Source organism: Juglans microcarpa x Juglans regia, chromosome 5D (assembly GCF_004785595.1).
Source record: "Juglans microcarpa x Juglans regia isolate MS1-56 chromosome 5D, Jm3101_v1.0, whole genome shotgun sequence".
NCBI classification, from domain to species: Eukaryota; Viridiplantae; Streptophyta; class Magnoliopsida; order Fagales; family Juglandaceae; genus Juglans; species Juglans microcarpa x Juglans regia.
In genome coordinates, this window is record NC_054602.1 from 4,053,220 (window position 1) to 4,183,756 (window position 130,537).

Consider the following 130,537-nt stretch of genomic DNA (forward strand, 5'->3'; position numbering starts at 1 on the left):
AAATGATTAAAAAAATGTCAAATTGGACTATGTGATAGGAGCCGAAAGAAAGTACTTCAAATGTCCCCAAATTATTAGTCCCCTAATCATTCGGTTTAAAACAATGACACATCACTCATAAATCATAATGGTTATGGCACCATTCTCCTTTCCAACTCGATGCCAACTTTTCATAACAAATGGAGCTTTTTATTGCTTAAAACACAGATGGTGAGGTTTTGGTGTTGCTACTATGTAAAGAATTAATTTATATGATGAGAAGAACCTTATAATGAATATGTGGAAAACTGAACCTAAAGTTGCATGTCCTTTTGGTCAAGTACTCCATGGAAGTGTGGCACTGTCATTATCAGTTTGGTGCTTGTAGTACTAGACCTTCTCATGCAACTTTTAAAATAAAGTTGGCCACAAATAATATTGGTTTTGAAGCGCTGTGGGAATAATGCATTAAACAAATATTGCTTTTGAGTTTCTCTCCATTTAGCTGTTAGGAGAAAAAAAAATCCGATCCGAATATACACGAATTTTTCTATGCAGGTATCGATTTGGATTATTTCGGATAGGAACCGGTAACTGGAACCCAGATCCAGGTTCCTACTGGACTGGAAAAAAACTCGATCCAGATATAGACGCGGCCTATTGGCAGGAATGACCGGGGGTATAAAAACAGTGGCCAAGGTTGAATAAAACTTAGAGAGTAAGAGAGATGACAGAACTGTTCATTAAACAAGCATAGCAGTGCGCTTGCAGAGGGTCGATCGGCCTACCTACCCTCGAAATTGTTTGATTCGATGGCTAATTTAAGATGACTAATGATAATTTGTATAAATTTTAAATAGATAAATTTTACACAATTTTTTTCAGTAAAAATCTAGACCTCATGTTAAAAAGTATAAAAAAACCGTTCTTTTTTTTTTTTAATTGAAACTCATTTTTTTACAAAAAAAAAAATTTGCATGAGACTTATTTATTGAAAACTTGTATCTAGCTAGCATTAATCTTATGAAATATGCCGAAAATATCTTGCATTGCACGCAGGGAAGTGTGGGCACCGGAAGTGTTCAGGATGCAATAAGCTGGTATGTACGTAGTCACCGCCTCCTCTCGTAATCACTGCCTCATATGCGTTGCTGGATGTTCTTCTGATGATCAACAATATGTGTGCGCGCGCGTCGTCCAGACTCCGAACTTTCATCCTTTTGATTACCACTCTCATTAGGAAATAAAGTTGAACGTTTGCTATTCTAAGCAATGAAATTAAGAAAAATCTCGATCTGGTGGGTAACTTAATTTGTCGATTCAAATATATAGAACAACTGTGGTAAATACAAATTAAGGGATCATGCAGGGAGGGACAGAGAGAATTAATAAACCATAAAACAGCCAGCTATTTTATTAAGCAGACACACGTTGGTTGACACTTATATATTACACATAATTAATCATTAATATTATTAATATTATTTATCTCACACACATTACATTTACACCAGCCACCAGGTAATTGGCCTATATATGCGTACGTACGTACGTACGTAGAACTCGATCGGTCTTTATGCTGGTTCGTTTATTGTTGGAAAGAAATACGTCGACTTACCTGAGGCAAAGAATATTTAAGCCCATAATTAGCTTATAAGTAGATCGACGCATGCAGGTAGAGGCTAGGAAAGTTAATTAATAAACTAACAGCGAGAAAATGAATTCTCAGTACCGTAATTTCCTCTCGATCGATCGTGCGTTTCATATAAATTTCTTGCGGACTTGATCTTCGCCGTGTCCAGATGGAGAGAAAATTGGGTACAAAGTCTGAGTGGCAGTTAGAAAAAGCGCGGAGAATGAGCCAAAAAAAGTAAGGATCTTCCAGGGTCTGTTGAAGAGATCGTGAAACAATTGAGCCATCCATATCCTGTATTTGTTGCCGTAGTACTTCTCAATCTTGCGCTTGACATTCACATGAAATTCATTTGGGACAGGAATATTCAGGGTGCTGGATATATCTTTGAAGAGCTGAAACACTTCATCATCCTTGTCAAGGAAGTTGTATAGGACGCGTGCTTTGATTAGTTCCTTGACGTCACCGGTTCCATCGAGGATCGAACCGAGGAATGATACGTAAGATCTGACGCCGTCGTAATTGGACATACCTGGACGAGTCATTTCGTAGGCTATCAAGTTGACGAGCTTGAACCCCGTCGCGTAGTCAATTACTACTGGGGGTATCGAGAGGTATCCGGGATAGAAATTCAGTAGATTATAGATGAAATCTATGTCTGTCAAGGTACGGCCTTTACCAGGCTTCACATTGATTCCTGCGGTTTTAAGTTCCTGCACGTTGTGATGCCACGGGACGGATTGGCCGTGGCGCTCTGCATGTCGATACCATTTCATGATCTTGAAGTGATTTAAATATTGCTCTTCGTCCACGAGAATCTGCCAGAGGTAATCCAGAATATGGGCTGGCCCCTCGGGCTCTTTCTGATTATAACTATGCAGCGCCACGCTATGCTTATTGATGAAGGCTTTGATGGATGTCCTCAATGCATCTTTCTTCGCGCTGGAATCCATCAAATCCAGTAAGAGTTGATACGGAAGTTGGTTCTCCAACAAGAACAAATCCTGTTCCCATAAAGCCATTTTATCGTGTTCAATTTTCAATTCTTCGAATGTTACCTCAACTACACAGAAAATGGACTGTAAAACTGCACACCCGTCCACAAACAGCATCCAGGCGAGGTCCTGCTTATTGTAATCTCCGGCCACTTCCTCGTCGAAGTACTGCATCAGTCTCTCGCAGTTGTCCTCAACTTTCTGGTACAAAAGATTAGCAAATTTACCACTGTCTTTGACGAAGTAGTTTGCCAATCTAAGCTTGTACTTTTCTGCTGACTGGTATTTTTTATTACCATGATGGACAGGACCGAATGATACAAAGCTCGGCTCAAAATACTTCGAGAGATTTGGGTGATTTTTCATGAAGAGTGGAACCTTTCCAGCTTTATTTGGCATGATATCGTAGTTTCCTGCACTCTCCAATTGAAGAAACCTTTCATCCAAGCCACACTGTAGCTCTATGGTAACATGATGCTCCTGATCTCGGCCGGCCATGGCGTAGATGATTAGTGCACCCACCCAATTAAACAGGCCGTTCGCTGTTGTTGTTTTTTTTTTTTCCTTTGAACTCTTGTTACGTGAACGGTAGTCATGCGAAGTGATCATCTACTTTATACTAGCTAGGCTGAGAAGTGATCGACTCTGTACAGGCAGAAAGTATTTAATTTACCTCTACATTGAACCGCTAAATACAATCAGAGAGAATCTCAATTGACTCTCAATAAGTGAGTAGTTATTACGTCAAATGACATTTTAATATTATTCGTACAATCTTTTGCAGAGGTTATAAATTGTGGAAGTTGTATAAAATACTATTGGTTAATCATTCATCTTTATCGATCAAGGACGTTGGTGTTACTTATATATAGCCATACATTTAGATACAATAAGAACTATATATATTAATATATATATGTATATGTATGTGACAGACATTTAAAAAAAAAAAAAATCTTTGTTAACACAGCAAGTTTGGTATTATACTTTTTTTGCGATACAAATATTATTACTGTCGTTCATGTGGGAGTTTATTGCGGGATCAAGCCAGCACATATACCATTGCAAAAGTGCGCGCTTCGAATAATTTAAGTACTAAAAGTCGAAGCTCTCTCTTTCCTGAAAAAGTTAACAATATATTATGCCATTCTTGCTTCACGCAAGGGTTGCAGTATGACACGACTCAGGAGATAACAAGGCTACGTCTGGGTAATGAGAATATTTAAAAAATATTGAGAATGTTTATGAATAGTAATAAAAAAATAATAAAAAAGTAATAATAGAATAATAAATAGTAGGTAAAAAGTAATGAATAGTAAGAAAATAAATAAAAAATAATAATAAAGTAAAGAATAGTAGTGAGAGTACTTGAGGTACTCTTGGTACCCAAACGTAGCCTAACACGGCACGAAATAAACAGATTCGAGTTTGATATAAATAAATTTAGATTAAAATGGATTGGCATGTTAAGATCACATGATTAATAAACGAATTAATAACAGATCAATCTACTTAACCTAAAATCAACTTGCAAACACTCATTTGTATTTTATTTCAAAATTATAATTTTATTATTATTATGTTGTAATATTGATATTTTTCAATATGTTTATATTTTTGTTGGATTGTAATTCTGCACCTATACTCATATTTGTTGTTGTATGATTTTGTAATATTAATTTTACTATATGTTAAAATTTAAAAAATATTGATATCTTTTATTATTCATGTAGTCTTATTGGTTTTTTTAGATATTATGATTACTAATAAATATAAATTTTAATTTTTATGTAAAATTATGTTAATTATGTCAAATAAGTTATGCACGTTAGTTCAACAAATTTACATAAAACGGATTGAAATTTATCGTATCGTGTTGATTTATTTCTAATTAATTATTAAACGGATCAAAACGAGTAACACGACATGCATGACCCGCTTTGGTTGAGATTTGAAAGTTTGACACGTTTAACTTAATGGGTCGGGTTCGGATTGATCTATATATTCAAATGTCCATGACTTGACACAACCCAACCTCAAGCACAAATTGCCACCCAGTTTCATGCATGCAATAATCGTGTTAAACATTGATAGACGATAAATCGATCGATTTGAGCCCATATTCATTATAGGAACGTTGATTCTTTTGGACAACTATATATTCATAAGAGATTTTTTATTTTTGGGGATAGTGAATAGAAAAACATCGGTTTTAACTTATAATATTCATTGAAGGAATATGGATTCCTTGCCAACTATATATGCATAAGAGATTTTGTATTCTCGGCAAATAGTTAATAGAAAAATTAATCGGAAAATTTGTATGAAAGAAACATCCTTCACATTGAGCACTCTCATTGGAATAACCAAAATCAAACTCAAGTTTTAGTTAGTATGATATGAATTTGCATTTGTCTATTCTATTCACATTCAATCTCTATATTAAATTATCTATTTATTTATTATATAATAATATAACTTTAATTTAAATTTTTTATATATTTTTATCATATTTTACCATTCTACCAATTATATATTAATTAGTAATCATATTCTAATTAAATACATTGTTAATAATATTCCGTCAAGAAAAGAAATGCAATGCAAAGCGTAGAACAAAAGTAATCTTATTTTAAGATTTGGTTCATCTACAGTAAAGAGCAAAGATGACTTTTATTTTACATTTATTGTAGCATAAATTAACTGTTACACTTTGCATAATCCAATGCACACGGTATATATTCATACACCTAGCTCCCAATAAGCATTTTAATTTTTTTATCTTTGACTAATCTATTGAAATTGCTTTAAATATATTAGATTAAAAAATATTATTAATTCAAAATTTTAAATCAAGTACAGCTATAGCATAAAAAGATTATATAAAAGTAATCTCACAAACTAACGTGTATGGCTTCATGTAGTCTGTTAGATCTACTTTATAATAAACTAACTTTGTAATCTAACGAACCGCATTATGTCACAATAATTTGTTTGATTATTTTTGTATAATCTATTTATGACTTGAGTATTTTCTTTTTAAATTTATCCCACATGTCAGATTTTGAAGTGTCAATAACATAAAGGGTGAATATTTCATAGCATATTACAAGCAAATGAACTCTATTCAATATTTATACTTCGTTTCTGATTTTGGATAATACATGCAGCAGATATATTATTGGTGTCTGAATAATCTCTTTCTTTATTTAAATGGCGATGTGCATGAAATAACAAAGAACGGTGCTAGGCTACCGCTCAGCATTGACCACTGGGTTTGCCTAGCATAAATTCATCTTATTATTATTTTTTAATTTATATTTTTTTTATTTTTAAATATTTTTAAAAAATATAAAAATATACCAATATATTAATAGTTACTTCTTTAACTATTGAGTAAAAAAAATTAAAAAAATTAAAAAATATGATGTGTCAAAATAAGGTGTCAAAATGAGGCGTCAAAGTAATATTTTTCATAACTCAACTTCAATGAACAAGTCTAGCCCCTTTTTTTTTAATTTTAAATGAGAAATTAAATTTACACGTAAGTCGTGCGCATTCATTTTAAAAAGAAATTGATAAATTTAAGATACATAAAAAATTATTTTTTAATGGCGAACTTTACATTTTTCAAATAAATGTGCGAAGTTTGCAAATCCTATATAAAGGGATTTTCCTCCCTCTGTCTTAGCGGGCCTGAGAATGGCAACTAAGGGAATAAGAATCAAAGGCCCAGACTAAAACAAGTAGAGTCTTCAACTTGTCTCATGAGTAGGCTCCTCTGAACGCAACCTGCATGAGGGAACATGCTATAGGGGATGAGACTCGTCGACCTGGAGAACTCTCGAATAGTGTCCAGCTTTTGAGTGCTTGTTCGTGTAGTGGGCGTAATGTACGAGGACCTTCAATTCTCTGATAGGAGGGGCATCAACGGATCACCAAGGACACAAGTGGGACGAGGGAAATCAGAGAACCACTCCACATTAATGGCACCACTACCCGAGCTATACGTCACATTAATGACGTTGTCGCAGAGACGCCACATTAAATAACTCTAACAATAGGAACAGTACGAAGGACATGGACTCCACGAGGGCAGACATGATATGTCCCCCTAGACTTATGGTATAAATAACAAGTCCCAGGTATAAGAAAACTTTCTCTGATCACTATACTCTCATTTATTTATAAACTTCCAAGATAATTTACTGACTTTGACATCAGAGACTTCTTGACCTCAAGGCCTTCCTCTCTCAGTTGTCTTCTTTCCTATATTTTGCAAGCTCAAATTCTAAAGATCTGAGTTGGCAGAACCAAATTTAAAAGCGTACGAAACACAACGTTAATATCTTATATATATATATATATAAATGATTGCATTTTACATTACTCATTTTAAAATATACCAACATAATTATAGTGTCATGGAATATATTCTTTTTTATCAAAAGGCTATTTCAATTTTTTCCATTTGCTAGCTTCCTGTTTTTAATTGAGACCATTATTAGATAAATCCTTGTGTTCATTTTTTCTTAGATTTTATTTTATTTTATTATATTATTATTATTTTTTAAACCTTTTCACGAAGCTGCCGTCAGCCTGTCACCTGCATGTAAGTCCACGTTAATTCTTGAAAAATTTTTACTCATATATGTAATGCCACATGTGTTTAACACGTCGACGCACCTTGTGAATTAACTCTCACGTGTCATCATCTCGTAGTTAAAAACTTAAAACTGATAATACTATTCTTCTCCCTCAATTCTACCGCTTTGTACTACTATTTTAATTTTTTAATTTTTTTTACTTAATGATTAAGAAAATATTTTTTAATAATATTATAATTTTTTTATTTTTTTTAAATATTTAAAAATATTAAAAAATACATATGTTAAAAAATAAAATAATAAAATAAAATCTTATAACTAACGGTAGCTTCCAAAGGTGACTGGGAGCGGTGACTGTATCATGGTCCAAACTTAAAATCCGACACCAAAATCTCCATTCTCAATAATTTGCATTTTTTTTTCTCTAAGCAAGCTTCATTCAATATAAAACCAACATAAAGTTTCAGAAGTATTGTTAATTTTTTTTCTCTATAATTTCCGTTGTTGTCAAAGAAAGGGGATACAAAATATATAAATCATAAAAAATTCCATTCCTCATTTCTACACCACTCACCATATATATTTTTTTATATTTTTTTCTTCTCAAATGTGCAATTTATAGATGATGAATAGAAGAAATATTTTAATTTAACAAGAATAAAACAAAAAATAAAAAATAAAAAGTCAAATGTGGTATATGATGTATAGATTATGAGTACAATGGCTCATAAACCATATCCATTAGAATAAAACCCCCACATTTTCCCAAATCGTTCCCCCACCCAATTGCTTGGTTAAAATTTTAACTGAAAGGACATTAGAAGTAGTTATGTCTCTAGATTCAATAAAATGTTAAAGAGCTGATTGATGGCTTCCAAATTATCACTCCCAAGTGCAGAAGTGGATCGGTTGTAATAAAAGGTAGCACCCAAGGTCATCTCCTCATAGACAAAAGGGACTTGAGCAATTTAATTCAGTAAAAATTTAGGAATCAAGATTTGAAAAGAAGTTGGATGAACAATCAAGAGAAAAATATCTATTGTATGATATCAGATGGTGAACCAAGAGATTGCTTATTTACAATGAAGGTTTTGTTGCCATTGAAATGTATGGTTAAGCTTAGAGGATCTCGGGTTTGGAATTTTTGGAAAGACGGATTAAACCATGAAAACTTAAAACTCAAGAAATTAAAGTATTCAGAGCATGATAAACCGTAATTTCAACTTCACCAAGTTACAATCAAAAATTCAATTTGATGTTTGAAAACTACAGAATTAACAAAAACAATTTAATAAACACCTGGGTTGCGGGTTAGGACTTTCTCTAACTCCACACTTTACAAAGATTTCTGGGTACTACTCATCCTTTATTAACCCAATCAAGGCATTAACAAAATGAAATTTGAAGAATATAAGCTCAGAGTTCATGTACCAATACTTTGAAAAATTCCTCAATAAAACATCAACCAAATTTACTTTAACACTCGGCTGAAAGAAACCTTGGTTGATTCAAGGTTCTGCTGTGGCTTACGTCGACAACAGAACAAGAACAAGAGAATCCATCAAACTCCCATTTCCAGAATTTGGTTTCCGGTAAAGTAAAGCATATAGATCAACAACTACAGAAATCCAGCAAGTATAGAAAACAAATGAAAGCTTTTACCGCAACCCAAGCTTCAAAATTAGCCTAACTTCACCATCATCAAAATAGTAATTCGCCAAAATGAAAAACCCTAAAAACTCCCAAAAGTTTCTTTTTTCTCTAATGTATAAAAACAGAAATCGACTTTTTATCCGAACTGCCCCCTTCTCTCTGGCATCAACTTGCCCTTTTATACGCGAGTCCCCGCCTTCACTCTCTCTGCTTGCCACTAATTTTTTCCCTTCCATGCCCTTTCTCTCCTTGCCACTCTCTCTCTCCTCTTCTTCTCTCTTTGCTTCTCGAGAATTCTGTCCCGAGGCCTTCCTTACTCTCTTCTTGGGTTAGCTTACGTGGGCCTTTATCCTGCAATATACACCCATAGTTAACTTAGATTTATTTAAATCCAATAACCTGAGCCCAAGTCCATTCTCTTAAGGGGCAAACAATCATTTCACATGCCAAAGGCCCAGCTAACATACATTGTTTGAATAATACCCTTTTTAACAAATAAACCTTACTTAGCCCAGTATACTAAGAGTACTAATAACAATATAATTGCCCATTTATCACTGATGAGATAGAGAGAAGATCAACATCATGGAGTTTACGTCCTCAAGTGGAGGTAAGGCTTCGATTCACGTGACTTTATCCTATAATTTATGGCAGAGCTACATGAAAATGGCGGATGCGTACGTACGACAAGTGTTGGGATTCTTACGAACTCCCTGTGATGCTCCGCCATTGTCATGTAGGTCTGCTGTAACGCCACGAGTGTTGACTCGTGAAATTTCGGAAAAAAGGAGAGTGGCATTGTCGAATGGGAATTCCCTTTGTGATGCTTCCCCGCCCCAGTTAGCCCCGGTCAGATATGACAAGTGTTGGTCGTCAAATTTATATTTCTCATACGTGTCTTTTTAATTTGGGAGGAGACCGGGGGGAGCTCCTCCCAAATTTTTCTAAATAAACAGTGTTCAGGGTTGAATAGATGAAGCATAAAAACTTGGTGGTGAGGAAGAGAGATGGCAGAATTGTTCATTAAGCAGGCAAAGGAGTACGCAGAGGGTCGACCTACCTACCCTTCTGCATTGTTTGGATTCGATCATTGCTTCCAAGACACCCTGTAAACACCTTGCGTGGGACGTCGGCACCGGAAGCGGCCAGGCTGCTCATTCTGTGAGTAAAATTATTTAAAATGTTACCAGCTTTGAGCACTTCTGAGAAAGTTTTCTTCTCTGTATAATTTATTTTCTTTTTCAGCTGGCTGGGATCTATACCAATGTCATTGTGACAGACACAAGCACAAAACAGTTGAATTTCGCACCAAAGCTACCCAATGTAAGATACCAGCATACCTCTCCCACCATGTCTGCAGTCGAGCTTGAACGAAATGTTGCACCTCAATCAAGTATCGATGTCGTGACAATTACTCAGGCCCTCCACTGGTTTGACCTCCCCAACTTCTACCAACACGTGAAATGGGTACTCAAAAAACCACACGGCATTATAGCTGCATGGTGCAACAGAGTGGCAGAAGTTAATGACTCAGTCGATGCAGTGTTCCAACCTTTTTATGACATTGCTTCCGCCCCCTATTGGGACCCTGCGCGTGAATTGGTGGATGATAAGTATAGGGGCATCTATTTTCCATTTGAGCCGGTTGAAGGAGCAGATCACACGGGGCCGTTTCAGTTTACAAGCAAAAGGCTGATGAATTTAGATAATTATTTTACATACATTAGATCATGGTCAGCATATCAAACGGCAAGAGAGAAGGGTGTGGAGCTTTTGAGCGATGCTGTGATTGAGGAATTTAAACGTGCTTGGATTGAAGATGGACAAGACCAGAAGGTTGTAAAGTTTCCTGTTTATTTGAGGATTGGAAGAGTGGGGAATATGTAAATAAAATCATTAACTTGGACCAATTTTGGCACAAGTTTTTCAATCATTTATCGCCAAGTGATTTTGGTATATACAAAATAGTCTGCATCGGTTTTGGTGTTCCATTACTTTCTATAGAAATGAAAATTTCACTATTAGAGGTCAAAGACAAGCGGATAAATTGAATAAAACATTCGCAGCAAGAAATAATTCAGTGATCAGCAATACATACCCACCTATTGTCCAGAAATAAGACAACGATCGCACAAAAATTTAGGCTATCCCTTGGTGCATGAGTCACTCCGAAGTGGCAAGAGCTGAATGCAAGACATCTTCAAGATACTTCTCCGCGGCAGCATACTGCCTTTTCTTGTCCTCGATTGCCAAAGCAGCCAAAGCTTTATCCTGCATGGAAAAGAATAAAAAATAATAATATCAAATTAAAATCTTAATCTTTTCAAGAATAAAAGAAATGAACTCGGTTTAATTTATTCATTGTTACTAAATTAGAGACTTACTGGCGGCAAATCTTGGTAAGTATCAAGTATCGGCTTTGTTTTCTTCTCTAATTCCTTCTTGTGCTCGGCCATTTCAACCAAGACCCCATGGCCAATCTCTGGGCTGTAGAGTAGTGCCTGTCCCCAAAAGGTTTTTAACGAGTCAAACTCAGATAACTTTGGAAAGAAAAATGTTGATTAGACCAGATAATAGGATCCCCCCAGTGGACAGGGATCAACCTCTAAACATTGAAGTTCTTTATCTACACCATGCTTCATGAACTCTGTGCATTTGTTACTGTGCTTTGAACCTCTATAAATATTAACAGGATCTTATAGTACGCAGGACCATTCCTAAAGACACAAAATAGAGACGCACATAATGATCAACCAACAATTTTTATGCAACAGATTTGGTAACACAATATCAACCAAAGAGTACTTCAATTATGTATGGATGATATGAACGGCCTAAACAAGAATTCTTCAATTGAGAACAACCAGAGCTATTACTCACTGCATCAAAAGATTTCTATTAATGAAAGATGAAAATCCATTGGAAAATAAAAAATATGCATGTCGGATGAAATGGTTGTTGCTATCTGTTACAAAAACGAATCATTGGTTTAAATAAAATAAATAGACCTTTCTCTTCACCTCTTAGAGCATTCTCATCTCATGCCCTATTTCACTGTTATCTCTAAATTATAGGAAATAATTTAGGAAAAAGTTAAAAAATCTCCTCCCATCCCATTCCCTATTTTAGAATTTTGATTTAGGGGTGAACAGCGGTTCCCTAAATATAGGGAATCACTATTCATCCCCTAAATCATCTTTTATCAATATTTTATTCCAATAAATAAAATAAATTCTTCTTCCAATCATCTACATTTTATCTCATACTCATATTTATTATAGTTTTAAATAATAATTTTAAAAATAATTTAAATAATTACTAAACTATAAAAAAATTAATTTTAAAAATATTATCATACTAGTAAAAAAAATCATTTAATTTTTTTTAAAATATTCACTAGAGTAATAGTTCAAAACATAAGAAAAAATATTGAGTAATTAAGTTTGTAAATAAAAGTGAGAGAAAAAAATAATAGAGAAAGAATAAAAGAATATTATTTTAATATAATAGAAAAAGGATATGGAATGAGATGTAGAAGATTTTTTGAAGATGAATAAAATTTAGGATAAAATTATAAGAAGTGTCCTTTTTAACTAAAATTTAGAAAAAAAAATTTAAGGAATGGGATGAGAATACTCTCAGGTCAACGAATCACCTATATAATACTTTAAAAAAAGGAAAAGCTTACTCTGCCGCCTCCATGGTACCGCTCAAGTGTACCACTCGGAAAAATAAAATTATTTTCTTTTACTTAGTAATTAAATAAATAATTTTAAATGTATTAATATATTTTTTTTAAAAAATATTTAAATATATTAAAAAAATATGAAAAAAAAAACTCAAAAGTGTAGTGCGGTCAAACCGAGGGCGACTCTTGAAAAAAAGGGCCCGACACAAATCTCTAAGCCAGTTTAACTACTCACTTACCATTCAACTATACTCAGCTTCATCCCAAAAAAAAAAAACAGTGAATTTAATGTCACCTAGTTAGATAGTGACAATATAAACAATAATTTAACTACAAACAATAATTGTAAGGTTGCTTCTTAGACATCAAACTATAATTTAACTGATGAGAGAGAGAGAGAGAGAGAGAGAGAGAGACTGTAAGCCGTTCACGGATCCAAGCTCTAGTCCAGCGAGTGAGTCCTCACCGCAGGCACAGACGAGACTGTCGGGTCCCGGCGACCTCGCCGTGGGTCATCAAATGTCCGCCAACCCTCCGGTGACCAGTTTTTTTGCAGTTTCTGTTTTTCGGGGCTTTTCCGTTTCGGGGATTTTTTTGGCATTCACTCGGGCGTCGAACCATCGCCACAGAAAATACCGGCGACTCCAGTTTGGGCCTCCCGCCGTCGTTTCCACTCGGGCGACACTGTTTACTTTGTATTTTTCTCAATTTATCCTCGTTTTGTTTTTCTGGCGGCATTTTCTCAGTGTCCTCTCACTGTTATGAACATTTCTTATGGAGATTTCGTGCTTTAGAATGGGTCATTCAAAGGTGGTTGTCATAGAAGCGAAATCTTTCACTCTTGTGAAGGAGGGGCAATCTGGTTATTACAGAGAGGAGTCAGAGGGTAGTCTCGAAGTTGTCTCTGGGATCCTCATCGGTTCAGTGCCTGGTTACGGCCTTGGATGAGTGCACTAAGAATGAAAAAAAGGACTTTTTCTCCACAGTCCGGGAAGAAAGCTGGCATTTTATAACGCGTCAATGCTCGAATGGTCGAGGTCGATTTATGGCGGTGGAGGAATATAGTGGTGGTGGGAGGAGAAATTTTATCTTGATACCAGAGGAGGCAGACAGAGGCTGGACTAGAATGGGGGAGGCATTGCGTGAGTTTTTCTTTAATCGGAGTATCGGCGGTGATGGTTACTTGAAGGGAAAGGAGGTGCTGACTCAGCCTCAACACCACTCATACAGGGAGGCTCTGTTGTTGAACAAGCCTCGTTATGGAAAGGTTGATAGGGAAGGGAATGAGATACGTTCTGCACAGTGGCAAGGGGTCGTAAACAGGAAGGTAGGGTCGTGGTGGAGGGGGAGACACTGCGTGTGTTATTTGAAACAAAATCCCAACTGTCTCAGCTGCAGACCAAAATAGATTGGTTAATAGGAAAAAAGATGGGCCCAAGCCAAGATGTGACTCTGGATGTGGGTACGGTTGAGAAGTCTGTAGGCCTCAGAGGTGTAAGGCCTCATTCAGAAGGGCGTGAGCCCGTGTTTTGTCTGGGGCAGGGGTAGTTTAAAGGCTCTACTTCAACTCAGCCCGTGGTATCAAGGTCTCAGTGGCGACAAAAGGAGAGTGGCCCAGTGGTGACTGGGGTGGATCAGATACTGGAGAACCCATTGGAAACACCGTGTCCAGTGGTGAGTCACAAAACGCTGTAGATGGTGGAGTAGGGGAGAATGCAGTTTGTTTGTCTTCCAAAGCCTTTTAAAGAATGATTTAAAACTTTGGAAGTCTCAAACTTTTGGAGATATAGGGAGCAAAAGAAATTCTTGATGGAGGAATTATAGGCACTTGAGAGGATTATTGAGGATAGAGTCACTGTTTTAAATTTTGTACTGTACCGGTTGATACGGCTGAAATTTTTCATTTCGGCCGTCCTGCCGGTACAGGTACTATACCTATTCAGTACCGGCCAAAATACCGGCCGTACCGGCGGGTACCGGTCGTACCGGCCTCAATTTCGGCCTGTACCGGCCTATATTTCGGCCTGTACCGGCAGATATTTTGGCCTGTATTTTTTTTTTTTTAAACTACAAGCTTATTTTTTAACCTCCAATTCAGACTAGACTATTTATAATTTATATATATATGTATTTATATATAATTTATTTATATATAGACTATTATTTTAGAATATAATTTATATATATTTATATATATAATTTATTTATATATCGACTATCCCGAAACGTTATTCCGAAATGAAGAATTGTAGTAAATTAATTATAAAATCTACATCAGCTACTATTTCAAAAGAACTGCAGAAACCAAGATTGTAAATCATCATCAATTCTAAGAATGCAACAAGTAGCTTCGTGTAACAGTAGGACCTTGAGAGAGGTATTCCGGGGCTTTTTGCCAAAAATCCTTAGCGACAATGTCTGTAGCTTTTTCCTTGGCTTCAGAAACGGATAGGGAGACTGTGCAAATAGGCGATGATTCTCAGGGTGTATTCGATATCGGGGACTTCTTTACCGACATCACCGAATAGAGCGGTGAGCCATTTTTGAACATCTGAAATTCGGCATGCATCACCAAAGTTATAAAGAATGAAGAAAATGAAGGATCCAGTATACAATTATGAGGACACGTTCAGATCAATTTTATAAAAAAAATCCAAAATTGAAAGAAGAAAAAACTCGCGTAGAGAAAATTAACAGTAAGAAAGAAGACGAGTACATTCTTAGGGATATAATGGAGGTGGTTTCGACTCTGTGAGTTGTCAGCAGTGGCGGAACCATGAACTTTTATAAGGGGCTAACTTTTTTATTGTGTTACACATTTATATAAAACAAAATAAAAACTAAAAAATTATAAAAATATAACTATATATAAAATTATATCTCAATAATTTGTTATATAGACATAGAAATAAAATTCTAAAAAACACAACTTAATAGATGTTTCAAATTTCTGACGATAATGTTTGATGGAATAATATTAATCCATTATTATTTTTATAATGAAATATTTAGAATTTATTTTCTTCATAAAACTATTAAATGATATTTTAAAATATCATCTTTCATTCTAGTATGTAAGCTAGTTTATCAAGTTTCAAGCAAAATCTAAATATTTTCGTGTCATATTAAGCATACAATGCTATAATTGAGACCTTAAATATATATATATATATATATATATATATATATATATATATATATACACTCAATGAAATCTAGATCAGGATAAAACCTCTCAACGATTTTTCATGTAAATCATCAATCTTAAATGATTTTTCTTATATTTTAACTTTAGATTCCATATTAAGAAGTCTAATATTGTATAAGAAAAAAAACTTGAAGATCCATATTAAAATGTTTATTATTTTTCCTAAACTTAATTTTAATTTAATTTTGGTGAGGCCACATCCTTGAAAATAAATAAAATATAAAAATCATACAAAATTTTGGAACTATGGAAAGAAAATTGAAGAAAGACATTTTTAGGTTTATTGAAATTTTCAAAAATTTTAAAGAACAAATGGGGATTGTAAATTTTTTAAGGGGGCCATTTGCTATATTTATAGAATTATAAATAAAATATAAGGTATATTTTGAATTTTTTAAACCCCCTTAGACATAAGGTAGGTCCGCCACTTAAGGTAGGTCCGCCACTGGTAGTCAATTACAACTTTCAGAGAAGGACGATAATCTAGATTTATCTTAAAAGTTACAATTGTGATAGATGTTTTTTTAAAAAAAAAATTACTCATTATTTTCACATCACATATTATATATAATTATTTTATTTTTTATTTTTTTACTAAATATGTGGTTTATGGATGATGAATACATCACATATAATTTTTTTTATTTTTTTTATTTTTTTCTCTTACCGAATATGTGGTGTATGGATGATAAGTAGAATAATTCAATTAGTTTAAGGAAAATAAACAAAGAAAAAATTTAAAAAAAAAAGATAACAAAGCTATTTTCAATGTTATATTTTTTTAAATTTCATCATTTTTAAAATAGTATTAAAATACTTGTAAAACCAACCAATCGGCCATCTCTTTGTAGTTTGGACTCTGAACTCTATAAACGGAAATAACTTTAGATTTTAAATTTCAATTTTATCCCATTGTATTTTCATCCCAAAGGAGAAAACCAGAATAGTTCACTGTCATTTTGGATGTAGACATGGATCAACTGGTGCAACAAGTCCCATTTTTGGAGCAGAATGATTTTCTGTATAGACTTCAAGCATAAACATGCAAAAAAAATTATTTTCATTTTTCATCAATTTATTATGCCTAGCCTTTTAACTAGAACAATTTTATATACTGCACAACTATCCTACTCTGTAAATGTGACACTTTTCATCACCTTGAATTATCTCTTATTTTTTCTGATAAGAATTATCTCTTATTATAGTGAGATATTAGAATTTTCCTTCTATGACTGTAGTAGATTGGACTCTTGGATGCAACATTTTCTCCCCTTGAAAGGCTGAAGCAACGATCATAGTCAACCAAAGTATTCATAAAGGACACATCACTACAAAAGTCCGAGGATCATATATGGTAACCCCAAAGTGTCAACAAAAGCACTCATCAAATTATACATAAAAAACGTTCTTTAACTTACATAGGGAGTCTAAAAAGTAGGCATCACCAAACACAATGGTAAGTAACATGCGACTCAGTGATTTCACCACCACCATATGTCACTTTCACCACCTGCCCCTTCTCAAGTCCGTAGTATCTCGTAATTGCGTCTTTTCGAAACATTCAAGGAAGCTAATGAAAGAAAAGAGAACCAAAACTAAGGTTAAAGATGACAGATTTAGATGAACAAAACATTATCAACAAAGCATCACTTTAATCACTAGGTAGCCTTGGCTACAAAGACTGAGGGCATGTTTGGCAACACTATTGTTCTCAGATATTATGAGACTATTTCGCTACTATGTACAGATATTGTGAGATATGCTTAGTATCCAAATGAGCCCTAAGTCGTCATTTAGCAAAGCATTTACACCAGAGGGAAATTAGCACCCATATTAATTGAATTGGCTCACCAACAACATTCAACACCTGAAGGCATAAGGTGAACCCCTTATCTTACTCTTCATTATTACCATTGGCAGAAGCACGGGCAGTATTAAGGAGAATGTAGCATCTGTATTTTGTCAGACTTGGAAGAAAGCTAAATGTTATCGCTTTTATCTCAAAACTGAGAAAGACCTTTTGGTAGAGTTAACAACAACTAATTTATTACAGGCAAATTTTACATGAAAAGGAAGAGATAAATAATATTAAAAGTATCTTTTCCCTGTGTGGCACCAGGCCAATAGCATTTTATACATACTTCATCTCATTGTTGTGACTTGCCATATAGCAACACTATCTGTCCTATCACCTATGCTTACCAAAAAGTGAAAACATCTGCGTACCATTACTATGTACTTCTGCACCATGAACCATATAATACCACATTACATGTGAAATATGCACTGCAGTTCAGTTTCATTGACATGCTCCCTTTCTGCAGACTTGCTGTAAATAAGAATATCGTAAAAAAAAGGTATAAATTTTCTTATAAAAGGTCGAAATATTCATGAGATTTTGGAAGGTGGGGGGAGCGTTGGTAAGCCTAAAGGGTTTCACTAGGAACTCATAGTATCCCTCATAAGTCCTAAAAGTAGTTTGTGGCACATCGTCGAGTTTAACCCGGATTTGGTGATGGTCGAATCTCAAATCTAGCTTTGAAAAGATGATTGAGTCTTACAACTCATCCATTAGTTCTTCTACCATCGGAATAGGGAATTTATCTTTAATGGTGACATTGTTCAAGCCCCTATAATTAACACACAATCGCCATGTCCCGTCTGCCTTTCTCACAAATAACATCAGGGAGGAGTAAGGACTTTGACTTGGTTTAATTACTCCTATTTTCAACAATTTTTGGACAATCTTCTCAATCTCATCCTTTTGGTAATAAGGATAACGGTAGGGTCGTATAGAGATGGGTTTGGACTCAAGTTATAGGTTGATAGCGTGGTCGTGGTAAAGGGAGGTGGAAGGCCTTTAGGTTCAGAAAATACATCATCAAACTGTTGTAACATATTTTGTATTGTGGTCAGAATCTCATTTCCAGCTTGTCGCCTAGTGGGAAGCTCTTCTTGCAATAGTTGCAAGATTATCCCCTTGCTTTCTAGTTTATTCTGCTTGTTTAGGGTTCCCTCTTCAATCATCCGAGCTGCTGTCAAACCATGTAATTTAGTCTCTTGTCCCCATAAGAAAACTGCATAGTAAGCTTTTGAAAATCCCACAACACCTGCCCTAACTCCCGAAGCCTTCAATCCCAAACACCATATCACAACCAGCTAACACCAACACTTGTAATTCTAAGGAAAAAAGAGTTCCTTAGATTACCACCTTCACTCCACTGCAACTTCTTTCACTTGGGATAATTTTTCCATTAGCAACTCTCACTTTTACAATGTTCTTGTCTTTCAATGGGAGGTTGGTTCTTTTGAGTATGGCGGGATCCAAGAAGCTATGGGTGGAGCCCGTGTCAATGAGTATAGTCACTCATTGAGTGCCAATTCTCCTTTTCACTTTCATTTGGGTTTGATTTATTTTGTGAATGGTAAAGTTTAGTTTGTGTTTGAAATTCTCAGTTGGTTGGTGTGGATCTTTTAAAATTCCTGAGTCTGGTGATCAAGTTAGGTTGGATCTTGGGTGTTTTTTAGAGATGTTTAATTTTTCTTCTTGGATCTTTGCTAAACTGAAAGCAGAGGTAAGATTGGTGGGATTAAACATTCTCATTGTTAACCGAATCTCGTCCTTAACCCACTCAAAAAATAGTTGAGTTTATAAGCATCAGACAACCCAGGTAATCTGTTTGACAGTGTCTCAAACTTGGCTTGGTAATCTTCCATAGTACCCCGACTGTCTCAACCTAGTGAATAGGGTCATCATAAGCATTTGGACCGAACCTAATACGCAAAGTCTTCGTAAAGGCATCCCAATTTGGGATTTGGCCACTGTCTTCCATATGTTGGAACCAAATTAATGCCCTACCTTCCATATGAAAGGAGGCCAACCATACACTTTGTTGTGGAATAGTGTTATAAAAAATAAAAAAGTGATTAGCCTTGTAAATCCAACTTGAAAGGTCATCTCCACTGAAAAGTGGAAGTCAAGGCTCACTGTTCTTGGTTGAATCTCACCCATATGCGTGTTGTGCAGGTGCTGTTGTTGTTGATGTGGATGGGTTTGCTACTGTTGCTGAAATGGTGGCTGAGAATAGGTATGCTACTGCTGTTGCAAGTGCTGTTGCAATTGTAGGGATCCCGATTCATCCCTTGGTGGGGCCCCGTCAGAAGACTCGGTATTAGGGTTGCTGTTAGTATTTCTTCTCTGCATTTCTACAGTGAGGATGGTCAGCTGTTGTACTATGGCCTCATGTTGTCTCTTGAGAGTTGCCATGGCGCTGTCCAAATGAGAAAAACCTAGCATCAGTAGACTTTTTTAATTCTTGGTATTGGGAATCCATTGCTTTTTTTAGGACATTGAGCTCATCTTGTAGCTGATTCAATTTAGTTCCTTCTGCCATTGTTTCTTCATAGGACAAATCTCTGGATACCACTCGTTACACACCTATTTGGATTCACATTGAAAATAACTCACTTCGAGGGGAGCACCTCTAGATAAAAGGAAGATGAGAAGAGAATAGAGAGAAAAGGGAAAATTAGGTTTTGATTACCTTTCAGATGCCTTACAATATTTCCCATTTCATTACATGTACTCAGAACTGAAAAAGTCATGGGCCTACTACTAGACCCGAATAAAAGACTATACTAATGGACTATTGACAAGAATTAAACAACAACTGCTAAATGATGGATGATGGCCCACACGACCCACGACTTAACTAAGGACTCTTAACTAAGCCCTTACAAATAACCCAACCCGTGACTAACTCAATAACCCAACCCATTTACTTACTAAGTACCACTCCAGTTCAACACTTTCGTTCACACACAATCCTCACTTCACTTCAAACACTTTACTTCACACACGTGCACTGGGGTTCCTTCATCCCCAACGTCCAGCCCCTTCCGTTGACAGAGCCTCTCCTCTAGGGTTCCGCCAGCCTTGTTACAATATGGATCAATGCATTTTGGAGTCGCCGGAAAATCGACAAGAAATATTGGAAAAAACGTTTGGAGCATGAATACACGGTAACAAATTTTACTGTTCATGCATTGTTGTATGATCAGTACGAAAAAAATATTGCTATGTTCGATGCACCAATATTCCAGGTTTGATTCGTGCTTATAGCAAGACTCTATGTTATATCGAAAATGATGCACAATTCTTTTCGTAACCATTTACGTACACAATGTATTTTAAATGTGAGATATTTTTATAAAATAATTTATAAAAATGATATAATTTTATAAAATTAATTTCATTTAAAACACATATCATATATATATATATATACACACTGCAGAGTTTATATCTAATAAGTACGTCGGAGGAATTACTTTTTGTTTTTGTAAGAAGGGCCCAATTATTCTTTGCAATGGCGGCTTGATCTTTGGGGCCGAAGGTGTCGGAGTTGTCTCTATTTATTTAATTATTTCTTATAATACTAAACCTCTAATACTTCTAAATTCTGATTCGAGCGAGGGAATGATGAATTGATCACCAGAAACTGATATATTTATATATAAATATATATTATATTATATTATCATCAGCCTGGATAGGGTAGAAATCAGTCTGGTCCAATAATGAATCGAAACTTTCGGTTAATTATTTTTTTTATCGGATCAGACTGAACAACCATACGACCAAACCGGATCGGTAGCTATCGGTCAGGTTGGTTCCGTCCAATTATTTTATTATTTTGTTTCATTTTTTTCAAATAAATTAATAAAAAAATTATTTAAATTACTAAAATTAAATTTAAGTAAATTATTATTGTGGATTATGTAACTAACTCATTAAAAAATATTTAAATATAATTATATTTATGATATTGATAGTTACTACTTACTAAATTAGACTTTACTTTTTAATATGCATAATTATTAATAATGTCATACATTTTAGATATGGTTAATTAATATCAAATAATTTCATTATACATAGATTATTCTTGCTTGCTTGCAACTTAGGTATTTAAAAAAAATTACCTAATTACTTTAATTAAGTGTAAATAGTACAGTATGCATGAATGTATGATATATTAATTATTTACATATAATGACATAAATTATCACATGATTTATGATTTATTATTAATTGATAACATATATTATTTTATATTTTATATGTTCAATGATAATAAATTAAATGAAAATCACATCATTAACTTATATAATTACTATATAAAAATAATATATTAAATTATTTTAAATATTTTAAATATATGTAGTTTGGTCCAGTCTGATCCAAAATTTATAGACCCCAAGACCAGACCGAACTTCTTTGATCCACAATTTGTGGAATCGAAACCGACCAGTATAGCTTTCGATCCAGTCCGGACTGAAATTTTTGGTCCAGTCGATTTTTCTGGTTCAGACTAAAAACTATACACCCCTACCATTTAGTGAAAATCTTACATATATAAGAAGAACTTCTCATTATCAATTTTTATTTATTTTTTAAATGCACATACATGACTTGATTATTCTTCATTTTCAATGGGTAGACTAGCGGGATATATATATTGAAAATGATATTATGCTCCATGAGTTTGCTTTCTTAATTTGACTGCTCATGTATTTTATTTAATTTTTAATATTTTTTTACTTAATGTTTAAGGAAACGACTATTAGTGTATTGGTGTTTTGTTATTTTTTAAAAATGTTTAAACATGTTTAAAAAATGTTTGAAATAAAAAACACAAAAAAATTTTAATTTCCACTAGGGGGCACACCAAGTGGGCAAACTTGGGTGGCATAATAGCACTATCCAATATGTAAAGTAAGAAAAATGCATGATTTGTTCAAGCCAAATACAAGCCATTGTGAAAAGGAAAACACTATTCCCACATACTGAAAATATTTTAATTTTTTATTTTAATTTTTTTTTACTTAATGATTAAGTAAGTGCTTTTAAATGAATATGTGATTTTTTAAAAAATATCTAAATAGTTTTAAAAATGGTGAAAGAAAAAGTAAAAAAAAAAAAAAGTGTTTGAGTGCTAGGTAAAGAATTTTGGTAGGGACGTAGCAACGTACTTGTAAAAAAGTAGATCTCACTTAAAAAAAAGTGTAAAAAAAATTATTTTTTATTAATAAGACCCACTTTTTTACAGAGAAAGTAACTTGTTTGGGATCATGGATAACTTATAGGTCTCGTTTGTTTTCACGATTCCTCTCAATTTATTTCATCTCATTTTATCATTATAATTTTTTTAAATTTTCACACAAAATAAAATAAATAGTTCAATTTTTTCAAATTTCAAAATAAAAATAATATTAAAAAAATATATTTTAACAATATTTTATTCAACTTTTAACATTAATATCAATAATTTTATTTTATCTCATCTAATCAGCAAAAACAAACAGGCCTTAGTTAAACATACTATTTAATAGACAAGGAAGAGTACTCTTGTTATATTATCTTTAATAAATATAATGTTTACATACATAATATAACAAGCCCATGCCTGTGTGAGTTTCAAAAAAAAAAACATGCTAGTGTGCACGGGACTTAATTATTATAGCGAATTATTTTAGATTTCAAAACAGTACTGCAAACGACATGCACAGGTCGTCGCAGGATGTAATTCAAAACGGCTACGTGAACTCGGACTTCGTAATTTTTTTTAAAAATATATTTATAATTTAAAGAGAAACAAATATAATACGTAGATCTTGCATGTAGATTTAAATTATAAGATCTATCAATTTTATTTATGCCTCTCCAAATTATCATAAAAATTATATTCATCCATGCTGCATGGAACTGAACTCGCGTCTAGCGCCGAACTCGGGGTCGGGAATTACCTCTGTCTTCTTTGATTGCGAACCAAGTCTGTATGAAAGTTAGGCCGAGTACTATTATGGCGGCCGAAAAAGCCAGAAACGTCCAGGGGCTTCTGAAATGTTCGTTAAGGGCTTCAGCAATCCAGGTCTTCCACTTAGTATCGTAGTGTCTCTGAATGGCATCTTTGACTTTGGCATATGCTTCGGGGTCAGGAACCAAGTCGGTGCCAATCTCATTGAAGAGTTGAGCCACTTCTTTGTCGCTGCCGAGTTGGTTCTGGAGTACGCCCGAATTCCTCAACTCCATTACGTCGTTGGTGTTATCAATGAGTGAATCCAGGAATGATATGTAAGAGGTGATCTCGAACTCATTGTAGAAATCCGGACACATCTCGTAGGCTATCAAATTCAAGAACTTGGGTCCCGTTGAGTCATCGACTATAATTGGAGAAAGCCGGAGGTAGAACTTGAGTCCTTCATCAAAAGTTATTGATGTCAAGGAACCATTTCTTTTCCTGGGCGGCCTCACATGGATTCCTGCTGCTCTAAGCTCCTCCACGTTGCGATAGTACGACCGCAATTTACCGCTCCTTGAGCTCTTTTTTGGTAGTCCCTTTTGCTCAGGAGTCCGATCCCTTTCTTGTCGTGCAGCAGCGCCGTCTTGATCTTCTTTAATTGTGTCGTCCCTTCCTTTCTCGTCGCCAGGAGTACTTCTTTTGGGTTTGGCGCCTATGATTATCGTCCGGAGGAGATCGAGAAGATGGTTCGGATCCCTTTCCGTAGTCCCTTCCTCCTCGCACAGCACCCCCTTACTCTTGTTTTTGTCGTCCCTTTTGTTTTCTTCGCCAGCGTCGGGACCATGACTTTTGCGTTTGCCTAGGAATGCCCACCGGAGAGGCATCCTCGTTTCCGCAGTCCCTTGACTCCCTTCCTCCTCTGGCTGCGAGGTCTGCATAAGCATGAAGTTTTTGATGGAATTCTCCAATTCATCTTTCTTTGCGCTGGAATTCATCAAATCCACAAGGAGTTGATAAGGAAGTTGATTCTCCAACAAGAACAAATCCTGTGTCCCAAAGGCCATCAGATCGTTTTTCATTTTCCAATCTGTGCATGCATTGCTAACAGTACAATGAATGGACTGTAATATTGCACACCCGTCCACAAACAGCATCCAGGCGAGGGCCTGATCATCATACTTCTTGGTCACCTCCTCGTCGAAGCACTTCCTCAGTTGCTCGATGTTCTTCTCAACAATGTCGTACAAAATCTCATCCTTTGTATCACTGTCTTGGACGAAGCACTTTGCCATTCTAAGCTTGTACGCCTCTGCTGGCTTGTATTTTGGCGTATCATGATGGATAGGACCGAGTGCTACAATCCTTGGCTTAAAATACTTGTCGAAATGTTTGTGATCTTGCAGCAACAGTGGAACCTTTTGTATTCTTGGTGTAGCCTTTTGACCTCCATTGGGATGATGATCTCCTGCTTCCCTCAGTTTCTCAAACCTCTTTTTTTTCAGCTCGCAGGCTTCCTCTCTTTGTTCAATAACTTCAATGACCCGCCTCTGTTGGCAGGAAATGTCACGGCCCCTGCTTGTTTCACCAGCTTCGGTTCTGACAACATCAGCCTTTCTCGACAGTAACTCCTCCACGGATATCACATGCTCCCTGGTTCCGGCCATGGCGTACTTGTGAGCGTAGGTGCTGCACCCAAGCAAGTGAGATATTTGCTAGATATTTGGTACCATTAAAGTTCAGGTAATGAAGTACTTTATACTAGGCTGAGGACAAAAAATAAAATTACGCTTAACCCCTTACAGTGTGTTTTCAAAACCATCAATTAGTGTTTGCATGGGATCTAATTATAAAAGTTCGAGATATCGATTGCAATCCAGACTGCCTTTACAGCTTAAATTCCCATTGATTTATTTATGAGAAATGATAGACTTACTTCTAGATATAACAATGTGTCTACAATGTAATAAAATAATATTCCTTTAACTTTTATTTTTATTTTTACTTTTGATTTGATGGGTTTAAATTTAATAAAAAAATTATTATTATATTTAAAACTGTTTATAAATTATGAATAGATTGTAAGCCTATCACTACTATTTATTTATTTATTTATTACTAGATAGCTAATTAGAACACTAGTACTGAACTCAACAAACTAAATTTTGACTAATATTTAGTTAGGTTACACAATAATCTACTATAATGAACTCAACAAATAAACAGTAATTATAGTCCAAGATCATCTCCCTGGCCAAATCTAGCAACCCCTTGGGTTAGCTAAATATTATTTTCAGACTAAATAATTTATCTTCCCGCTGCCTGCTGCACTCCCGCATAAGAAGAGAAAGTAAAGAAAAGTTGTGCAAATGTTGGCTGCTGCAATCCTATTGCTTGCAGCTTTCCTCTCTTTCAGTTGAACAAAACCCAAGCGCCACCGAAAGATAGCCGTTGAACTCCAGCAGCTACAACAGTCGAACGCCGTTGACTCCCGTAGTCGCTGTCGTAAGCCACACCGAACTCCATTTTTCTTTTTTCAATTTTTTTTCCTGGGATTGCCCACCGTAAGTCCGTCGACTCCATTTTGGCATTTGAAATATGGCCTTCACGGAGTCTCATTTGGGTTTATGGCCATGCGTCTCAAATGTAAAGAACATATACTAATATGATTGGAGATGATTTTTAATAAATGATTTGAAAATTTTAGAAAGTTTAGGACTTTTTTTTTTTAAATGGAGAAAGAATGTAGCCGTTGGTAAAAATCAATATTTAAAAAATAATGATAATAGATTTAAAGAGTTTGTTATTTAATATTATTAAAAAATGATTAGTTAAAGTTATAAAAATAAATTTACTGTCATGGCTCCGCCCGTCATCGTACGTGCATCCTTTCCTTGTGAAATTAAGAAGAAAAACATTTTACAGTACGATAAGACACTTATGGAATTTCTTTTTCTTTTATATAATATTGTCATGACAGAATATGATCCAGAAGTTTCATTTGCCCAACTAGCTGCAAGCTGCATGAAATCAAGTGATCTTTATTACCACAGCAAGTTTAGCATTAATGAATCCTAGCTTTATTATTGCATCAAGCAGAATCAAGCATACATCTCGTACTTAAAACTGGCCGGGTGCTATAGTTACATATTCGTACGTACTAATTAATTAATATTCTAATTAGTCCGGGTTTCTTTACGCTAGCTAGTCCGATCGTTGTTGAGAGACATTAGACCGATTTGTTTCAAAGTATCTATAATAGTGGGAAACGTGTCCTAGACGTACTTGAGGAATAAAACCCGAATAATCGGACACACCCTCCTTGACATAATTAGTAGGCCGACTCACTCGTATCGTTGCTCTCAATTAATTAAGGTTACGTCTAGGTTGTGAGGTGATCTCATATAATTTATAAATAAAAAAAATTATAAAGAAAAAATAATAATAATAAAATATTAAATAATAATAAAATATCGTGAAAAGTACTAAAATTGTTGATGCGTAAAAAATGCACAAAAGACCTGAAGGGGAGAAAGAATCATTTCCGACCCGCTATAACGATTCAGGTCTCGATCAATGTGGTCTGGTGCCCCTGGAAGTGGTCCGGTGCAGCCGTACAATGTCGGTGCATACATCTATGGCGGTGTACAGAAAACAAATGCAGGAAAAGTAAGAAATTGAGACACGGAAATTTACGTAGTTCGGCATAATGTCTACGTCCACAGACGTTTGGGAGGAGAAATTCACCATAATATACTTGTTTACAGTCTCTCATAGCTCTCATTTCTCACTGTACAATAGAGATCTTAAATATTTTTACTGGAGAAGACCCCATCGCTGGAGCTCCCCTTTGAGAGGTTGAATAAGAAGTTGAAGTCGTCTGGCAGCTTGCTATTCATATGACCCTCTTCTCGTGTGCGCCTAGGTAGTGGTAAGGGATGTTCGCTTTGCATGTTTGACAACTTCTCTTTTTCCCACTTTCTCCTAACACTGCCCCTTGCCTCCTGACACTGTCCCCTTGCCTCTGGACACATTCTTCTCCCTTACCTTCCTGCTTTTCCTCTTTTGTCTCCTAGTGGTGGCCTGGTGGGCTGCACCTCGTCTTGGGCCTGGATATTTTGTCCCTTACAATTGCTGGCAATTCTTAAGGTCGATTCGCTCTAAAAGAACGCCTTGAGAATCTTCAAGATAAAATATGAGATGGAGATGAGATGCTAAAATTCGTAAAGAAATAAATTTCAGGAGTTGGTTCCTAGTTTCTGTTTCACTCACATTAAATGTTAAAGATTTCTGAACTCAAGAATAGGTGGGAGGTGTACTCGACTCATAAGATGACATGGCGAAGGGCATATTCAACCGCAGAGCTCAGACGTGCGAGAAATGTGCTCGACTGCGTAAAATGCAAGCGCGGAGCTCGAACGTGCGAGAGATGTGCTCAACCACATAATATGCGAGCACAGAACTCGAATGTGGTAGGAGATGTGCTCGACTGTGTAAAATGTGAGCGTGGAGCTCATCTTGGCGAGATAAGCGGAAGTCTGGCTCAACTGCATAAGGTGCGAGAGCGGAGCTAGTCTGGGCGGGATATGCGGGAGGCCGACTCGACTGCATAAAATGCGAGGGTCAAGAAGTCAAGCGACTCGCCCGTCCGTTGGTCGCCTAGGAGGTTGGGTGGTCCTCCACCTTTCCCTTTTATTGACTCATTTTCGAAGATAACTTGGGAGAGGCAGTTGTGGAATAAGTGTAAACACGACATTTGCTGAAGGATATGTCATCTCAGGAGTAATGTCGGGCAACCAAAAGACTAGATTCGTACTTTGTCGTGAGGCAGGTCAGGCCGCCCTAAGGCTAGACCCACCTATTGACCCTCGACGGGAAGGTAAGTAGGAGTTGTTTGACAGTGTTGAATTGTCTTGCTGAAGTGTGGCGAAGGTCTGAGGCGGTTGTTGTGGCATGGGTCTGAGGCGGTTGTTGTGGCATGAGTGTAACACTCGGCGTTTGCTAAGGAAAAGGGTTGTGCTGGCGTTGCTACCTAGGGGAGAGTCAAAGGATTTGTCTTGTTGCACGAAGGTCAGCAAGTCAATAGATTTGTGTTCGAGGGGCCGTCTGGGCAAGTCCTGGGATTGGTGCCCCAGCTGACTTCGTGGCGAGTCAAGGGACTTAACTTGTAGCACGAAGGTGGCAAGTCAAGGGACTAGTGTCCGAGGGGCCGTCTGGGCAAGTCCTCGGACTGGTGCTTGGCCTGACTTCGTGGCAAATCAAGGTACTCGACTTGTAGCACAAATGTCAGCAAGTTAAGGGACTTGTGTCCTAGTGGCCATCTGGGCAAGTCCTGGGACTAATGTCTAGCCTAAACTTCGCGGTGAATCTAGGGACTCGGCTTGGTGGCACAAACGTCGGCAAGTCAAGGGACTTGTGTTCGACTAATAGTGGGTAAGCCCTAGGGCTCTAGCCCAACCAATACATCGTGGTGAGGTGGCACGGAGGTCAGCAAGTCAAGGGACTTGTGTCTGACAAGTCGTGTGGGCGAGCCTTAGGGCTCTAGCCTGACCCATACATCGTGGCGAGTTAAGGAACCCGGCTTGGCTGGTGCGAGGATCAACAAGTCAAGGGACTTGTGTGCGAGTGTCGTGGCGAGTTATAGAACTCGGCTTTGCTGGCGTGAGGGTCGACAAGTTGAGGGACTTGTGTATGACTATTGAATCGCGGCAAGTCAAGGGACTTGGCTTATAGTGCGAATGTCGGTAAGTCAAGAGACTTGTGTCCAAGTGGCCATCTGGGCAAGCCCTAGGACTAGTGCCCGGCCTAAAATTCACGGAGAGTCTAGGGGCTTGATTTGGCTACATAAAGGTCAGCAAGTTAAGGGACTTGTGTGTGACTGGTCGTGTGGGCGAGCCCTAGGGCTCTAGCTCAAACAATGTATCGTGGCTAGGTGGCACTAAGGTTAGCAAGTCAATGGACTTGGGTTCGACCAATTGTGTGGGCGAGCCCTGAGACTCTAGCCTAAGCAATGCATTATGGCGAGTCAAAAGACTTGGCTTTGCTGTCACGGCGAGTCAGGGGACTTGACTTGGCCGACGAAGATGATTGGCCGTGCTAAAAAAAATCAACTCGGTTAGCATAAATGACTCAAATCACAAAGTGAGGTGGAAAATCTGAATTGCTCTACTGGAATGTGGCGAAGGTTGGAGATGTGCCAGTGAGGCCTGTGGGTTGTCATGTTTCAGCGATGAAGAAGATTTGGGTGTTTGTGGTGCCAAACAATTTATTTGAAGAGTATTGGTTGCTGTAGTCGATCATTACTTGATTGAAATCGGCCAAGCAGACTTGGGCGAGCAAGTTGGTGGAGCATGCTGAGCGAGCAAGTTGGTAGAGCACGTTGCATGGGCCGCTGAAGTTAGGGTTGTTCCTTATTCTCCATTACGTGTATCGTGGGCGAGTGAAACACTGGGTTGTTCCTTGTTTTCCATCACGTGTAAGGTGCATGGCTCATGCATGGTGCACATTCCACATGCGTAGTACATGCTTAAACATTGGTTGTTAGCTATCGGAAAGTTGCCCGTCAAGTGAGGTGACCATCCCCGCATGCGCATTAGTGCTAAACAATTTGTCCTGACGGAATTATTTTGGGATGTCTAGGAGATGCCCGAGGGGGGCTACGTAGCTGGTGTTCTGCACCACAGGAAGCAGTTTTGTTAGTATGAATAAAATTCATACAAATTTTAAGAGAGACAAACTAGAGAGTTTTAGTTGCCATAATTGATTTTTGCTTGACAAAAAATTGCCCGCAGTTGGTCGCAATTTCTTTGCCTTCCTCTCTCTTTGTTTTCTTTCCTTTTTTTTTTTTTTTTATTAGGAACCCGTGTAGCACCATATAACTCTCTCGGGCAACAAGCCTTGACCACGTGGGTGATTGTGCAATGTGTGGCCCAATGAGTCTTGTGCAACCGAGGAACTATACCTAAGCAAGTGGGTCACTTGCAACCGAATAATTGTCCCTAGCAAGTGAGTCTCGTGCATCCTAGGTACTGTCCTGAGTAAGCAAGTCCCGTGCAGCAAAGGGACCATCTCAAGCAGGTGAGTCTTGTGCATCCGAGGGGTTGTCCCAAGCAAGTGAGTCATGCACAGCCAGGGACTGAGGAGGGTCATGACAATGCTAGCCGCGGAGCAAGTGGGAGGGGGCCTGCCGGGTGCATGACATCGTGCACCTGTTGCCTCTTGCAGCACAAGGCATGCACGTCCTCCACTGATGGGGGACGTTTGGACGGGGAAAGAAACTGCCGGCAGGCCACGTGGTGGTTGTCGGCTGGTTCAGTTCATGGGGCTCACGCTGTGAGCCTCTCAGGTGCACGTTGTCGTGCACCTGTTAGGCGCACCGTGCTTGGTCCCCTGCAGCGAGTATGAACCAGTCGGATACAAAACCCTCTGGTGGCCCAAGTGGTGGCTGCGATCGGGAAAATCGTACAATTTCAATTTGATGAAACCATGTGTTATGGCTCGAATCCAAAGTCAATCCCATTTCCGATAGGAACAGTTGAAAATTGAATCCAATGTTTTCCATTATTTTTGTACCCGTAATAGTGCGAAAAGAAAGAAGGCCAATAAGGACTCTGAGCCTACAGCAGCCTCTCGTTAGTACTTAGTACTGTGCATTGCATTGTGCATTCCATGCACAGTCTGGACATGCATGGCAACGGGCACTAGTGCACAGTGCTCGCCCGTTTGTGCATGTGCTTAGGTATTGTGCATGTAGGTGCAAAGTGTTTTGTGTGGTGCTGTGCAATTAAGTGCACAGTATTTGCCCGCCAATGCATGTGTTATGTGCATGTATCTCGTGCATAAAATACACACCCCACTAGTCAGGGATATGAGTTACGTGGTCACTTGAGCCACGATGCCATGTTCAGGCACTTAAGTGCACATTATCAGTAATTACATGGGCGAGAAATAGTTTACTCATCCGATTTTTACGATGATATCATTAATAAAAATAAAAGTAGAGGAACTGGGAATATTTATCTCGAGGAAGCTTCATTTGTTCATTTAGAGATTATTTTGTGCATCAAAAAATCATCATTCTCTCACCTCTAGCTTAGAAAGTGAATCAAATCACACAGACGGCACCAACTATTGATGTATAAAAAATTGCACGTCAGACCAGAAAGGGAGAAATAATCATTTCCGGCCTGCTAGGACAATTCGGGCCTCGATCGGTGTGGTTTGATGTCCCCGACAGTGGTCCGGTGCGGCCATTCGGTGTCGGTGCATACATTTATGACGGTGTATAGGAAAGTAAGAGATTGAGACACAGAGATTTACGAAGTTCGGCATAATGCTTACGTCCACGGGCGTTTGGGGACGAGAAATATACTATAATATGTTTATTTATAGTTTCTCATAGCTTCTCATTTCTCACTATACAATAGAGATCTTGAATATATTTGCTGGAGAAGACCCTTCGCTGGAGCTCCCTTTCGAGAGGTTGAAGAAGAAGTCGAAGTCGTCTGGCCGCTTGCTTTTTATCTGACAATCTTCTCGCGTGCTTCTCGGTAGTGGTGAGGGTTGTCTGCTTTGCGTGTTTGACCACCTTTCCATTTCTCACTTTCGCCTAACACTGTCTCTTGCTTCCTGACACTGTTCCCCTTGCCTCCAGACAACTCTTCTCCCTTACCTTCCTGTTTTTTCTTTTTTATGTTCTAGTGATGGCCTAGTGGGCCAGGCTTAGATATTTTGTCCCTTGCAAAAACATTAATGAATGGGGACGATTTTCATTTTGTTGCAGCGTTTCTGGATTCTGAAAGTTTTTGTCGTGCGTTGATGGTTCTCATCTAAATTTAAAATTATTTGCAGCACATTCATTCCCCATAATTTGAACAAAAGAACATTTCAAAAAATGATTTTTTTTTAAGATCATGAAAAGAAAAGAAAAGAGAACGTCGGTTATATGTACGATATCTTCAAGATAATTAGTTTCATTGATAGGATCATCACTACTTGCTTGTATTAATAGGAGAATATCGAGGTTATAAGTTGGTAACAAACAAACACCATGCACCTCGACCTACGAGACCTGCATGCACATGCAAGAGTTCAGAAACTTAAGGATTACACCTCATTAATTCACCACATGGACTACTTTGCCTGTGCTTATTATTGTGTATAAGAACCTCGATCGTATGATCACTACTAGTACTTTGGAGAACTTGATTTAAAGAGAAATGATATTTACTGAATGTACAAGGGTTGTGTATTTTTCTTTTAAAAGTGAATAAGTATGTGATTACATAAAAAAAAAAAAAAATAATAATAATAATAATAATTTTTTAATAATAGACTTTATTATTTTTTAAAATAAGTACACAATACTTATACAATCTATGACTATATCTTGCAATATTATTCTGAGTGAAATGATAGAATTGTTGATACCCTTTCTTCTGCGTACAATAAACTAATACTAATTCCGATTTCCGAGTGCTTGGCCAGTCAAATAAATTGCTATAATATATCTCTATATATATATATATATATATTTATAAGTATGTCAAAATGTTCAGGGAAATTAACCATGCACTTGCATCAATCCCAATAATATACGTACCTAAGCATACCATCAATATTGGAGATATTTAATTTCTTTAACTCGTCAGTAAAACTAATGAGATACAGTACTCATAAAAGATATGCAAGAGAAATTTGTAGATGACTTAATACCATAAATTAGTGTTTTAAATTTCGTACCGTATTGACTGGTACGGTCGAAATTTTTTGTACCAACCGTCTAGCCGGTACAGGTACTATACGCGTTTCATACCAGCCAAAATACTGGCCGGTATATACCGGCCTAGATTTCGGCCTGTGTTTTTTTTTTTCATTTTTTCAAACTTCAAGCATATTTTTTAACTTCAAATTCAGACTAGACTATTTATAATTTATATATATTTATATATAATTTATTTATATATAGACTATTATTTTGAAATATAATTTTTATATATATTTATATATATAATTTATTTATATATCGACTATCCCGAAACGTTATCCCGGAACGCTATTTCAAAACGGTATCGGTATCGAAATATTTCATTCCAGTGCCTTGACCGGTACGGCGTCCGGTACGGTATTCAAAACATTGTCATAAACTACTTATATGTCCCATCTGGTCCAACCACAAGTACATGATCAAGTTTGAGTTTGATATTTATAGATTTGAGTCAAAATAAGTTGACCCGTAAGACACGATTTATAAACAAGTCATTGATGGGTCAACCCATTTAGCACGAAACTAACCCGTTATGATCCAATTAGATTTTTACGCATAATCACAATTTTATTATTATTGGATTATAATATTGATGTTTTTTAATATACTTATATTTTTATTGTTAAGTTTGTAATTCTAAACTTATATTCATATTTGTTAATATCGAAATTGTAAACTATCATGTGCCAGCCCCACACTCTCCAATATCTCCCTAATCCTTGCAGCTACAACAACCACATCAAAACGACATAGTTTGATGAGACTATAATCCAAAAAAGGAAACTACTTAAAGTATTACAAATTTCCTACATTTCGGCTACAAATTGACATAACTATTAGAGAAATTATATTTGAAGTTCTCAAGCGTCGCATAATTTTTTTGAAAAAAAAAATACGGAATTCATATTAAAAATACTAATTTTTTAATATAATAGTAAATCTCATTCTTTTTTAAAACGACTGTGCACCCTATAATTATATATAACATTACTCTAATTTTAAATTTTATTGTTTATACTTGATACCACGATTGTTAACCAGATTTGAAGTATGGACCAACATCAGTTAATAACATTTGTATAGCAAGCATAGTAAAATTAGTAGAATTGTAGTAAATTAATTATAAAATTTGGTTCAGCTAATATTTCAATAGAACTACAGAAACCAAGATTGTAAATCATCATCAATTCTATGAATGCAACAAGCAACTTCGTCAAACAGTAGGACCTGAGAGCTGTATTCCGCGACTTTTTGCCTAAAATCCTTAGCGACAATGTCTGCAGCTTTTTCCTTCGCTTCGGAAACGGATAGGAGATTGCAAATAGGCGATGATTCTCGGGATGTATTCGATATCGAGGACTTCTTCACTAGCATCTCTGAATAGAGCGGCGAGCCATTTCCGAACATCCAAAATCCAGGACGCATCGGAACCACTCTTCGCTTCAATCACCGGAGGATCATTCATCCTCTTTCGCTTTTTGTCTTTCTCCGCAATTCTCTTTGGTAAATTACCAAAGTTATAAAGGAAGAGAATGAAGGATCCGATATACACTTATGAGGACACATTCAGATCAATTTTACAAAAAAAAAAAAAAAAAATCCAAAATTGAAAGGGAAAAAAAAATTTTCGTAGAGAAAATTAACGGTAAGAAAGAAGACGAGAGTACATTCTCACTTTCTCAAGGAGATAACGGAGGTGATTTTGACTCGGTGAGTGGTCAGTTACAACTTCCAGAGGAAGATAATAAGGGTGTGTGTGGATGTTGAAATGAGTTGAGTTGAGTTGAGTTGTGATGATAAAATATTATTTTTTAATATTATTATTATTTTAAAATTTAAAAAAGTTGAATTGTTTATTATATTTTGTATTGAGATTTGAAAAAGTTGTAATGATGAGTTGATATGAGTTGAGGTAAGTTTGGTAACCAAACGCACCCTAAAAGTTATAATTGTGTTAGTTCAAAGAAAAATTATACTCATTATTTTCACATCACACACTAAATATAATTTTTTTTTCTTTTATTTTTTTTTTCTCTTACTAAACCTGTGATGAATACACCACATATAATTTTTTATTTTTTCTATTTTTTCTCTTATAGAATATGTGGTATATAAATGATAAATAGAATAATTTAATTAATTCAAGAAAAATAAGATAAAAATAAAATAAAAATAAGTGCAATATATAGAAATGATAAATAGTAAAACTTTATTTAAATTTCATCATTTTCAAGATAGTGTTAAAATACTTGTAAAACCTACCAACCGTCCATCCCTTTGTAGTCTGGACTCGAGATTTTAAATTTCAATTTTATCCCATTGTATTTTCATCCCAAAGGAGAAAACCAGAATAGTTCACTGTCCTTTTGGATGTAGACATGGATCGACCGGTGCAACAAGTCCCATTTTTGGAGTGTGAAGACTTCAGGCATAAACATACCAAAAAAAAAAAGAAAATTATTTTCATTTTTCTTCAATTTATTATGCCTAACCTTGTAACTAGAACAATGTTATATACTACACAATTATCTTACTCTATAAATGTGACATTTTTCGTCACTTTAGATGCATAAACCATCTCATCTTATCTCATCTCATCATTACAATTTTTTTAAACTCATACACAAAATATAATAAATAATTTAACTTTTTCAAATTTTAAAATAATATTAATATTAAAAAATAATATTTTATTTAACTCATCTAAAATCATTCTCTCATCTCATCTCACTATAAAACGAGCCCAGAATATCTCTTATTTTATTCTGAAAAAGAATCACGGATTGACCGGCAATAACACCACATAACAGTGAGACATTAGAATTTTCCTTCTATGGCCGTAGATAGGACTCTTGGATGCAACATTTTTTCCCCTTGAAAGGCTGCAACGATCATAGTCAACCAAACTATTCATAAAGGACACATCGGTACAAAAGTCCAAGGATCATATATGGTAACCCCAAAGTGTCAACAAAAGCACTCATCAAATGATACATAAAAAACGTTCTTCAACTTCCACAGGGAGACTAAAAAGTAGGCATCACCAAATGCAACGGTAAGTAACATGCGACTCAGTGATTTCACCACCACCATATGTCACTTTCACCACCTGCCCCTTCTCAAGTCCGTAGTATCTCGTAATTGCATCTTTTCGTAACATTCGAGGAAGCTGATGAAAGAAAACCAAAACTGAAGTGAAAGACAGATTTAGATGAACAAAACATTATCAACAAAGCATCACTTTAATCACTAGGCAGCCTTGGCTACAAAGACCTGTTTGGTAACACTATTGTTCTCAAATATTCTCAAATTAATTTATTACTATTTATAAATTATTTCACTACTATTCATAGATATTCTGATATATGCTTAGCATCCAAACAAACCCTGAGTCGTTATTTAGCAAAGCATTTACAGCAACGATTCAGAAGAAAATTAGCACTCATATTAATTGAATTGGCTCACCAACAACATTCAAAACCTGAAAACCCTAAGGAGACCGCTACCATCCACCATTGCCAACAAGTGACCCCTCACCGCCGTCACAGACAAAGCCGACGGGCCTCGGAGACTTCGCTGAGGGCCATCCGGCGTCGGTCCTGAGGAGAGAGAAATCCTTATGAAGTGAGAAAACTCTAGATCTACCACCACTCACCCTTGCCGGCTAGAGATACCGCACCATTTAGTCACAGATAAAGCCGACAGACCCCAACGACTTCGCTGAGGGCTGTCCGGCGTCTGTCCACCCTTTAGTGACCTAGATTTCTCTATGTCGTCTCTCAGAGTCCTCCAGCGACCCCCACGACGACTCTGTTGGTCTTGCCGTCGACACAGAACAAGTCGACGCTTTCCGGCGAGTCTTCTAGGTGTACTCCCTGTGTCGTAGATTTAGATTCTTTAAGATGACGAATGGTTGTTGAAGGAGGGGAGTTGGTCAGCATGGGTTCTTCTATGGAGTTGGTCATAGAATCTAAATCCTTTACATTGATGAAGGAGGGGAGCATGTTGGTCATCACTGAAATGACTCGAAGGGTGATATCTAAAGCTGGTTCTAGGTTTAACAACAGTACAGTGGCTAGCCAAGGCCATGGAAGCATGCACAAAAGATGAGAAACAAGATTTTTTCTCTACTCCGGAAAGGTAGATGCAATTTCACGACACATCGTTGCTCAAATGCTTGAGGACGTTATATGGCGGTGGAGGAGTATGGAGGTGGAGGGAGGAGGAATTTTATTTTCATTCCTGAGGAGGGCAGCAGTGGCTGGAGAAGGAGGGGGGAGGTGTTGCGTGATTTTTCCTTCGGCAAGAGAGGGAGTGACGGTTTGGAAGGACAAGGTGCTGTAGGACATGGCTCTGTCAAGGAGTCGCATAGCAGACATGTGGCGAGGCGATCCTATGCAATAGCTCTAAAGACGGGTCAGGCTTCGGGGATTCAGAGTGAGGAGGGTCTGCAAATTATGTCTCAAAGACCAGCTTGTCGAGATGCACAATTCTTTAAAAGAGATGGAAACCCAACTTGGCAAGTTGAAGGCAGGGACAACTATATTGTCTACAAAAATAGGCCCGAATCCTTTAAACTCAAAAAAAGAAAAACGGAAGATCAGATTCGACCTCGTCCCTATAACCAGATCAAGGAGAGTATGGCGGGTCAAAAGGAAATCTAGATTATTTGAAGTGGAGTCTACATTGGGTATCGGCGTAGAGACATCAGTGGAATGTCATTCACCTCATGTAACACAGGATAGACCGATAGTCGGTATTACACTATTGGTCCCCGAAGAAACTATGGCTCCCTCATCAGAGTTGAGTGTACTGCCAAGGTCTGAAGGAGATGTAGGATCCGCTATCACCCCAGAGCTGAAGGTACTTGCTATCACCCCAGAATCTCCAATTGAGAGAACCAATGGAGTTATTGGAGAACCTATGAGTTTGGCATTGGTGCCTTGTGTAGAGTCGAGAGTGCAGTTGGATACTGTGTCTGGAGATAACGTTGCTCCCCTGATCTCTCTTCCTCCAATAGCAAACTGGATTCTACCTAAAGTTAACGAGATTCAACAGTTCGTGAGAATCTCACATGGAGGATGTGAAGATCAATTTAAAGAATTAATCACTGCGATTGAGGCAAGCTACGTGTTTGAAACCAAATCAAATTTCAAGAAAAGCAAGGAGTTACAGCGTCTTTTCTGGGCAATCAACTACGACGCTAAGGGTGGTAGCTCATCTAGAGGGAAGTCTAAAAAGAAGGCATTGTGAAGACGGAAATCAAGGGGTTGGGGTTGGGTGTTCAAGTAGAGTTTTAGTTTTATAGAAAATAAGGGGTTGGGATCGGGTCTGGTGTATTTTGAATTATTTTTCCACGGACTTTTTGGATCATTTTGGACAATATATTTTTTTGTATACATTTAGTATATCTGATTTCTCCTTTTAATATATATAATTTTTTACTGATAAAAAAAAAAAAAAAAAAAAAAAAAAAAAAAAAAAAAAAAAACCGAAAACATAAGGTAAACCCCTTATCTTTTTTTTATAAGAGGTGAACCCTCATCTTACACGTCATTATTGCCATTGGAAGAAGCACAACAGCATTAAGGAGACTGTAGCATCTGTATTTTGTCAGACTTGGAAGAACGCTCAATGTTTTCGCTTTTATTATAAAATTGAGAAAGACCTTTTTTGGTAGAGTTAACAGCAACTAATTAATAATTTTACATGAAAAAGAAGAGATAACTAATATTAAAAGTAGCATTTTATATCTTTTCCCTGTGGGGTGACAGGCCAGTAGCATTTTATACCTACTCCATCTCATTGTTGTGACTTGCCCTATAGCAACACTATCTGTCCTATCACCTATGCTTACCAAAAAGTGAAAACATCTACGTACCATTACCATGTACTTCTGCACCATGAGCCATAATACCACATTGCATGTGAACTATGCACAGCATTTCAGTTTCATTATATGCTAAATTGTTGTTCTTGCTTGATCAAATTTAATTATAATAAACCATCTCATAATATTCAATTTGAAAAGAATAATGCCGTCATTGTCTTGAGCTCCAAAAAAATTAATACAATCATGATGACCACACTTCTCAATGTACACTTCTTGCTCTTATTTTCTCCTCGCTTACCCACTCAAGAACCAGAAAATTTATAGGCACACTGAACCCTATTATCCATTTATGGGAAGAGACGCTGAGTTATTTTTTTTATAGGTAGGAAGAGACATGAGTTATATTAGTTCAACATCATGAATCAGGACTTTAGTTGAGTTGTATCATCTAGAAGAAGCATTAAATGACATATTAGCACTTTCATTATTAAGAAGATATTTTTTACATTATAAAAACAAGAAAAAATCATAATCTGACACTAATTTGAACCATTACCAAATCAGACAAGATATGTGTCCTGACATATCTACTTCATAGCTTTTCTATATTTTTATCAATATATATATATGTGTATATGAAAACAAATAACTGACCTGCTTCTCTTCTATATTGTACTTTTTCAAGAGCCTCCGTTCCTCTTGGTTGGTCAGTCTCCGATGCTTTGGCTTTAACACATGCTTTGTGATGTTCACAAGCAAGTCAGTAATCTGACAACAAGACACAAATGGTGAGATTATTGGGGCATGACATGGGAACAAATGACACATTCACTGATTCCCATCTCCGTACAGTTTCTGGAAAATGATAATTCTTCATGTTCAAAGACCAGTAAAGAGGTTTCATACAAGTTTTAACATTCAAAGTGTGCACCCACATGCACCCATCAGCTCTTCCAACTTTAAAGGAACTTTCATTGTGGAAGAAGGATGGAAATGAATACAGACCATTAACGTTATTATCCAGTATGCATGCAAAGCCTAATAATGCAGGTGCTTTACAGGTTCTTATGCATAAAAGACGCATATCCATAAGAGTACATAAGAGTACAATATGATTTTCTGACTTGAGGTGCCCCAAAGTAAGTTAAGAAATCTAAGTTGCTTTGAAGAATAGAAAAACCCATTCACGACAAATTATCCATCTCCGTAGTTAAAAGCACCAAGGTCATATGAGTCCTTTAGAGCAAACTAGTCTACATGGATAAAAGCCTTCTTCCAAATGGTTGGTTTGGATTCAGAGATGAGATGAGATAGTTTTAGATTAAATATGAAAGTTGAAAAAAATATTGTTAGAATATTATTTTTTAATATTATTATTATTTTAAGATTTGAAAAAGTTGAATTGTTTATTATATTTTGTATGAAAATTTGAAAAAATTGTAATGATGAAATGAGATGAGATGAAAAAATTTCTAAATCCGAGGAATGTTTATAACCTATAGTTTCTGCAACAAACAATGGTAAAAGCACAAGTGGAATGAGACACTGGTAGAATACAACGGGGAAAATATTAAACTTAACTTTTAGTAACCAGGAATATTTCGGCTTTAAATGGGAAAAGATCCACTGCTTTCATGGCTTGGGATGTTATATGGTTTTGCACTATTAATATCAATCCACTTAAAGTGTCTTTGTTGACAATTTGGGATGCAATGCTGCGGATCACATTAACTTTTACCACACCAGGTCCACAAAAAATTACTAAAATCTGCAAGTAAAAAGAAATATAAAAAAAAAAGAACAACAAATATTTGTGTTCTGCATAACATCAAATATCAAAATCAGGTTAATATAAAAATTAAGGAATGCTTGCTTACTGTAAGGAAATAAATAACACAACCCTGTTAGAATATTTTAAATATGAGCTTCATTTGATTGCACATTTTATAAAACGGGTTAGACATATATATAGCTCACAATAGGGGTGATACCCGCCCCCTACGGGGCTGGGCCACCCCTCCCCCGCCCCCCGCCCCCGCATATGCGGAGGTGGAGAATTTCTCCCCGGACCTCGCCCCGCACCCCCCGCCCCCATACTGGGCCTTTGGCCCAGTACATCTTTCTGGGCCCTAAATGGCCCAGAATCGGTTTTTGGGCCACTTTGGGCCCAGAATTCGTTTTTGGGTCATTTGAGCTCATTATTTAGATTAAAAAGTATATAGATTTAAAAACAGGAAAAATATATATATATATATATATATATATATATATATATAGAATCATAGATTGAATTATTACGTTATTAACTAATTAAGTAGTAATCATCACTAAGGCAGTAAGGCACTATGCTAAAATATTTTGTTCACAATTATACAAATTAAGAGAACTAATAAACTATTACACTATTACAAACTCCTCTAAAAGAAATAAATATTACAAATTGTACAATTAACTATTGTAGCAACATTACAATTAATTATAAATTAACAAAATCATAATTTTTCAATTTGATCAATTTGATTTTGGGGTGGAGCCGTAGCGGTGAGTTCACTGAGTGGTGAGTTATGTCGATTGCTGTGAAACTGAAAATCAAGATCATAAAAGTCAATAAGTTATAAAACCTGAAATATTAATAAGTTAAAAATAAAACAAATTAGAATTAAAAAGTTATAAAGATGAAACAAAATTTTAAATGCAAAAAACAATTATGGAAGAAATTGTGCAAACCATGACAATAGTGGGTCCAATACAAAGTCATACTGCATCGGAGGTAGCCGTAGACGTCGTCTCATGTATCACTATAAGTATTAAATTTGAAATCAAATTAATGAATACCAATTAAATGAAAATAAATAAATTAAAATAAGAAATTATAAAATGAAATTAAAATAAATACCAGATCCAAACTGATCATCACTATCCTCCTCGACGTCGGCCTTCTCATACTTAAGAACATCCGGAACATGAATTGGAGTTCCCTTGATCCAATTCTGCGTGCAAATCAAAGCCTCCACAGTGGCAGGAGCTAATGAACTCCGAAATGAATCTAATACACGTCCTCCCGTGCTAAAGGCCGACTCTGAGGCTACTGTGCCAACAGGGATGGCCAAAAGTGTGCGGGATATCTCTCCAAGGATGGGATACTTCACGGCATTCACCTTCCACCAACTTAATATATCAAAATCTCGTGAAAATGGTAGAATCTCTGCTGCTAAGTATCTGTCTATCTCTGGCTGAGCCTCTACAGAACTCTGAAGGAAGGAGGTCTGCTCATACCTCTCACCCCACTCCAATCTACGTCTTTTTCCAACCTCGACTTCAGGAAACGGTGAGCTTGAGGCTGAGGGGGTAGGTGTAGGTGCCGCAATATTACCACCCCCAGGGTGGAAAACTCATCAAATAATCTAGTAAGGGTTTCCCGAACCCTTGCTGCAATAAGCTCTACCCATACTTGCCCATACGCAAGGCCCAATCCAAATATCATGCCATCCAACTTATACCTCGGGTCAAAGACGACAGCTACATATAACAAAATATTAGCCTTCGTTAAATCTCCCCAATACTTGTCGTACTTTGTCCTCATAATCAATGACATCTCCCGCATCCTAATGTGACCACCCGCGACCATGTCATCTAATTCTTCTTTTACCCTACATATTTGCTGACATACAATATTAGATGTAGGGTACAAAGTTCCAGATAGCCTCATGGTGACATCGTAAAAAAGCCTCAAAAACTCTACAAAATTAGTTACAATTTCTCAATCATCCTCTACGGGTTTCCCCAATCCCCCGTGATCATCAAAATATTTAACATATTGGATGTCTTCGTCACCCAATAATGTAAATGCCAGCTTATATTCTTGGGCCGCCTCTAACATCAGAAATGTTGAGTTCCATCGTGTAGGCATATCAGTACAAAGGCCCCTCTTAGATGTTAGGCCTGCAGATCTCGCAGCAACCTTGAATTTGTCCAACCTCGAAGGAGAGAATCTCACCCATCTCACAGCAGTCCTAACCCGAGCAATCGAGTCATGAAGATCTCTCAAACCATCAGTGACAATCAGATTCAGAATATGTGCCGCACATCTCACATGCAGACTCACCACCCATGAGTGTCTTATTTGCCTCTCTAAGATAGGTCTTTAGATGTCCCAATGCAACATCGTTAGACGAGACATTATCGACTGTGACTGTAACCACTCGGGTCAACCCCCACTCCTTTATTGCGGCCTCCAAGGCCTTTCCAATTGTCTCACCCTTATGATCGATGATTTTACAAAATTTTATAATTTTCTTTTGCAATGTCCAATGACAATCAATAAAATGCACAGTCAAAGACATATAAATAAAATTTTGGATCGATATCCAAGTGTCAGTGGTGAGACAAACAAATTGATCCGCCAATTGACCCCTCAACTTCTCCTTTTCAATGTAATAATATTTTTTTACATCCTTTGCCACCGTGTGGCGAGAATGAATATTAAACCTTGGTTCCAAGTAGCGAGAATACGCTTGGAACCCTTTCCCATCAACAATTTGAAAAGGTAGCTCGTCCACTATGACCATACGAGCTAGGTGTCTTCTACACTCATCGGGATCATACTTAGTATACTCTTTCAAAGTTGCACCCCCACTAGTCCCATCCGCCATTTTTTTAAGTCCAATTTCTAGCCTAGATTGACTTTTGTCTTGTAATAATCTTAATATTGGACTTTTTTTGCATTGCTCTTCTAAGTGCACCTTTAATTGTGAGGTGCCATGTTTCCTATAGTGACATCCATAAATTTTTCCACAATAGTTACACTTGGCTTGGGGGTTACTTGAGTCACCACCCTCTAGTTTGATGAAATGACTCCAAACTATTGAAGCAGGTTTCTTGCTGGGCTTGGGGGCGGGGTAAGGTGCCGTAGGGCTAGGGGTAGGGGTTTGAGTAGGAGGGGTAGTTGTAGGTGTAGGTGTAGGTGTAGGGGTAGGGGTAGGGGTGCCCTCGGCCTGGAAAGGAGAGCTCGCACTAGAATCTGTTGGCATATCCATGAACTCAAGCAAACGACAAATCTGAAATTATAGAAAACATAGCAAATATATAATGAACATAAAAAAAAATTAGAATAAAAAATTAGACCATATAATTCATCAAACAATTGTAAAAAATTTAAAGTCATAAATTTTAGGCATTAAAAAGACACATTAATTATTCAAGTTATAAAAAGACTTATAGTGGTTTTAGTTATTTTTATTGTACTATTTTAATTATTTCTCCGAACTCAAAACAGACAAATTTGAACCAACATATTAAGAAAAATGATCACATCCGAGCATATTAAATTAAATAAAAAAATTAAATACAATACAATAAAAATGAAACGTCTAGAAATCAACTCAAAATAAGGGATAAGATGTTGATATGAATGGATAATAATGATTATGGTCGCTTTACAAAAGGATAGATGTCCATATCGATAATGGGAATACACCATAATTATTGTGTTAGTATGAATGTTCCAAATTTGTTAAGGGCTTTGTCTTGTCACCCTAAATGCTTTCTTTTTACTAAAACAACATGTTTATGCAAATTCTCTTTTGTGTACAAATGAATTTGACATTCATAATATATATATATTTATAACTTGAAAGACTATAAGGCATAAGCATAGCAACTATATAAATTATAATGAACATAAAAAAAAAAAAAAGTAGAATAAAAAAAAGTACCACTTGACATTCATAATTTCATATATATATATATATATATTTCATCTTAAATCATTATATTGAATTTCGAAATACCCTAGTGCATTCCTTTTTTTTTTTTTTTTTTTTTTGTTCAATTTGGTAGGGAACATCAAATTCTGTTTTTAAACCCCTAAATTAATTTTTTAAACCCCTAGTGCATAGCAATTTTAAATATTAAACTCATAAATTAATTTAGGGTTTTCAATCTTTGAAACCCCTAAATTAATTTAGGGTATTTCGAAACCCTAAATTAATTTAGGGGTTTCAAAGATTAAAACCCCTAAATTAATTTAGGGCTCCAATCCGAATTAATTAGACACAATAATATTGAAATTCAGTGATTTACACACATTATATAATGCAAAAAAAAAAAAACAATTCACAGCACACAATTCACAGGTCACGGGAGCCATTCAAAATTTCAAAGATCAAACCACATGCACAATCTAAACTCCACAGCACATAATTCACAAAATCTCATCCTCCATCTCCGATAAACCTCATCTTTCCTCCAATCTCCATTAAATATGTAAATCACAAAAAAAATTGAAGTGTCGAATTTGGGTTTCTTACCTTCGGAGTTCGGAGATGAAGAGAGAGGAACCGAGTGCGAGTCCGAGTCGTGCGACGGGGATGGCGATGCAGATAGATGAACCGGGCGGCGGCTCACGGCTGCGAGAAGTAACTCAGAGAGAGAGAGAGGCGAGAGCCAGAGTGAGAAGAACAGAAATCGGGGCTGGGCAGAGGCAAGAAGGGGGCTGGGTAACTAGGGTTTCAGTTTTAATTTTAAACCCAGGCATGAAACGACGTCGTTTCATGCCTGGGTTCTTTTTTTTTTTAGTATATATGTAAATAACGTATATAATATAATTATATATAATTATAATTATATATATATAATAATATATCCGGGCGGGGCGGGGCGGGGCGGGGCGGGGCGGGGGTCACCCCAGCCCGCCCCTGCCCCCGGATGTTGCCCCAGATGCGGGCGGGTGGCCCCGCCGCCCGCATCTGACGGGCGAGGTGATCCGCCCAGCCTAACGGAGGCGGTATTTTGGACTTAATACATACCGACATTAGTGGACCTTTATCTTCTACCATATGTGGGAATAAGTACTTCATAACTTTTATTGATGATTTCTCACGCTATGGATATGTTTACCTGATTAATGATAAATCTCTAGCTCTTGAGAAATTTAAGATATTCAAAATGGAAGTAGAAAATCAATGTGAGAAAAGTATTAAAGTTGTAAGATCTGACCGAGGCGGCGAGTATTATGGGAAATATGATGAGTCTGGTCAAAACATGGGCGATTTTGCAAAATTTTTACAAGGGTGTGGAATAGTGCCTCAATACACCATGCCAGGAACACCTGAGCAGAATGGTGTCTCTGAAAGACGAAATCGAACTCTAAAGGACATGGTTAGGAGTATGATGAGCAGAACAAATTTGCCAGAATATCTATGGGGTGAAGCTTTGAAAACTGCTATGTATATTTTAAACAGGGTTCCTAGTAAAGCTGTTTCAAAAACTCCTTTTGAATTGTGGACAGGCCGTAAGCCAAGTTTGGCTCATTTCAGAGTTTGGGGGTGTCCAGCTGAGATTAGGATTTATAATCCGCTTGAAAAGAAACTAGACCCAAAATCTACTCCTGGTTATTTTATTGGGTACCCAGATAGATCAAAAAGATATAAGTTCTATTGTCCTAATCGTGGCACCAGAATTGTTGAGTCCATTACTGCAAAATTTTTGGAAAATGATGTTGGTGTCAGTGGGAGTTTTGTATTGAAAGAGTTATTTGCTTATCCTAATCCAGTTGTTGTTCCAGTTCCCGTTGTACAGGAAAGAGCTGTTTCTCTGCCAATTGAGATTGTTAGTGAAGAACCTGAACAACAAGAAGAAATTCCAACAATAGTAGAGTCATTTTCTGAGCCACAAGTCAGAAGATCTCAAAGAGAAAGAAGGTCTGCATTGCCTAATGATTACATTGTCTATTTGTTAGAAAGTGTATATATCGCAAGACCAGTGGGAGAAACTTTATTTTTCTTATTCTGTACGTAGATGACATTTTGCTTGCCAGCAGTGACTTGGGATTACTTCATGAAACAAAGAAAATGTTATCTGCTAATTTTGAGATGAAAGATCTGGGAGAAGCTTCTTTTGTGCTTGGCATTGAAATATGTCGTGATAGAGCTCGTGGTTTGTTGGGACTTTCTCAGAAAGCTTATATACGACGTGTACTGCAAAGATTTGAAATGCATAACTGTGCACCTGGTGATGTACCCATCATAAAAGGAGATAAGTTTAACAAAACTCAATGTCCCAGAAATGAACTTGAAAGGGAATCTGTAAAGAACATACCATATGCTAGTGCTGTGGGGAGTTTGATGTATGCTCAAGTTTGCACTAGACCAGATATTGCCTATGCAGTTAGTGTTCTTAGCAGGTTTCAGTCGAATCCAGGGCAAGAGCATTGGAAAGCAGCTAAGAAAGTTATGAGATACTTGAAGAAAACTGAAGGTTACATGCTCACATTCCAGCGTTCAAATCACCTTGAGGTGGTAAGCTACTCAGATTCTGATTTTGCTGGATGTCAAGATGATTTGAAATCGACCTCAGGTTATGTTTTTATGCTAGCTGGGGGTGCTATTTCTTGGACGAGTGTTAAGCAAACTCTGGTGGCATCTTCTACTATGCAAGCTGAATTTGTGGGGTGTTATGGAGCTACTATCCAAGCTGTTTGGTTAAGGAACTTTATTTCTGAACTGAAAGTTGTTGATTCCATCTCGAGGCCAATTACTATTTATTGTGATAATAGTGCAGCGGTATTCTTTTTAAAGAATAATAAAAGTTCTAGTGGATCCAAGCACATTGACATCAAGTATTTGGTGGTCAGAGATAGAGTTAAAGAATGACAGACAAAGATAGAGCATATTAATACAGAGGCGATGATTGCAGATCTTTTGACTAAGGGACTCGCTCCTAAAGTTTTTAAAACACATGTTACTAATATGGGTATTGTGGAAACTTTTGATGTTTTTGGTTAGTGAGAGTTACTTATGTAAAAGGAACTACGTTTTGCTTGATCCATTTACAGGGTACGTAGACAACCCATTTGTTTTAGGGTGCAGCCCTTTTCCAATAAAAATAAATCTCCCCTATTCATACACTAATTTTTGAGCATGCATTTGGCTTATGTCTTTTATTATAATATCATTATGATCTCGAGATATATGGGCAAAAGACATAAGATGAGTCTCTTTTAGAGACATATGGCTTCATTTTGAAGCATTATGAGGACTGATATGAATTAGCACAGTTTTTGATCACATTGGTGCTAAGTTCATACTACATACTACCACATTGGTCGGAGGATGGGGATCCATGTCGATAAGGATATTAGCATTTGTAGCTGTGGAGTAGTCTTACATCGTTTAAGTGGTGTAACGATTTCTATGTTCGATGTTGATATTCTTGTTGGACCGGATCATGTTTTCTAAGGTGCTATCATTTGAGCTATGTATTTGTGTGGCCACCTATGTAGTCTAACCCGAGAGTTATTTTTCAAACAAGTTTTATTTTATAGCAATCAATATTTGCCCAAGTGGGAGAATGTTAGAATATTTTAAATATGGGCTTCATTTGATTGCACATTTTATAAAACGGGTTAGACATATATATAGCTCACAATGATATTTTGTTTTAACCCACTAAGTTGAGTGATCATTTGGGGTTTGTTGCACCTTAGTAATATAGGATTATATCCTATTTATATTGTGGTATAATTACGTATGTAGGCCTGGAAAACCAAAGGTCTTGATTATAGAATTTTTATAGACCCATATTAATTTGAATCCTTAATGGGTGGACTCCATTAGTTTTCTTTTATAAGAGACTAGGTCCCTCCTCCTCTCCATATGTCTATTGGCTTGCCCCATTGATAGCTGATAATTTGTGAGGAGTAAGGAGGAGAAGATCTACCTATATGCATTCTGCAAACATGGCTTCCGCAGGTATATTTTTCACCATTTTCGTTTTCAGCATTGCTATCTTAGATTTTGATTTCTAGCATGTATTTTCGTGTATTTTTAACATCCTATCTCCACCTAAGTTTTCATGTCAAGTCAAACTAACATCACATATTTTTATCAAACACCAATATTCATGCTAAAATAAAAAGGAGAAAAATGAAAAGAAAATAAACCACAGCACACTACAAAAGGCTTAAACGGTTAAATTTACAGGACTCTTTCTAACAGCAGAATAACGGGTATTAGGATAGTGAGTTGAGATAAGATGAAATGAGTTGAGATGAAAGTTGAATAAAAATATTATAAAGTTAAAATCTTGTTAGAATATTATTTTTTAATATTATTTTTGTTTTGAAATTTGAAAAAGTTGAACTATTTATTGTATTTTATTTGAAAATTTAAAAAATTTGTAATGATTAGACAAGATGAATTAAGATGATTTTTTAAAACAAACAAGGCCTTAATATTTCTGGCAATATTTAAAGTAGCTGTATAGCCGTCATACCATCAATGAGAAACAAAATGAACGAATGCTAACTAAGAATCCGTGTTGAGGGGAAAAACAAAAACAAAAAACAAAAGGAAAATGATAAGCTTACAATTAGTCTACAATTAGTTTACTACTCTACATAAATTGAAAGGTAATTAAGTAAAATTGAAATTATCTTTTAATGAAGTGTCACAATTACATTAATTGATTTAAAATGAATTGTAAATTAATTGTAAAGTAGTTGTATTAACCAACAGCAAGAGGTAACACAATGCAGGTTGGCAAGAACGGGGATATTTTTTTTCCTTTTGGTCCGATTTGTCAACCATTAAAGCCTAGAATGGAGAGGACTACCATACCCCACCCCCAAAAAATCGTGAAGAGGTGATACTGTTAAAATTAGTTTCCAGAAAGATACAAGGTAGCACACATTACTCTCAAAATGAGAGGAAAAGATTGGTTTGATCAGAGAAAGTACAGGCCTATAAGATAGTGTATCAGAATAACCATAGCATCTGACCTCAACCCTCAAGAAGTACAAGAACTAGTAGTTGAGACTTGCTCAGTGTGTGTTTTCAATACCTTTTGTAGCTTAATTTCACCCACAAACTCTCACAATTAAGACCTAATGTACATTCAGTTTTAAGTTCACCTAATGAAGAGCATATACCTATAATGAAACTAAACAATCAGAAACGCAAATACATAATGCTATATTTTCTGTATTTCGCACCCAAGAAAACAAGAGTACCGTAATTGAACGAAATCAACCATTACTAGAACTATATCAACCGTCCAAGCACGCTTCCAAATCATGACACAAGAAACAAAGGATTTAAACTTTTCCTTCTTTGGCCTTTCCTTCAATAATTTCTCCGAAACAAATTGAAGAGGAAGCTTCCAAGGAAAAATAAAAACAAGACAAAACCATAAATCCGTACCCTTTTCAAAGGGTCAGAGCGAAACGTCGTGGAGATTCGGAGGCGCTCAAGGTCTGGGTTTTGGCCGTGAATGGCCAAGAAGTCTTGTAGAGAGAGCTCGATTTCAGAGTTGGGCACGGCATAGCCTCTGTCCCTGAGCATCTCCAGCACAGTTCTGCGTGCCAGATAGTATCTATGGCTCTCAGAGCTTCCGTTGTCCGCATAGCTGGTCAGGCATGGTCCCAGCACCCTTCAAACCCATCCGCCTCCATCTTTCTTTATCCCTTCCCCTCAATTGGAGTATCCCTGTTGCTCTGGAGAGATTAAAAATAGAGTTAGGATGGATAAATGATGGTTTATGGAGTAGAGTACTTTCTAACGGTTCGATTGAATTAAATAATTTAAGGTAAAAAGATAAATTTAAAATTAAATACTCACATCAAGTTTGCATACCTTATAATAATCGAGTTGAATTCGAATCAATTTATTTAACATGTTTAATTATTTGGGTCGAATTTGAATTACTTATATATAATTCAAACTCGATTGAGAAATTACAAATTAATAACCCTAATTATAACAAGAGGCAATCTCGCCAATTTATAATTGTGCAATTAATTTAAAGAATTTGTAAGTCTCGCTCACTCTTTTTTTTAAAAGTGTGACTATCATTAAAAAAAATAATTTTCTTTACGTAGATTTTAAATTTATTCATCTTTCTTAAAAGATATGTGCAAACAGAAATTATACTCATTAGTTACTATTCAATTTCACACTCCACACTTATAATTTTTTTTATAAGATGTAAGATAGTGAATAGTGACTGATGACAATAATTTTTCATGTGCAAAACTTGCACACCTACAATTACAAATTATTTTTCAAAACTTAAAAAATGATAGAAATTAGAATGGCAGGGGTTTGATTATTCACTCTCTCCTATCCAAATAGTTTAGGAAAATCAGATCTTATTGAGTTTACTCAGATTAATCGGACGGTAGTTTTAGATTTGTATTTTGTTATACTGTTTTATTGGACTTTTGATCCAGAGATAACAAAACATGGCCCGTCTACTATTTGGGTTCTTTTTCATAGGCTTCGTCTTACCCTTTAATGCCCGCATACGTTAACTTTTTTTCTTTTTCTTTTTTTTTTTTTTAATTTTTTGTATGCCTACATATATACGAGAATGATTTCATTGGAACCTGCCATCAGCAGAAAGACTACTCCCAATTGAAAAATGAGAGGACACAATTTTCACATAATTATAATATAATATGTCCACGTGTTACAGACTACACTTATATAATAATGAAATAATAAATTATTTATATATATTTAAAATATTTTACTTTTATATGAAAGGTTCCGTTTAGATAAGAAAAGTATTTCAAATGATCTGTAAATAATATGAGAATATATGAGAACATTTATATTCCCAAATATATTTACATTATTTACAATCAGATCTATAGATTAGAATTTCAAATTTTTTGCTCGGATGATATATGATTTGAAAACAAGCATCGTCAAGGTTAGGGATATGAGTTTTATTTCTCATTATCTCTACACACTACACATCATTTTTTTTCTTTTAATTTTATTATCCTTAAACTAATTAAATTTTTTTACTCATCATCTATATATCACATTTTTAATAAGAGAAAAAAAAATATGATGTGTAGAAATGATGAATAGATTTTTTTCTAAGAATATTTCGTGTTAAAAACTCAAAAGAGTTATTTCAAAAGAGTTGGCTTGAGTCCGGACTCTACTGGAGAGGATTAAAACCCGATCAAAAGACACCTTGAACAAATAGAGTTAATGGGTTTCAATGATTAGGAATATTAGTATTGGTTTCTCTATATGCATATATAAAATCATATTTTTTTGAGATTAATTTTGCATATAAAAAAACCTCACACAATGAATTATGCGTCTTTGAGCCAAATAATAATAAAATATTATTTTTTATTTTTTCTCTAATTTTTTTTTATATTTTGTAATTTGCACTACTGCAAATTCTATCATTTAGCATTCACGAGAATTTTTTTTTCTAAAACTCTATCAGTTGGTGGAGAGAGAGAGCAAGGAGGAGAGAGAGAAAAGAATAAAATAAGACTCGGAGAGTGAACAATATATTTTTAAATTTATAGAAATATTATTCATAATTATGTAAATTTTTAGATATACATAATTTAATGTAACTCAATTTAAAATCATATTATGAGATGCATAATCCAACAGTAGAGGAGTTCCTAATCGCTCGAAGCAAGTCTTCCTTTATTTGAGTTGAAAGCTCAACTACTACAAGTTTTAATGGAACCCATCAATTTTTCTTGGAGATAAATATTTTTAGAAGTATTTTTTTAATAGAAATTTTGTGTTCCTACATAAAAAAAAAAAAAAAAAAAAAAAAAAAAAAAAAAAAAAAACAATGGAAGTTTGGGACATATTTTCCATGATCAAAAGCCTAACTTTAACGCATTTTTATGGAGAACACTACATCAATAGAGAAGGCAACAAGGACTAGAGTGCTCACTCAAATTCAGTTGACAAACATATGTAGCAAAGAGGATTTTTCTAGTTTGGTCAGAGAGATAAACGAACTACAGATGAACTCTCCAATTGTTCAGCTCATTTACCACCTTATAGCCACTATTCCATTTTTGCCTTTTGAACACCAAAACAATAGAGACTTGAGCACAAAAGTCGTCTAGACATAATCTTTGGCTCAACCCATAAAAAACCGCAGTTTCCAATTTAATTGGTAAATGCAACCAATAATCAGAATTGTTGAGTGAGAGTTATTTTCTCTTGAGAAAACTGAAAAAGCACATACTTGCACCATGACAGGCAGATCAATATTCACAAAACTCCTTCCATGAGTAAAATACTTCATGTACGATCAAGTTTCTTTCTTACAGAGCACAGGTTTTTCTTTTCTCGGCTGGTTTTTCCAAAAGTGATTGCTAAACAAAACATCGGCAAAAATAAAATAAAATAAAGCGCATTCGTCATTTGCTGCCATTGGTATCAATCCATCCACATTTATGGAATTATGAGCGGCAACCCGGGCACCGTATCAAGCCGTTCTCGTTGCAATCCGGGCACCTCCTCAACCCTCCTTCCTCCTCTTCAAACACCTTCTGACTGCCATTACAATTCGGGCACGGCACAAACCTCGCATCGCCACACCCCTTGCATACGAACGCAGGATCCCTAATCGGGAACCCCTCCAAAAGCTTAGCCAATTCCCCGACCTCGTTGAGTTGTTTAACCTCTTCTGCACCCCCAACATAGTTCCCCCTAATAAACACTTGTGGCAAGCTCACTGCTTTCCCACTGAGCGCCCTTTGCAATTCCTTTCGATACTCTGAATCCATCGAAATGTCCCTCTCGTCAACCGGCACTCTAAAGCCCCTGAATATCATCCTAACCGAACAACAATCTTCGTAAGTCTTTCGAATTCCTCTCAGACTTGTAAAATAGATCACAATTCTATCTTCACAGCCTGGCAAACGATACCAACCATTGGAAAATGAATAACTCGTAGGACTACACCCTAGTGATCGCACTCCTTTGGACTGAGTAGGATTCAATTGCCTGGATGACAATGCTCGCCTGTAGCTAGAAACCACGTTAGGGTCCATTTTAGCTAGCAAAGCTTCCTCAGACAAATGCTGCCACAGTGGTTTCGTCGAATGCGATTGATTTCCAGAAGAAAAATTCGAGTTTTTCACAGATTCAAATAAACCGAGCAGTTTCTTCACTGACCCTTCACAGTCCGAGTATCGGCGCGAACTTGGTTTATTTGAAGTGACGATTGGACGGTCGAAAATCGATGAAATGGGCTTTTCGGTATCGGAATCGAAGTCGTCGAGGCCGTTCATGAGTTCCCAGGTGTTGATTACCGAGTCTGGGGATAATGAGTGTTCTGGGTCTGGCTCTCGTTCTGGTGTTGGTGTAATTGAGCTTATCTGGGTTGTCTGGTGGTGATCAGGGAGACCATGACCATTCAAGTTAGGGTTCTGCGGGGGTTTAGGGCGGTCAGTGAGGAGGAGCGAACCATAGGTGGTGGAGGTGAGATAGACAAGGTGGTGGGTATCGCCCTTCCTGAGAGGTGGGTGGTGGACAAATGGGGTTGGGCGGTAGGGAGATCTGGGGACCCGTGGTGAAGAAATTGAAGAGTGTGAAGCAGTAGATGAAGATGATGAAGAAGGGTGAAATGGGTGTTCTGGTAAAAGGGTGTTGGGTTTTGAAGAAGAGCAGCCCATGGATGATCGCGAGGAAATGCAAATAGCTTTAAAAACTCTCTCTCCTCTCTCCCTCTCTCTCTCTCTCTCTCTCTCTCACAATCAAGCTTTTCGGCTTTTGCTCGGTTAATATCTTCTTCAAAAGGCTTTTTGAGGGGTTTTTGGTTGCTTTGGTTTGGCTAAGGATTGTGTTGTGTTCTCATGGGAAAGGCCCTTTTGTGGGATTCTAGTTGCAGTTGGGGACAGATTTCTAGAGATGAATCGGGTGCTTGGGGGGGGGGGGGGGGGGGGGGGGGGGGGGGGGGGGGGGGGGGGGGGGGGGGGGGGGGGGGGGGGGGGTGTGGAGTGGAGAGGAGCTCACAGCAGTTTGGGGGTGACTAGTTGGAAGATGATGAAATGCATGGAGTCATTAGGAGCACTGTAGATGATGTGGTTAAGGGGTCTCTTATTTAATTAGTAGTTATTAAAACAGTTACCTTTTACAAATCTTTCCAATCAAATGCTAATTAATTATATATATATATAGATACAATGATTGCACTTTCGAATCAAGATTTTTTTATTCGAAGAATTGGATCATATATCATCAGGTTATTAGATTTACTAATTACTTCATTCTGTAAGAGTAATTTGATGTTCTATTAACGTTTCAAACTTATTTGCCTGCTGTTTAAGCTTCAACAGGTTTTGAAGAATATATAAACTTGTCTTCAAGCGATATAAATAAAAATAAAAATAAAAATAAAAAAGTAATGTGGATTTTAAATTTCTCAACAATGCAAGTAGAAGCAATAGTCACAAATCTGTCACGCCAAGTTTATTGTATTTAAGTGGATGTAGTTGGACTTGCCTTTTTTTCATTCTTGATTCCTTATTCACCCAACTTCGCCGACTGTTAGCCATTAGGTCCTACTTAGTGCGTTCCTATTAAATGGATTATTAACCAAACTTAAATATGAAATAAAGAGACGTGTTGTGTCTACCATACTTCTGTATGTCTCTCTTTTTCGTACCTGCTTAATAGACTATTAGTATTTGATAAAACAGTGGCATGATTGTCTTGTTCTGAACTACTCCTGGTGACTAATCATTCTCATCCTACTTGCAACGTTTTTTTTATCTGTCCAAATGATTAATACGTTGCACCAACTCTCATCAGAAAAAATGTAACTGGCATTTAATGGAAGAAGAGGCAAGGCTGCAGTCTCCTTTCCAAGCACTTGCCATAGTTCCTATCATATGTGATTGGTTTGTGCAATATGTTCCATCAAGCAATTAATTAGGCTTATATATTCCACCAATCCAGCATATGATTGGTTTGTGCAATATGTTCCATCGAGCAATTAATTAGGCTTATATATTCCACCAATCCAGTTCCTGGCTTGCACGTGAAAGCGCTGTTACATAACGAACAAAGCTTAAATTTTTGTAAGTGCATATATGCTGCAAAGCTGTGATTCATTGAATGACAAGTTCTCAGCGAGAGACCATGGGAAAAGGGAGAAATTTAATTACCAGCGTTTTTTTTAAGGTATTTATTAGTTACTATTTATTTTCACACATTATATTTATATTTTTTTCATAGAATGTGAAGTATTTTTTTATAGAATATGAGGTATTTTTCATAAGAGAAAAGCTTGAGACTTGATGGGTGTGAATAATATTTTTCCACCGGCCAATAACAAACAGACTCGTAAACAATCTATTTATCACTAAAATGTACCCGCATGTATAAGAAAAGATGCCCACTCTCCCTCTCATCTTCACTCTCCCTCTACCGCCCAGCCCTATCCTTTCTCTCCCTCCCATCTGCTCCATGCCGACGGCCCCACGCCAAAGCCCTCTCGAGCCCAATTGCACACCTCCACGTCAAAACCCTACAAAAGACCAACACACCAACTAAGAGGCCAAAAAAGAAAAAAGTGGTGAAAATGCTTCACGAAATAAATGGCAGCTTCTTGCAATCTATTTGAGTTGGCCAAACAAATGAAATCAAGTAGTGGGTTAATGCAATCAAGAGAGTCCTCGAAAGAGTGAGGACTACTCGAGTTTCTGTATCACACATTAGGTTAGCAATTGAAGTAATGAAAAGAGCAAGCTAGATGCTCTGATTTTTGTGTACCCAGATGCATGTCTAAATTCAATTATTAGTTTGCTACTAATCAAAGTTCCACGCCGAAGCCCAACAAAAGACCAAACCAAAGACCAATGAAGGAAATTGCACAAAATATAGACCGAACATAAAATTTTTTTACCTTTCAAACTTTGAAGATGATGTTTTGGGGCTTCCATCGACGTCGGTGTCGAGTGTAGGTGGGGAGGGGAGAGGGAGAGAAAGAAGGAGAGGGCTGGCTTTTTTTTTTGGGGCTTTCGTTGACAATAGAGGAGTGCAGATGGGAGGGAGAGAAAAGAAAAGGCTTCAAGGGTTTGTCGACTGTGGAGGAGTGCAGATGGGCTCGAGAGGGTGCTAGCATGGAGCGTTGTAGATGGGAGGGAGAGAAAGGAGAGGGCTGGGCGGGAGAGGGATAGTGAAGATGAGAGGGAGAGTGAGCGTCTTTTCTCATACATGCAGATACATTTCAATTATAAATAGATCGCCTACTCGTCTGTTTGTTATTGGGTGGTGAGAAAATGTTTCTCACACCCATCCGGCTTCAAGTTTTTCTTTTTTCATAAAATGTAGAGTGTGGAATGATAAATAGTGACTGATTATAAATTATTATTATTATTTTTATCATTATTATAAGAGTAAAGTAAATCTAAACATCAGCGGTCAGCCTTTTGTCCAATAACCCCACGTCCTTTTTTCTCTTTCGCCCTGTGAAACGCGCGTTCTACCTTCAGAAGGAAGGGCCCATTTTCAAAATTGATCAAACCTCCCACTCCCTGCGTTCATGGCTTCTTCTTCCCCTTTGGCCAGCGCCCCGCCGTCTCCAGTTCGTGGATTCTCTTCCGCAGATTAGTACTTCAGTTCGTGGCTGATGATCACCTCCCCGCGTTCGCCCCACCGCTCGCGCTTCTTCTTCCCCAGTTGGTGAGATTTGTCTGGCCGCCCCTCTGTCCAACTTCCCAGGTAACGTTGGAGATATTTGTTTTCTTGTATTATGGTTATGGTTTCTGCTTGTGTACTGAGGGAGGTGAAGGGAGGCTACGATTTGTTTGTGTTATGGGTTTTGGTGAGATGGGTATTGAAAATTTTGGGGCTTAGGTTATTTTTCCTTCGTGTATTATAGATTGCAGCTTCTTTGAGCAGCGTTTGTCGCATTTTTTGAGCACTGAGTTAGAAAACCCACTGGATATTGGTTGTAGTCTTAATCATGGCTTCTGATCTGTGCATTTGGGATAGATTAATCTCATACCGTCAGTATACACATGGTTGTTGAACAGTATAGATAGACAGGATAGAAAGAAGCATCAAATAAGATATATCCCCCTGATAAGCTCTCCTCTCGCACTCACTCGCCTGTCAGACTATGGAATTCCTTGAAATGTGCATTAGCTATTGTCTAATCTAAAGCAGATCTCAGGGAATGAACAAGCAATCCTCTAGTCTGTTTTGTTGAAAAAAAAAGTGTCTTCGATTGTATTGTGTATAATTTATGAATATAAAAATCATCTGCATCAAATTTCAATTTATTGCAGGGAAGTGTTTGAGGGATATACCTATAAAAGAAAAAAAGGAAGTATTTGAGGTTAACCATGCTTTAGTAAAATGCTATATGCAATCTATATTATGGATTATTCTATTTATTTCATGCACTGAATTTAATCTGGTTGATATAGTTGTTAGATTTCACTAAGTCATTGAAATTCACCTCAGGATATATCCCAAGATGATCATTATTTACTTCCACAGGCGGTATTTGTTTGCTCTAGTTCTTGGATGCACAATTGTTTCTTTTTATTTATTTATTGTGTATATACGCCATTTTCTGATCTAGTTGAGATAATATGCAGTTCTTCACCCTGCTTCAAAATTCTCACAATGCCTTTACACAGGGATTTTAATATTTTATAATCCAAGAAAAATATTCTTATCCCATCTCAAAAATAACTGCTTGATTTTGTGTGGGTATGCAAATTAGTCTGTCAAAATTTACATACATACATGCATATGTAGTTTCAACTGGTAAATTCTGGATGTAGGCTGCATATACTTGGCAAAGCTCAAGTCTGAAACCTTTCTTCACACCACCGTCGCAGCCCTTGACATTGAGGGTTGGAAAAATGAAAAGTGATTTTGTAACTAATAGCTTGCACACACGCATGACCTTTTGTTGTTACTACCTTGTCTCTTTTCGACAGTTGTTGCACTAGTGTTGCATGGGTGCTTGGAGGTGATGGTGCTATTGTTGTAGCTCATACTGATGGAAATTTTTATGTGTATAAGAAGGCAAGTCTTGGACTTTCATGATTCAATGTTGTTGTAGATAGTGAGTTAAGCATGTTTTAATGAAATTTTGTTTTGTACAGAATTACACCGTAAAGTAAACTTCTTGCCATATTTTTGTATTGCTTTTGAATCCTATTTTGTCATGTGAAACGTTCGAACTGTGTGCAGGGGGAAGCAATATGTGAATTCTTCGTATGGGCGGATAGACTTCAACTAATAGAGGAGAACATTCTGACAACAGAGAACCAAGATTGGAAGAGGGAGGATAATGTATTGTTGCACAAGTATGAAGCTCGGAAAAAAAAGATAAACTAAGAGAGAGACAACTGTTCACAAGGTTAAGGTCAAACTTGAAAAGCGGAGTGTCGTGCATACGGATATGGTTGTGTTTGTATTGAGTTGTATCTATTGATTGTATTTTTTCTGGTTGGTTTGGATCAAATATGTAAATAGCGGAAAGCATCGTGTCAAAATCACTTCAACATTTGTATTGAAAAAGCCTTTGGTCTTGATGCGAGTTTCTGCCTGAATTTAGCTTACACCAAGATATTAATACTTTTCTATCTAAATAAATTTCCTATTTAGCTAAAAAATCAGCCAGCATAACTATATGCATTCCTCTTGCTCATCAGGCCATCCCCTCACATAAAGAGAACTAAAGATTTGTGAAATGGAGGAATAATTTTCACTAACTTCATTCAAGTCATCAAGCCAAAATGAAATGGATGCCACAATCAGCAGTTTAAAAAACAAAACCCAATCAAAAGAAAGAAGAAAAGAACTTGTAAAAGTAAAACAATATCATGGCTATCCATGGGCAATATTTTCATGCTAAAATTGTCACAAATCAGCCAGCTGTATTCATACTTTCAAGATGTAACGTTCTGAGTATAATTTGGAGATCTTGACTCTTAGATATAACATTCTTCAAACTACAAAGTGCAAATTTACAACCACAATTTGATAAAAACTACAAATTTCAACATTCTTCAAGCTTCAAATTACAAATTACAGTTTTTACAAACTACTCCACAACCACATTTTGATGAAAACAATACATTGTCTGAAATGGCATCAGATTCTCCATGGAATAATCGGATGCAAATTAATCATCATAGTTCATTGTACCTTTCACAACACAATCTAAATCCTATATAAGCTGGCCTTCACTAGGAAGATGGGAGGGGAACTGCCAACGTTCTCAGGTTTGCTTCCGACTCAAACTTGAATAAGACAATGGGTGGAAGTTGTCATTAACAGAACTTCATTCGGAGACTTTCTTCCTCTTCAGAAGGGTTGTACAATTGGAGATGAAACCAATAAGAAAAAGAACCGACAAATTTTTGAAGTCATATAGATCCTTGACCGACTTGAGCTCCCCAGGCCGGCCTATATAAAACAAATGAGCAACAACAGTAAGGAAAAAAAGGGAATGCGGCTGCTTACAGGTAGAATTCAAGGAGATATTGAATATTTTCATTTACCCAAAAACTAAAGAGATAAATATTCAATATCCTTTGAAAGCAACACGGTTCAACTCCCAGGGAAAGGATTAAAATATTGCCCACAAACAAAGGAAACCAACTTGTCCAATTGAAACAACCCAACCCAAGAATGGAACTTCAGTTGGTGCAAGCCAAGGAATCTCAATCCAAACTCTCTGCGATTGAAGTAAAAAACATGGTTAAATAAACCAATAGACACACAGCCAATGCTTCAAGAATATCAACTAATCAGAGTACCAAAATCCTGACATTCTCACCACCAAGAACTCACAAAATGGGATCTTTAAGAAGAAAATATTTCAGAAGGCAACGAAAAATAAATTGATTGCAAAATTTCTGAACTAAAATGGGTTTGGTTCCCCTTTTCACCTGTACTTTGTTCTTATCATTAGCCAAACTGCAGCATCAAATTAATAGAAGGATGACAATCACAGTAGCAAGGTAGTTACTGATAATTTCAGCTTCTTTTTTAATATTCTTCTTCTTTTTTTCCCCTTGGATGAGGTGTGAGTGTGTCAAAAAAAAAAAAGTCTGAGAAGTAGATGCAGAAAAATAAAATCAAAACTAGTTTAATCTGAGAAAAAGGAGGATAATCATTGCAGATTGGTATTGTATGTGTAAAAGCAGAGGTGAGTCTGTGAATCATTTACTTTTACACTGCGAGGTAGCCAGGACTCTTTGGGATGAGGTGTTTAAAAGAGTGGACTTAGCATTGGTTATGCCGGAAACCGTTTTGGATGTATTGGCTTGCTGGATCTCAATTCGAGGTGTGAGACAGATTAGAGCGGTTTGGAAGATGATCCCTATCTGTATTATGTGGTGTCTATGGCAGGAGCGCAATGGGAGGACTTTTGAAGACAGAGAGATCCTTAGCAGAGCTAAAACTGTTATTTTTTAGGATTCTTTGTACTTGGGCCATTGCTGTGGATTTTAATGGCATGGACCTTCATGATTTCTTAGTTTCTAATGCGCCTACATAATTAGGGCTTTTCTATCTTTGTAATTGACAGTTGGTGGTTTAACAAATACTTATTTTACTTATCAAAAATAAATAAATAAGTGCTTTTGAAACCCATGAAGTTAAGCCTGATTTGCATAATTATGGTAGGTGACAAAAAGAAAATCAAAGACTATTGATCTTCATAATTCTCAAGCAAACCTAGAGAGGATTTAAAGGTGAGTTATAACGAGTCACAGATTAGAGGCATGTTTAAAACCAGGGACCTAGGGGTGGTAGTTGGTGGATAAGGATCCTTTCATTTACTTGAAATGAATAGCATCTATTTAGTGCAAAACATTAGGTGGATTTTTTTTTATTGTACTTGTCACTCTAATCATTCATAAAAATGCAATAACCATACTTCATACTTGGTACAATATAGGTAATATCCATTCAAGTGAAATGGAGAGGATGTTGTTAGATAGTTTATGGGAGACTTGGTGTTTTACTCTAGTTCATTCCCTGAGATCTGCTTTAGATTAGACAATAGCTAATGCACATTTCAAGGAATTCCATAGTCTGACAGGGGAGAGAGTGCGAAAGGAGAGATTAATTTGCAGGATATATCTTATTTGATGCTTCTTTCTATCCTGTCTATCTATAATGTTCAACAACCATGTGTATACTGACAGTACGAGATTAATCTATCCCAAATGCACAGATCAGAAGCCATGATTAAGAGTACAAACAATATCTAGTGGGTTTTCTAACTTAGTGCTCAAACAATGCGACAAACACTGTGCAAAGAAGTTGCAATCTGGAATACACGAAGGAAAAATACCCTAAGCCCCAAAATTTTCAATACCCATCTCACCAAAACCCATAACACAAACAAACCATAGCCTCCCTTCACCTCCCTCAGTACACAAGCAGAAACCATAACCATAATACAAGAAAAAAATATCTCCAACGTTACCTTGGAAGCTGGGCAGAGGGGCGGCCAAACAAATCTCACCAACTGGGGAAGAAGAAGTGCAAGCAGAGGGGCGAACGCAGGGAGGTGATCATCAGCCATGAACTGAAGTACTAATCTGCGGAAGAGAATCCACGAACTGGAGACGGCGGGGCATTGGGCAGAGGGGAAGAAGAAGCCATGAATGCGAGGAGTGGGAGGTTTGATCAATTTTGAAAATGGGCTCTTCCTTCTAAAGGTAGAACGCACGTTTCACAGAAAAAAAAAAAAAAAAAAAAGACCACGTCAGGTGTGTGGTGTTAGTAAACAGTAGGTGATGTATAGATTTACTCTTATTATATATGTTAACCTTTTTACCAATTTCTCAGCAAACAAACATAGCAGGTAGTTCTGAAACTCAAAAAGGTTATCTCAATCTGGCAAACTCAGTAAAAGCAGCAAGACATTATGAAATCCAAGTGAAAAAAATATAAAAGGTTGCTATCTTATGCATCCCACCCAATTAATAGATTTGAAATGGACGTATGCATTATAAGGTGCAGGACCAGCATGCACCTTTTAACTCTTTTAAGCCTACATGTCACACAGACCGGAACACACCTCCATTGTTCTGATGTGGTGCTTACGTTACAAGCGGTCATGATGATCGCATCTACTCTGTTGTCTTGCAGTTCCACTTTTTTGTCCAAAATGGCAAACATATCTGTCAAATGCATAAGTGGCGACCTTATTCACACACCCCACGAGCGAAATACATATTTTCTAATCATCAAATGCTAACAAAACAAGCTCATGCGTAGGAAGATTTGTTGGGTGAGTGGAAGATTTTGGGTTGAGTTATGAAAGAAGTACAGAAACTAACATACTATCATGTGGGTTGGGACTTGGGAGGATAATCAATCTCTGTAGCCTCTTCTAATAATATCCTCTGGTTGATAATATATTTAATATATCATGGCATAGAAACAAGCTGCATACCTTTCCTCCTCAAGCTTCCTTGAATCCTGCATTGCCTAGGCATGTTGTTTACTTGCCTACACTGCACTTCTATAAGTAGTCAAAAATTATTACAAAGAGAATAAACTAGTACAAGAGGAGTAGGTCGGATGATCTACAAAATCCACTAAACAAGGGACAGCAGCCCTGCCAAATAACAATGACAACTGCACTCACACAGATCACATGAAAAAATACTTAACAGTTGGTCTAAATTAACCAAAGAGCTGCTTCCAAAACTGTTTCCATGCCTTCCAAGCAACCTTTCTAATCAACCAGCTTATTTGACATCAGGAATTGACCCTTAAATACAGTGAATAAAAAGAACCACAATTCTCACGCAATTTGCATCTTTGTATTATTCCAGTCAATATATGATCCTTACAGGCTGAACTTGCGCACATCAGAGATGCTACTTTTATCTTGCAATCTTCGTTCTCAATTGTTTTTTCCACTTCTATTTCATTCCTAAACTTGACACCTCATGCAAATATAACTTTCAGAAAGCAGGAACTCATCTAAAATGGTTGAATGGGGAAAAAATGCTATACTTTTTTCTGTAGAGGATAGCAGAAAGCTTCTGAAGTGGCTGGAACTCAAAGGTAGGTACAAAGGGCATGAAACCAAGTTATCATTTGTGAGGGTGAAGGGGATACAAGCAAGGCAACATATAAATGCAGAATTAGCATAAGAGAATGGAGGAGATTTTGGCCTGTACCAGTGGAAAGATGGCACAGGATTTCCTTTTACCTTGCTACTTTTTAGTTCATTTTAACCCAAAAATCATCAGTGATGACCAATGTGTTCTCCAATATGAACCACGGCAATTATTAAATAGATGCTCCCAATTAAGCATAAATTCTCCACATCACCTCTAGGACTAGTATCATCAATTTCCTGCCAACACTCATGTCACAGAAAATCCCTCATCCACCATCAACTCATTGTCTGGTATATATCCAACTTTTTTAATTTTTGCATGAAGATCCTGAAGTAATGAACAAACACGTTCTGATTGACTATGAGACTTATCGCCAACAACAAACACATGTGCACTATTCCCAATCTCTATCCAACTGCAACCAGGCTGTTTCTTCAATCCCTTAGCCTTCATTTTCAGCCTCACTTTAGCAGCTTCTCTCCATTTCCCCGCCGAAGCATATATGTTAGACAATAATAAATACGTGCCTGCATTCTCTGGCTCCAACTCTGAAAGCTCCTTTGCAACCAGCTTCCCCATGTCCATATCCCGTGAACATTACATCCAGCAAGTAGAGCCCCCAAAACAGATGCTGATGGCTTAGTCCCAAGCCGCCTTATAAAATCAAATGCCTCTTTGAGCCTCCCGGCACGGCCACAGAGATCAACCAAGCATGTGTAGTGATCTTCTCTCACGATTATGGATTCATCTCTCACAAGCTCATCAAAATGCTTTAGCCCCTCATCTACCAAACCAGCATGGCTGCATGCTGAGAGCAACCCTACATAGGTGACATCATCAGGTTGAACCCCTAATTCCCGCATTTCATTGAACAAATTAATTGCCTCTCTGCCACAACCATGGTGAGAATAGGCTGCAATCATACCATTCCAAGAAACTAAATCCCTATGGTTTGTCATCCCATCATCAAACATCTTCCTGGCGGTACCCAACTCCCCACACTTTGAATACATGTTTATGAGTGCTGACACCGCAAAAGCACAATCCTGATAGGTTGTTTTACTTATCATCTGATGAATTTGCTTTCCCTCGGTAAGACCAGCTAGGTCACTACAAGCACCCAAAACAGTCACAAAAGTTCCCTGATTGGGTTTCACCCCACCGACCGCCAACATTTTTGAGAAAATCTTCAATGCTTTTTCACTTTGCCCATCTTGAATATACCCTGTGATAATTGCAGTCCAAGATATCACATTCTTTTGAGGCATTTCGTGAAACAACTTCCATGCCCTACTTAACTCCCCATTCTGAATAAGCCCTGTAATCATGGTATTCCACGAAGGCATGTCCCTCTCCGGCATTCTCTCAAACAAGTCAAAAGCCTCATCCAACCTCTTATTCTGTGCATAACCTGTAATCATAGCATTCCAAGAAACTACATTCCTTTCGGGCATCAAATCAAAAAGTACCCGCGCCTCATCAATCCTCCTATTTCTCGACAAACCCGCAACCATTGCAGTCCACGAAATAACATCCCTTTCAGGCATCCGTTCAAAAAGCATTTGTGCCTTGTCAATCATCCCACATTGTGCCAGTGCTGTTATAATGGTATTCCACGAAACCACATTCCTCTCCGGCATCCTTTCAAACAAATCCAAAGCCAAATCAGCCTTACCATTTCTTGCATACCCATCAATCATTGTGTTCCAAGAAACCACATTCTTAACCGGCATCTCATAGAACAACCACTCCGCTTCCTTAATCCTATTTAACCTTATATACCCACTAACCAAAGCCGTCCAAGTAATCACATTCTTCTTAGCATCCACTCTATCAAACAACCTCCTTGCCTCCTCAACCATACCACACTTTATATACCCCGTGATCACTGTCGTCCATGTGACCACATCTCTCTCGCACATACCATCAAACACCTGCTGTGCTTCTCCTATTTTACCCTCTCTGCAGAGCTTGGTGATCAGCCAATTTGACCGTGCCACATTCGAGTTTGCGCTATAATCTCTTCCAGGTGTCGCAAATCTGGCCATTCCCGTCTCATTCACTGAGTGGTAAAAATAAATTTGGCATCCATATAGAAGCTTGGGATCCGATAAAAATGGTATACTACTTCGGACACAGTTCAAGATTGGTGATCTAGCAATACCGCTGCACTGTTTTACATTAATCGATACTCGAAAAGAAGCTGACATGTTCAGCAAGAATCTAGGAGTATCAAAACATCCCCATAACCATGATGACGAGCCTCTTCATGAAAACACTCTCACATAAAAGAAACCTTACGTAACCAAGAATTTGGCATCAAAACATTGAGCACCTATAGTTACTATACAAAGTTGGTGCTGCAAACATTACGGCACCAATTACAAGCCGTAAATTCAGAGTTACATAGAAAATCAGAGGCAGTTTTACATCCCCACGCCTCAGATATTCAATCCCCCCAATATGCTTTTCTTGGTAGCTTTTGGGCTCTGCTCATCTGCACGTGAACATAAATTTGGTTATGACCACTAAAAGATGCAAGAAGCCATCTCAAACTTCAAAAGAGCACAGAACTAATAATAATGATTGGAATTTTTGCAAGCAGAACCACTCACAAGGAATAAAATGCAAATAGAGTCATCAACCACATTTTTTAATAGTCGGATTTCGTGAGCCATATTTAAAAGAGCAATGATACGGTAACAACCCATCTATAATTTATCAACTACTTCCTCATAAAATATAATTTTTTCAAATTTTTGATACATCAAATTAAAATCAAAATCAAATTTCAAAAAAATATTATTTTATTCAATAGTAGTTTAAGAGTAGTAAATTAGCTGGTAGTTTATCATTTCTCTATTTAAAATAAAAATGTTGCCTCAGACCCAAGTCCACCTGTAGCCTCACTTCCACCAGACCGGAGCTCTACAGAAGTTTTCTCCAGCAAAGAAAACTGAGTCCGGAGTCACTGAACCCCAACAACATCTGCCGGCTTTAAGCATTGCTGTGCTCTCACATGCATTGACCATTTTTTTTATAATATCTGTGGTGTTTTAAAGTGCATTTCCAAGGGCTCTATTGACGGGCCTACATGGCTCATTCCCAGGTCCTATACATATTCTACATATGGATTCATTAGCTTTACATTTCAGACACTCACTCTGATCCTGATTTTGTTTTTCAAACAGCTACTCCGTTAGGCGTTAGCCACGGCACCAAAATTCACGTCATATTTTTTCTGGGTAGTTTAAGTTATTTACAAGACAAAACTGTGCAAGATCTTAACCAAGCCATTATATTTTTGTTACAGTGGGTGTGTACGAACAAATACATCTATAAAGCAACTGACATAAAGAAAGATACTACAGAGATGGAAACAGCCGTATCCAAATTTCGCAACACCACTTGCTAATAAATATTAGATTTGCTTCCTCTTTTTTGGTACCAGAGTACCTTCCTAAAAAGAGGACAAGATGAGGAAGAGGATGAAAATAAAGAAGAGGAAGACACTTTACAAATTGTGCCGCTCCTCGAGGAGGGAATCCCACTTCTGCCAGGACTTAGGGGGCATACAACTTAATATGCTCAGGGTGTATAATGAATAAGCCAAGTCTATTGCTCAAAAAGAAACCAAGATAAGCGAAAATCGAGCAGTGACTGAGGTTACCTTTGTTCAAGTGGGGAAAAAAGATTACATTGACTTTTGTACAATGGGAATTTTTTCTAGCCATAAGCCAAAAAGGGGGGGAAAAGTATGGTCTTAGCACACGCGGCTTTTGCATGACAGAGGTGGCTTACACTAGCATATGCATAGAGTTCTACCAACACTTGCTTATAATAACCATAAGTAAAACAGACAATTGCAAAACTGAGGTCTTCTAAAACACTGACTCCTAGTTCTCTCAATGCCTAGGCAGCTTCAGTGATAGCCTCCTACAGCTTATTTATCAACATCATAGCTCATTTGAGACAATGGAACCTTATTCTTTGTGTAATAAACACATCCACAAATAAGGATCTGCATACAGATTCTGAATTTAACAGCTCCACCAAAATAAAGATCCTTAAAAGTACTTCAAACTCTTAACATTATTATGCTTGCTCTTAAATTATGCTGCTAAGAAAGCAAAGTTGCAAAAGGAGTATCATCAAAGTGAAATGATGTGGACAAAAATGTGTGGTTGTGCCCACAACCGAGAAATAACTGACTGCAATTCAGCGATAAAGAGAAACACATTTTTTAAAATCTCTTTCTGGTACATCCTAGGAATAAACATTGCTAATTTTATTTCCAATACTACCTAGATCCTTAGATGCCATCTTTCATGGGTACAGGTATGTGGTTTATGCCAGACTTGACTGACCAATAACTTGAAATTTGAAAACGATATCCTAAAATAAATTTGAACGGGATAATAGTTGATACTGCATACTATAACCTTAGCAACCTAATTAAAGGAAATAGGAGGTGGCACATATGCCTTCAGGCTTCACCAAAATGTAACCCCCAGCCAAACTATCAATTCCCGATACCCTGGTTCTGAAGACTGAATCCAACCATCTTTTACTTTCAATTTTTTAAGAATATTCATTAACAAAAAAGAAAAAGAATCCTACTATCTATACTCAAATTATGTCTTTCATGCCCCAAATTCAGACCTTGAGTGCATTCTCTTTGTTACCTTGGCCTCAAAGAGCTCACATCTGCTTACATTTATGCCCAAATGTCCCCTTTAAAAAGTTTTTCTTTCCTTTTTTTGGCAGAAATTTACGTTTATCGTTACCTTTCTTTTCCATTCTGTTTTTTGACATAATTTTATTCCTTGCCTTGCCTGTAGATGCCATTTGGCTCTGTGATTTGTTGCTACTTTCGGTACTTTGTTTGCAAAGGACCAAGTTGTTGGGAACATGAAGAAAGTTAGAATCTTTAATTAGATTTATATTTTTATAAATAGGCACTCTTCGAAACCGAGCAGAGCGGATATCGGGAACACAAAAAAAAAAAAAAAAAAAAAAAGAAGAAGAAAAAAACTCAAAGTTCCCAAACAAGAACCACGACTTTGAATTGACGAGATGTTACATTCAATCACAGGTGAAACCTACCGCTTTAAAGGATAATATAACTTCTATTTGTCAAATAGTTAATTATAAATAGGGATTATTAACTAAAAAACGGAAGTATACTCACAGAAAGGGATATTAGTATCACATATGAGAAACAACTAGCAGGGTTCCAAGAGACAAACCCAGATAGTGTCGAATTCGACAACCCAATCAGCCAACATGGAAAGGACCAATATCGCCGGTTCTGAGAGAGCTGGCAACCTCATCAGCAACGATCAAGCAAGAAGAGACCCAGCCAGTCAGAGCCACCCACACCATCTTTGCCATCCAAAGGGTCATGGCCCATGGCATTGCCATTGTCTCTGAATCTTTCTGTTTTTTGCTTTCCAATCAAACGATTCAAACCCTGATATCGTTTTTGTATTTAAAGACTGATAAAAAATAAAATAAAATTGTTTTTGTATTTAAAGAAAACCCATTTGAGGATCAAAGCCCTTGTTTGGAAGAAATTTTTTTCTCATCAACCACTATGTACTACCTCACACCCCACACCCTATGAAAAATACCCTCACACCTTATGAAAAACACTCATACCTTATAAAAAAAAGTTATAGATATGAGTATGAAAGTGCATAGTGGCTGATGCATAGAATTCCTCTATTTGGAAATAACAAAAGAGTCATAAGAGATGATAAAAAATAGGAGTAGGCAGCGAGGCCCCGCCCCGCATCTAGGCCCCATAGCAGGGGCAGGGGGCAGGGAGGGCCCAACCCCGCCCGCACTTATATATTTTATTATATAAATATATATTTATACTATACATATTTATAAATATTTATTATTTGTACTTTATATAAATATAGTAATATGTATTAAGTAGAACTTTTACTTAATATTTTGTGTAAGTTGTACTGTAGTAAGGTGACCATTTTATAGATTGCCAAAGCAATACAAGAGTCCCACATTGCTTAAGTGTGAGACTTGCATTGTAAAGACAATCTATAAAAGGGTCATCCTACTACACTACAACTTACACAAAATATTATAGTCATATTTACAAATTTAAATTTACATTTTGAGTCCAAAAATGTGATTTTGATCACTTTTAGACCCAAGAATAATTTTGGGCCTAGTGGACTGTAGTCCATTATTGAAGTGGGCGGGGGGTAGGACGGATTGGGTGTGGGTGGGGGATGGGGAGGGGGCTACCCCACACCATATGGTGTGGGTAGCACCCCTAATAAAAAAGGTGTAGTTAAAGAAACAGGTAAGAGTTGAAGGAATGTGATGCATGGGGTACAAGTCATTGATTTTTCTTACAAATTTGTAAAAATTGTATAAGGCCTCGTTAAACTGTCTCGTTTATCTTATTTCATTCTATTTAATTATTATAAAATTTTTATGTAAATTATAATAAATAATTTAATTTTTTAAAAATTTTAAAATAAAAATTTATATTAAAAAATTATATTTTATTCAACTTTCATCTCATCTATGTAACCAAACGAGAACTAGGGCTGAGCACAAACCAAGTGGGAGTTGGCATGGCCATCCTCCAACTCCAACTTTGTCAGAGGTTGAATCCGACCTCCAACTCCAACTCCGACATGTTCATCCTCCGCTCCGACTCCGACTCCGACTTGTCGGAGTAGAGTCAGATTTAGGCTTTTTTTCTTACTGTTTTCAACTTCTTATTTGGCACACTTTTTAAAAAGAATTTTTTGTGTGAGCTTTTAAATTTAATTTTTTTTCAAAAATCACAATCTAAAGTAAATAATTTACTTTTTACTAAAAACATAGCAAAAAATAAAACTAAATAAAAACAAGTAACATACTAAGTTACTAACATGCTTCAAAAAATTAAAAAATTAAAAATTAAAAATAACCAATCACTGCAATAAACATCCACTCCCATCAATGCATCATCCATCATCCACATCCAACTAATCACTTCAAGTCTACAATAAACATCCACACCCATCATCCATCAACCACATCCAAAATCATCCACAACTATCATCCACATCAATCATAATAATATGTTCTTACAATGATTACAACAAACATTTTTTAAGTTCTAATTTTGAAAAAAAGAGAAACCCAACATTTTCTAAGTGCCAACCAAATTAAATGTTCCCAACAACAAACATATTATAACAAATTAATGTTCAAAGTGCCACACTGCCATGCCAACCAGAAAATGATAATGACAATAGAGCTAACTATGAATTTTGCTATGCAGTAAATATCCATTATCCTCCATGAATTTCACAGAGAATAACATTAATACCATGAAATTTAGGAGTTCCCGAACTCCAAGAACTATATAACAGTTCAAAGAGACTAACAAGCTCCAAAAATCCAATGCAAGCATTGTTGATGGTCCTCTCAATTCAACCAAGGAACATGATATAAGTTATCCAATCTTTCTTTTCATGATTTTCAAGATTGTCAGCCACAAAACAGACATCAGCAGGACTTTCAGGGAATAACATGACAACTTATGTCGTATATGCACTAAATTAGGTTATCAAAAAGAGGTGATTTCGTCAAGTCCGAATTCCTAGAGGTGATAAAACTTCAACTTTGCACTTTGTTCAACTTTGTGGAACACAGATTAACTGCCCAACCACACCATCAATTACAGAAAGAAAATAAAACAGCCCACATGTTCACTAAAACAGTCCCAACTTTAGCATCATATTAATATATAAACAGCCCCAAACCACAACACAAACAAAAACAGCTCCAAAAACAAGTATAATCACAGTAGTGATTCAAAAACATCCGAACAAAAACAGCCCCAATATTAACTCAAATTAAAACAGCCCCAGTATAATCACGGTTTTATCCAATCATTCCTTGCAACAACAAAAAAACAGCCCCAAACTCATTCTATTTTAGTTACACAGATTTTACACAGACTCATCAACTGCAACATCCGTCCAAACAAGTATAATCACAGTTTATTCCTTCAAAACATCCCAACAAAAGCAGCCCCAATATTAACTCAAACACATCAACTGCAAGTCTGCAACATCCATCCTATTTTAGTTACACATATTTTATACAAACTCATCATCACAAAATTACACAGATTTTACACAAACTCATCAACACAAAATTACACAGATTTTACACAACCATATATCATCACAACATTACACAGATTTTACACAACCATATCATCGCAAAATTACACAGATTCACTTTTTACACAAAGAGATAGACGACGAAGGGAGAAGAGAGTGAGGCTTACCGTGTCGACCGCTGCCTGCGGGGGTGGTTACTGGGTCAGGGTGAGGTCGCGTGGCGACTCGTCGAGAGAGAGACGAGAGTCGGGGGGGGGGGGGGGGGGGGGGGGGGGGGGGGGGGGACTGGATAGGGGTCAGGGGGACTGGCTCAGGGCGAGATCGGGGGGGACTGTCGCAGGGTGAGATCGAGACTCGCAGGGAAAGAGAGAGAGAGAGAGACGAGCGTGGTCTTGTGGAGGTAGGGTTTTTTGAAGCCTGAAGCCGAAGGAAAATGGAAATTATGAGAGGGAGAGAGGGAGAGGGAGACGAGAGTGAATGGGTGAGGGCCTAAGGCCGCGCGCCCGGGGGATAAAAAACGGCGCCGTTTTATTTGATTTTTATTGATAGACTAAATTTAATTTTAATCTTAACCTTTGTTTAGGCTTTTAACCCTAAGTTTTTATAATTGTCAATATTAATTATTATTATTAATTATATGTTATCACTTATCATATATTCATATTTATAATTTTTTTAATCGTTCAATTTATTTGTTAATATTAATTAATAAAAATTATTATTTAAATTGACTTGTACCATATTGACTAAAAGAGCAGCAGCCAACAAAAAGAATAATTAGGAATGTATGGTAGATCTCCAATATCCATGGATTTGAATTCTACCACCTTATTTTAAAAATTTGAGAGTTTAGAGTGAAATCCCTTAATTAATTTCAAATTATAAAGAAAAATAACGTTTAGGACACCCCGAATGCAAGGAGAGGTACTGTTGTCCTCGTAAAAAATAAATAATAATAAAACCGCTTCATAAAACCAAAAAACCGACTCGGCCCGTTTTTTGTTTTATAAACAAGAACGCATTCCCGCTTGTTAGTTCCATTTGAAATCTACAGAGAGCGAAAGAGAACCTCTCTCTCTCTCTCGAACAAAGAGCCATGGCTCCTCACTTCTTCTTCCCGCAGACCCTCAGAGCACTAGAAGAAGAGCACGAAGACGGCCGCCTCTACACCCAAAATCCTGTCGACACAGCTTCGCTTCATCCCTCCGAACTCGAAGAGTTCGTCAAAGGTCTCTGTCTCTGTCTCTCTCTCTCTTAGAGATTCACAAAATTTTCCCTGGCCTTCCTTTTATTTTCTGAGAAAATGAAACACAAATTTAGTTTATGGTTCAATAAATTCTCAATTTTAGCAGCGCTTTAACCAGATCCTAATTTTTGTTCTTACGATATTTTCCTTTTTCCCTCCTTATCTATTTAAACAGGTGTATCCTTTGATCTTTCTGACAAGGAGCTCTTTTGCATTGAAGACCAAGATGTCTTTGATCGTGTGTATTCATTGATTCGTGGTTATTCTAGTCTTTCTCCATCCTGTAAATTCAATCTAGTGGAGAGTCTTCGATCCAATTTTAGCGTTCTTCTTCCAAATGTTGATTCACTCACCCGGGTTTCTCAAAGTCAGGATGATGAACATCCGGTGGTTGACCGGGTTGCTTCACATCGTAATGCTTTTAAAATATACACATTCTTCCTCATCAGTATTGTTCTCGCTGAGGAGTCAAACATTGTTTCCAATAATAATACCAAGGTATTCTCTCTCCACTATTTATATTTTTCTTATGTTTATTCCACTGCTGGGGGGGATATTGCAACTGTTATGGCCGATTTAGTGAAGTCTTTTGGCTATGGGCTTAGGTAACTGCAGTCACAAGGAATAAACGGCTTGTGAACTCATGGAGCTGGGAGCCTCAAAGGAGTCGGATACTCAATTTGATTGCTAATTCACTAGAGATCAACCTCGTCTTGCTCTTTGGTTCATCAGACCCAGATGAAAATTACCTGTCTTTCATTGTGAAGTAAGTTGGATAATTACCACAAATCTTTTAGGAATATTTTACCGTTGTTAGTGGACTTTGAGTTAAAATATTCTCTATGTTTGAGAAAAACATGCCCTATGTCGTATAGTTGGAGCATGCGCTATTTCGTATAGTTAAAATCTTAAAATATTATGATTTGTGTTTTTGTAGAAAAACATTCTCTATGTTTGAGAATGCAATTCTGTTGAAAGATTTAGACGCAAAAGATGCCCTATGTCGTATAGTTGGAGCATGCGCTACAAAATACCACTACATGGCACAGTCTTGTGCTTCTATCATGCACCTAATTCACAAATATGATTTTGTTGTTACCCACATGGCTGATGCGGTTGCTGGTACTGAGAAGAAGTATGCCGATGGAAGCCTGGCCAGCTCCATTATCAGAGAAATTGGGCGAACTAACCCCAAAGACTATGTGAAAGACACTGCCGGGGCTGAGAATATTGGCCGTTTTTTGGTAGAGCTTACTGACCGACTGCCAAAGTTGATTTCGACCAACATTGGACTTCTTGTCCCGCACTTTGGTGGGGAATCTTATAAGATACGTAATGCACTTGTTGGGGTTCTAGGAAAGTTGGTTGCAAAGGCATTCAAGGATGTTGAGGGTGAAGTGAGTTCTAAATCTGTTCGTCTCCGAACCAAGCAAGCCATGTTGGAAATTTTGCTCGAACGTTGTCGAGATGTTTCGGCTTATACTAGGAGCAGAGTTCTTCAGGTTTGGGCTGAGTTATGTGAAGAGCATGCTGTTTCAATCGGTATGTGGAATGAGGTTGCAGAAGTTGCTGCTGGAAGGTTGGAGGATAAGAGTGCAATTGTAAGAAAATCTGCATTGAATTTACTTATCACGATGCTGCAGCATAATCCATTTGGTCCACAACTTCGAATAGCTTCATTCGAAGCAACGCTTGAGCAGTATAAGAAGAAGCTGAATGAACTTGAACCGGATGTGCCCTCAGAAAGTGTTGCAGATGGTCTACCCTCTGACAATGATAATTGTAATGAAAATGGTGAAATTCATAATATAGATACTCAAGTGCTAGAGCAGCAAGAGAGTTTGACTGATAGTTGTTTGACTCATGTGGAAGAAGGGATTGCTCAGAAGGGTAGTCCCGTGCCAGATGTTGGGAACTTGGAGCAGACTAGGGCCTTGGTTGCATCACTTGAGGCAGGCTTGAGGTTTTCTAAGTGCGTATCTGCCACAATGCCAACACTTGTTCAATTGATGGCTTCATCTTCTGCCTCTGATGTTGAGAACACAATACTCTTGCTGATGAGGTGCAAACAGTTCCAGATTGATGGTTCAGAAGCCTGTCTCCGTAAGATGTTGCCACTGGTAAGTTTTTATTTGTGGTTGTGTTGGAAACGATCCAAAAATTTCCTTTGGAATTCAGGACAATTTTTCTTTTTGTCTTCTTCTCTAAATATCTTATTCTTGATCCACAACAAAAATAGCACCTTATATGTGCTCTCTTTTGCAGGTGTTTTCTCAGGATAAATCCATCTATGAGGCTGTAGAGAATGCCTTTGTTACAATTTATATACGAAAAAACCCAGTGGAGACTGCTAAAAATCTTTTGAGTCTTGCAATAGATTCAAATATAGGAGATCTAGCAGCTTTGGAGTTTATTATTGCGGCCTTGGTGTCCAAAGGTGATATATCTACTAGCATGGTATGTTCCCTTATATTTGGAGTTCTCTACAAAATATGTTGGTTGCATTACTTGATGTTGAATTTTTGACACAACACATTCATAAGATAATGACCATTTTATCCTCTCAAAACCACTCCCACAATATGTAAAGAGATCAAGTATCTTATAAGATGAGATATGGTTTTCATTCTTCCATTGAAATAGTCTGCTTAAACAACCATGGGTTATCCAAGTATGACCAAATATATCTATGAAATTCTTAAAATATTTCGTGGTCAATTTAGAACTTCTATTCCCAGGTTTACAATCTGAATAATAGTCTTTTTCAATATCTTTCTTGAGCTTTCACTACAATATCTGAAGATCTTGAGTAAAATTGTGTAAAATCATATATTTGTGCTAATGGGTATGATCTCCATTTCTTTTAAAGACCAACTTGGTTATATTAATTATTTTTTATTGTTAGAGCCGACCCTTTTTCCAACTTGAATTAATTGTGGAAATGAGAAGAGAGAGAAAACTTAACATAATTTAGTCTGATGGTGATTTGACTTCATGGATCTGTTTGGTATACTGTGGATCAGTCTGTCCACTTTCATGACTTCATGGCTGTTCTATAATGCATCGTTTCTGCTATTACTTGAATAAGCAGTTCCCCTATAAAGTAATGGATTTTGCAGACATCAGCGTTATGGGATTTCTTTTGCTTTAACGTTAGTGGAACCACTGCGGAGCAAAGTTGCGGTGCTTTATCTGTCCTTTGTATGGCAGCAAAATCATCCACTGGGGTTCTTAGCTCTCACTTACAAGACATTATTGATATCGGGTTTGGTCGTTGGGCTAAAGTGGAGCCGTTGCTTGCTAGAACCGCATGCATTGCTATTCAAAGATTGTCCGAAGATGACCAGAAAAAGTTGCTGTTAATTAATGGCAGTCGAGTATTTGGTATTTTAGAAAGCTTAGTTAGCGGATTTTGGCTGCCTGAAAACATATGGTATGCTGCTGCTGATGAAGCAATAGCTGCCATATATACAATTCATCCCATTCCAGAAACATTAGCTGCTGACCTGGTAAAAAAATCTCTGAGTTATGTGTTTGATTGTAGTGGAGGGGATGACTTGCAGCATGAAATTGACAGTAGTAGTGCCAGCATACTTACGACAGTTCAAGTAGCCAAACTGAGCAGATATTTATTTATCATAAGTCATGTCGCCATGAACCAATTGGTATATATCGAATCTTGCGCTCGAAAGATTCAGAAACAAAAAGTTGCAAAGGAAAAGGCAGATATTGATAGTCACAATACCAATAGTAAAGGCGCAATAGCCCCTGATTCCCTGAAGGTGCGATTGGATTCCGAACTTGGTTACCAGCAAAAATTATTAACTTTGTTTTTTGTCTGATATAGACAATTTCTTCCCTTGAAAATGCCTTGCAGGACAATAGTATCAATGCTGAACTAGGTCTTGCCTCCTCGGAAGAAGCAATTCTTGATAATCTTTCTGACAAAGCAGAAAAAGAAATTATCTCTGGTGGTTCCAATGAGAAGAACTTGATCGGACACTCTGCATCTTTCCTGTCAAAGCTTTGTAGAAATTTTAGTCTGATGCAAAAGGTGATTACCTCAGTTTTTCTCATCTTCTCCTACAATGTCTTCTATGATTCATGAACACTATGAAAGGATTGTCATCCCATCAGATGTAAATTCGAAATATAGTTCAACTGTTTTGAAGTTAGATTTTATTGGAGTTTAAATAAAATCATAAAGCCGTATTATTTTCGAAAAAATTGAAGGGCTGATGTCATTATTTTGGCGATGATATAATACATGGGATGATCGTTTAAGATTTTAAGTGATAAGTACTTCCCTGCAGTTTCTACGTCTTCTTACTGTTCATTTTTTAACTCTTCCAGTAAATTAATACTGTTTCTGCTTTCTCTCAGTATCCTGAACTACAAGCTTCCGGAATGCTAGCTTTATGTCGATTTATGATCATCGATGCAAATTTTTGGTAAGAGCTCATGTTCTCTCTCTCTCTCTCTCTCTCTCTCCCTGTCTAATAAACAAAACAAAACATGATGCTTACACATTTTAGTGAATGAAAATTTCCAGTGATGCAAATCTCCAGCTTCTCTTCACCGTTGTGGAGAGTTCACCCTCAGAAATTGTTCGATCCAACTGCACTATTGCTCTGGGAGATTTGGCAGTTCGGTTTCCTAATCTATTAGAACCTTGGACCGAGAACATGTATTCCCGGTTACGGGATCCTTCACTTTCTGTTAGGAAGAACGCTGTTCTGGTGCTTTCGCACCTCATATTGAATGACATGATGAAGGTCTAAGAGGCTAGCTAACCTTTTGCTTATTCTGTATCGTTTGTTTTATTGACCTAGAGGCTGATGTGGCCGGTGGCTTGAGCAGGTAAAAGGCTATATAAATGAAATGGCAATAAGGGTAGAAGATGAAGATGAACGCATTTCAAGTCTGGCTAAACTTTTTTTCCACGAGTTGTCTAAAAAAGGTAAATTTTGATAAACACCTAATTAAATGCGCTGCTAGTTGTCTTGTATTATATGTATGTGTGAGTGTTTCTGTCAAAATGAGTGTTGATGATTTCTGTCTTTTTCCAATTATGCGAACAGGAAACAACCCAATATACAATTTACTTCCCGACATACTTGGCAAATTATCCAAACAGAATCTGATAAGAGAATCTTTTTGCAACGTCATGCAGTTCTTAATTGGTTCTATCAAGAAGGTATAGACTGTTTATCTAAGTTGAATTGCCAAACATTTGTTCTAAGTGATGATTTGACATATCTATTGAAATTGATCTAGGACAAACAAATGGAATCACTTGTTGAAAAGCTTTGTAATAGGTTTAGTGGAGTTACAGGTATGCATTCTTTCAATTCTTTATAATTTCTTCGTATTACCATTCTGCTCAGCTGATGCCCCTCTTATCTTGTCAGCTTTCAAAATATGATGCTGTAGTGCGAATTAAGGGATAAAATCATGGTCCTCTTCCTTTCTTTTATCCTTCAGTTGTTTTTGTAGTAAATATGATCTAGTGACTACTTCCTTTGACCCAAAATAAATGTCTCCGTTCTAGTCTTTTAGACGACATGAGTATTATTGAAAAGTAAAATCTAACCAACTTTCCTAAATACCCTTTTCTATTTTAACTTTCGGTAAGTACATATCTATTTTGAGAATACATGTATATGGCGTGTAGCAGATTTTTCAATTGAAAATACACCTCATTGAAATTTTTGTTAGAGAGTGATTCTATCAATGTTCCAAGTTTTGTTGCATTTATGTAGTGAGCTTTGAAATCTAGTTTCTGCTCTTTTTTTACAATAGCAAATGCTACTTCCATTCTTAAAAATAGAATCTTATTGGTCGGCATTGACAACCCAGATATTTCCAGTCAGTCAGCAATTTGAACCAGCTGAAAGCTTTAACCACATACACTGCTTGTTAAGCTTGATTTTTGAATCAAGCCTGGTCTTATGAATGTCTATTGAGTCTCATATCCACACAATAAGACTTGTGCATATCGCTTCAAGACCAGGAGGCTGTCATCTCACTCCTAGTTTTGCTGAAACATTTTGCTAATGGCTTTATATCCAACATGTCATTGGAACAAAAAAAATCAACTTTTACAAATGATCAATTTGCTCTTACTTACTATGGGGAACAAGTTTTCTGTTGCAGATATCACACAATGGGAATATATTTCTTACTGCCTCTCTCAGCTGGCATTCACTGAAAAGGGAATGAAAAAGCTTATGGAGTCATTCAAGATATATGAACATGCCCTATTGGAGGATTCTGTGATGGACCATTTCAGGAATATAATAAACAAGGTAGTGAATTGTTTTTCTTGCATCACATCACTTGAAGTGTTAATAATTTATTTTCTATGAGCATAAATACTATTTTCTTTTGGGGTTGGGGGAACAGGGCAAGAAGTTTGCAAAACCGGAGCTTAAATTGTGCATTGAGGAGTTTGAGGATAAACTTAATAAATTCCACATGGAAAAGAAGGAGCAAGAAGCAACTGCAAGAAATGCTCAAATTCATCAACAGAAAGTTGGTGGTATGGAAGGTTTTGCGGTAGCTGGGAATATTGGTGAAGATAGTGCGGGATCTGATCCTGCTGATGGTTTGTGCAATTGGCTTATGCTACGTTTTAATGTTATTTTCTTTTTACTTTTCTCTTTCTTCATGATTCCCTCATAATTCTCCAATTTAGAAGTTTCCGGTAAATTTTCACTGCCTTTTTATTAGTGAAGCATACCATGATGGTGGGGGCTGCCATTAGATTTATCATGATGCATTATATAGTTGAGAAAAGAATGTATATTAGGTACACATGTAGTACTCTTTTTCTCACATGTTTTACCACAATGAATTAATTTAACCATTTTATCTTAGTGTTGATGAAGCATCTTTTGATGGTCTAAATAATAATCTTCATGCATCCTAGCCACTCACTTCTTTCAGTGCTTTATGCAAGTAGCAAGATTTAATATGATCTTACTCTCTTTCGGGTTGAGTGTTGTGATAGTCATTCTTTTTCTTTAAGGGAATCCTTACATGTAGTAATATCTAATTGTCAATTCAAATAGATGATAAGATGACAGCAACCTGATGAAACTGTTATTATGAAGGACCAGTATATTAGCTCCTACTGAATTTTAAAATTGGGAAATATATTATAACCTTTTTTTTTAAGATTTGGACAAGTATGACAGAAAAGACAGCAAGCTCCATGCTGTTTTCCTAAGCATCAAGCTCCATACAGCTGATTGATCATGTTCTTTCCAAAAATCTGAGATGGCATATGATATAACAGCAGGAAGAAAATGGTATCAAGATATTAACAAATCAATCAGAATCCAGAGCCAACTATTACATCACACAAAAGTAGAAAATGTCCTCAATTGTATAATTCGGAGGTGAATATAGTCCTCTAGGTATAGATAAGTGATCCTTAATAATTCAATTCTGTAGAAGCTTTTGAATCTGAAGGCCAAACAAACATGGAGTGTCGCTATTCTGATACAAACTTCAGTATTTCTAACTTGAAAAGGCTTCTATTATTTCAACTGTGGCATGCAAAAGTGTCTCTTGCAAACGAATGTTTTCTTTGAAATATTTTGTTCCATGTTTGTGAGTAAATGCTGCCGAAAAATGTGGTTTTTGTCTAACCTTGAGTTTCTTGTAGATGAAACAGAGGGCGAAGTCTTTAACCCATCTACCGAAGGGATGACCCGGCATGTAAATGGTTCTTCAAATTCTGAATTTATGGAGTCAGATGAATATTCTAATGCTTCCAGTGAGTTGATAGAGTCGGAACCAGCAGAAACTGAAGTTCAATCAGCAAAGGTTAATATTAGAGGTAGTCAAAACTTTATATTATTTGTTTAACTTATCCAAAATGAAAAAAAAAAAAAAAAAAGAGATTATATTCTAAATTATCTTCCATGTACATATGCATTGATGTGCTACCATTTACAGGGGCCTCTAAATCCAAAGCTAAGAGAAACGGCACCAAATATCAAAAGAACAACGTTTCTGCATCCACTAAAAGAAGTAGCAGGTCTCCGAAAGAGTAAATCTCTGGAGCTCTCTCTCTCTGTGTTTGGTTAATCGAGGCAGATACCCTTAAAAATGCTGGAACCTCTGATTTTCTATCTAGGGGACTGTAAATTACACCAAATATGTTGTGACTTAAATCTTCATTGCATGAAGAGGGGTTTCCTCATGATCAATGGGGTCTGTTTAGGTAAGTTACTTTAAGTAATCAAAGCAAACTTCGTGTACAGTTAACCATATGAATTGGCATTGATACCATGGATTGTACGCAAGCGTGTTAGAGTTGTGAATAAAATTAGCGATAAGACTATTTCTGTATCTATTCTTTGGTTATGCTTTTTCTGTAAATAAGCTCCGCTAAGATGGTATTTGCTTGCACTTAATCACGAGCAAAATTGTACGGCATGCCTTCCATTGAATGTCTCGTCCGATATTTATGCAGAATATTGAAACTGGGGCTCTAGCTTGGTTGATTGCAGCTTCGGCTTTATTTATTTTTGTCTATTTATGTTTCGAAGAATGAAACAGTATCGAGTACACCTCTCTTCGGCTGGACTTTGCAGTTAGAACTTGGAAGACAACTTAAAATGCATTTAATGCAACAAGATTTCAAGCTGACATTTTCACAATTTTACGTTTCTCTGTGATCACTACTTTCAGTTGTTTTATTTTGAAGAACTATTCACACTGAAGAAATCACAGAGCCCACTTATTTACATTGGAGATGCTTTAGATTAAGTTTTTTTTGCAATTCTGAAACGCGTATGGTGTAGCTGCATGAAGAGCCTCCTCCACTTTTACCCTTTTACCGTGACGCGTCTCTTTTCCTTACAAACAGGTTGGAGTAAGAGAATGGGGAAAAGAAGCCAAGAACTTGAACAAAACAAGATGTTTGCAACACAACTCCTTTGTACACTTAGAAAATAGAATTCATTCATCATTGCTTTTCACTCAGAAGAAAATCAGCCGATTCTAGTGAGCAATCGTTCATCATACTTGGGAATTGCAGCATGTTTCACTCCCTGCCCCGACCTTTTTGGTGACCCTGAAAAATTATAGTATGTCCTCCACACAAAAATACATCGAGACTGCTGCTAGAACACTCAAGCCAAGAGTTCCACTTCTTCCTTATCTCAATACCGCTTAAGCGTTAAAATCAATCCCTCAAGCCAAAAGTGGCTTGATTGTAACAGATCCAAGTAAAGAAGTTGCTGTCTCAATACATCCAGAAGGTTATAAGCATTACATAAAAACACGAAGCATCGGAGTAGTCTCTTCATGACCTGCTTATATTTCGTCCACTTCAAAGGGATCTCTTTCGGGGTAGTTGCCAACCTGAAACAAGATTTAAGATTTGTATTAACATCTAAATTATTGAGGCTTTTGAGAGCAAGTCTTTGCACTGGGTCTACATGTCTGCACCATGAGTTTTTAAGATGCAAACTTTGCATTCAAATTTTTGTTAGTGTTCACCATATTGCATGTGTAACTACATTTATATGGCTACCTAATTGAATAAGTCGAATTATAGAACAGAATAATAAGAGTGCAAGTAATATATCAGATCAATAAATCATATGTAGCAGGTACATTTGGATCTGTGCTTTTAAGAGGCATCACTTTCGAAATCTTAGAAAAAGGTACATTATAGTGATGGATTGGTGTTGTATGTGTAAAAAGGAGTGGGGAAAAGGAAACAATTGATCATCTTTTGCATCACTGTGAGGTAGTTCCATAAAGTAATATTTTTCGACTGTTTGGGCTAAAATAGAGACGGCATGTTTGCGAGGTTCCAGACTTTTAATTGGTAATCAGTGGACAAGCACCAATTACTTGCATTTACAGAACATTGAGATCAGTGAATAAATTTCTCTCATTCCAATCAATCAAACTCCTTTGGTCCTCAGAACAAAACATGCGGAAATGCTTTGAAAGATGTTGGTAATTACTCATAGTAATTCCAATGTGTGCAACAAACGTAAATTTCCTAGATTGCGGGTCCACAAATGTTAAACCGGCAATAGCACTTCGTGAAACTTGGGCAAGGCTCAATACAAGCCTGAAAACCATCATTTTTAATCATGAAAGTAGCTGAACTTACATGAGGGCATTGATTCGCATTCATTGAGGTAAACCAAGTATGCTTCTACCGTGTGGATCAGGCCAACAGTAAAATACCTCCGTATTTTAAAGGATAATAATCAGCATTACAAGAGCAAAAGGAAGGCCAGAGCATAGTTGAATACACACCTTTACTTTGTCTGGCCTAACCATTGCACCATGAACCGGAGGGCAATCAAAGTATCGTACTCCTTTCACCCTGAAACATGTTGAAGAGATTCTAATGAATGTGGACAACATAGCATGGCAATCTATTAAAAGAGGGAGGTAGTTAAAGTTTACAATCTAAAAGGCAAGCAAGCAGCAGCAAGAATTCACTTGAGCGCAAGAAGTTGAGTCCCAACACAAAATGAATACAGTTCAAAACTTGAAATGACTCCAAAATGAGTGATGACTAGTCATATAAGAAAGAATGAAGCCCAAGTAACAGAAAGCCTGAGACAATTGTCAGAAAGGAGCCATTTTTGCTCTGGTTTATTCATTTTTCTTTTGCCTATTTCACCTTGAGAGTTGGTTTACAGGTAGGAACATAGCTTTACCTTGAGAACTAATCTATAATTGAAATAAGTCCTTTTTCAGAAAAATAGAATGGTACTATAAAATTCATGTTTAGTTTTTTCCGCAGATAACTCCACAAGCATTTCCATGGTATATATGAATTGAATCTAGTTTTTTCTAAATAAGTTCTAGCAATCCTACATCTAATTTGTTTCTTTAATGACTTCAAAGACCTTTTAAATTGTGGGCTGGCATGCACTTCTGATTAATGTAAAACATATATTTAATAGTATGTTGCTGCAGGAAATCATCAATAATATTAAATAAATGAAACCAAACATAAAAAATTGAAAAATATTATCCACAAAAAACCATCAAAAATTGATAACTAAAGTGCCAACTTACATGCCATCATGTTTTCCCAATGGTTCATCATATTGAACTCCAACCCAGTAACCAGGTGCCAGGTTTTCTGCCCGACCCACAAATTTTACAGTACCTCGTTTCTCCCCTGGTTCAACTTCACATCTATCTCCTACCTTAATTATAAAATTCAGAAAAGGATAAATGCGAAGACATAAGTTAATCATTGCATCGACCATTCATGCATAATGTACTCCACTTTGTTCTTGAAACAATTTATAAATTAATCTGCTCATCATGTTTGATTTGTAACTTATTTCTTTTGAAGTGTCCCCCAAGATGAATTTTCCAAAATGGGAATTATTCACTGCTTATTGGTTTTCTCATCCATAAAGCTTTACCTCATTAACATGCAACATCACTTCAGTTGATACAAGTTCCAGTTAATGCACTAAATTTTCTTCATCAACAGAATAACTAGTTGAAAGGGGAAAAAAGGTCACAAAAAGAATCACCAAACCTTGATATTGGCACATAGATCTTCCATGTAGTTGTCAGGTATCTATAAATAAACTCCAAGTTAACCGAAGCAACAATTGCACAATGCTTACATAGACAAAAACTTATTTGTTAATTCAAAAAAGAATAAAACCACGGAGCTTACCTTGTTCCCGGGAGTTGATGGATTTTGGGAGGTCAATTTTCCCTTAAATTTTCTAAAAGTTCCTGAAACACACAAAAGTAAATGAACAGAATAAAATATGCATGAACAGTTAGTCAAATCTGTTATGTGTTTTCAACTTTCATAGTCATGGTCACATGCTCACAATCTATACATATGCATCTATACATTTATATATATTGAGTGTGTGTGTGTGTGTGTGTGTGTGTGTTATACACATAATCAAAGGCTTCTTTGTCAAACTCGAGGCACTTTCTCACTATTTTGGACTCAAAATATATTGTCAAATGCCCCTGATAATATGTTAGGATGCACTTGTATGGCAAACAAAAAAAAAAAAAATATATATATATATATATATATATATAAAGACTAAGATCCAAGAAGAAAAGGGAAAGGTCTTATCACACAACCAAAAATAGGCCTTTCACAACATCCTAGACCATGAATAAAAGCATGGAAACCCCTTCTCACCATGGCATGCACTTAATATTCCTGTTGTTCTGAGTTAAGCAAATATAGATTTATATGGGACCAGAAATCAGCTCAAATTAATTTTCCCTTGGGAAGTGGTTCATACATATCAAAATGCTTCCTTATGTTGAACTAGTTTGTGCATAATGTCAATTATACTGTTGCCACTGTTCAATTCCCATTCCAATTTTGGCCAATGAAGTTCATATGCACCGAGTACCATAGCATCTTGCTACTCCAACTCCAGTCCCCAACAACCACAAAAATTGATACACATCTTGCATGCCTGTGTTGTAATGTCTAGTTAACTCATTTCCTCACCAATGACTTCAGTCATAAAAATTGTCATGTCAAATATTTTACTACAAAAACTTTAACCATGTGAGCTTTCACAACTTGAATAATTCTATTTGAAGGCCTTTACAATACACACCATCCACATGACATAATTTGATTTGTAAGATTCAAATTTTAAAACTTATCTTCAAAATCAAATTATGCCATGTGGATGGTGTGTGGTGTAAAGGCCTTCAAATAGCACTACTCCTTTAATAACACTAATAATTAAAAACAATGCAGTTTGTGGAAACTTTACCATCACGTTTCTCATAAGCTTCTTCTGAAATGGAGTATTTCTCCACCAATGAAGTGTCTTCCAGCCAACCACCAGAGGTTACTGATGACGGGTCAAGATCTATAACATGTAACCGGTACCTGAAGCAACATTCATGTAAAGGGGTTAGTGTGCACTTTGCACCAGCCAGAAGGCACAAGATCCAACAGAGGCATGCAATTATGATGTTAGGTGAATTTGAAGTTTTCCACAACCAAATTAGAACCATTAGTTAATGGTGCTTTATACTTTCAACAATTTTCATCAAGCTAGCCACTTTCAACAACTATAAAAGCAACCCAAACTATATATATATATGTGTATGTGTGTGTGTGTGTGTGTGTAATTAAGGAAAGTGAATTCGTCTTACCCATCAAGCGGAGAATAGAATCCGAACGGCCTCAAATTGTCAGTCAAATCCGAAATCTTGGTGTTGGTATCGTCGTAGAGCTGAAGGCCCATAGAATTAACGGAAGTGCCACATTTTCTCCAGAGCTTTTCTTTCACGGATTCCACTGGCATCTAAGATCAAAGAGGAAGGGAAAGTGTAATCGGGAAACAAAAAAAAAGATGAAATTCATTCGGATAATTGGCAGGGAAGGTTGGTAGGCGGGTTGTTTACCTGAAGCGAGAAGCGAATGTCGGTGGAGAAGGACTTGAGGTTGGAATGTGTTATGCGCAAGAGCACGGACTCATCCCTATGGATCTGTAACCCAGAAGCCATGAAAACCACTTTAACTCGTTTACCTTCCTTTTCTTCAAGCTCCTTTCCCCCTTCTACACACTTCAGAGACAAACCAGTGCCTCTCCCTCGCGCGTGATACTGGCATTGTCTACCTTTATATGCATTTATTAGTAAACGTAAAATGCGAAAATAAGCTTTATAATTTTATTTATTTTCTTATAGCACTAAATACTAAACAGTTAAAGATTTATTTTTTTATGATTTTTATATTAATTGAAGAAAAGTATTATAAGAGGATATCAAAATTTTCTAATTTATTCAATGTAAAAGTTCTTTTAATGAGTGAGAGGTCTAAGAACAAATGCAATTACTTTTTTATCAAGACAGATAAAAAGATTCCACATTCCAATAAATACTCCTTTCCAACTAGTATATTACCTAGAAAACTAAAAAGCTTGTAAGTCAAGCTTATCTATCAAATAATTTCAGATTCTTCAAAACGGATCTAGGTCCAAAATAAATGAAAAATCATATTCACAAGCCCGTATCGAAAATACATCATTCACAACGCTGATATAACATGATTTGATTGACAAAAAGATTTAATTTTAAATTTTTCATACTGATCAAATCGTGTGATGTCAACAACGTAGATGATGCATATTTCACTCCGATTTGTAAATATATTTACTTTTTTACTATCCTTCACCCTCAATTATTGAACCTTCTTAATTAATTTGACAATATAGACAGCATATATAATCAATCATTTTTAATTATATATGTCATAAGATGAAATTTTAAAAATACCCAAGAATTACTTCTCTCTAAACTCAAACAAAATCCATTGGGTTGCAATTAACCTCGTAATAATATTAGATACAATCTTTTAAAAAGAATATTTATTATTAAAAAATTAATTTTTTTTATATAAATTTCATATTTACTTACTTTAAAAATAAAATTATACGACACTTACACACTTCAAGAGTGCAAATATATTTATCTTAGCATTGGATTATGTAAATGCAAATGTAAAATTTGTATAATATGACATGATTTTGCACACACTTCAAGAGTGCAAATATATTTATCTTAGCATTGGATTATGTAAATGCAAATGTAAAATTTGTATAATATGACATGATTTTGCATTTGGCTGTTCCACTAAAAACTTATTCCCACATTGGATTATCCATCTATTAGTCAAAATAATAATAAAATATTATAAATTTAATAATATTTTTTTTTCCAATTTAATAATACATCACACAGAAATTAAATCAGAAAATGAATTGAGATTGTTTATGCAAGGAAAATACATTGTCCAACCAAGAAGAAAGTATACGTCAAAACAACGAAAAATGAAAGGATGACAGGGGACAAGGCGAACCAGCATTATCATCAACTCATTTTCAAGGGAAGAGGACATGAGAAACTGACAATGCTCAGTGCCGACATATAAATTATGCTGCATGATTCATCCAGAGAAAACAAATTCCATCTGGATTGAGGTAAGGACGTCTCATCAACACCCCCTTCTCTTTTCACACAAAAGAACAAAGAAAAATCCCTCAATATAACGAAATTGACATCACTGATCACCCTGATAATCCAAGGTATTAACTTAGAGAAGGTAAAATCAGGGGAACACGGGGACTGAAAATTGTAAACAAATGGGATTCGTTTTCCAGGACACTGATTGGAAACTTGAGTCAGCCATTCGTTTTCAGTTTGATGAACTGCTCCTGTTTTATTTCCCCTTAATTTGCCTAATCTAAACCAGGGACTCGAGCAATCCAATAACTCAAATATCCGTTTATAAATCAAGCATCGCTACCAAAATTAGCAAACCGTTTAATCCAAAGAATTATCAAAGAACCAAAAATAAAATAGCCATCTTTTTTTTTTTATAAAGAAACCAAAGTATCGAGTAAGAGAACAGGGATTATGATTGCAGGTTCTGCTTTTTTAACGTACAGCATGGCCGAAAGCTTTATCCAACAGGATATGGGGCTTCAGTTCCCTCATATCCTCTAAATTTTACCGGAAAAGAAAATAAGTTTCTGACATCCAACTTTTTCTTTTCCTTTCCATCATTTTTATCAAAACCAAACCGAAAATGATATAGTTACCTCGAATGAATTCTGCCAAATTGCCGCGCCTGTAAAAGGGGTGAACAAGAAGCTTCTCTCCCCTCGGCCCTGCGTAGAATCCCAGAAGAGGCACCAAGTTGGAATGTCTTGTAATTTCTGTGGAGACGGAAGGAAGAAAGGAACGAGGGACTTTATGCTGCAGGGAAATTCCGCGGGAGAGAAATGAGTTGGGGAGAGGGAGAATCGGTAGAGAGTATTTTTTATCAATTCTCCTATATACAATCGGTAGATATAACCGGCGTGCAATAGTTTATATCACATCAGATTTAAAATAAATTCTTCCTCTCTTATAAGCTCGATCTTTCTCTCTCATCAGCTCCATCAGCTCGGTCTCTCTCTCTTTAGCTCTTCTCATCTCTCTCTCATCAGTTTAGTCTCTCTTATCAAGTGTCTCCACATCAGTTACATTTACACACTATTTACACCAGACGTTTGTAAGAAATATTTTTCTTATTTTATTTTATTTTTATTAATCTAATTAAATTATTCTATTTATCTTCCATATTTGTTATAAATAAAATAAATATAAATATAATATATAATACATGGAGATGATAAATAGAAAAAATCTCCATATCAGCCGAGTTGAGCAGCCCACTCCACACATCTCATGTAGCAAACCGGGTTCACTAAAAGTGAACCGGTCCTTTTGTCTACCCGTGATTGCCTCTGGGTTAGGAGTGGGCAGCGGGGCCCTACCCCCGCTGCCCCGCTCGGCTTCCACCCCGCCCCGCATGGGCGGGCGGGCTAACCCGCTCCGCCCCTCATAGAGAGGGCATAGCGAGGGCGGGATGACTCCAGCAGGGCCCCGCCCCCGCCCGAGCCCCACATTAAAAAAAAAAAATTATTTATATATATTAAATAAATATATTATATATAAATATACACAATTTATAAAAGACTTAAAATTATATTCAAGCATTGGATTGCTTTGACCTAAGAAACCAAATCAATCCAAAATCTAACTCTAATGAGTTTAAATTTTTTTTATATTTATAAATTTTAATTTATTATTTAAATTATATTATAATTTTGATCTAAAAAAATATTTTTAGATCAAATTTTTTTTTTTTAACATAATGACGGGGGCGGGGCGGATGGGGGGCGGGGGAAAAACCCCCCAACACCCGCATGGTGCGGGGCGGTCCCGAGCTCTCTCTCCCCCCTCTCCCCTCTGCTGCAATTTCCCCCAATCCCTCTGCTGCGATTTCGAAGCCCCCATTCGGATTCGGAAGCCGCCCCCCGGCCGAAAGCTAGAAACGCCTCTGCACTGCGCTGTTGTGTTCGTCTCCCTACCCCTCGAAGTCCCCAACTCCTCTGCAGTACCATTTCGAGTTCAGGATGCGATTTCGGCACACCATGATTTGAAAAATTCGAAACAGGTGATGTATCGAAATCATGTAAATGTTCTTCAAGTTTTTCTTTGGATACCTCATTTTTTCTCTGTGATTCTAGGGTTTACACCGGTAAGCCCTCATTCTTCTTCTCTGTTATGGTTTCACTCACACACTCAGATTCTCACCAGCGACGCACACACTTCGATTTCTTAGAAAGCTTTTCCACAGAAAGTAATTCCTCCCGTCGACTTCTTCTGTCATTTCTTCTTCTTCTTCTATGTGATGATCTGTGATTTCGACTATCTAGGGTTATTTGATGTACTAAAAGTGCAATTTAATGATTATCAGTTTGCATATATAAGCAAATGAATCAGATTCAAGCATGCTAGAGTCTAAATTATAACCCAAAAAATAGCTGCTTTGTCAATGAAATCCTGCAGTTTGTTTTGAACCTCCCGCTAGCTTTCAGGCTCATAAACCTTACAGATTCTCTTCTACTTTTAAAGACTATATTCACAAACTTTGGTGTGAGTCCTCTTTTTTTTAATGAATAATTTTGGTTTGAGTGTAGACCACTTAGTTGATTGTAGACTGCTCTTCTCGCTAATTTAGTCCTACATCTGCACTGAAGCTCTTCTCGCGTATTGATGCACTTACTATATGTTACATAATTGGCTCATAGCACGTTTTATCGATGTACTTCCAATGGCTTGACTTGGATACTGTTTAATTAATGTACGTCCAATGGCTTGGATACTTCTTTTCAGGCTTTTTGATGTTTTAAACCAGAACCTTGATGGTTTTTTGGTTGTGCATGATCACTGTATACATAGTTTGTTTTGTTTAATTTTTCTAATTACTGGAAGAAATGCTTCAGAAAAATCATTACCTTCATCTTCTTGATTTCCATATTTTCTCATGATCTTTACTTCCGAAAAACATTTTCACATTATTTTTGAGAATTTATTATTCACATTGTGCCAAGGCCACACATTTTGATATGAAATCTTTGCAATTGTTTAGGTGTTTCTCTTGTATACAACCCATGTATATGGGCTATGCCAATTGCTATTGATAAAATTTATTGCCTACCTATCAAAACATGCTTTGCAATTCTTGAGTTGCAATTCTTTATAAGCACTCTGCTTAGCTGGTTCTCTGCTATTGTACTCAAAGGTGGGGATGTAAACGAGTTCTTATCTTCATTTTTCTAGTTTTAGAATGTAACTAGGTGTTTCTTCTGTATATTTCCTGTGTACTTGGGCTTCGCCTATTACATTGTGCTTAATAAAAATTTTAACTTATCAAAAAAAAAAATTCTTGAGTTGCATCTTCTTGTTTTTTTTCTAATTTCTTGGATGAGCTGGATCTGTAGTGTAAATGTCTTGTCTTTCCTAACTCAGTGCATGTCAAAAACTGAGTAGTCCCGATGGAACCTGATGGATTTTAAGCTTTAAAATACTTTGTAATTTCCTAGCTGCTAGTCAGTACTGGGGTTTAGAATTAAGGATGATGACTTGCTGGATTGTAAGCTTTAAAATGCTTTATATTTTTCTAGTTGTCAGTACATATTTAGTAATGTACTAATTATATTTGACACAACTTGTTTGATGGATTTAGACCTTGTAAGAGCATTGGCATTGGCTTCATCAAAAGCCTAGCCAAATGCAAAATTTGATAAATTTCATTAAAATAGAATTGCATTGGATTAGTCAAATAGATAAATATGAAACTTTGAGCTACAGTAAATGTATAGGTTTCTTCAAATTTGAAGATCTACTATTCATTCATCAAATCTATTTTTTATTCACTTTTAATCTCCTAAGGTCATTTTTATTCACGTTTAATCTCCAACCGTCTTGTAATAATAATGTAAAAATCAAATTAAATTATTAATCAACATATGATTAGTGTGATTGTAAAATATGAAAAAAATAAAAATATTTTTATTAAAAAAATAATATTATATTATTATTTTGATGAATTCAATGACTAATTCAATGTGGAGTTATGGTTAGAGAAATTTTGAATTTATAGAAATTATGTATTTTTTATCAAATTTTAAAGATAACTTTGATGAAGCCAATGTCAATGCTCTAATTTAGCAGTCTAGTACTTGTAATTAGCTAGTCTTCTTTACAAATATGAAATGAAAGGACTATGTTTTAGTATTTACAAATTTGAACATGTGTGCGGCGTTTTTCAGAATCATGCATGGCATCTACCCAATCATCATCGTCTGGAATTGATATTTTTTTGTTGGAAATACCAAGTTGTTGGTGTGGTTCGAAAGCACCACTAAAGAAGTCGCACACTACGAGAAATCCTGGAAGGAAATTTTTCGCCAGCCCAAACTATAACACAATAAAACAACTTATCATGTTAATTAGCATATTGAGTTTGATTTTGCACGGTATGCTTTATCATTTCTAATTTCTTGGATGAGTTGGATCTGTAGTGTAAATGTCTTGTCTTTCCTAACTCAGTGCATGTCAAAAACTGAGTAATCTCGATGGAACCTGATGGATTTTAAGCTTTAAAATACTTTGTAATTTCCTAGCTGCTAGTCAGTACTGAGGTTTAGAATTAAGGATGATGACGCTGGATTGTAAGCTTTAAAATGCTTTATATTTTTCTAGTTGTCAGTGCATATTTAGTAATGTACTAATTATATTTGACACAACTTGTTTGATGGATTTAGACCTAGCAGTCTAGTACTTGTAATTAGCTAGTCTTCTTTACAAATCTGAAATGAAAGGACTATGTTTTAGTATTTACAAATTTGAACATGTGTGCGGCGTTTTTCATAATCATGCATGGCATCTACCCAATTATCATCGTCTGTAATTGATGATTTTTTTTGTTGGAAATACCAAGTTGTTGGTGTGGTTTGAAAGCACCACTAAAGATGTCGCACACTACGAGAAATCCTGGAAGGAGATTTTTCACCTGCCCAAACTATAACACAATAAAACAACTTATCATGTTAATTAGCATATTGAGTTTGATTTTGCACGGTATGCTTTATCATTTTAATTAAATGTCCATACTGTGTGTAGGGAGAAGTGAGGAGATGTGAATTTTTCGTTTGGGCAGATATACTTCACTTGCTAGAGGAGAATATTCGTACAAGCGAGAATAAAGTTTGGATTATGTGGGATGACATATTGCTGCACACAGTTGTGTAATGAAAATCATTAAATTAACCTTGAAAAGATGTGTAATGAAAACAGCTTGTGCACAATGTTTGATCTCGACTTTTTTGCTATTTTAAGAGCCCTCTTAACGACATATTATAATTACAGTACATGCTCATCAAGCTATAAATTAACCCCAAAAAATGAAAATTAGACGTTCTGGGAGGTCTAGATTGGTTTTCTGAAAATGTAATGATACTGTAATGACACTGTAAATGATACTGCCATAACCATCCAAGTCAGAGATGATTCCTGGAGCAGTCATGACCCGTGGAAGCATTCTGGGAGTATGAGGAACATCCAATAGGTCTGCATATGCCAAGTCCAAGAAATTGGCACGACATGATCTTAATGCCATTAATGACAAGTGAGAATTATTTCCACCTAATCATACAGAGGAACCCTTCCTAACAGAATCTTTTCCGGCTGAGCTATCCAAAAACCTAGAGAAATAAAATGGATTACTAAAATGTACATGCGAAGTTAAATTAAAGAAACTCTTGTAGGAACACATAAAATCTCCAGCTAAACCAAATTAGTCGAACTTCATATAAAGTCGTTATATTCATCACAGTATGAATTTCAAGTATATATCGGTATATACACAAGGTACACATGGATCATGCTACCAACGCCCCTTGTCTGCATACAACACCAGAGTGCTTGTTTGGCTGCATCTTTAGCAGACATTCCCTATGACAATGCATCAACTAGAGCAGCCTCTTTCTGTACTTCGGCACCCTCCTTCACATGAGCAGCTCTGATGTTGGGTACAAGGACTACCCCGACACATACATTCGCGGAGCTCTCTCTCCCTCCACCAATATCATCAGCAGCCTGAGCCCCAAAACCCTCCTTCCTTCCACTTCAACCATGGCTTTGACGTCTTCTATTTCTCTCCGGCCTTTCTTTTCCTCCGCCACCACTGATCTGAACGTCCACGTACGGGGGATCAACAGCGTTTGCGCCTTATGATTCCGATCGTTTACCCTTATTTTCCTTTGATAATAAGAATGCTTGTTCCAGTTGGTCAATGAGATTGGGAAAGCAGAGAAATTAATATTTTTGGCAAACGACTGTACATTGTAGCATCCTTACTTAATTGAAGCGATATGTCCATTTTATATAAAGATTGAGCTTCATTTTTTATGTTTTGGGAACTTTTGCAACACATGACTGGCAATTTTAACTTCTTTAATTTTATAGATCCATCCGCTTTCCTTGATAAGCGTCGGATTTTAGGGTTAAGTCCTACTTGATCTTATCAATAAATCCTCCGGGTTAACGTTCTGTTTGGTTGAGGAGAAAATGTGGAGCAAAATAGTGGCGGAACTCAAGTTTTATTGTTTTCATTTTAAAAGTGGAAGAAGTGTGAATACGGAAATCATTTGAAGTCGATTTCTTTTCGTTAAAAACTAAAAACATGGGAAGAATCGTATTTATTAGTATTTTCTGTTTAATTTTAATCATTTTTTTAAAACTGGATCATCCAACTGAAGGTTTTGGGTGATTTGATTCAAATTCTGGTTGGTGTTTTCTCAGAGCTTAATCTCAGGGAACTTGTCGAAGAACTTTTCGCTCAATAGACCAACTTTGAAAGGAAGCCAGTTGTTGAGGAGGTCGTTCAAATTGACCTGTTCAATAGACAGAGAAATGGATGTTAGCACATCGGCTTTGATTGATGGTGTAGCAGAGTGCCTAAATGGTTTTTTCATATTGATGCTGTCTAAATATACGGAATGTTGATTCTATCAAAGTATATGGTTTTCACCTTATTTGTAGTAATTTTGTTTTGTTGCAGAAACGCAGGTGGAGCCAAGAATTTCAACCATGGTGCTGAATTTTGAGAATAAGTTTGATCCTTATGAAGCGATCAGTACACCACTTTACCAAACTGCTACTTTCAAGCAGGTGACCTGGAGAAATTCACTCTAAATTTCGTGATCTTGTTTGTTTATAGTATTTAGGAGATAGGGACATGAGTTTTATTCATCAAGAAGTTTCATGCATTATATGACTCTAATCATGCAACTTAAGTCTACTTGTAGAAAAAACATTGTGCAACTTAAGTCATTTTTTTTATTTATAAAATAAAAACCATTGGACTGGATCCTTTAGTTGTTATGCATGACTTGTGAATTATTTTGGACTATGACAGTATTCAACCTCTTGAGTAATGTTTTTGCCATTAGCACATGAAGGAAGCAAAAGCTAGGAAAGGCCTCATTTGTTTTTGCAGATGAGATAAAATGAGATGAGATAAGTTGAGATTAAAGTTAAAAAGTTAAATAAAATATTGTTAGAATATATTTTTTTAATATTATTTTTGTTTTAGAATTTGAAAAAGTTAAATTGTTTATTTTATTTTGTGTGAAAATTTGAAAAAGTTGTAATGATTAAATGAGATGAGACAAGATGAGTTGAGATGACCTGTGAAAACAAACGAGGCCTTAATTTGTTTCACTTAGGGAAAAGGATAAGTGGTGATGTCATGAAGTAGATATAGGAAGGTCATGATGACCATGGACTTGTCCAATTTGGGCTATCTCCTCAGTAATTCTACTTTGTGCACTTTTTTTTTATTGGTATCTAATGTGTGCCCTTGAAGTTGTAGTTTAGTTCATCTTGAAGGAGATCATCTTTCCCCTTGTCATTTAATTTGGTCTTTCAATAAGCTTCAATTTTTAAAGAGGGGGAGGAGAGGTTGATGTGCACAATGTTCTCAAAAGTTATTGTTGATGTCGTGTTTCGCACATCCTTGGGTCAGGCTCTAACAACTCAGGTCTTCACAGCGGGCCCTGCAAAGAGAAGAACATTTGCGGCTTTGAGAGGGCGGCCTAAAGGCTGGGGAGCCTCCGATGCCAAAGTCAATAAGTGTTACTGGAGTGTAGTAAATAAGTAAGAAAGTCTAGGGATTAGAGAGAGTTTCCTCGTACTTAGGATCAACTATTTATACTATCAGTTCGAAGAGCAGATCATGCCTGTCACCATGAGGTCCAAAGTCCTTATACTGTTCATTTTGTCAGAACCTTTAAATACAGCGTGGTTCTACGACGGTCCCATTAATGTGGCGACGGCGTGATTAATGTGATGTGTCATTCGGGCGGCAGAGCCATTAAATGAGACGTGGTTCTCAAACCTTCTCCTTTTGGTCTGCCCTTCCCTTGGTCCATTCGTGATTTCCTTGTCAGTAGATCGACGATCCTCCGCATGTCACGCCTGCCGTGTGGGCGGGCACTTGATGACTGGACATGATCTGAGGGACCTTAGATCAATGAGCCCCGACGAGTCCCATCCTCCGCTGCACCATCCCTCCCGCAGGCTATGCACAGGGAATCCTCCTAGTGGGCCGGATTTGTGACCTTTCGTCCTGGTCCGGGCTTGGTTGGGCTTGCTGGGCCTTAGGGAAAAATCCCCTTACAGTTACTTTTAATTGTTCCTCTTTTCAATCTATGTCACATTACCCATCACTCCATTGCCAATACCTTTAAGCTCTCCTTTTGTTGCTAGCCTACTACTTCTCTTTATCCAAGACCCATCATGTTGTCAAAGTTCGCTTTGATAGTTCTTAAGAATTTTGTGGATTCTTAATGCAACTATTGTCAAACCTTTCCCAAATCTTAAAGGTCTTATCCCCCCTTTGGACTAGATGGCATAAGGATTGGTCTCCAAATGGGAGAACCACGTTCGAACCCCCTACCCCATATATATATAAAGAGTAGCGCTACATGTGCTAAATGTACTACCCCTTTAACATTTGATAAAGTCATAAATTTTTTTTTAAAGATCTCATCCCTCCTCTGTTAACTAGAGATGAAGAAGTTTAAATCACTAAACATTACTGTATTCTTTTCAGATGGACTCAACAATGAGTGTTGTGTTATAATTGTATTCTCTTTTTCGTGACTTCCTTGTATCTCTAAACTAGCATGCATAGGCGACGCTCTTGTATATGTCCTGTATACTCGGGCCTTTGTCTATTTTATGCTCAATAAAATTTTGTTTATCAATAAAATAAAAGGTTAACACTCATCTATCTTCCATTATCTCATAGCGTGCTAAGTGAGCATCACCCCTATGCATTTATCAATGTTTTGTGGTGTCTTGATTGCCTAACATACTCAATATATTTGTTACTTGAATTGTGTCTTCAATACTCTGTTATGCAGCCGTCAGCAACCGAAAATGGCTCCTATGATTATACCAGGAGTGGAAATCCTACACAGGACGCTTTAGAAAGGTGATACTTTTGCTTGGTGTACAAATATAGTTGAATCAGCTTTGTCAGTCTTTAAAAAAACTATTCTGTTCTTTTCTCTGTTTCTCTCTCTCTAATGAACTTTATGTGCTGTATTCTTAGCCTCCTGGCAATGCTTGATAAAGCAGATCGAGCATTTTGCTTCACTAGTGGAATGGCTGCTTTGGCTGCTGTTTATCGTCTTGTTGGAACTGGTGCTTCTCAACATCATTAATTTATTACGTTTCGTGAAGTTAATATAAGCAGCACTCCCTTTTTTTTTTTCTTTTTTTTTTTTTTAATTTTTAAGCAACATTCCTTATGCATGCATTGGACTCTCAAAGGATTATTCAATGCTATCATATTAGCTGGACTGGTGTCCTTTAGAGTTATAGTTGCCATGCACCGTGCAGATATTGTTTATGAAAGTCCTATATGCACTGGCTTGATGGAAAAAAAAAAAAATAGCCACTCCTCTGTTGGCTGCTGAGTGCAAATTGTTTGAACTATTTGAAATTTATCATTTTATAAATTTCTAACAGTGTCATTTTAGGTGAGGAATTTTTGCTGGAGATGACCTGTATGGTGGTTCTGATCGGTTGCTGTCAAAAGTAATTCCATAAAATGGAATAGTAGTGAAGTTAGTATTTCTTTCTCTTTCTCCTTTGTTCCCCATTGACTCAACTGCATGTAATATTTAACTCTGCACTGCTTACAATATACAGGCGAGTAAATACAAGTGATTTGGATGAGGTTGCATCTGCCATTGGATGGCAAACAAAGCTTGTCTGGCAGGAGAGTCCAACCAACCCTCGGCAACAAATATCTGATATAGAGTATGATGTCTTGTTCTAAAATTGTGAAATTAGGTTATCAACTACTATATTTGGTTCATTGTTGCTGCAGCATGCTCATAAGAAATGAAGAAAAATATATATCTGGCTGTTCATCTGCTGAGATATGATGCATAATAGCTTGTGTTATGTGAAACTAAGTGTCCGTCCGGGTAATACTGCTTGAGAGGGTGGTCAAGACACTGAGGTACTGTTTGGAGGAAATAATCTTTGGATGGAGTCTTTGCTACACCGTTATGATACTGCTATTGACCCATTATGATAAGACTAGGTTATGTGAAAACTAAGTGCCTTCCGGGTAATACTGCTTGAGAGGGTGGTCAAGATACTGAGGGACTATATATGGTGGATCATCTATGGATGGAGTCTTTGCGACAGAGTTACCGCTATTGACCTGTTATGATAAGACTAAGGATGCACGATGCATTCATTCTTCCTGGCTTGAGTTTCTCCAGGCTCTTGAGGGATTTCATGTTTGTGGATTTAACCTCTAGGGGTTGGCTCAAGTGGTAAAGGCCTTGGGCTTGGGGGTATGCTCCCCCAGGTTTAAAGTTCAAATCCCCTTGGGTGCAAACAATCTCTAGGGGTCCTCTTCCCTTCCTTAAACTAGGGGTTCCTCCTATGCACTCCCCCAGTATACTTGAGTTTCGCCCCTTGAGCTCTTTAATTAAAGGTGGTATCTTTATGTATAGAAAATAGTATAATATAGATCTTATCATATTGTGGCTTGGAAGTAGCTTGAGATGGGTTAACAAGTGATACATAATGTAACAGTCTAAAAAAGACCAAGCAACATCTGAGCCCATGATCCAAACGTATCAGTCAATATTATAATTGGAGCTCCTTGATATCATTATAAATCATAAGAACATCTCTCCCAAGCGATATGGGTCCCAAATCCAATTTCTGCTTAATAACTTTGCAAGATATCTGGTTGTAAACTCATCAAGAAAATATATTGCAGAGGAACACTTTTGGGTGGAAATCATTGTTGGGTTTACTTTTTACCCATAAACTAATGTCATATGACCAACTGTGGGGTTTATTAGAAGATGGTTTTGTGAGTGTTTGTGTTTTACATTGGTGTCCCTCATAAGCATGCCCTGCTTCATGTCCCACGCAAGCATTCCTGCTGCAGTACGTGAGGCCAGAGGGTTGACAGAAGATCTGGTCAGAATATCAGTGGGGATCGAGGATGTGAATGATTTAATTGCTGATTTAGACCACGCGCTTAGAACTGGACCTCAGTAGGCGCCCGCAGTAACCTGAAACGGCTTCAAATTATTTACATACAGATAGATAATATGGTTAAAAGTGCCTAGGAATGGTCCAATTGTGGAGCGTACAATTTTGAATGGCTTGATTAGAATATATCTAATTTTTCTTCTGTGGCCCAAAGCAGGCTGTCCTTTCTTGCAAGGTCCACATCGTTCTTTCTTGGAAGGAGTTTTTGATCTTCAGTTGCTTCAAAAAATATCTTTGTCAACGTTTACAACCTCTCATTCTATGGAAAAGCATTGTTTAATTCCTCCATACGTACCACATCGACATCACATACGGCTGAAGTACCAGTATTCGACAGAGACTGCCGTAAGATCACCACCACAAATTCTCATCCTCACCAAAAGCCCATTTACGTTTATTCTTTTTAATTTTTCCCCTTCTGGGGGAGAGAGGTCTTTTCCTAGAAAACTAAACTGAAAAAGCACACAGAGTGTCGAATCTTTTATCAATACACGATAAAAAAAAAAAGTAGCATGAACTTCTACACACCAATCAATGCCTTCGAGGAGTTTAAAATCTGGTTGCTCCAGTTATAAAATGATATGTACAAACGCTTCTTTCCTTGAGATTGCTGTTAGACCTGAAGAAACAAACCGCATCGTCATAGAGAGTTGACAAGTCATTTACATTTGAGAAAATACCAATATGCTTTGAAAACATCCAAGTACCTCAAAAATATTTTCTTTTTCCTAAAAAGGCAGCAGCAGCTTACCCACTATTCACTCCCAAAGTCTTCATAGCTCAAGCCTTCTGATATAGTGTCCAACCTTCTATTGTCACCTGAAGGCCAACAAACCATTATCCGTTTCCATCTTTTCAAAATGATTCAAACATGAAATATGTGGCAACAATCTAACCTTGTTCTCCTCTTTCGCGAGAATCAAGGAAGTTTTCAGAATCTGTTCCCAGGTAGGGTGAGCGAGGGTAACTCTCCAAAATATCTGACATTTTTAGATCTATAACATCAATACTATAAATAAAATGTTTTTTATACGATTAAACTACAGAGGCACATGCACACATGTTCTACTACTAAACAAGAACCCCCATGCAACTTAATTAAAGCTACGTTAAAAAATCATGGACACAGGTAATGGCTGACTATGAATTGACATCATCGACTGAACTCGTTACCCAATCAGCTTCCACCCAGCATTTTAATTTTATGTTTTTGGCTAATTGTTGATTCCTTCAGATGATTTTATTAACCATTTAATTTTACTCCACCATAATTGGCCGAGTTCCAGCCGCCTCATTGACTGGAACAGCAATCTTGAGCCAATATAATATATATATATATATATGTATATGTGTATATATATATATATATATATATATATATATAGAGAGAGAGAGAGAGAGAGAGAGAGAGAAGACCAGAACTCTGAGAAAAGTCCTCTGTCAAGTCTGAGAGACTGAAAATTCGAGGAATCTGGAGTAGAAGTCCAAAAGAACTGGTGTCTGCATCCAGAACTGATTCAGGCAGGGGTTGTGAGTTGGACTCTACGCTGGTGAAAGAAGCAACAGATGCATCCCCAATTGTTGGACGCACTTCTGGGGCATTTCCATCTGAATCAAACATGTAAGGGGAACTGCCTGAATATCCTGTTTCTGATTTGATCATCCCCCCATTTATTCCTTGAATCATACCCACATTTAAGCTCTGTGCTGATAGCATATTTGGTGGGACATCAATCCTACTAGAATGAGAAGACATTTGAATGGCAGCATGCATACTTGGGTGCAATAGTGATCCTCCATTAGTAAATGCATTAGATAAACAGGAACCAATAGGGTGGTGGATGTTCTCTGACTTCACAGCTGGTACTGTATGCTCAGGGGCATAGCCACTTGAGTTCGTGTGCACTATCAAACAAAGTAACTATTAATTTCCAATCTGATGGAAGTTTAACAACCTACAACACTTACGTAACTTGAAACAAACTACTACCATGATCTTTCCTGGAAAACATTTTACAGGAGAGCTTACAAACACAGGCCATCCTGTAAATCCATCCCAGATTACAGAATGGAAAGTTTCAACAAATTTAACCTTGTGTTACAAGGAGAAGGCCAAATGATGTTAGCTCCCATCTGCCTCCCCGCACCCACCCCCAAAAAGAAAGGGCACATGCCCCATTACGTGAACTTGGCTTCATGTCTTTACTTACATCACATGCAATTGTCACTTTTCTCATCACCTTAACCAACAGCTTTCTGCCTGTTCTTTACAAATTATCAACTGAAAAAAAGTTGTTCAGTTTGTGCAAGTACACATCATCAATTGAAAAGCCGTAGCTTTTACTTTTGTTATCTTCTTTTCTCCTGAACAACCACTCATTAAATAAGAAAACCAGTGCAGTATTATTACCACCTTTTTAAACTCTTAATAGGATACTGTCCGGACAGGATGTTGTGGCATCTATACTGCCAACAATTAGTCCTGCTTTTGGACAAGCCATTAGCAACAGTATAAGTCTGGCATTATGAAATGTTCACCTTTGGGGGAAAAACTATTTGATTATGTTGGGAAGGGAGGCATAAATAGCACCAGAATGCTACTGCCAAACAAATATATTCATATGAAAGTGCAGCATTTTTCACTACCATAGCCAGCAATCTTCACCTTTCCCTTCACAAATTTTCAACTCAACTATTCCCTTCACAAATTTTCAACTCAACTAGAAGCCTAGCAATTCATTTGAATAGGAAGATTTGTGGACCAGTTACAAATATGATAACTTACACAACTCTATTATTATTACTAAGAAAACTTATTAAAGAGCTAAAAGTTAGGTGCAATTCTGGTACACAAGTAAACAATAGATCAACCCTACAAAAAGAAATATTGACATAGAAATTTGCAGTTAAGAAATCCTATTTCTTAATGTGCCCCATGACCTCAAAACTAGATTGATGGGAAAAGTACAATAATAAGTTACAGAGAAAATTGTACTTGTCCAAGGACAAGAAAACATATCCACCAAGGACATCAGCCTGAAATTCCAGGAAAAAGCCAAAAGGTATTTCTGGTCTTAATTTGGGGTCCGAGGTTCCAGGCAATGCATGTGTTTTGAGGTTCTTCAATGAGGCAACAAAAAGGCTTTGGATTGCACTAGAGGATAAATAAGAAAAAGAACAAGATCAACACTGCTCACAAACCGTCAACAGAAAACTGCAACATACAAAAACTAAAAGCTATGTACACTACCAAACAATAAGTACGCCCACAGAGAAAAAGGGGCATCTACAAAATATGGATTATCACAAGTACTGAATGTAACTATGGTCTTACAAGGTGAAATATGAGATCCATTAGAAGTCGCCATCGAAGCAACTCCAGTTGGGTGCATCTGACGCATTAACTGCACCTGTTGCTCAAGCAACCTGTTGAATTCAGCTATTTGGTTCTTCACCATCAATCTAAGATAATAAGCCCTGAAGAATTCTCGATTTTCTTCTTCAAGCTTCTGCCAAACTGAAAGGCAAGCAAAAATTTCATCTTTGCAAAGGGAAGGACACGACGAAAATGTATGACTCTTAACATAAGTGGTATTCAATGTTGGAAAATTGCTTTCAGATTTCTGAAATTAATTATCTGATGTTAAAAATGCATTATTTCCCCTCATTGATACATGGATCACTAGTACAACTGGTTTCTATATATAAAAGACATGAGTTGTAAGCTTCCAGAAGTACATAACTCCCGACAGAGCGCAGGCAAAAGGTTCTTTTTAGATACAACATTGTTTTCAAGTTCACAAGTCAAACTTATTTGGTAAAACTATAGCATAATTAAATGAGATATATACAGCTTGATTAATTGAGCAATGAATATGAAAGAAAGGGTTACCGAGTTCGGTAAAACCAGGCTCTATCTTTGCTTGATCCAATAGTGTTTCCACAACTTCCCTCTGGTTCATGTATAGCTGAAGGCATCGTTCTATAAGATTTTGCACCTGAAAATAGGCATATATATCCCCAAAGAAAATATCAAAATAGCTGAGTATTTTTATAACATAAATACGGACCAAAAATGATGGAAGGAACTTCTTGTATCTTACACACATAAAAGAAATAAAAGAAAAACGAAGTGAAGATTGTGTTCAAGGTACACTACTATTTTCCTCCTCCAAAGTGATAGAAGAATCTCTATCAAACTAGCTTCATCAAAATGAATTATGCAAGGCACATGCTTAAGGATGGAATTGACAAGCAAATCATCAGAATTCAAAGGAGCAATTAAAGACGAATATATATACCGATATGATTGCTTTACTACTTAAATCTTTCGGGAAATAAAAACATATAAAATCAAGAATGTTAGAATTAAAGCAGAATACTTACCAGCTGTATATCTTGCCGCGAGACCCTTCTAACGGGTCCGCTCGACATGTTTCGAGGGAGCTCCACCGTACTAAAACAACGCTCGCGTAAGAACACTACGAACAACAATAATAATAAGAAGTCCTAATGCTACAGAAAATAATCCTGTGAACTTATTGAGAGCTTATTTTGCACGCTGATGCTCCTCCACTTCAGCTTTTCGAAATCATCATCATACACACGGAATAATCATGTAACCTAATCCGTAAAGATACAAAAGAAACAAAAAAAAAACAAGAATCTCAATATCACGGACAAGATCACAACAAAATTACACGACAAAAACTAGAAAGTGACATAAATTCAAGGGTTTCATCAAGCCACCAAAACCCACAGATTTTAGAGATAAAACGATTGGAAAATACGAATTTAGATAAACGCACCAAGAAAAATAGGTACTATAAGAACAAAAACTGAGATTCTTGGAGCAATTCGGGGAATTGATCGATCTTACCGGAATCGGAGTAGATTCGATTATGTTTGAGAGAGAGAGGAATGGGAAGGTGACGAAGCACCGCTTGCCTTTTTATTTTGTTTACGGGTTTATATATGGTGGAAAGTTTTGATCAACTTTTTAGCAGTATAAAAGATGTTGCGTGGAATAGTGACACGTGTGGAGTGCGGGGTCCACAGTTAAGAGAGATCAGATCAGGTGCTTTGGCAATCATCATCGTTACCATCCGGATCCGCGATTATATTTATAATTAATAACAATAATGATAATGATTGATTCAAATTACTGGTTCGTTACGGTCAATTCTTGGTCAAATGCCTCTCTGTCAAATTTTCTAGCCAACTTATTGCGGTTGTGGCGGCTTAAGAGTAATCCTATTGTGCCCCTTTTCGGTATATTGTGTGATTTATTAAAAAAATATAAATATAAATATAAAAAATAAAGGAGAATATAGAATTTGAATAATATTTTTTTTATATTTTCAACCATCATTTTATTTTAAATATTTTTTTATTTTTTTAATAAGTCATATAACACTACGGTGATGACACATTAATGAGGAAAACCGAGTATTATAATAGGCCTCGTTTGTTTTCAGAAAATATCTCATCGTATCTCATCTTATTTCATCTAATTATTACAACTTTTTCAATTTTCAATACAAAATAAAATAAACAATTCAACTTTTTTAAATCTCAAAACAAAAATAATATTAAAAAATATATTTTAATAATATTTTATTCAACTTTTTAACTTTAATCTCAACTTATATCATCTCATCTCATCTCATATCTGAAAATAAACAAGCCCTAAGACAACATAGTAGTATTTTTATTTTTCTTAAAGTAATGTTACTCAGCCCTTTCCAGTTATATAACTCATTTTATTTTGTGGTGTCACTTGATTTATTATAAAAAATATAAATATAAACATAAAAAAATATAGAGAGGATTTAGAATTTCAATATTTTTTTTACGTTTTCTAATGTTATTTTATTTTAAATATATATTTTTTATTTTTTTAATAAGCCACATCGCACCAAACAGCGATGACACATTAATATATAGGACAAAGTGAGCCTTACAACTATATATGGAGCAACACAGTAGCAGTTTTTTTTTATTATTATTAGTAATAAATTCATATAAATATATAATATTATTTAGTATGAAAAAGCTGGCATTATAAATTAAAAAGTTCGTCCAAATATATAAAATTTATCAAAACATAGATATATAGTAACACGATTAATATACTTATACAGAAAAAATAATAATTTGGTAGGCCCCATATTCAATCTATTTTTTTTTATTTTTTTTATAAAGGGAAGGGGATTTAATCCTTAGTTTTCTTAATAAAGAATAAATGTGTTGTCAATTGATCCGGGATCTTGACCATACTCTTTCTATTTTGATAGTGAAGGAGTAGTCTGATATTCTTCATGAGCATGGTATAGTCAAGCTTTTAATTGGATTAGGGGGACTTTTCGGGTCGTTGTCTCTAATTATCTCCGTCGAAAGGCGCATGGTATGTCACTTCCACCCCTCATTCTAGTCTAGACTCTAGCTTGGTTAAGATGGCAGCTGGGTTGTTTGTTCTTCCGTCTTGCTCACTGTATATTCGACTTTTTTGGCTTGAGATCCATATTATCGTGTCCAGGCCGGCACGTTGAAATTGCTCACTGTAAATTAAAGCTTGATACTAATGCCGGTTCTTCCTTCCAGCATGTGCAAAACAACAAATTAATAAATACTAGCCATGCATACAGCTGCTTTAAATAACTTCCTTTTTGACTTCATAAAAGTAGTCTTCTACGTACATGATCGAAGCATTACTTCAATGTCAACAGCACTAGGAAACGAAAATAGCAAAAGTACGTACGTAATTTGAATAAAATAACAAGGCCCATCATGTCCCACAGTCAAATCACACCATAAATATTTAACACCATTAATGAGTTTCAAGAATACTGCAATGCTTGCTGTACTTTGGTGTTCTTGAGCTAGCCTTGAACTAATTAAACAAGTTGTGTTATTACCACGTGAAGAATCTGATCTTGAGGTAATAACAAGCAAAAAGGTGGTGAAATCTGTACAGAGTGATTTCTGATCTTGTAGTTGCACAATTAATGTGAACTTCGGATTGATCGAACGATGTGAACAGGATGTTTGGTCATATGAAGAGTCTCATGATTTATCAGGAACAAGCAAAAAGGTGGTGAAATCTCTCATCATTAACATTCAAAGGCTGCAACCCATCCATGTCAAGACAATGCTCCATGAAAATGTCGACTGGCTGAAGTACTTCTGAATGACTCCAGCAAGTACAACCCTTCTCCACCTATTAATGCTCAACGTGTAATCCTCAACCTCAAGATGTGTAACGTTCATTCTCCACCAACGAAGGCCTCTTACAATCTTCTTGTCATTGTTTTTGGAATTTAATCCATTTAATACGAGGTCATCGAAGCTAGCTAGCATCGTTCAGCATTTCAAGTTCCCCAATGCTATTTCTTCACAAAATAAACTGTAAGATTACGACCACCATTACTACTGACACAGATCAGGCCATTACAGAAGCTGATCATGTGACATCTTTCAGTTTAGGGAGAGATGATGGGCCTTGCAGGTTTTTGCGCCGAGAGATTCCAATTCATTGGCCTTTTCAAAACAATGAAATAGAACAAGAGTAGTCTAAATGGGCCATACATTGAGATTGGGTCCGTAACAAACTCTTTAGTATCAGGCCCAGTAGAAAGTGGCAACCACTCTTTTTAGGAGTCCCGTAACTGTTAAAGATTGATTTGGCCATCTTTAGTTTCTTCTTTGATCTTTCTAAGTTTGAACAGTTCCGTGTTTGGGGAACTGTTCAATGAAGAGCAGTTCGTGCAAACGTATAAAGTCCCTTGTGTGCATGCACACCAAATTAAGAGCATTTTTTACGTGTAGGCTATGTAGCTCACGTTTGAAATCAATATTGGGTTTTGAATGAGTCAACTCAGTGAGGACAAAATTCAGGAAACTTGAGCAGAGATTATGCTTTCTTGATCTCTCCGTAAACTGAAAGATATACACGAGCTTCTGGTTGAATGAGTCAATTCAATGTGGGGGACAGAATTCGGACATAAGAGACAGAGAACAGCAAAGTGCAGAATGTACCCAAATCCATTGAGAGGCGGGAAAGCTTGATGCAACAGAAAACGTGCCTAATTCCATGCCAATTGACGCATGTCTTGTTGTCTCCGCAGAAGGTAGGAATGGATGAGAGAGTTGGCTTCTTGGAGCAAAATTATGCATGACATCTAATCTGGATTGGATTTTTTAATTGAAATGGCGTTCGGCTCGTACCCAACAAAAATGCAATCAAATATATGGCACTAAAAGCTCTAAAGAACCGTAGCTTGGTTGACATAGTCCCACAGCCTCCAAAAGGGAGGTGTTGGGTTCAAAACCCCTCCCCAAATGTATAAAAAAAAAATAATAATAAAAAATAAAAAAAAAAAAAAAAAAAAAAAAAAAAAAAAACAACAACAACAACAAAACAAAACCAAACCAAAAGCTCCAAACTTCTCAAATTTTGAGATGGCGAGTTATTTTTAATCCTTTTTTTTTTTTCCTTTTAGTTTAAAATTAGCAAAACAAAATTGGAACAAAATATTTCCATGTAAAAGGTATACATGAAACAACCCTCTCTACAGTCTACACACTTCTATTGGGGTCTGTATTACCCAGCGTAAAATTTAGATTTAAAAAAACACAAATTACATATGTTCAGATCAAAGGGGAGATTATTTTCCATGATTAATTATCAGACCACAGTGGTGAGGCCATTGTATCTGGGTCTTGTTCTATCGGGAGAAAGCCCTTCTTCCAAGGCCTTCCTCTTGTTACTGTTGGAATGTTGTTGTTGCGGGAGGTGGTGGAGTTGCTGCTGCTGGTGATGTTGTTGCTGCTCTTCTTTTTCTTCTTGTGATCGAGACTCTGGCTTTCCCGATTCTTCTTTGTTTTCTTCATTCTCTTGTTTGGGATCCTTCAACTTTGTTTTCATCATATGAGGCCTAAGCCTATTCACATCTGATAGTCGAACTGGCTTCAAGAAAAATTCTTCTGCTCCTTCTTCCAAGCATCTGTTACCAATCATACACGTTAATTAGTTGAATTCAGGAATCGATTTCCAAAGATACCAACTTTCCAAATCCCAAAAAAAAGGAATCCAATTATCTTCATTTTTTCTCCTATTACCTGCTGATCCTTGAAGGCACATTCTCGGATGACATAATCACCACTGGTATGTCTCTCAGGGATGAAGACTCCTGTCAAACGAGAGCAAATCCAATAAGTTTATTGGGTTTGTATGTGCTTGCGGAAAAGTATGCACAGAGGAGTTGAAATGTATGTCTCTAAAACAGATGACATGACAAAGACCCATGAGAAAGCAAGAAATCTTTGGAATATCATGAACAGATTAGTCTGGGTGAAAAGCAGGTGGGAAAATATGCCAAGAGATTTTCTTTCAGCAAGTGCTGACACAAGGACCCAGATGGGAACTTTCAAAAGCATATAAATTTGGAATGCAGAATTTCAATTTGGAAAGTTTGGACAATGACTGGTGTTTCAAGAAAGATAAAATGATCTCAATGGGGAAGATTGAGAAAAAGGGGGGAATATTAGATGAATGAGAAAGAATACAAAACAATAGTAACAAAAAGCATACCTTGATTTTCCTGAGCAAATCATAGCCTGTCATGCCAGGCATACAGTAGTCCGTAATAATAAGATTCACTTCCACTTCCTGGAAATACACAAAAACCAAAGAAATTCAGAATCCCAGGAGTGAAGGAAACGATAGGAACGTAGCAGGAAAGGGAACCTAATACACCGAGAGAGGACTGAAACGAATCATACCTGATGATTGTTTGGGGAAACAGAAGGTGTTTCTGGGTTGCTTTCGTCATCTTCATGCAAACCCAGAAATTCTAGAGCCTTGGTACCAGAATCAACCGTAGTAACTGTCATTAAAAAAGGTGTTTGTAAGAATCGAAACCAGAAATAAAAAGCAAAACACAAACAAAGAAGCAACAATCCACGAGGACAATTATTTTTCTCAGAACTCTTGAGAAGCTGCTGTCAATGTTTGGCCACCTAGAAAGTACCTTGATATGATGAGGTCTTGAGGAGCCTCTCAATCAGCTTTCTATCTATGATGCTGTCATCAACAGCCAAAACATGAAACTGCGACTCGGTAGACATGCCCATTGCACCAATTAAAGACCCAAGATCAAAGCCAAAGCCACAGGAGCAGAAGAGAGTATTGTGGAAGCTGTTAAGAAGCAGGAGGATTTGCAGGAACTGGGAACTGTTTTGTCTCTCTGTTACTTTCTCCTTTGGTAGTCGGATTCGTGAGGAGGAGGAGGAGAAATGAAGAAGAGAGCTTTGTATTGAAATAAAGACCCACCAAAATCTACGTCCCACAAAGCAAGATCCGACCAGATTTCATCCCAAATCTTTCAAAATTGCCAACTTGATTTTGAATTACAAGTCAAGCAAGCAAAACAAGCGATTTATTAAAGAAGAAAGAAATAATAAGACAACAAATAATAAAAGAATATAGAAAGAACAAAAAAAAATCCTTGCGAGTATTTTTTAAGTTGATGGGAGGTGGGCTTTATTTATACTAAAACATAGACAGGAAAAAAAAGAACTTTTTTTTTTTGGTTGTATCAAAGCAAAAGGAGAAAGGGTTGGGGGCGAGGAAGTGAGAGAGACGTGGGGGAGGTGGGTAAGAGAAGGAGGAAGCGAGTGGGACCCAGAAAAATCCCCAATGAGATACAGGTGAGGTCAGCAGAGGTGCCTTTTTCCCTTTGGGGTGTGAAATCATGTGGCGCTTACCGTATCTTGAGCAGGTGGGCGAGACTGGTGCCATTTGCCAAAGAGAAGGCAATTTCTCTTTGATTCCCTTTTAAAGATTTGCTTCCCATGCCCATCCCCATCCCATCTCCATACCCATACTATCCATCCATCCTTCTTTCTTTAATGTAACCATTCCCCCCATCATCCATACCATACATTCATGCATCTGAACTATCTGCAAATCTGCCAATAAAATCTAACCCGGTCCATTAACCCATTGTATGCCCATCCATCTTTCATTTTATTTTAAATTTTAAGAAAATAAGGGCGGCTTCGGAAATGAGATCTATATAAAAAAAGTTCAAAATAATAATAAAATAATTTATAAATAATAATAAGATTTGAATTAAGTATTTTTTAAATTTTAAAAAATGAGAGAAAAAATTTTGAATAAAAAATATTATAAAAGTAAAATATTGTTATAATATAATTTTTATTTTAAAACTTGAAAACATTGAATTATTTTTTGTTTTTTATTTGAAAATTTTGAAAAATTATAATGATTAATTTGAAAGTATTTGTATGTTAATGATGTTTAAAAATAAAATAAAATGATATAAGATAAGATAAGAATTATTACCAAACATCCATTTATTGCCTATATATCTTTCACTTCACCAAATCTATAAATTGCATCTTTAAATGTAGGGCAGTGCTACGTCCACCGCTCCACCATTAAGCATAATTGGCCTACTTTCTTTTTTGTTATCTTTTTTTTATTATTACACTTTAAATATTTTTTAAAAAAAATAAAAAAAAAACACAATATTATTAAAAAATATTTCATTAATCATTAAGTAAAAAGAAAAATAAAAAATTTCAGCGATAATACCGAACTCTAAGAATCAATGGTGAGAGTATCATTTTCTTTAATTTTTATGGCAGTACTACAGCCGCTACTAGTTCCCGCTAGTTATTTTAGTGTGCTTTGTTTTGTTTTTTTTTTTTGTTACATGTATTTTTTAATACTTTTAAATATTTTTTTAAATCCACAGCATCATTAAAAAATATTTCCTTAATCACGAAATAAAAAACAAAAACATGTCAGCGGAAACTAGCTGGAGGACAAGCATTATCCTTAAATATAACAAATTTAGTAAAACGTAATATAAAATATGTGAAATTACCACATATCCCAAAAACTTCAACGGATGGGAAGATGTAAATTTAATTATTTATAGTATATTGTTAACATTTTCTCTCACGCGTGAGCTAGACTTCCCTTCAATGGATGATCATACATGTTAAATATTTAATTAAACAGGGTAAAATGTAGAGTCAGTGTTCAAAAGCTCAATACATGTGCTCTGATATCATGTGAAATCGTCACTTATCCCAAAATCTTAAGATGACGGAAAGATATAAATTTAATTATTTATATTATATTCTTAACAAAATACCCTCATCTTATTATCAGTATATATCATCCAAGCTATAATACTATGTAGTTCTGTTTTTTGAAAAATATTATAGTCATAAAAATATTACATAAAAATAAATCTACACATTTTCATGATTTAATATGACACGTTAAATTATAAAACTATTTTTTTATATATAAAGTAGAGATCTAACAACCACATTAAGCCAAGTTAATTTGTAAATTTATTTTTATAGAATCTCTTTATAGCTAAAATATTTATCTTATTATTATTATTTAAAATGTAATTAGATTACACTCATTTGGTGGGATCATTTTGAATGTGATTCATTATCATTTCTGCATTGTTGGCCTGCTAAAATATAACTAAAATGCTAATAAACCAAGTAAATGTTGTATTTGTAAAATAGCAAAATGGCCGAAATAATTGTTGAGAAGGTGAACGTTGAGAAGGTAGGCACCGAATGTCCTCAGGTTCCCACCAATGCTTATTATTTCCGATACAATGTCGTATTTGTTGATGGACTTGTAATTATTATATAGTATTGACAATTAATGAATTGTATTAAAGTTTTCTTTTCATCAATATAAGACTTTTAGACTGCGTTTAGATATTGAAGTGAGTTGAGTTAAGTTAAGTGGAGATAATAAAATATTATTATAATATAATTTTTTAATATTATTATTATTTTTAGATTTGAAAAAGTTGAATTGTTTATTATATTTTGTGTTAGAATTTGAAAAAATTAGAATGATGAGTTGAGACGAGTTAATCATCCAAACAAAAGGTTTAGCTTTTTTTTAAATTAATTTTCTGAACCTTTTGCTCCCTCATAATAACATAAATATATGCAGCTTGCAACTGAAACTAATAGCAAGTGCGTGCCAAGAGTTTTTCTTGCATGAACTACATTTTGAAATACTCAGTAGTCTTACATCACACATCTATAAAAATATAAAATAAAAAGATAAAATATAAATATCCATATCAGTAAGTATGTGGTGTAGATTGTATAGCTGTTGAATAGAATAACTCAATTTATTAATTTAATGCGAATTACATCTTTAAGAATGAAGTAACCCTTTTATCTTTCTAAATTTTTCCATCATGATCACTCTTTGAAAAGAAAAAAAAAAAAAGAGGGCCCTATATGCCACAGTGACGGATGATGGCTGTTTGGCTTGAAGAGGAACTTTTAAATTTTTAATTTTTCCTGTTAAACTTTAATTTAAAGCAAACTTCTTCTAGATTGAAATTATTAGATTCGAAGTGTTGTGATTTATATTGCATGTGATGTAATTAAGAAAGCAAAACGAAACCGATATTGACTTTAATTCACTTCAGGTTTCACCACTACTATATACATATATTTGTTTTTTTCCGACAAATGCCAATATTATATTGATGTTAAAGAGCCATTACTGTGGGCGGACATGAATCATCGCAACAAACAGAAACCAAAAAAAATATTTGTCTATTTTTTCTTCTTTTTAATACATGTTAAAATTCAAAGTACATGATTTCTGAATAAAATAATAAGGTGAACAATGATTATAAAGTCAGTGAACAATGATTATAAAGTCAGTTTGGATAGTGAAATTGTTTTGTCTCATCTTATCACATCTTATCATTATAATTTTTTTAAATTTTTACATAAAATATAATAAATAATTTAACTTTTACAAATATCAAAATAATAATAATATTAAAAATTAATATTATAATAATATTTATTTTAACTTTTAACTTTTATTTTAATTCATCTCATCTTAACTCACTATCAAAACGGTATCTAATTATACGGCAACGAAAACCGAAAAATATAAGTGATCTAATGCAAGACACTCTAAAAATTAAGTAATGTTAAATACAATTTTAGAATGTATAATTCGTATCTTTATTTTATAAAAAAAGTGTAATCTATCATTAAAAATATAAATTTCTAATGTAAATTTACATTAATCTTTTTTGTTTTAAGAGAAAACAGACTGCGTTTGGATGTTGAGTTGAATTCAATTCTTTATGAATAGCAGTAAGTTGAGTAGTGGAATGAATTATGTGGGATCCATCTAAATTAAGTTTAAAGTGTGTTTGGATATTAATACGAATTTAGTACTTTTTATAGAAAGTTGAAAAATGTTACAGGTCCTACCTATAAGAAAGTTTTGAATTGAGATGAGTTTAATAATTTGAAAATTGAGTATTTAGATATTAAATTCAGTTTAAAATTAGACTGAATTCAAATAAATCTTGCAACAAAACCCAGCCATAACTGATTTTAAGATTATAAATATTGCATATATAATTTGTGGAGACAACGCGGTTTGACCGCAAAATTAGATCTAAACGGTGAAATGGTTTTAGGTAAAAGAGAAATAATTTGTACAAATCTCAAATAGATAAGTTTTATATAAACTTTTATAAAAAAGTGAATTTCATTTTAAAAAAGTATAAAAAAAACTATTATTTATTAGGGAGATCTATTATTTTATAAAAAATTTGTATAAAATTTATCTATTTGAGATTTGTATCTAATATTACTCTAAATAAAATAAACTGGCGGACACATAATTCGTCGGTTCCGTCATGTTCATCATTCCGGCCGTAGCTGTGCAGGGACCATTACTTTTCCCCATCACCTTTTGGTAAAAGATTGTCCTGCGTTATTATTATTTTTATTTTTCTGAAAAAAAAAAAAAAAAAAGGTTGGGCAAATTTTCCAAAAAAAACTTGTTAAATTTGACTTGCTGTTCAAACAACGGGTAGGAAAAGTCTGATAAACTGAAGATTGATGGACAAAGTTTAACTAAACCCAGATACGAATTCGATTCTTTTTTTGTCTTTTAATGGTGTGAAGTTTCTTCGCAAGAATCATCAAAACTCAAAAGGGTCAAGCTGAAAATTGACCCTCTAGAAGTATAATGCCAAACACATTAATATTGTTTTCGTGTGCATGCGTCTCCAATGTCAAATATCCTTAATCATGAGCAGATCTTCATAATCGTCTCTCATATCTTGTAATATATCTACTAATGGATGCATTTAAATTATAAGAAGATAGACTCGTACACACGAAATGAAGAAAACGTACCACATGCGGGGTTTGATAAAGTGACGACGCACATTTAAGTGGGCCAATATTGCCTAAATCTTCAATGTTTTTCTCTTTTTCTTTCCCCCTCGATCGGGTTGCCATGACCCCACTGAAATAATTAAATTAAATAAAACAGATATATATATATATATATTTTTTTTTTAACAGAATCGTGTTTCAACGATTTCTCTTACACAAGTCATTCAAATTATTACGAGAAACTTCATAAAATATAAGTATGGATCACGTGAATGAGTAAATAATAGTTAATATATAACATTTTTTAAATTTAAAATATGAAAGTCTTGCATATATTTAAAAAAAAAAAGAAAAAAAATAGAGATTTGTTAAAGAGAATAAATTCATTAATTTTTTATGATAAAATCTATTTTTTAAAATTGTACAAAAATTATATATTTAAAACAAAAATAGGAAAAAATAAAAAGAAAGAGGGCCCGGTTCTAGGAGTGTATCAGCACATTGTCCACCATTTTAACATGACTAGTCTAGTTGTTCGTCTATCAGTCCCTGACACACTAATAATACATGGTACAACCTGTCACACATAATCCACACAATTGCTCAGATTATGTAAGATTATTTTGCGGGACCATGTAAGCCCAATATTGCAACTTATGATGGTTGATGGATAATGCTTAGCCCCCATCAAAGCTTTACTGTATTTTATTATTATTATTTTCACATCACATTTTTGCTACATGTACAGCCCCATTAATACTGTTATTAATCCGAAGTTTTATTGACTGATCGAGCTGCATGCCCCATTGATTAAGTACGTACGCTAGCTGTCACACTTTTTATGTAATTTTTTTTTTTTTTTTCGTGTGTCGATCTCATGTTGCATAAAGTTCAATCTAATGCTCGTTATGTGGACCGATCTTAATTAATAAACTAAACAGCTTTTTTGGCGCAGACGTCCCGAAATTGTTCGAGTGGATAATCTTAAAATTAGCTTTCAATTCAGCAGTACCATAGTAAGATACAATCAAAATTCAAAAGCTTTGCATGTTGATATAAAATTAATTAATTATCTATTATTCGGCTAAAACAATTTAAAATTTGCAATGAATGTGACATGCACAGTACCAAGGCTGCTGCAAGTTGTTGGGTGAAGGGATGGATCATAATATATAGGAAAGTTAAAATGGATGGATTGGATGGACAGCTTTATAGGCAAATTGTTCCAGCATGATCAATCATGGACAACGTTATATCACCTTGCAATATATAGTTAAGAGATTCTAACTGTACTCCAGACGTTGTCCACTTAATAGGAAGTACCTTTACATGTTCCCCTCTCACGTTTCATCATATCCTGATCTTGCACTTATGTTATATCCTTCTCGGGATCTTATCGTTTTTTCTTTCATTAATTCTTATTGTTTTTTTTTCTTCTTCTTAAAAATTAATTTGTATTCTTTTTAAACGTTAATTCTTCTTCTAGGGTTGGCTAAGTGGTAAAAATTTTAGATTTGGTGATATGCTCCCTCCAAATCAAATGTTTAAAATCCCTTGAATGTAAATAATTTTTATGGATCATCGGATTAAAAGATTTTTTTCTTGAATATTCGATGTGTACTTGTGAAAAACTTCTCATAACCGAGAGCCTATGCACTCCCATAATTAATTGGGATGTTATTCCGACACTTGGTATCAATAAAAAAATAAAAAAAAAAACCATTTTTTGAGATTTTAAACCTAATGTCATCCATTCCTGCCATTTTATGACCTAAGCCAATGTCGTTTACATCCATCCATTTTAGTGTACGTAGTCGTCGTAGGTTACCCAAATTACATGTACAACAAGCTGCTACCTAGGAAGCACCTAGAAGGTTTTTTTTTTTTTTTTTTTTTTTTTTTTTTTTTTTTTTTTTTTCTTTTGCGTATTATGTACGTGCGATTTTCTCTTACAGTCTTATTGGCAATGCACGAATACTCCAAATTATAAGCAAGAAAGTAGAAGGCAATTTCTTAAAGGAATCGATGGTTATCATTTTAAAAAATACTTTAATTATAAAGTGACTTTATAAAAATAAATTTATAAACTGATTTGATGTAATATGTTTTATTGTAAATTTATTTTTATTATAAATTAAATAGATATAAAGTATTATATATATGAAATCAAATTAGTTTATAAATTTATTTTTATAGGAAGTATATGTTATTGTAATCCTTGTCTACAGATGCTAGCATGTCGGTCCAGGTGTTTTTTTTTTTTTCTTTTTTTTTTTTTTCTTGGATATCTATTGCTTAATTTCTTTAGAATTTTCGTATCAGAAAAGAGTGCTGTCACAAACTAGAAAAAGACTTATCTTTTTTTTGGAAGATGATTGGCTTTAGCATTGCTCACAGGATCCAATGGCAGATCAATCACCGAGAATACTAAAAAGTAAAAAAGGAACAAAAGGGCAGGATATGTACATAGTGGCCGATGGGTTTGCAATAATAACGAAATGGGAAGAAGGTTAGGGAAAAGTTGAAAGGGGCATATATATATATAAATATATATATATATATATATATTTCGTCATCACATGGCTTGTCATATGGAAATTTGAGAGGTAGGATAATACTGATTAGCATTAATGGGCTTTTCGCATGCTGCGCGCATATATAGTATGGTCCCTGATCTCTCGACCTCGATACCCCTCCCCCCGCGGGGTCTTGGCTTTTAATTTTTTACTACTTCATGGTCCCCCGACGTCCCTGGTCTTCATGTTCTCTCTCTATTTTGTTTCCGATCAAGCTACCCCTCTTTGATTTGATTTTAGATACCCACGTACATTATATTACAAATTAAGTGGGAAGTACTCACCATCATTATCATTTTTATTTTTATTTTTATTTTTTTACTATTTTGTCTTTGATAATAGTTGTATATAATATATATCAAAACACTTTTTTTTTATTCACCTTAAAGATTAATATTTGGAACGTTAAGGTACTGCTGATAATGATCGGTACTTGAACTGAGTTTGGGATGATAAAATTTGAAACGTTAGTATGTTTAGATGTTAAATTGAGTTGAGTTGAGTTTAGATGATAAAGATTACGTTTAGATGTTAAATTGAGTTGAGTTGAGATGATAAAATATTATTAAAATATTATTTTTTAATATTATTATTATTTTAATATTTGAAAAAATTGAATTATTTATTATATTTTGTGTTGAAATTTAAAAAAATTATAATAATAAATTGAATTGAGTTTGAGATCAAACTAAATTAAGGTACCCGGCCTACTTCAATGGAGACTGGCCAACTAGGGGATTATCCGGCTTCCAATAATAAATAAATAAATAAATAATAATCCATCTCTAATAAATAATCAACAAGATGACAAACTTGACGGCCTACTGCTCAAGAACTTTTAACATCATGTGACTAGATATGGTGGATCATGTACTCATAATTATTGGATGATCGAACAATTTGTGTACATGAACGAGATGTGCATGCCAGGTTAACAAAACCTATCTCTATATATTCAAAATAAACCCTATTCTCATGATGATCAGACAAAGACACATGATCTTTATCTCTTGAACAGATAGATCAACTGCATTAAACTGATATATTAGCGGCCACATGAACAATCATGCTGCCGGGAAAGGGAAAGAAATAAGAAAATTAAGCAAACTGAGAATTAACGGAGAAGCCAGGTTAGACCTAATATTGTTTGTTACTGATCGATCGAGCAGGTGCAACCAATTATATTATGGTTTTTAATGGCGGAATGAGTCAGCTTATTTGCCTGATGCAATGAACCCACCAGAGAGGATATAATTAATTTTAAGAGATATGGTTGTACTTTGAGATCATATATATGCTTTTGGAATCTACACAATAATTAATTTAAAAGATTTGATCAAGTTTTATAATATTGCAGTACTCCTAAAACCAGATCAATCGATCTTGGGTGGTTATCATGGAGAAATCATGCACAGTACTCTTTAGTCTTTAAGTAACGAGATCTATAAATAATATTCGTTTGAGCCGAAACAACCCCGCTATCTTACCAAGTAGGGAAATAAGCAATATAATATGTGTACGTACCCTAACTTGCAAGAAAAGCATAAATTAAGAATCATTTGAAATTTATACCATGATATGGTTTTATGAGTTTTAGTAATAAACAACTTTTTATATACTATAGATGTAAAGAAATTATACAAAAGCAAATTGATCGTAAACTGATATTATTTCATCTGATACATTATATCTATTTTATAATAAAAATAATTTCATAATCATAATCTAATGTACCATATCAAGTCATATCAATTTGTAGACTTATTTTTGTAAAAATACTTTGTAGCTAAAATATTTTTCTTAAAATAACGAGTAGAACTGTAGAAGTGGTGGGTCTTTTTCATGGTACATGATCAATAGTGTTATTATCTAGATTTTTTGGAGCTTTTGTTTTATACTTTGTGCTCTACAATTAATATCAAAGCCAAATGCGGTCCTGATACAGTGATCGATAATTGGGACCAATGAAAAAAATTCAACTCCATATTTAATTTTAATTTGACTTTTTTGCTGCGAAAAAACGAAATTATATATCAAACTGAGTCTTGATTATAAATTTAAAACCGAATATGTCCTATCAAAAAGATTATGGAAGAAAGAATCTTTATCTATTCAACTGCTCCCCACAAGTAGCCTTCTTAAGAGAAGCACTTGTACTTCTGTTTAAATAAAGTAAGATGTTCCTATAAAAAATAAAAATAAAGTAGAATGTTGATTTTGAGATTATACTACTTGGAGGAAAATGCCGCCATACATGATTTATGATTTAGTGTCATCTTTGATGAACTATTAAATGTATAATGCACAGAAAAAATGTATAAAATACACAAAAGGAAAGTGAAATAGAATAATTCATTGTACAAACCACAATACTCCTTTTGCCGATGTTGTCAACTTTATAAAACAATGCATACTTTTAACAAAAAAAAAAAAAAGTGGTAAAAAGGTTACTGTTTTGGGATTAGAGTTGATCATCCAATTATTTTGCTTAAGCTCTAAAGTTCATGGTAAAACGAGCACAAAATCTACATTTTTCGAGGTCTCGATCCGTTGAGGCACCGTGGACTGTGAATGTGAATCACCACTTCACAGTTCTTCAAGAAACTTTTTTTTTTTCTTTTTTAAACAAGTTCTTCAAGAAACTTAAAAGTATCTTTTAAAATAATTTTTCTGAGATAAATATTTTTCTAAAAAATTATTTTTATGAGTTTTACAAATCATTTCATCTAATCTCATTTAATTATTATAATTTTTTAAAATTCTTATACAAAATACAACAAACAATTTAACTTTTTCAAAATTTAAAATAAAATATATATTAAGAATTTATATTTTATTCAATTTTCATCTCATCTTATTTGTATAAACAATAAATTTAAATAATAAGTAATGTTAGATATAAATCTCAAATATATAAATCTTGTATAAACTTTTTGTAATAATAATAATATAGGTCCGTCAAGAAAAAGTAAAATTTTAACACTTTTCTATAATGGGTCTATTTTTTTATAAGTAACTTACGTGACACTAGTACATTTTTTGAAATGAGCTTGTTGAGTTCTTTGACATGTACAAAAAAAATAATAATATTTTATCAAAAGTCTAACATCAAACGGTTAGTGTAAAAAAAAAAAAAAAAAAAACTACAATGTTGTGGGTGTGGGAAAGTATCGATGATCTTGAAGCAGGAAATTGCAGTAATTATGGCTGATTTAAGGGGAGGAATGGTCCCAGCACTCTGTAGTCTCTTACTTCAACGAAAGATTTGGCATTGAAGACCAAGGATCCTTCACACGTTTGGAGTTTTTCAAGATCATGATTCTTGCCGGGCATTGTGGGTCACTGGGTCAGGCCTGCTTTTAAGTTCTAATAAAAGAACAAGGAAAAAACAAAGGAGTCTTGTGGGGTTCACCTGTTCATTACTTCATTTCTTATAACTCCACCATAAAAACAAAACAAAATCCTTAAGCATGTCTCACCCAAAAACAAAAACCAACCGACGTTATGCTTATCTTTCTTTCAATTTGGTGCAGATTTGGACCTCTAACCAACCCTCTTTCACTTTTACTTCTTCACATAATTATAACCACCAATTTAACGACTAGTTTAAATTATGTGCCTTTTTTTTTTTTTTTTGTCGATTTTGTAAGGTGAGATTTGGATAATGAAATTATATAAGATGATTTTAAATAGAAGTTAAAAATTGAATAAAATATTAGTTAATAAAATATTATTATTATTTTAAAATTTGAAAAAATTAAATTGTTTATTATATTTTATGTGATAATTTAAAAAAATATATAATGATGAGATAAAATGAAATATTTTCACTATCCAAACAGATGGTAACGGAAAATTCCTTGTTTTATGTCAAAGCTTGTCAAATCTAGTCATATTTTGAATGATTTTTTTTTTTATTCGAATGATTAATCCAGTGAAGTATATGGATTTGGGTTGGACTTTGGAACAAGGAATTTTGTTTTCTCGAGAGTTCATGTGAGAAAGCAAAACAAGAAATTGAAATTATTTAATCCCCCACCCGTACTTCCAAACGTCTCCCAAAATAGAACAAAATCAAAAGAAATCACGTTTCCAGCCTAGCCTTGTAGGGATTCCCCATTTCTGAATGTCTTAATAAATGGCATTGGTTAAGACGCAGAGGTAGATTAGGAGTTTATGTATGGAACTTAGTTCATGTTGATGCCCCATTTATTTAATTTATTTTTTATATATTCCTCACTCAGCTCATGCACTTTTATATAGTTATTGGAATTGGTGATTTGATGGATACGTTGGAAAGTTGAAACCAAAGGCACTGTTTCTTGGGGCATCAGGCTTGTATTGGTGTCCCTTGGAAATTCCATGAGCCATTAATCCAATTTCCTAACCTTGCGTCTCCAATATCTATTCCTGCTTTGGAAATCACATGTATATATTAATTTGAGCCTGGATTCAAATGAAACAGGGTTGGCCCGTGAATCTGGCGAATGGGGCTTCTTAATAGAGCCCAAGTAGACCCATTAATCCCAGAGTTTCGTAAATGGAGCTTTGCATTGGGTTAATCGGGCCATAGCGTGGGCTGTGATTAATGACAACTTCTGTGAGGCCCATTAACTTGAGAGACACTTACCTACTCCTGTCTTTCTAATTCCCCATTGTTACTCCGTCCTCGCACGCAAACCACACCAATTTTATCGTCTTCTCCGATTATTAAAGGGTTTGTTTGGTTAGGTAAAATCAAATTATCTCATTGTATTTTATATAATTATTTCAATTGTTTTATATTATCACATAAAATATAATAAATAATTTAATTTTTTTAAATCTCAAAATAAAAATAATATTATAATAATATTTTATTTAACTGTTAATAAAACATAACATCTTATCTGAATTACATAATCATACGAGGCCTAAAACTTAAAAAATCATTTGAAATGATCTCACGACCAAACATAAATCACGTGTTATGTTAAGTGAACGTAGAGGAAAATGGCACAAGAGTTTGTAGGTAAAGGGACCAAACCTACAATTCATTGTGTGGTTTGGATCATGAGATGAGATGGTTTTAGATTAAAATTAAAAGTTGAATAAAATATTATTATAATGTTATTTTTTAATATTATTATTCTTTTAAAATTTTAAAAAATTAAATTATTTATTATAATTTGTGTAAAAATTTATGAAAGTTGTAATAATGAGATAAAAAACTTTTACTATTCAAACGGGGTTTGATGTAGTTTGAATAGTGAGATGAAATAATATGATTTTAGATAAAAATTAAAAGTTGAATAAAATATTGTTAGAATATTATTTTTTAATATTATTATTGTTTTTAAATTTGAAAAAGTTGAATTGTTTATTATATTTTATGTATAAATTTTAAAAAGTTGTAATAATAAAATAAGACAAGACGAAACATTTTCACTACCTAAACGGAGGCTTAATGTCTCAAATACTTCATTAATGATTGCATTCACCTCAAATAACTAGCTCCCTAAATAATTTTGGATCACTCCAATCATTTTAAAAGGAAAAATGATTTACACACAACATTTTTTACAATACCTTACACAATTATGTTTTAAATGAGGGATATTTTTATAAAATATCTTATAAAAGTAAAATAGTTTTACAAAAATATCCTCATTTTATAACATTATTGTGTAATGTATTGTGAGTATATCATTACTCTTTTAAAAAATATGACCATCAAAATAATTGACTCCACTTGTTAATATGTTTTTATAGAATAAGTTAAATTTATTCTATAATAAAAACAATTTTATAATTTAATGTATTATATTAAATAACATCAATTTATAGCACATGTATAAAAAGTTTGATTGGATGATAAGAGTATTGACGCCTAAAAATAGCGCAACAGTTTAAAATGGGAGAAAGATCCATTTTCAGCCCCGCTGAGGCTGATCTAGGTCTCATTTGGTGTTGTGTGGAGCCCCTGACGGTGGTCTAGTGCAGCTGTATGGTGTTTGTGTGTATATCCATGACAGTAAACCGTAAATAAATGCAGAGAAAATAAGTAAGAAACACACAGATTTACGTTATTTGACACTGGGCCTACGTCCACGGGGGTTTGAAGATGGGAGAATCCAATATAGTATGTTTGTTTGCAGTCTCTCATGGTCTCTCGTTCTCATTATACAGTGAAAATATGAATTATATCTTCTGGGTTTTCCTCCTCTCACTAGAGTCTTCATGGTGAGGCTGAAGAATATGAAATCCTGGTGAAGCCTAGCCAAAAGCTCCTAAAGTCGTATGTGTCATTGCGTTTTATGTCATGCTCCATTTGTTTTATGTCACCTCCCTTCCTTTATGTCAACTCCCTTATTTTTAGGGGGTGTTCATCCGGGTTCCGACCCAGGAATCTGGGTATACCCGGACCGAAACCCAGATTCTAAACCCGGGCCGGATTGGTCCGGGTCAAGCCCGGGCCAGAACCCGAGTGAATCTGGATTTTTAAAACCCAGAAATACAGGTTCCGGATGGTACCCGAAATTTTTTTTTTCATGCAAAGCGTTTTGAAGCATTTTTATTTTATTTTATTTTATAAAAGCCTATAATTAAAATGTTGAAAACCATAATTCTTCTTATACTTATTAAAAATAATTTTAAAAAAGCGTTGAAAATCATAATTTTTTATAAAAGCATTATATTTTATGAAAACAATTTCTGAGTCATCATTAAAAAGCATAATACTAACATTTTCCATAATAATAAAAATATATAAAAATGAAAAACTAAAATGCATACAATCCACTACATATTACACTATTTTGTTATTTACACATTATATTACATTGCAAAATACAAAACTACAAGATACGAATTACAAAATAATTCCGGCAAGTAGAACTTCAAGTGATATGACAGAGATCCTGCACATTCTATAAGCAAAAATAAAGAAGCTAATGTTAGCTGAAAAACAGTGACAAATCATGGAAGGGAAAATGTCACAATTCAGTTCCATGATACCGACAACCCCACCCAACTGTTTTTAAACTTCAGCGAATCATGAAAAAATTCAAAATTTTATAAATAATACATTACATTAACTTATATCAGTCAAATATATTTCAATGCAATAGAGTAAGGATTGAGTTGATACTTGAGAAAATCAAGTAATTTCTGCTGCAAGTGTGTCAGCGTTTCCTCTTCAATATTCACATATGCCAAAAGCTCAGACAACTTAACTGCAAATACCAAAACAATATCACTATTAGCAGAAGCCTAAAAGACAGATAAATTAAAAACAAAAGTTTGCTTGCCAACAACATTAAAACAAATAAACTCTTATAAATGACGATATGGGCAAGTGTATGGAGATTATGAGATTTTTTGGTGCATAAATGCAAAGAAAAAATTGTGATTCCATTTTATAAACAACTTGCTTGCAGGCTTAATAGGAATTTGTGTATGCCATGTAGTCCAAAGAATTACCAGCACCATAAAATATAGAAATTGACTTGAGAGATCAAAAGAATAGAAGCTCAAGGAGAGAGTAATACTCTAAGCATGCCACATCAGTTTCATCAAACCAAAGGCATTCTGACACATTAGTTGCATGAAAAAATGTTCTTATAGATGATCCAATGCCTATTCAAAAGTATCAGTATTTATTATAGACAAACATACCAAAGTGCCATAAAAGATGCTCAGCACCATATATGGTTGATGGAGAGACATTATCCACAACTGCTTCATGATATTGTTTACTAGCAAAATAACAAAAAAATCCAGATCTATCAAACTTACAACATATACTTTATACCCATGTTTAACAACAAAAAAATAAAAATAAAAAAACCCAGATCTTACCTGAACAAAAGCTACACAAGGCGTAGCATTTCATCGTCGTCATTCCAAGGTAACAAAACAGACCCACATCGGAATAAAACGAACCCAAATTGCAGAGAACAAACCTTGGGTCTCAAGGATGAGGCTAGTCAGCAACGACGATGATGGGATCACAAGGATGACGAGGTTTCTTTGATCGGCACTGAGGGGAAAGGCTAGGGTTTCTTCGTTGGCATTTAGGAAGGTAGGCTAGGGTTTCTTCGTCGGCATAGAGGGAGGGAGGTTAGGGTTTCTTCGCCGGCACTGAGGGAGGGAGGGAGGCTAGGGTTTCTTCAGATTGAGAGAGAGAGAGAGTACCGGAACAACAAGCGATGGCGGCAGCTAGACACCTAGGATTTCTGCTTCTGCTAACGAGAGAGACAACCAGAGACTAGAGAGAGAGAGGGAGAGAGGGAGAGGTGAGTCGGAAGGGGGTGGGGGATTCACACGGGATTCTATTTAAACGCGGTACCTGGGTCCCCAACCCATACCCAGACCGTGTTGATTCAGATTTTACAATCCGAGTTCCGAATCCGTTATGATCCGGGCTTGAACTCGGAATCGGAATCCGAGTTCCGGACCAGGCCAGGAAAAAACCCAGTCTGGATGAACAGTGCTACTTATTTTCTTCCTAACACCCTTCTCAACCTTGTTTCTCATATTTCTCTCTTTTTTCTTTTAACCTGATGAGTTCCTCCCATTGAGCTGGGCTAGGAAATATTATGAGTTTGTTATATTTTATTTATAAATAATAAAAATATTTAATAATAAATCATTAGTAAATAATAACAAAATAATTTGAATAGACTTATGTTTAAATTAATTTAGTTTAAAAATGGGAATAGATCAATATCGGTAATTTTATAAGTTGCTTTACAGGTGAAAAACGTATTTATCGAGGGATTGGACTGATGGGTTAGAAACAGAATGAGCAATTTATTTCATCCATTATTGAAAGCGTCCCTCGGTAAAAGGCTAAAAGCGAACAAAGCCATGAAGCTCAAAGTGAAAGTAGCAGCGGCAGTAGCAGTCCTCTCCATCACCTCGGCTCTCCTTTTATCGGCGAATCTCACCCTTTTTGCACCGCCTACTTTACTGGGGTCCCAGGATGAGCTCCACGCAGCAAAGATTCTGCGAGTGACTGGTGCGGTGGGACCGGAAAGTCTCGTGTTCGATCCTAATGGAGAAGGGCCTTACACAGGCGTGGCCGACGGTCGGATCCTCAAATGGCAAGGGGATGCTCTTGGTTGGGCTGATTTTGCTTTCACAACGTCTGCAAGGTACACAACAGTCAGCTACTTTCTAGCCCCTTTTTTTTTTTCCTGTTATCCTCGCTCTCTCTGAACGATGCGAAATTGTAAATGGTCTGACGAAAAGGAAAAGACAACATAGTCTTATTAAATATTCAACATCGTAGATACTAGAAAGTGAAAAGATAAAAAAAATATCTTGCAGGACATATTATATGATATCGTTTGCACCAAGAAAAAGGTAAGAAGCCCATGATTGACCCGAATCCAAGGGATTACTCCTATTAATATAACGGATTCAGAGGAACTTAAACCTGCCTTCTTTTTATTTACAAGGAAGATGCTTAATCTTGTCGATGGTGTTGGTGATATGATGGGATTACCCATGATGGCAAATATATTCTATTGCAGTCTTTTTTTATCTTGAAAAGACAGGCAATTGGGCAATCTGTGTTTTCGCAACCAATTTAATACGAATTGGGGTAATTTTGCTATCTATTTCTTACTTTCTGAAATCGAAGTTATTTTTCATAGGATTCTGTATATCGCATAGCCTTATCAGAGCTCTTCCATAATTTTTAGTGTCTCTGTTTACCATCTTAATTAGTTTTTAGATTGTCTCATTCATGCTTTTGCAATCATTTGTCCCATTAGTATAGCTCAGGTTTGTAAATTTGGTGTGCAAAACTTGATGTTGTGAGCCTTTAATTACAATCCTTTCCTCTCAGTACTAGTTAATTGGTGTTTAGAGGGTGTTTTTAATCGATGTTAACTGGTGATGGAAAAGCCAATTTTCTCATGTTATGCTTTAACTTTCTTCTTTTTGTAACTTGTAATTGTTATTCGAAATAATTGGGATTTTTATTCTTTGGTTTAACTGCATGAAGTTTGCTATTAGTGGAGAGGAACTTACCATTGCAGAATGCCTCAATCAAGCTATAGAGATGGGATTCTGTCTACAACACGGCTTCAAAAGCCATTACAATTTTCGTCATAGAAATTAGAATCCCTGTCTAGAGAGGAATACGACAAAATTAGTTAGGAACCACAGAGCTTCGGACTAAAGCAAACCTACTAATAATAATAATAATAATAATAATGATTTCGTTGAAAATACTGAATGAATTCAGACAACACCAGTTACTTCCCACGTTTAAGGAATGTTAAGCCATATATGTACATGGAGTGTAGTCCCACCAAATTTATAACCCCTTCCGCTGACAATTTTTTTTTTTTTTAGTTCTAGTTCCGAAAAGATGGCTGATACCGCTTCCCTGGTTGGATAATACATGCTCTGTCAGGTTGGCCCGTATTGAGGTGAAGTTGTCACCACGGGGTTCTACTTTCCATCTTTTCTTGATGCAGAGGTGGATTTGGTATTAGATTTTATAGATCTTTAGAAGTTATTTAAGCTCAGAATGTGTAACTTCCTTCAAATGGTATGAGAATGTGCCTGAATTATTCTCTGAATAGGTTCCAAGCCGTGCAGGCACAACTACCAGCTGTGGACTCATCAATAAGTTGCTCGTGATGTCAATTCATTTTATAGAATACCTATAAAATTTCCAATTTTGATAGACTTCAACCTATATTTTTCCTAGGAAGGAGTGTTTTCGTCCATTCGCACCTGAACTGGAGCATTTGTGCGGGAGACCTTTAGGACTACGGTTTGAGAAGAAAACTGGAAATCTCTATATCGCTGATGCCTACTTGGGTCTTCAAGTAGTAGGGCCTGGTGGTGGTCTGGCCACTCAAGTGGTCACAGAAGTTGAAGGTCAGCCCCTTCGCTTCACCAATGATATGGATATTGATGAGCACGAAGATGTGATTTATTTCACAGATTCAAGCACAAGTTTCCAGAGGAGGTAACTTAATTTTTTGGGGGGTTTTAGCTTTCAAGAAAAGGTATCAAGGCTTAAGCATTTTGTGGTCATTTTGGTGTGCAGGCAATTCATGTCATCGATCTTGAGTGGAGACAAGACAGGCAGGTTATTCAAATACGATAAATCAAGCAAAGTGGTAACGGTCTTGCTTAAAGGCCTTGCTTTTGCCAATGGTGTGTCATTGAGCATTGACAGGTCGTTTGTGCTAGTGGCTGAAACCACTACCTGTCGTCTCCTCAGGCTTTGGCTTCAAGGTCCTAATGCTGGGAATGTTGATATTTTCGCTGAGCTTCCTGGATTCCCGGATAATGTAAGACGTAACTCGAGAGGGGAGTTCTGGGTTGCCTTGCATGCTAAAAAAGGACATTTGGCTAGGTGGATTCTGTATAATTCGTGGGTTGGAAAAACACTCTTACAGCTTCCACTCAGCTTCAAGCAGCTGCACTCACTATTGATAGGAGGAAAGGTCCATGCCACTGCTATAAAATTAAGTGAGGAAGGGAAAATCTTGGAAGTTTTGGAAGACTGTGAGGGAAAGACTCTAAAGTTTATTAGTGAAGTGGAAGAGAAGGATGGGAAGCTGTGGATTGGATCAGTGTTGATGCCTTTTCTAGGCATTTATAATTTGCACTGAGTTTAGCATATTGAATTTCTGTATCTCGGTTTAGATGGTGTGGATAGCATGGTTTTTCCTTTTCCTTTTTTGGGCCCCGACTCTAAACTTGCTCGGTTTCTTCGATCTAGTTTAGAATCTTGGCTCATATTGGAGAACTACATATTCAAGTTGCAAATTTGTACCATACTGTGCCTTTTGAGTTTAAAGTGACATTTACATCGAAGTTATAATATGTTAAGTGAAAACACTTATATGTGTCTCGCTTCATTTCATTCCTGAATAAATCGAAAAGAGTACAACACCTTATTTCTTTTCCATAAAGCCGTGATTCATCCTGATACCATTAATCTTGACCGTTTTCCTTTTGGGTAGAAGTTATTGTAGAGAAATGATATTTGGTCTTAAATTATGCAACTCTACTTATGCGTACTTCCAAGTAAATATGAGATTCATATGAAAAAAAATTATTTTTTTAATGATAGATTTTTTTTTTTCAAAATAAGTAAGCAGGACTTGCGCATCTTAAAACTGTAATTAACATTACACTTGTATATATTTTTTAGTACATATTAATATTTATTGATAAAATTGGTCATTTTGATATATGAAACTGTTAATATTTAGATATATGAAATTTGTATTTTTGAGTACATGTTGCTAATTTAAAATATATATAAAAATAATAATTTTTAGAAAAAAAATTAAAAAAAATAAATTATTATTATTTGGTTCAAAGTAGGGGTGACCAAACCGTAACGATTTCTTAAAATGATGTAAATGTCGATTGAAACCAGCCAGTGAAGGGGAAAAAACCGTTGATATCGGTCTCAACGTATCTACGGTCGTTTCATCGGCATCTTTGGTTGCGACGGAGGTGACCCTGCCACTGTGTACGAAGCCTCGGTGAGAGAGAGAGAGAGAGAGAGAGAGAGAGAGATAGAGGCGGCGTGAAATGAGGAAGAAGAAGAAAAAGGAGAAACGAGGAAGAAGAATGTGCTGAGATTTTAAACCCTAGAGGGAAACGGAGTTGTTAAGCCAAACGGCACCGTTTGCTTTATATTTTTTTCAAATACTGAGTCCTCAAATGATGCCGATTAAGTGAAACGACGTCGTTTCATATATGTATAATTAAAAAAT

The 130,537-nt window shown here is 35.9% G+C and overlaps 13 protein-coding genes, 2 long non-coding RNA genes and 1 pseudogene across 25 annotated transcripts; 6 read left to right on the forward strand and 10 right to left on the reverse strand.

The window, feature by feature from the left end:
- Positions 1-1,740: 1,740 nt before the first annotated feature.
- Positions 1,741-3,105, reverse strand: LOC121264778. The gene has a single exon (XM_041168077.1). It carries the CDS (start codon positions 3,103-3,105, stop codon positions 1,741-1,743), a length of 1,365 nt encoding a protein of 454 aa, XP_041024011.1.
- A 6,673-nt stretch (positions 3,106-9,778) lies between these two features.
- Positions 9,779-10,800, forward strand: LOC121265123 (annotated as a pseudogene).
- A 148-nt stretch (positions 10,801-10,948) lies between these two features.
- On the reverse strand, positions 10,949-11,578 carry LOC121265136 (AUGMIN subunit 1). Its single transcript, XM_041168633.1, has 2 exons — positions 11,252-11,578; positions 10,949-11,138 (listed from the first exon to the last, which is right to left on the reverse strand). The coding sequence occupies exons 1-2, from the start codon at positions 11,321-11,323 to the stop codon at positions 11,031-11,033; spliced, it is 180 nt and encodes a 59-aa protein (XP_041024567.1). The 5' UTR covers positions 11,324-11,578; the 3' UTR covers positions 10,949-11,030.
- An 11,965-nt stretch (positions 11,579-23,543) lies between these two features.
- On the reverse strand, positions 23,544-25,232 carry LOC121264779 (UPF0481 protein At3g47200-like). The gene has a single exon (XM_041168078.1). The coding sequence runs from the start codon at positions 25,230-25,232 to the stop codon at positions 23,544-23,546; it is 1,689 nt and encodes a 562-aa protein (XP_041024012.1).
- An 11,139-nt stretch (positions 25,233-36,371) lies between these two features.
- LOC121264780 (DNA-directed RNA polymerase V subunit 5A-like) lies at positions 36,372-51,464 on the reverse strand. Its single transcript, XM_041168079.1, has 5 exons — positions 51,367-51,464; positions 50,363-50,591; positions 40,756-40,932; positions 39,819-39,932; positions 36,372-36,500 (listed from the first exon to the last, which is right to left on the reverse strand). Exons 1-5 carry the CDS (start codon positions 51,462-51,464, stop codon positions 36,372-36,374), a joined length of 747 nt encoding a protein of 248 aa, XP_041024013.1.
- Positions 51,465-52,907: 1,443 nt separating this feature from the next.
- LOC121265107 (uncharacterized protein At5g39865-like) lies at positions 52,908-54,879 on the reverse strand. Its single transcript, XM_041168593.1, has 2 exons — positions 54,698-54,879; positions 52,908-54,660 (listed from the first exon to the last, which is right to left on the reverse strand). The coding sequence occupies exon 2, from the start codon at positions 54,616-54,618 to the stop codon at positions 53,401-53,403; it is 1,218 nt and encodes a 405-aa protein (XP_041024527.1). The 5' UTR covers positions 54,619-54,660; positions 54,698-54,879; the 3' UTR covers positions 52,908-53,400.
- A 2,526-nt stretch (positions 54,880-57,405) lies between these two features.
- LOC121265139 lies at positions 57,406-59,466 on the forward strand. Its single transcript, XR_005940613.1, has 2 exons — positions 57,406-57,670; positions 58,903-59,466. It is a non-coding gene; the product is annotated as an uncharacterized LOC121265139 (long non-coding RNA).
- A 442-nt stretch (positions 59,467-59,908) lies between these two features.
- LOC121265090 (pentatricopeptide repeat-containing protein At2g35030, mitochondrial-like) lies at positions 59,909-66,275 on the reverse strand. The gene is given in 5 exon segments (XM_041168558.1): positions 59,909-60,379; positions 60,475-60,650; positions 62,412-62,640; positions 63,387-64,655; positions 64,658-66,275. Coding segments are annotated over 2 exon segments (1,962 nt in total). The 3' UTR covers positions 59,909-60,379; positions 60,475-60,650; positions 62,412-62,640; positions 63,387-64,311.
- Positions 66,276-66,331: 56 nt separating this feature from the next.
- Positions 66,332-72,578, reverse strand: LOC121265137. 5 transcript variants are annotated; one of them, XM_041168636.1, is made up of 4 exons: positions 72,529-72,578; positions 72,392-72,479; positions 69,315-69,504; positions 66,332-66,562 (listed from the first exon to the last, which is right to left on the reverse strand). In XM_041168636.1, exon 3 carries the CDS (start codon positions 69,487-69,489, stop codon positions 69,343-69,345), a length of 147 nt encoding a protein of 48 aa, XP_041024570.1. In that variant the 5' UTR covers positions 69,490-69,504; positions 72,392-72,479; positions 72,529-72,578; the 3' UTR covers positions 66,332-66,562; positions 69,315-69,342. The 5 variants fall into 5 exon arrangements, 4 of the variants coding, with proteins under 4 accessions (XP_041024570.1, XP_041024571.1, XP_041024568.1 ...); XR_005940612.1 differs by lacking the exon at positions 72,529-72,578 and having other exon boundaries at positions 69,257-69,538; XM_041168637.1 differs by lacking the exon at positions 72,529-72,578 and having other exon boundaries at positions 69,315-69,514.
- Positions 72,579-73,257: 679 nt separating this feature from the next.
- On the forward strand, positions 73,258-81,831 carry LOC121265075 (condensin complex subunit 1). Its single transcript, XM_041168537.1, has 16 exons — positions 73,258-73,453; positions 73,646-73,968; positions 74,076-74,236; positions 74,408-75,590; positions 75,736-75,927; positions 76,590-77,252; positions 77,348-77,524; positions 77,854-77,921; positions 78,023-78,245; positions 78,331-78,430; positions 78,552-78,667; positions 78,748-78,805; positions 79,627-79,778; positions 79,876-80,077; positions 81,143-81,316; positions 81,436-81,831. The coding sequence occupies exons 1-16, from the start codon at positions 73,321-73,323 to the stop codon at positions 81,531-81,533; spliced, it is 4,023 nt and encodes a 1,340-aa protein (XP_041024471.1). The 5' UTR covers positions 73,258-73,320; the 3' UTR covers positions 81,534-81,831.
- A 785-nt stretch (positions 81,832-82,616) lies between these two features.
- LOC121265146 (tubulin-folding cofactor B) lies at positions 82,617-89,304 on the reverse strand. 6 transcript variants are annotated; one of them, XM_041168644.1, is made up of 10 exons: positions 89,085-89,304; positions 87,012-87,087; positions 86,836-86,886; positions 86,635-86,799; positions 86,247-86,365; positions 85,160-85,221; positions 85,016-85,057; positions 84,538-84,671; positions 83,764-83,833; positions 82,617-82,848 (listed from the first exon to the last, which is right to left on the reverse strand). In XM_041168644.1, the coding sequence occupies exons 4-10, from the start codon at positions 86,784-86,786 to the stop codon at positions 82,801-82,803; spliced, it is 627 nt and encodes a 208-aa protein (XP_041024578.1). In that variant the 5' UTR covers positions 86,787-86,799; positions 86,836-86,886; positions 87,012-87,087; positions 89,085-89,304; the 3' UTR covers positions 82,617-82,800. The 6 variants fall into 6 exon arrangements, with proteins under 6 accessions (XP_041024578.1, XP_041024577.1, XP_041024576.1 ...); XM_041168643.1 differs by having other exon boundaries at positions 87,012-87,097; XM_041168642.1 differs by having other exon boundaries at positions 87,012-87,101.
- A 5,071-nt stretch (positions 89,305-94,375) lies between these two features.
- Positions 94,376-98,496, forward strand: LOC121265150 (cystathionine beta-lyase, chloroplastic). Its single transcript, XM_041168648.1, has 6 exons — positions 94,376-94,581; positions 95,182-95,344; positions 95,441-95,550; positions 97,809-97,879; positions 98,000-98,091; positions 98,430-98,496. The coding sequence occupies exons 1-6, from the start codon at positions 94,390-94,392 to the stop codon at positions 98,489-98,491; spliced, it is 690 nt and encodes a 229-aa protein (XP_041024582.1). The 5' UTR covers positions 94,376-94,389; the 3' UTR covers positions 98,492-98,496.
- Positions 98,497-99,816: 1,320 nt separating this feature from the next.
- LOC121265152 lies at positions 99,817-117,629 on the forward strand. The gene is made up of 3 exons (XR_005940622.1): positions 99,817-100,057; positions 104,334-104,336; positions 117,616-117,629. It is a non-coding gene; the product is annotated as an uncharacterized LOC121265152 (long non-coding RNA).
- Positions 100,349-104,969, reverse strand: LOC121265148. 2 transcript variants are annotated; one of them, XM_041168647.1, is made up of 8 exons: positions 104,855-104,969; positions 104,362-104,598; positions 103,868-103,973; positions 103,310-103,492; positions 101,392-101,880; positions 100,872-100,955; positions 100,727-100,794; positions 100,349-100,594 (listed from the first exon to the last, which is right to left on the reverse strand). In XM_041168647.1, exons 2-7 carry the CDS (start codon positions 104,407-104,409, stop codon positions 100,730-100,732), a joined length of 975 nt encoding a protein of 324 aa, XP_041024581.1. In that variant the 5' UTR covers positions 104,410-104,598; positions 104,855-104,969; the 3' UTR covers positions 100,349-100,594; positions 100,727-100,729. The 2 variants fall into 2 exon arrangements, with proteins under 2 accessions (XP_041024581.1, XP_041024579.1); XM_041168645.1 differs by having other exon boundaries at positions 100,683-100,794.
- On the reverse strand, positions 108,498-110,557 carry LOC121265151 (two-component response regulator ARR9). The gene is made up of 5 exons (XM_041168649.1): positions 110,007-110,557; positions 109,759-109,862; positions 109,568-109,645; positions 109,096-109,166; positions 108,498-108,980 (listed from the first exon to the last, which is right to left on the reverse strand). The coding sequence occupies exons 1-5, from the start codon at positions 110,107-110,109 to the stop codon at positions 108,662-108,664; spliced, it is 675 nt and encodes a 224-aa protein (XP_041024583.1). The 5' UTR covers positions 110,110-110,557; the 3' UTR covers positions 108,498-108,661.
- An 8,934-nt stretch (positions 117,630-126,563) lies between the features above and the next one.
- LOC121265154 (protein STRICTOSIDINE SYNTHASE-LIKE 10-like) lies at positions 126,564-129,654 on the forward strand. Its single transcript, XM_041168651.1, has 3 exons — positions 126,564-126,931; positions 128,503-128,766; positions 128,848-129,654. Exons 1-3 carry the CDS (start codon positions 126,579-126,581, stop codon positions 129,416-129,418), a joined length of 1,188 nt encoding a protein of 395 aa, XP_041024585.1. The 5' UTR covers positions 126,564-126,578; the 3' UTR covers positions 129,419-129,654.
- The last annotated feature ends 883 nt before the right edge of the window (positions 129,655-130,537 follow it).

Bases quoted from the DNA above. Each gene is read 5' to 3' on its own strand.
- LOC121264778 (XM_041168077.1), bottom strand. From the start codon at position 3,105: ATGGCCGGCCGAGATCAGGAGCATCATGTTACCATAGAGCTACAGTGT.
- LOC121265136 (XM_041168633.1), bottom strand. From the start codon at position 11,323: ATGGCCGAGCACAAGAAGGAATTAGAGAAGAAAACAAAGCCGATACTT. The intron at 11,139-11,251 runs GTAAGTCTCTAA...TTTTCCATGCAG, and splicing joins CTTACCAAGATTTGCCGCCA to GATAAAGCTTTGGCTGCTTT.
- LOC121264779 (XM_041168078.1), bottom strand. From the start codon at position 25,232: ATGGCCGGAACCAGGGAGCATGTGATATCCGTGGAGGAGTTACTGTCG.
- LOC121264780 (XM_041168079.1), bottom strand. From the start codon at position 51,464: ATGCGGGCATTAAAGGGTAAGACGAAGCCTATGAAAAAGAACCCAAAT. The intron at 40,933-50,362 runs GTACGGATTTAT...TTTTACTTGCAG, and splicing joins GCTCTGACCCTTTGAAAAGG to ATTTTAGTAATTTTTTGTGG. The intron at 36,501-39,818 runs GTCAGTTATTTG...TTCTTTCATCAG, and splicing joins ACAATATAGAAGAGAAGCAG to CTTCCTCGAATGTTACGAAA.
- LOC121265107 (XM_041168593.1), bottom strand. From the start codon at position 54,618: ATGGGCTGCTCTTCTTCAAAACCCAACACCCTTTTACCAGAACACCCA.
- LOC121265137 (XM_041168636.1), bottom strand. From the start codon at position 69,489: ATGGCAATGCCATGGGCCATGACCCTTTGGATGGCAAAGATGGTGTGG.
- LOC121265075 (XM_041168537.1), top strand. From the start codon at position 73,321: ATGGCTCCTCACTTCTTCTTCCCGCAGACCCTCAGAGCACTAGAAGAA. The intron at 78,806-79,626 runs GTATGCATTCTT...TTTCTGTTGCAG, and splicing joins TAGGTTTAGTGGAGTTACAG to ATATCACACAATGGGAATAT. The intron at 81,317-81,435 runs GTAGTCAAAACT...TACCATTTACAG, and splicing joins AGCAAAGGTTAATATTAGAG to GGGCCTCTAAATCCAAAGCT.
- LOC121265146 (XM_041168641.1), bottom strand. From the start codon at position 86,988: ATGGCTTCTGGGTTACAGATCCATAGGGATGAGTCCGTGCTCTTGCGC. The intron at 85,222-86,246 runs GTAAAGTTTCCA...TGTGTGTTTCAG, and splicing joins AGCTTATGAGAAACGTGATG to GAACTTTTAGAAAATTTAAG. The intron at 85,058-85,159 runs GTAAGCTCCGTG...GTTTATTTATAG, and splicing joins CATCAACTCCCGGGAACAAG to ATACCTGACAACTACATGGA.
- LOC121265150 (XM_041168648.1), top strand. From the start codon at position 94,390: ATGAGCAGCTCTGATGTTGGGTACAAGGACTACCCCGACACATACATT. The intron at 94,582-95,181 runs GTACGGGGGATC...GTGTTTTCTCAG, and splicing joins CCACTGATCTGAACGTCCAC to AGCTTAATCTCAGGGAACTT. The intron at 98,092-98,429 runs GTGCTTCTCAAC...GTGTCATTTTAG, and splicing joins TTATCGTCTTGTTGGAACTG to GTGAGGAATTTTTGCTGGAG.
- LOC121265148 (XM_041168647.1), bottom strand. From the start codon at position 104,409: ATGTCGAGCGGACCCGTTAGAAGGGTCTCGCGGCAAGATATACAGCTG. The intron at 103,974-104,361 runs GTAAGTATTCTG...GCCTATTTTCAG, and splicing joins CGCGGCAAGATATACAGCTG to GTGCAAAATCTTATAGAACG. The intron at 100,956-101,391 runs GTCTTCTCTCTC...TAAAAATGTCAG, and splicing joins GGACTTTTCTCAGAGTTCTG to ATATTTTGGAGAGTTACCCT.
- LOC121265151 (XM_041168649.1), bottom strand. From the start codon at position 110,109: ATGGGCATGTCTACCGAGTCGCAGTTTCATGTTTTGGCTGTTGATGAC. The intron at 109,863-110,006 runs GTACTTTCTAGG...TTTTAATGACAG, and splicing joins CAAGACCTCATCATATCAAG to TTACTACGGTTGATTCTGGT. The intron at 108,981-109,095 runs GTAATAGGAGAA...GATTGGTAACAG, and splicing joins GTGCCTTCAAGGATCAGCAG to ATGCTTGGAAGAAGGAGCAG.
- LOC121265154 (XM_041168651.1), top strand. From the start codon at position 126,579: ATGAGCAATTTATTTCATCCATTATTGAAAGCGTCCCTCGGTAAAAGG. The intron at 126,932-128,502 runs GTACACAACAGT...TATTTTTCCTAG, and splicing joins GCTTTCACAACGTCTGCAAG to GAAGGAGTGTTTTCGTCCAT. The intron at 128,767-128,847 runs GTAACTTAATTT...TTTGGTGTGCAG, and splicing joins AGCACAAGTTTCCAGAGGAG to GCAATTCATGTCATCGATCT.